The sequence below is a fragment of the Gobio gobio genome (assembly GCF_949357685.1).
Source record: "Gobio gobio genome assembly, chromosome: 2".
NCBI classification, from domain to species: domain Eukaryota; kingdom Metazoa; phylum Chordata; class Actinopteri; order Cypriniformes; family Gobionidae; genus Gobio; species Gobio gobio.
The window spans coordinates 33,080,636-33,187,543 of record NC_137098.1 but is presented as its reverse complement, the minus strand read 5'-3'; the positions used below and the strand labels follow the sequence as shown (position 1 = coordinate 33,187,543).

At 38.3% G+C, this 106,908-nt stretch overlaps 4 protein-coding genes across 8 annotated transcripts; 3 read left to right on the top strand and 1 right to left on the bottom strand.

Annotated features, from left to right (window-relative positions):
* Positions 1 to 20,268: 20,268 nt before the first annotated feature.
* On the top strand, positions 20,269 to 26,087 carry oaz2b (ornithine decarboxylase antizyme 2b; the record flags this gene model as incomplete). Its single annotated transcript, XM_079803646.1, is given in 7 exon segments — positions 20,269 to 20,313; positions 20,893 to 21,017; positions 21,361 to 21,433; positions 21,435 to 21,515; positions 24,405 to 24,577; positions 24,873 to 24,958; positions 25,120 to 26,087. Coding segments are annotated over 7 exon segments (714 nt in total). The 3' UTR covers positions 25,251 to 26,087.
* An 820-nt stretch (positions 26,088 to 26,907) lies between these two features.
* Positions 26,908 to 33,042, top strand: slc25a44b (solute carrier family 25 member 44b). Of its 2 annotated transcripts, none has more exons than XM_079802681.1 (4): positions 26,908 to 27,107; positions 28,284 to 28,914; positions 29,613 to 29,740; positions 30,661 to 33,042. In XM_079802681.1, the coding sequence occupies exons 2-4, from the start codon at positions 28,293 to 28,295 to the stop codon at positions 30,850 to 30,852; spliced, it is 942 nt and encodes a 313-aa protein (XP_079658807.1). In that variant the 5' UTR covers positions 26,908 to 27,107; positions 28,284 to 28,292; the 3' UTR covers positions 30,853 to 33,042. The 2 variants fall into 2 exon arrangements, with proteins under 2 accessions (XP_079658807.1, XP_079658806.1); XM_079802680.1 differs by having other exon boundaries at positions 28,254 to 28,914.
* Positions 33,043 to 40,143: 7,101 nt separating this feature from the next.
* crabp1b (cellular retinoic acid binding protein 1b) lies at positions 40,144 to 50,955 on the top strand. 2 transcript variants are annotated; one of them, XM_079802780.1, is made up of 4 exons: positions 40,144 to 40,406; positions 42,000 to 42,178; positions 43,504 to 43,617; positions 43,800 to 44,904. In XM_079802780.1, exons 1-4 carry the CDS (start codon positions 40,337 to 40,339, stop codon positions 43,833 to 43,835), a joined length of 399 nt encoding a protein of 132 aa, XP_079658906.1. In that variant the 5' UTR covers positions 40,144 to 40,336; the 3' UTR covers positions 43,836 to 44,904. The 2 variants fall into 2 exon arrangements, with proteins under 2 accessions (XP_079658906.1, XP_079658905.1); XM_079802779.1 differs by lacking the exon at positions 43,800 to 44,904 and adding an exon at positions 49,483 to 50,955 and having other exon boundaries at positions 40,146 to 40,406.
* Positions 50,956 to 51,835: 880 nt separating this feature from the next.
* Positions 51,836 to 81,511, bottom strand: sin3ab (SIN3 transcription regulator family member Ab). Of its 3 annotated transcripts, none has more exons than XM_079802501.1 (21): positions 81,287 to 81,511; positions 78,584 to 78,797; positions 77,391 to 77,558; positions 77,193 to 77,305; positions 74,620 to 74,911; positions 74,286 to 74,537; positions 71,846 to 71,998; positions 71,611 to 71,766; positions 71,425 to 71,508; positions 71,202 to 71,320; positions 70,814 to 71,024; positions 70,184 to 70,300; positions 69,853 to 70,091; positions 67,629 to 67,812; positions 66,973 to 67,540; positions 66,488 to 66,657; positions 62,489 to 62,662; positions 60,178 to 60,270; positions 55,934 to 56,028; positions 53,966 to 54,167; positions 51,836 to 53,319 (listed from the first exon to the last, which is right to left on the bottom strand). In XM_079802501.1, the coding sequence occupies exons 2-21, from the start codon at positions 78,764 to 78,766 to the stop codon at positions 53,098 to 53,100; spliced, it is 3,795 nt and encodes a 1,264-aa protein (XP_079658627.1). In that variant the 5' UTR covers positions 78,767 to 78,797; positions 81,287 to 81,511; the 3' UTR covers positions 51,836 to 53,097. The 3 variants fall into 3 exon arrangements, with proteins under 3 accessions (XP_079658627.1, XP_079658628.1, XP_079658629.1); XM_079802502.1 differs by having other exon boundaries at positions 77,199 to 77,305; positions 81,287 to 81,493; XM_079802503.1 differs by having other exon boundaries at positions 76,978 to 77,305; positions 81,287 to 81,481.
* Between the last annotated feature and the right edge of the window lie 25,397 nt (positions 81,512 to 106,908).

Sequence of the window (106,908 nt, the reverse complement as noted above, 5' to 3'; positions counted from 1 at the left end):
TATAAAAAAAACAGCAAGCATTTTTGCATTTAAAAGACGTCTAAACACAGCCCTGACGTGTACGCTAAAACAAGGCAAAACTTAGGCTGTCAGTGAAAATGTAACAGACGTCTAACCAAAGAAATGAAACCAGACACCTTGTAATCACTTTTGACTTTTCTTACATTATGGAATATTATACATCTTGCAAGTTATTTAGGCAAAAACGACATTTAACCAAATTCAAGGTTATTTTGGCTAGAAGTTGGTTACTCATAGCCTATAGATCTATAGGCAAGACGATGAAATGACAGCTATTGCTTGCTGGGAAGGGAACTCTATGATATATAAATACCCATAAATGATAACTAATGTTTTTGTTAACTTCCAAGCAATCTGGATTTAAAATGCTATACGTTTTTGCTTTTGTTCACGTTAGCTAAAGTTTTACTATATCTTCTTGATTCGAGAGCTATATTTATTTTATGTCCTCCCTCATATTTTCACAAGTGATCCCATGTTTCCGGTTTAAATTTGGAAAATGCACATGAAAGGTTATGCTGTTAAAACAAAGGGCAACACATTCCCAGAGAGACAAATTAAGATCTGATACCCTGGAAATCTGGAGTTTTGACGCTGTCTTACATAAACATTCCATGCATTTAGGAAATACAATCCCAGCCAAACTGTTGTCCAACATGGCTGTTTGTATAAAAAAAATAAATAATAATGTCTCATGAAGATTATGTATAATGTAAAAACCAAAATCTGAAATAGTAAATACTCTGGAAACTGGATGGGAACATCAAAATTTGGCCCTGTTCCTTGTGCCTAGACTGGCTGCCAAACAGGACAAATTACATCAAACTCCCAATGAGGCTCTTCAGTACTCCATCTCAAATAATTGGGCTTAGCTCATACTGAGAGAAACAAATGTGAACTACTGTGTGTTCAGACAAATGTGAACAATTTGAATGAACTGAGGCTGTTCAATGTGAAAAACTATTCAAGACAGAATGATCATCTTTAATAACAATAAGAAAATGATTGAATTATTACATGTACATGTTATTTTAATTTATAAAATATTTAGTTATGTTTTAGGCCATGTATGGTATTTCCTCATAGTAAATTTAATGAGTATGTAATGGGTAGACTTACAAAGTCTTTATAAATGGTATAAATGTACTAGATCATGTAATTTTCAAAATGGAGCTTTTGTCTACTGAAAGATGTTTCATCAGCTGAACAATTGTACAGACACACTTTACGTCTATCCTTCACAGCCTCCTTTTCATTCATTTCAAAAATGAAATATGTTGCTACCATAAGGTCTATACCATGAGTAGTGCACAAACCAAAGTTGTTGTTTCAATAAAGTATTGGACTGGCATCATCAGCAAGGCTTTTTAAAAGATTTACCATCAGGCAAAAACAGCTTTTGAGACTCACTTTTCTGGTGGCGCAAGCATAACTTCATAACCCTTTCGTACAGCACGGACTGCAACTACAGAAACACAGAAAAACCAGTCAAGAGGAACTGATCTCATCAAATATTAAACAGAAGTCGGGGGAGTGATTCAGTGATGCATGGGACTGTTAAGGGCTGGATAAGGGGCGTGCAGGATGGAGCTTAAGTGGGCCAGCATCTATGCATTTGTTAAGATTGACCTTCTCAATATAGGTACAGCAGTAAATGTAAAGCTCTTTTGTCACAAATGTTTCTGACATTATCATTTGGTATTCAAACTGTTGTGAGAAAGACTAACTGTTTATGGTTTAATATTGCATATGCCACTGAGCCACTGAGTTTAAAATTTAGCAATACTCTTGAAACGGTTCAGATATCCCACCCACATCAATCAATCTCATTTTAAGCAATGTTTTAGTATACAGTGAGGACAATCACTTGGAATCACTAAAAACAATCCAGACTTAAATACAGAAAGGGACTGGGGCACTACGCAGCTGTCCATCACATCTACTAAAGTCTGTCTCAGCCTCTATGAGAAAGATGAATATTTCATAATGACCCTCCCTCTTGTATGAGCCTGTCAGCTCCTGTTCTTTCCACAACTGCACAACACTCTCTCTGGACTTAAGAGGACGGTGCGGTTTGCATTATTAAGACGCTCCATGCTGTGCACTTTCTGTCCCTTTAAAAAACGGGGCCATATGGGATGATAAATAAAGCAGCCTAAATGTAACCATACAAGATCAGAAATGTGCATATTACTCCGTTGCCTATACAGCCCTCAAACTATGTGCTTGTACAAAACTCAGTGTTGACTCAGCCGCAGAGAGGAAAACTGCAAGTGGTAGAAGTTTTTCAAAAACAACCTCACTCACCCTTTGTTGTTTACATAATATGGGACACAGTTATGCCCAGAGAAGTGGACACAGTGTGTGTGGAGTGGTAGGATTAAGAATGAGGAACAGAGGCCTATTGACATCAAATGGTTGACAGGCCGCCAGGATGACAGCTGCTTGTTCAGGTCAAGCAGTATTAATCAATGTGATAATAACAATAATAACAATAACAATAATAATAGTTTATTGAGGGCCAAAGAAGCGTAGGCGCCTATTGTATTGGTTAGTGTTCTTTTTCTTCCACTCTTAAATTCTATATGGCAGCCCATAAAACCATATGGGAAAAAGTTGTGAAATTTGGCAAACATATAGTGGATAGTCTGAGCATTAACCATAGCAATTTTACAGTCTCTAACTCAATCCCTCTAGCGCCACAACTGTCCAAATTTGTACTTACGTTTATGCTAACAGTAAGGCTAGAAACAAAATGTTTTTTTTCCTCTGATTCCTTGGCTCAAGACGATCTGTCATTTTGAATTCTCTGAAAAATCGACTTTTTCGAACTCCTCTGACCTAGACGATGCTCTGATCTTCACAAAAATTGAACCAGATCATCTTCAGACCATGCCAAAACTTCAAATTGATTCGTCAAACCGTTCTTGAATAACTCCCGAATAACAAATTTGATGAAGAGTACATCAAATTGGATGTGAGGCTATATCTCCGCAAAGTTTTAGCATATTCAGACCAAACTGCGTTCGAAGTAGAGATAGAGGGAATTTAGGCCACTCCCACACCCCGAGGGGGGGTACTTTGTATTGACTTTGTATTGCGTGAAGCGGCCTCCTTGTCATTTCTGACTTGTAACAAAAAATAGAACAAAATATAGAACAGTGTCTAAAAGCTGCTATGTGTTAGAGTGTACAGCAGACAAGCTAATAACCACAGAACTACGTTTTTATTAGCTGTCGATCCAAAAAAATGTGTGTTTAAGGAGACAAAAGTGGATACAGGCAACAAGACGTGAAGCATCAGCAGGAAGAATGGGTACATTTTGTGATCCTAACACTCAGTAGGCCTCAGTATGTCTACATGTGCAGTAAACATTTAGTCACTGTTAAGTCAAATATCCAAATGTCAGTTTTATATATTATATTTCCTGTCGCTGATTACGTGCCCCTCCAGTGGGCGAAGTTCTCAGAGTAATATAACATGTCGCGCTCTGTCTCAATTGCCTGTATCCACTTTTGTGTCCTTAAACGCTTGTTTTTTGGGTCAACAGCTTATAAAAACTTCTGGGTTTTTGGTTCTGGGTTTTTTAGTTATTTTGCTGCACACCTTGTCACATATCAGCTTTAAGACATTCTGACGTTCTGTTTTTTTGTTATAAGTCAAAAATGACAAGGAGGCCGCTTCACGCAATACAAAGTCAATGGAGATGGTTTGATTGCTCCCCCCCATCCCCCGGTGGGCGTGGTCTTCAGATTATGACGCGTGTCGCTCTGTCTCTATATTCTAGAGTAGGTACTTATTTTGAATAAGTAATTACTTCACTGCCGCTAAAAAAGTACATTCTATGTAGTATGAGTGAATGTATTCGTTGCCATTATCATGTGACCTACCAGCGTCAGTTATGTCACTTCACTGCCATTCATAAATCCTCTCCCGTGGCCTCATGGGATAGTAAAGTGTCCATCGTATGCACACTTCAGAATCTCGCCGGAAGTTGTAGGTCATCCAGGTACTTTTTGCCTGCTCTTTTATGAGTGCTGTGAATTCGGACATACTTCTTTTGTTACATACATTTGCTTAGCTCTTCTGAACGGTTTGGCAAAAAACAAAAAGCTGATTCTGAAGTGTGCATACGATGGACACTTTCGATTTGTCAAACACTAACTTTCCCATCGGCTCCCAATTTTCCCATATCGGCTATTTTGGCCGTCGGCCATTTTTTATTTTGCTGTAAAATGCTATATTTTATTAACGCATTTCTGTATCGTTACATACCCTGAAGGTACTTAAAAAGTTTTGAGGTTGTGGTGGAGGTTGTTGTGGTCAAGAATTCCCCAAAAAATGTATCAGATCATCCTCGGACCATGCTGACAAAACATGGAATTCAAGTAAATTCGTCAAACTGTTCTTCAAACTCTTGATTAACACGATAACAAATCTGATGACCAAACTTGGTGTGTGTTATGACAATCATGACCTGAGGGCACCTGTACAGATTAGAGACAGTAAATTTTTTCTGGATTATAACTTCTGAACACTTTGACCAAAAGTTTCACACAAAAATCTAAACAAAAAAACTGTCACCCAACACTGATCACACCAGATCAAGGTAAAAAATTATAAGCAATTATGTCACAATAAAAGTGATTGTACTTATGGGCTTTTAACCATTTTGCTTAAAACCGTCCAATGTCTTTACTCATTTTTGCATTTGGTCTGATGCTCGCTGCTTTGATTTTTAGCACTCATTCTGCCTCTGTGGTGCGTGGCCCCTTAATTTCTGCTTGCAGCTATTTATTAATATAATTTAATGTATTTACTTGGAGTTTGGCCTTATCTCATCAAGCAATATGAAATTAATAAATGTGCTTAAAAGATTAAAAAAATTCAGCGTATGTAAATGGATGTTAGTGGACTCACTAACATCGTTTCTGGCAGACTCAAAGACAGTGAACTCATGAGATAAAAACAAAACATTGCTTTGGTCAAGCAGTGTCACCCAGAAAGGAAATGGAAACAGCTATTTAGTAGTACTATTATTCATTATAATCCCATTAAAAATGTTCTTTGCAAACTTTTTTTCCCAACACAAGATGATTAATTAATTATGAAGTAAATATTGTGGGATGTTATCTTTATTAGAATTTATTTTGATTTTATTTTTACATTAAAGGTCAACTTTGTTGAGAATGACTGTAGATCAATTTCACTCTATAAAAATATCTGTTTTCATATAAGAATCTCTCCAATGGCACATTTGTGTTTACATAACATGTTTATGCGATAAAATGGAAAGGACAGAGCTTTTGACATGGGTGCGCTAAATTCGGACTCATCGAAAGTTTTGTTTAACTTGTCCATTTCAAACAAATCTAATGTATAGATATACACCCTCAATCCTGTCCTCCGTCTCCTCTTCCTCAGCTGGCAGCTTCCCAGTGTTTAGAGGACGGTGGGGGTAGGCGATGTCATCCGTCGTCTGATGTATACCACCTGCCTTGGCCTCAGCCTGACCCTCTGCCGCCCCCACAGCAGAGGCATTCCACAACCTTCCAGAGTCATGTTTGTACTGAGGAAGATTAGACAACCCTCCCCTTAGACTGAGCCGTGCAAATGACCAGCCTCCGCTCCATGCCTCTTTATCTAATGAGGCAGAGTGAGGGAGGCCAGTCTGCGCTGCCAAGATCCTTTTTCTAACAGCCACACTAGCAGCAGGATCATGTTATTGTATTGAGTCATTTTGTGAGGTCATATCATTTTGAAATATTAGACAGGGTTGTGTTCTTATTCTGATATATGTAACATAATCACCAAATTAATGTGGTTATTTGATTTAGTGTGTCTTTTTTGAGAGGAACTAATCCTACTCAGCAAATATTCAGCAAAGAAGACAAATACCTCACATTGACCCCCACGCATCCCCAAACAATAAAAAACCTCAGCCAGGATGTTTGCTGTTCACTTGTTGAGGACTTCCATTTGGAAAATGTATGTAGCTAGAATTTGATTTAGGATAGATTATTGTGAAAGCGGATTCTCCCCGTACATTCTCCCCGTGTCGGCGTGGGTTTCTTCTGGGTATACGCCTGTTTCCCCTACAATCCAAAGACATGCATGTTAGGTAAATTGGAGAATTAAAAAGTGCCTATGTGTGATTGTGTGTGAGAAAGAGTGATGGATAATCATTAAAGTATTAGTAGACTGTCTGCTTAATATCTGCTAACTAGTGTTGTAGTACTCGAGACCGGTCATTTTTTTAAGGTCTTGGTCTTGTCTCCGTCTCAGCTTAAAATGCAATCAATAACTTCTTTGTAATGTGATTTCTTTTGTTACTGTGCTGCCGGGTTCAGAATCAATGCAGCATTGTCTAAATAATGCCCAAAATTAATATAAATGCCCACATAATTCTGAGATTTTGTTTTTTTATATAACATAGAATATAATTAAGTAATATCACAAGAGCAAGAGAGCTGTTTTCATGAATATAAGCGTGATTGCAAATTATATTGATTTATACAAACGTTCAATAAACAAGAAGTTGATATTAAATGACATTTTAAACTGTCTTTGCTAATTCGGCAACGTTTCATTATCGGCCGTCAAATGCGCCGATTTGCTTCAGAAGGCCTTATTAACACCCCCGGAGCCGCGTGGAGCACGTTATTTGACGGACAGGTGCACCTTTTTATGGACTTCAAAAACAGAGCAACTATTACTGCAATTCTAATGCTTGGATTAGCCTGGACTTTTTAATATATACACCTAGGATGACTTGAGGGTGAGTAAATCATGGCCTAATTTTCATTTTTGGGTGAACTATCCCTTTAATGTTTTAAATTAAAACATTATTTATGCAGGTGTAATTATACCAATTCAGATGCAACTTCTGTGCCATGAATTGTATTGTTAGTGATTTGATTGGTAACAGCGTTATAGTGTCTTACTATTCTAATTGTATTTATTCATTAAACATAAGCCATTTCTCAGACAGTAGATATGGATCTTTTAGAATGAATTAAGGAGTGCTGGTCTGGTCTGGTCTGGTCTTGACTCGGTCTCGCCCTGTCTTGGTCTTGTCTTGGTCTCAACACCACAAAATCTTGGTCTTGTCTTTGTCTCGGCACACGCTGGTCTTGGGCTCAACTTGGTCTCGGTTTAGATGGTCTTGACTACAATACTACTGCTAACTCTTTATTGTGATGCTCCCCAACAGACATTCGTAACTTTGCAACTACTGTACATGTCAACTTATTCTAACCCTAACCCTACTAATCGACTAATACTCTACTAACACTCTAATGAGAGTTAGCAGACATGTATGCAACGTTATATTCAACAGAATGCGTTAACAGTGTAACAAAGAAACCTTAAAATAAAGTGTAACCAAATTTTCTTTACGAGCAGAACCGTTTTTCTCTTCTAAAATACTGTTGCAGTTGAGCTGAGACAAAACACATCACAAAACACATCACAAAACTGTGCAAGTAAATGTGTATGTATGAAGAACATGTACCGGATGAATTGGATTAACATGTTCAGAGGAATTCACCTTCAGGTGCAACATCCTGCTGCTTTCATTTTCATTAGTCCTTAATAATTGCTGAATATGAATCAGCTGTGAAGCTATAAATGGTAACACTTTACAATAAGGTCTCATTTGTTAACATTAGATAATGTATTAACTAACATGAACCATCAATGAGCAATACATGTGTTACAGTATTTGTTGATCTTTGTTAATGTTAGTTAATAAAAATACAGTCGTTCATTGTTAGTTTACATTGCATTGACTAATATTAACAACTACAACATTTAAATCCCATTCTCAATAGCATTAAACAAGTTCATGTGGTTAAGACACCATTTGCAAATCTCATGCACTCTTTTTTGTAAAACTCGAAACACATTCTCACTCACTAAAACACATTTCAGACTGTGATGCACTTGTGTTTCAAAACACTAAACACAGGCAGTTAAACAAAACTAAAATACAGTTGTCATCGTTAAGACACGACTCAAATTTGTTCACACTTATTTCTAATGATGTGACCAAACCAACTGTACATTATACAAGTCAGTTCAGAGTGCCAGAATTGCCTCAAAATGTTACACTAAATGTTGATACCAACAATATAAGAGGGAGAGGAGGAAGTGTAAGTGGTGGTGAACATGGAGGAAGAGGACGAGAAAGAGCAAGGTGTGGAGAATGTTGTCAAAGATGGATCCGGCACACCAGAGGGTTTTTCCCTTTGTCTGGCTAGAGACGACATTGCCTGTGATGTGGACAAAGTCCTCGGGCCGGACCCAACATGAAGACGTGATGATGAGGCAGAATGAATCTCTCATTGATTTTGATTTTGCTCTCATTTGAGTAAAACATGCCTTTCATTTAGAGTTTTTATTTTATTTTACCTTTTTGGCTTTTGCAGTTGGACTGCTGTATTTTTTTTTATAATATACTTTTTTCTGTAACTGCATGCTTTGGATTCTGTGTTCTCCACTTTTTGATGTGCCTAATGAATGATCTGTAGTGTTTATAATATTGACTCACTGTGTGTATGATCTGAAATAATTATTTGGTTTTGAGCACAGACAAAATTGTTTGGTTTTGCCAGAAGAGCCAGAGGTTCTCTGAATGTAGTTTGAAGATTTGGTTTTGTGTTTAAGGTTTTGAGAAAGTGGGTGATGGTTTAGAGAAATGTATTTTAGCAATTCAGAAAAACTGTAATGCAGTTTCTGTAATTCCTTCTAGTATTAGTGTTTTTATGACATTGTGCTATGATTGACTAAATGTTCCTGTTGGAAGGGAACATGTGTTAGTGTTTTGGTAGAAATAGTGTGTTAGTGTATTATTGTATTTTGAAAATTAGTGTTGGAGTTTAGTTAACAATGTGTGATTTTGAGCATGAAATTAACCGTTTTGGCAATTGTGTGATGTAGGTTTGTTAGTGTGTTAAGAGTTTAGGAAAATTGTTAAAAGTATTGAAAAAAATGTCATAGCGATTGTAAAAAACTGTAGTTGTGAGAAAACGGTGAATTGTTTCATGAATTGTTTTAGCAATCGAGAAAAACTGTAGGCTAATATATGTTATATGAAGTAGCTACTGAAACGAGTAGTGAGTGGTCAATAAAATAAAAATAAACAATGTTACCTTTTGGCTAAGAATATCTAGTAATGATCTCTTATGTACAAACATTTTTCTAATTATGTGAAATAGTCCACATAATAGGCCTGATTCTGTGAATACATAAACAAAGGCAGCCCTAAAAAAATATTATTTACATAATTTACTGACACTTATTGAAATATACAATAGTTTTGCCTATACATTTCAATTCAATTTACATTTATTTGTATAGAGTTTTTTACAGTACCGTTTCAAAATGTTTCTACAGTTTAGAGTATTATCTGTTATCAGAGGTAACTGTGTCCAAGTAATGTCCATATTTCAGAAATGTACAGTTCTAAGATTATATAAATCACACAATTAAACATCATGTATTCATTTTAGGCAGATAACTATCTCATTAAAGCAGGCAAATTATTAAGTTGTGAATATAATGATTACAATATACAGACGTATAGTCGAATGGAGGAAAGGATTGAGATCAGGATTATTGCTCCATCAAGTGGTGATGTTATGACAAAACAAGCTGTTTTTTCCATCTCCATTCTCCACCCCCGTGAATGGAACAATTTGATCAAACTGCATTTTATGATTTAATATTAATTATTTATTTAATAATTTAGTTTTTTACTGATTCTTTTGTAAACGTTTAATTGCATTATGGAGTAAAATGTAATATGCCTTGTCTGTCTTCAAAACAATTCTATTTTCTTGATTATGTAATTTGTAGATGTTTTATGGTGGGACAAGGAGGGGAGGGGATCACAGTCCTCCTCCCATCATAAAATGAACTTGAGGCATTGGGGCAAAACCAGCTGTAACCTCCTGAAATGATGATGAAGCACTCGATCCACTGGAGAGAGAGAGAGAGAGAGAGAGAGAGAGAGAGAGAGAGAGAGAGAGAGAGAGAGAGAGAGAGAGAGAGAGAGAGAGAGAGAGCTGGAGGACGCAGCATTACGTCTGTTAAACCCGTGACTCGAACAAGTGCGCTCGACACAGAGCAACTTACCCAAAGAGACGCAATGATCAACACCCAAGCAAGGTAAGTAATACCCGTGCGTTCTTTTTTGGTTAGGTCAGTGTACAACAGCATCAGCTCTAGAGCATCATGACTATTCCCGACATTGGCGTTCAAAGAAACTGTCAGTGCTATCCAACTTCGCGTATAGCCTACGACTCAATTATTTTATCTTAATAAAACAAACCGAACAAACCCATTTTATTAGCCTATTTATATTGCACTGCGACCCATTGGCAACTAAAACCAAAGGAATAATGAACTGATAGACGTGTAAAAAAACACTTATGAAGAAAATGCAATTAGATTGCAACTCATTAATATTGGCTACACTGATTCAATATCTAATTTACAGTCTCTGGAAATCCACGAGCTATATCAGTTCCCTCGCTATTGCTAAGGAACTATTTGTGTTCCATATTTAGAATCGTGACGGTGTGAGAACATCATGTTCTTACATCAACAGTAGCTATAATTCACGCTCTGGACCGCACACATTTGTCCTATGTCATTTATATATCATCATTAGCCTATGGTATGTGATCTACGTTTATTTTAGGCTGCTTTACAAACCGTGATTAAAGACTGTGATCCAACACTGAATGTTCCATCGCTGCCAAGAGACCTGCGTGGAGACTTCCAGTGGGACGTTACGCAATGTTCCTGCTCGCAGCGGGTCCACACTGAAATGTTTTCCTTGTTTTCCCTTTTTCCACCAAAACGTTTTGTCAGTTCTACTTCAAAAATTTACTTCATGTGGTAGCATCTACAATAGCTGTTTTTTTTTTTTTAAATGAAATGCATGATTTAAGATTAGTGATGATTAACCTGAACTGAATTCAACCTGAAAAAAAAAAAACCCAAAACAAAAAAACAGTAGATCATGTCTGTCAGTAGATAACCTGATTTCTACAGCAAGGTACAATTAATTAATACGTTTAATATAATCTTTTTTGTATGCTGAAAGTACTTTTCGACCTTGATGTAAACAGAGTTTAGTTGGGTCAACACAATTTAGTTGGTTTAGGTCAAATTAATTTACACTTGTATTTTTAATTTAATTTCATTAGTCAAACAATTTTTTTTATGTTGGTCAAACCTAAATTTACAATTAATTTACTATGGCTTAATTTTCAAACAAATAGTGTCATTCATCATTATATACAATGGATATCATACACCTGGTGCAATGCAATGGTAGGTGTTTTTTGCTAGTTTCAGCCTGACGCAGTTATCATTTTCACGTCCAGTGCCATGTTGTTTAAATAGCAAATGGACTCGTGCCCATCTGTTCAACCATAGCAATGCTGGTCTGAAAACGAGGTTCAGGCGCATTGTTGGCGCATTGCTATTTTGAGGCAACTGAAATCGACTGCACCATTGACCAACAAAAACCTGGTCTAAAGTCAATAGCACAGTATTTTTTATGTTATTTAAAGGGTGCGTTAGTAATTTGTGCCTATAGGCAGGTGCACAACGTGCATACAGGGATGCGCAGAAGAACCCAAACATTTTTAAATATTAAAAATTAAAGGATTCCTCTCAGGAGAAGCGTTCAGTCTTTATGCTCTCAAATTCCGCCAAGTAAATAGTGAATCCTCCATAGTGCAAGCGCAACTGGCTTTTAAAGGGAATGGGAGATGAGACTCTGATTGGTTTAATGCACGTTACACCCAAAACACACCCATGACTCATTAAGAGACTATGGTACAACCCTTTTAGACCATGTGCCTGGCGCACCGACCATTTTTTCCGTCGTTGAACTAGTAAAAGTGGATTCGGACGAAGCTAAGCTAGGTAAGTGCACCTGCGCCATGCGCTTCAGACCGTGCACTCAGATCATTAAAATAGGGCCCAATGTGTAGCCATTATGAACTACTAAGAAAAAGACAGGTGTCTACAGAGCATAGACCACTGAGTGGCCACAGCCTAAGCACAAGCGCTATACTCTTCAGAACAATGGTAACCAAAACATCCTCTAAAGTCCTCTAAATGTCCAACATAACTGGACAATAAACATTAACATAAACTATCAACATATTTCCCTTGACTGAAAACGCTTCGGTTACTTACGTAACCTCGGTTCCCTGAGAAGAGGGAATGAGTATTGCGTTTAGCTAAACGCTAGGGGAATTTCCTTTCCTCGAGATTTTGAAGCAAATTTGTATCCTAAAAATACCATGTAAAATGCAGTGCACAGCTCTCAGCAGGAAGCAGCTGCGCGCTGATTGGCTGTGCCTCTGCAACTGCAGGAACCTGTGGCGAGACCGCTGGGCGGGAAGGACCAATCAGGTCCCTCTAATATTCCCGCAACAAGGGGCAGAAGAATTTGCATAGCCAAGGGTATAAGAGACCCTGTCTCGCCAGGTTCGTCAGGTTAATCGACTGAAGCGACTCCATGAGCAAGCAAAGCATGGCAAGCAAATGCAATACTCGTTTCCTCTTCTCAGGGAACCGAGGTTACGTAAGTAACCGAAGCGTTCCCTTTCGAGATTTCTCTCGTATTGCGTTTAGCTAAACGCTAGGGGACCCAATGCAAAACACCGTGCTCGCTTAACGGCTCTGAAAGCCTGGAGACACCATACCCAGGCCGACCTAAGTGGGCCCGTAAATATGATATTCATAGAGGTCCTCAATATGAGCCAGACCTGAGTCGTATATATATTGTAATTTTGTAATACTGTATATATATATATATATATATATATATATATATATATATATATATATATATATATATATATATATATATATATATATATATATATATATATATATAGAACAGACACAGTCGGGCCAATAAGAATATTGAATGACCAGACAATTCGAGTCATGTAAGGAATGTGCTTATGACTTATACAAATACTTAACCCAGGCCAGACTGTCGGGCCGTAAGGGGTTAATATGTATTACACAGCAAGATGTCCAGCCTGTAAGGCAGGGACATCCATATTATAAAACCTGATAAAAGTGGACGGGGAGGCCCAGCCTGCCGCCGCACAGATATCATTCAGTGAAATGCCAGTAAACCAAGCCCATGACGAGGCCATGCCTCTAGTAGAATGGGCTTTGATGCCTATAGGGCAGCTGAGATCTTTGGACTCATAAGCCAGCGAGATAGCATCCACTATCCATCGTGACAAGGTCTGCTTTGTAACCGCGCACCCGCAGGTGCAGCCGCCAAAGCACACAAAGAGCTGTTCAGTTTGCCTGAAAGCAGCGGAACGCTCTATGTATATTCTCAGCGCTCTGACAGGACAGAGCAAATTAGCATCTTCCTCATCTAACGATGATAAGAGTGCTGAAAGTGATAAGAGTGCTGAAAGTGAAATGACCTGTGCTTTGAACGGAGTTGAAAGCACCTTAGGTACATATCCATGTCTTGGTTTGAGGAGGACTTTAGAGTCGCTCACTGAGAGCGCGTGCAGATCAACCACACGCTTAACTGATGCGATTGCTAGCAGAAAAGCGGTCTTGAGTGATAGGAGCTTTAAGCTTACCGAATGCAGAGGCTGGAATGTTGAGCCTTTCATAGCATCCAGGACCGTGGACAGGTCCCATATAGGGACTGAAAGGGGGCGAGGTGGGTGAAGCCTTCTAGCCCCTTTGAGGAAGCGCACAATAAGATTGTTCTTCCCCAGTGACAGTCCATTCACTTGAATGTGGTACGCTGCTATAGCAGCCACATAAACTTTGAGCATGGAAGGGGAACAACCCGCGTCCAGTAGCGCTTGTAAAAAAGTAAGCACATCTGACACTTCACAATTATGTGGGGTCAGGCTTCGTGCTTTACACCAGTCCGAAAAGACTGACCATTTGCCTGAATAGAGCCGCCTGGTCGCGGGGGCTCTAGCTTCAGAAATAGTGTTTAATACACTTTCAGAGAGGTTCTCATATACCCGTTGATGGGCCAGACATGAAGCACCCATAGATCGGGACGGGGATGCCAGATCTGCCGTTTTGCCTGCATGAGGAGGTCTCTCCTCAGCGGAATTGGCCACGGGGCTGTGTCTGACATCCAACTTAGCAGTGAGAACCATGGTTGATTTCTCCAGAGCGGGGTTATTAAAAGCACAGCGCATTTACTCTCCCTGATCCTCTCTGTGACCTGAGGTAACATTGAGATTGGGGGAAAAGCATAAAGAGGAAGGCTGGGCCATTCATGGGCCAACGCGTCCTTGTGCTTGGAGAAATATATTAGGGATTGAGCATTGTCTTGTGAGGCGAAAATATCCACTTTTGCCTCTCCAAACATACCCCAAATTGTCTGAATCATTTGTGGGTGAAGAGACCACTCTGCTGGGGACACTTTGCCCCTGGACAGCATGTCCGGACCCAGATTCAGAATGCCTGGCACATAAGTCGCTCTCAGCAAGCTCAGGTTGTGCTCCGCCCATATTAGGACTCTTTTCGCCTTTGTGTGTAGACCAATAGATTCTTAGACCGCCCTGGCGATTTATATAGGCTACCACTGACCTGCTGTCCGTTCGGATCAGGACATGGGGGTGCTTTATGTACGGAAGGAAAGCTCTTAGCGATAGCGTGACCGCTTTCATCTCTAGACAGTTTATGTGAAGGCTCTTTTCCTAGTCTGACCAGATACCGGAGACTGGCCTGCCCTCGTGAAGGGCTCCCCAACCTAGGTTGGATGCATCTGTCGAGATAACTTTCCACTTCGTAACAGTGCCCAAACTCACGCCCGTCTGATACCAGACAGGATTTTTCCAAGGAGCCAGAGCCAACACACAGCTGTGGTCTACCTTGATTTGTAATCGGCCCGAGAGCCATGCGTGAGCTGGAACACGGCAATTCAGCCAGCGCTGGAGAGAGCGCATGTGTAACAGACCTAGTCTGAGGACTGGCGCCGCTGAGGCCATGAGACCCAACATCCTCTGAAAGTGTTTGAGAGGAGTGTATACACCGGACCTGAGGGAAACCGCTCAGTTCTGAACAGAGAGAGCGCGCGCTGTGACGTCAGTCGCGCGTTCATCTGTAGTGAGTCTAACACTGTTCCCAGAAACAAAACATTCTGTATGGGAGACAATGAGCTCTTTGCCACATTGATTCTGAGGCCCAAGCATTTCAAATGGTTGAGAAGCCAAGATCTGTGGTTTAATAACTGTATCTCTGACTGAGCTATTATGAGCCAGTCGTCGAGATAGTTGAGAATTCTCATTCCCCGAAGTCTCAGCGGGGTTAGCGCCACTTCCATGCACTTAGTAAACGTGCGGGGAGCCAGAGATAGACCAAAGGGTAGCACCCTGTATTGGTAAACTTTCCCCACGAAGGCGAATCTCAAGAATGGCCTGCCAGGCCTCGGCCTTCGAAGCCAGGGGCTGAATTAATTTGTGGGGCGAGTCGCTGAGTAACAGGGACTCGGTGGCCCGATAATGTTGTGTTAAAGTGGCGCTTATCAGAGCGTGTTTGTTCACGGGCTCTCTGACTGCGAGAGAATTGTTTCCCGCCACCTGAGTGCAGGGGGCCGGGGGACATAGAATATTGGTGCTTGTGTACAGGCGAGCGCGTTTGAGTACGGGCTCGTTGACTGTGAGGATAGTGTTTCCAGCCACCTGAGTGCAGGGGGCTGGGGAACATGGGGGAGTGATTGAGTGTAGGGGTACATGCTTTAATGCTGGCACACTGCCTACAGAGAAAAAACCCTTTTTGTGATTCATATGGGTCGCCGTGAAAACGGCGTTTGTGTACAGGCGAGCACGTTTGTTTGTGGGCTCGTTGGCTCTGTATGTAATGTGCCCAGCCCCCTGGTTGAAGGGAGCTGGGGAACGTTTTGGAAGAGAGCGAGGTGGTAAACCGGCCAAAGCGGGTATTATCCACCTTGTCTTTGTGCCTCTAGCTAGGACGGCTTCGGCGGCTCGGGTTTCGACACATTACTGGGTCGGGGACCTCGACGCTCCGGCGGTCTGCTGCGGCTCGTAGAGCGGGAACGCTGTCCAGGCTTAGAAGCCGTGCGAGGCTGGTGAGCTGGTGGGGCTGCCTTGGTGGGCTGGACTGGTCCAGCCTTAGCGTGACGGCTAGCGGAGGAGCTGGAACGCTTGGGCAGGAAATGTTGCATTGCCTGTGAGGCCTTTTGTGCCTTGGTGAAGCGTTCTGTGAACCCAACCACAGAGGGACCGAATAATCCTGAAGGCGACATGGGCACGTCCAGGAAAGCGGTCTTGTCCGAGTCTTTCATATTGGTTAGGTTGAGCCACAAATGGCACTCCAACACCGTCAAGTTGGCCATGCATCTGCCGATCGCCTGAGCGTTGGCCTTGGTCGCGTGCAGGGCAAGGTCAGTGGCGCCGTGCAGGTCCTTCAGGGCCTCGGTATCAGGGACAGACTCATCCAGGGAACGGAGGAGTTTGGCCTGGAAGACCTGAAGCACTGCCATAGAGTGTAGCGCTGAGGCCACCTGGCCGGCGGAGGTGTATGCTCGACCGGCGAGGCTGGAAGTTGTGCGGCAGGCCTTAGATTGGGGTACAGCCTTTGACTGCCATCCCCTGGCGGAGGGCGGGCAAAGGTGTGCAGCGACGGCTTCCTCGAGGGGAGGAAGAGCGTGATATCCTATTTCCTATTTTCCTGAGCGCCATTGACCACCGAGAGCGCGAGAGAAAAAGAGGATTTGGCGCGAGATGAAAATGGAACCTTCCACGACTTCGTGGACTTCTGGGAAGAAGGGAGCGGGTTTTTGAATGGTAGGGTGGCGGCGGTTCTCGAAAAACCACTCGTCCAGCCTGCTTCTCATGGGCTCCTTGGGTTGAGACCAGTCAATACCGAGGTCATCCACGGGCTTAGTGAGCAGGCGCATAAGCTCAGCGTCAACTGAGGTTTTTCTCAAAAGCATCATGAGCTAAGTTGATCCTAGGCCATTGGTGGCTCTATAGGTCTAGTGCTATCATAGTGTGCATGTGTTGAATGTATCCATCCTGAGCTTTATTGGAAATTGTATATTGGGTCAATGTAACTGAATTAGATTACAACAACAAAATTAGAATTAATTGGTAGAATCGGGTAGAAATACCTCCTTAAAGCATCATCTGCACATATAAATTTTTACAGTGCAGTAAAAAAAACACACACACACACACACACACACACACACACACACACACACACACACACACACACACACACACACACACACACACACACACACACACACACACACACACACAGAGTACTGTTTTGATCAAGTTTTCTACATTGTGAGGACCAAATGAACCTGTTAAGAGAAATCTAAAATGAACATGCTTGTGTGAGGTTTAGGGTAGGGGATAGAACATATTAGCCAAGAAAATAATAATTTTTAAAGGGGTCATGAACTGGCTTTTTTATTTTTTATACTGTTGTCTGAGGTCAACTTATTGCGTCCATGTGGTTTTTACATTCAAAAACATCATAATGAATAAGTAATAGGCTATTTTCTGCCCTGGTTTTGAGGCTCTCTCAAGACATGCTCAGTTTTGATGGGTGTGCCGCACTGAAGACTTGGAAGTAAACGCCCATGGCTAGGATTGGATAAGATTTGCATATTTAAATGAGCTTCTGCTCCCCCTGTCAGTGAAAGCGTGTGGCAAACGGCAACCGGAATGAATCGCCCAGCCCACAGCCAGGGCTCACAAAATGTCTTTATCAAACATACACAATGATTCATCTCTCATCCACCCAATTTTTTTTATTAAAATTACTTGGCCCGCCCGAACGATGAATATAACCGCGAACCGTACACACACACGCACACGCCCTTCAAATATCAAGTCAAGAGAGTGAACAACGCACATCAAGACGGTAATGAAACAAGAACACCACAAATGAAGTATTCTCCAGCCTGTGACAGCATGCTAAGGTAGCCTATGTTCAGTTAGACATGTACACATAATCAATACTATCTGTAACACTGCAATACTATCACATATAAAAATTTTTTTTACTCACATTAGTGTGTTCATCCTGTCTGCAAATCTAGTCTTTTGTTTACAAACAAATCTGTGTTTAAATGAACATACGTTCAATGTCTTCCTCACGTGAGCTGGATATTCATTAAAAATATCATCCATGCATTCATAATATTGGAATCCAAATTAAGCTTATGTGGTATGTTTACTGCTTAGAATTCGATGCTGTTTAGCTCTATGCTGCTCTTAGCTGTCATGTTAGTGGCACGAGTCGGTGGGCGAGGCTACAGAATCAGGCGTTGTTCTTTTTCTGTTGAGGCGGTGCTTCACCACACGATGACGTCAAGGAGTGGCATATTCCTAAATCAATCGTTTTCTGGGCCTGGTGTCTATAAAAGCTTTTCTTTGACTAACAAGGAAGTTTTCAGCTCTGAAACTTACAGGATATTCTTATATTACCTTTTATATATCAAAAGCTCAAGGGAAAGTTGATTTCTCAATTCATGACCCCTTTAAGTTGTGCTTTAAATTAAGTAATCTTGTGGAGGACTGAATGTTTGAAAGATCCCTGATGTACTCTGGAGCCAAACCAAGCAAATAATAAATTTTTAACTCAGTCCATTGATTTATTGGTAGCCAGTTAATAGAGGCCAAAAATGGGAGTTACATGGTCTCTCTTCTTAGTATTTGACAGCAGTCTGGCCGCAGCATTTTGAACAAGTTGTAATCTCGACATGACAAACCCCTGCATAACACATTACAATAATCCAGGTATGAAGATATAAAAGCCTGTATAACTTTTTCAAGATCATTCTTTGATAAAACTAATTTCAATTTTGCAATCCTTCTTAATTAAAAGCAACTATTCTTTACCACTGTATTTATTTGACAGTCAAATTTAAGATCCGAATAAAAACTTACACCTAAGTTTGGTAGCATGACTTTTTATACAGGTTGAAAACGGCCCCATACTTTTTATTGGCAAACACAACATACTTTTTTTTGTTGCCAAACATGTCTCTCTTTTTGTCATTTAAAATGAGAAAATATAAATTCATCCAACCTTTCACCTTCACAAGGCAATCTAGCAGAAAATTTTCAGCCGCATTACTTCCTGCTTTAAAAAGAAGATACAACTGCATATCATCAACATAACTATGATATTAAATCCCATATTTATTAAATATAGAGCCCAGCGGAATCATGTAAAGTAACGGCCCTAAAATAGAGCCTTGAGGTACTCCATTAGTTACAGGAGCAGCAGAAAAATAATGATCCCCAATCTTTACCGCAGGGGTCTCAAACTCGCGGCCCGCAGGATGATATTTTGTGGCCCCATTCTTGACATCAAAGTTTAGTGTTAGTGCGGCCCGCGCGATGCTCTGAAAAGCACCTTTTTGCTGAGTCGTTGCGAATGCAGCGCTTGCCGTGCTTGCAGGCTTGCTGCCTCCTTTGTGTGTGTGTGTATGTGTGAGAGAGAGAGAGTTGACTCGCCCCTCCCTCATGCAGTATAACTGGTTGACACCGCGTGATTGACAGGAACAGACGAACGATGCTGATCAGTTGAAACGAATGTGGTCTAACAGCGCTCGTCAAAATGATTGAGATGGCCAATCAAATCAAAGTATGCGGGGTTTACGTTCTCTTTTGGCTCGTGCACACTGCACAGTCTTCACACACAGATGAGCGCGTCAATCTATCGCTTAATGCCGGTGCGGAGAGAGACTCTTTTCTTTCCAGTGAAATCACAAAACTATATGAGAGCGGATTAGAACCCGGAACCTTTGACACGGTTGACAAAAATTCTACCACCAGACCACTTGGGAATCCATGAGCAAGTTGCGGATCTATGCATTTATTCACTCACTCATGTGAAGAATATCGGGACTAATAATATATTTGACGCAAATTAATGCAAATATTGTTTACAAATAGTCCCAAAAAGATTATTTCCCAACTAGAATTAGACCTAGAATTTCGCTCACTGTTCTGTTTGACCTGGTATTGATATTTTATGATTTAATTTCTATGGGCTATATTTAGTTCAAATTCAGAGGAACAGTTCATGTTCAGAAGAAACATTCATGTTGAAGAACTGTTAATAATAAAGATTGAGAAGATTGGATCAGTTGTGCTACTTTTTATGTGGAATACTTGATGCGGCCCAGCCTGACCCAGAGTCTACCTCCAGCAGCCCCCAGGTAAAATGAGTTTGAGACCCCTGCTTTACCGCAAATGTCCTACCCTCCAGGTAAGAACGGAACCAATGTAAGGCTACTCCATTTACCCCAACAAACTGCTCAAGGCATTCTAACAAAAGGACATGATCCAGTGTGTTTTACGTCGCACTCAGGCCTAACAAGACAAGACTGGCAGTTTCCATGGTCAACTTCTAATAAAATATAATTTGATGCTCTAAGGGCAGATTCTGTACTATGACTAATTTTGAAACCCGAATGAAACTAATCCATGATACCTCTGCTAAAAATGAAGAAAGCTGACAAAATACAACCTTTTCTAGGATTTTTGCTGTAAAAAGGAAGTTTAAAAATAGGACTTTTTTTTTTTGAAGGACAGAAGGATCTAGACCGGGTTTATTTAACAAGGGCTGCACTACTACACGTTTCAAACTCGTTGGCACACAACCCTCAGTCAAACTGATAATTTTATTAATTAATTTATAATTATAATTATTTCAGAAATACAATTGCCATTAAATTAGCCATTTTTGCTGCTTACTGAAATTTGGTAAAATGAATCCTTCAGCATAGTGATCTGCAACTTGTCCTTCTTAAATTTCCTCTCTGCACGTTTACATTCTTGTCTTAAGGACCGTCTCATGTCATTTACCCATGGCAGAGATTTGGATTTCTGGTGTCGAACTTTACAAGGTGGAAAGATCCTCCATGGAGGATCTAAAGGCCTCAGGAATATGCTGTTGGAAATGCTGTTGCTGTAGATGATGTAATACAACAATATACTTGGGACTTTGGCTTTACTAGGACATGTACAGGACATGTTAATATCAAACATAACAGGCATATGACCAGAAAAATAATTATCAGTAACCATAACTTTGACAAAAGTGCCACTGCCCAAAATCAAGTTAACATACATTGTAATTATACACTTTGTGTATCAGTATAACACCATTCATGAAGACTATATGCAATCAAACATATCCCATGCAGCCAAATGGGAGATTGCATTACTCTGGCCATATATTGTGTCTTGTTTGTTCAACATGAATTACTTGGACAATAAAATCAAAGTTCAAATTTCTCTCGTGTCTGTGCAGAGCTGTACTTCTGGATTCAGCTTGTGTGCTCCGCTGGGTCAGGCAGCAGGCTCCAGGGCCTCAGTGGTGCTCCTGATGTCCCTCACCCACAGAGGATGAACCCAGCTGGACAAAGCATGAGCAAAGATCTGACTCAAGATGTGCTCCTTTACAAGGTGAGGCTGTCACCACCTCACAATGGAGATGCTTCTTTACAAAAGCCACATAAAAAAGCCACTCTCCCTCTTGCAACAACATCTCTTCTTTAATGACAAGAGCGGGACAAGCTGTCACTCACTGAGGTCACAGCAATTGCAAGCCACAATGATCCAATCAATTCCTGATGGACAAAAAAAAGTCCCACACTAGGTTGAGTATCCAAACACAATATTTATTGAAAGGGTAATCCACAGTTGAAATCCAAAAACAGGCAAAGGACACACACGTAAAAAACAATCCAAACAACAACAGAGTTCAGGGCTAGTGATGGCAATTTCAAAACACTGCTTCACGAAGCTTAACGAATCTTCTGTTTCAAATTAATTGGTTCGGAGCGTGTATCCCAAAGTCACGTGATTTCAGTAAACAAGGCTTTGTTACGTCATCACTGTTTCAAAGCGCTTCGAAACACTTTGAAATGTCAATGGTTCACCGCTAGGGGGCGATGATCTCTGTGAACCCATGAATCATGAGCAGTCACTGAGAACCATTGAACAAGTGTCTGTGGGTTTTACCTGGGCTGCGTGATAATGTCATTTATTACTCACCCTCATGCAGTTCCACATCCGTAAGACCTTCGTTCATCTTCGGAACACAAATTAAGATATTTTTGTTGAAATCCGATGGCTCAGTGAGGCCTCCATAGCCAGCATTGACATTTCCCCTCTCAATATCCATTAATAAACTAAAAACATATTTAAATCAGCTCATGTGAGTACAGTGGTTCAATATTAACATTATAAAGCGATGAGAATATTTTTAGGGGGCAAAAAAAACAACAACTAAATAACAACTTATATAGTGATAACCGATTTCAAAACACTGCTTCATGAAGCTTCGAACCATTATCAATCACTGTATCGATTCAGTGGTTCGGACCGCCAAAGTCACGTGATTTCAGCAGTTTGACACGCGATCCGAATCATGATTTGTCTCGCTGATTCATAAAGCTTCGAAGCTTCATGCAGCAGTGTTTTGAAATCAGTTATCACTATATAAGTCGTTATTTAGTTTTTTTTGGCGCACCAAAAATATTCTCGTTGCATATTAATATTGAACCCCTGTACATGAACTGATTTAAATATGTTTTTTGTACATTAATGAATCTTGAGGCCTCACTCAGCCATCGGATTTCAACCAAAATATCTTAATTTGTGTTCCGAAGATGAACAGAGGTCTTACGGGTGTGGAACGGCATGAGGGTGAGTAATACATGACATTATTTTCATTTTGGGGTAAACTAACCCTTTAAGCCTCGGTCTGCCCATCACTATTCAGGGCTGAGGTGAACAGAGAAATCCAAACAAACAGACAAAGATCAGGGACACGGGGAAACCCAGGAGACAAAGGCTCAGAAATGCAATTAAGGCCTAGTCCACACGTACACGGGTATTTTTATAACCAGAGTTTTTCCTCCTCCGTTTAAAAAAAAAACAATCGCGTCCACACCAGCACGGTTTAAAAAAAATCTCTGTCCACATGAAAACGCAAAACCGCGCTATGATTGGCTGCCTGATTTCCACATGGGTCCCATCCACGGAGGGATGCTATGGGCTCAGTGAAACCCTTCTACAAGTTTACTTTGGACTCAGTGACAGGTAACTGTACACATGGGCTGGCCCAAGTGGACTGAAGCTTCACACACTTGCCTTACTATGTTGTATTATTGCATTCTGGCGCCTCTGTTCTGCAATACAATGAGATAACTGCGCATGTATCTGTATAGGCTACATGTGATAAGCGCTATTAGCAGAGTTATTAAAAGCTACATCCGCCATTGCATAGACTCGACTCATGTAACATTAAACAAAAGCGATAACGGCGCACAAACTGACGTCAAACAAAGGAGAGAACGGCGCACATTTTGACTTAACAAGCCTAAATCTCAGATTTCACCATCTACACAACAACGCTGTAACCAGAGTTTCTAAAAAACTTCACCCTGGCCGGAGTTTTCAAAAAAGTCCGGTTTCAGTAACCGGATACTGCGTTTGCGTGTGGACGAACAGCCAAACCGTATAGAAAAAGCTGCGGTTTTGAAAATACCCGTGTTCGTGTGGACAGGGCCTAATGCTGCGTTCCAGGCAGGTTTTTGAGCCCGTAAATTACAACTTCAAACCACGACTCACGACTTTGTAGTGTTCCAGGCAAAGTCACACCAAACTGCCTGAGCACAAGGAATTGTGTGGTAGTTAGATGTAAACAAAGCATGGTGGACCGTACGGGGTGTATGCTCATTTACGATCATTTCTAGCGCCAAAGGTGCTTACTCCTTGCTTATTTGAGGGAAACGGAGGAGAAAAACAGCGCAGACGGCAAGAAAAGCTGTTATACCTTTTATTTTACGTTATTTGTATATTTGTTTCATAAATACCGCATCCATAGGGGGCTGCCATTGTTGCTTCGCGGGCTATGTGACGTCAAAACTCGTAACAGGGAGTACATCGATCTAGTACGAGTTCACGGGTGGGAAGTCACGGGTTTGACTGCCGTTCCAGTGCACTTTCACGGGTAGAAGGTTGGAAAAACACGGGTTATGGGTTGCCTGGAACGCGGCATAAGACACATGCAAGACTTAACAATGAGCGGCTGAATTGACCAGGCTTATAAAGGGTGAGCTAACAAGGTTAATGAGACACAGCTGAAAACAATGAGTGCTGATGAGTGCGGGCAAAGGATTATGGGGAATGAAGTCCATGACAGAGTGCCATTTGTCTGGGATGGAGTGCCCTCTGGTAGCTATCAAGGGCACCCCAGCTGGTGATTATTTATGAGAGGAATGTGGGTTTATTTAACTGCAGTAATGGTAAAGTAATCTTTTTCTTTTTTGTCATTGTTTCATGCAGGATGGGAAGTTAACTGTGAAACAGGTGACCTCACTGGACAGCGAATCATCCATTCTGCTATTTCAGTATCAGCTAAGTGAGCAGTTGTCATGGAGCATGCAGACTGTGCTCTCTGGTCATAGCCTCTTTGTTGGTTTACCAAATGGAGAACTTCTCAAAGGCACCAAAGAAGGGTAAGTGATTAGTATGGTCTGCACTGTTTTTCGTGTTGAACATTCCCCCGATGCACTATACAGTTTGGTACATTTAGCCTATAAAAAAAATAATGGTTACAATTATTTTAAATTGGTATGAAATAATAATCTTTCATAATAATCAGATTTTATTGCAGATTTGAAATATGTTTTTTGAAACGTGAGTTTGGCAAGCATGTCCAAAATAGCCCAGAAGCCTTGCAGATATGGCCAGACTTTCATTGAAAGGGACCTTTTTAAAATTATGTTTTCTTTATTCTCTTTACTCCTGAAGGCTCACTGCTGTTTTGGAGTTTGCAGAGGAGAAATTGAAGATCAATCATGTATTTGTGTGGTTCATGAAGAACAGGCCAGATAAATGTAAGTTCTGGATCAGTTGGTTTGATTTGCTGGAATCACAATACATTACACCATTCTTACTTGTCAGCTGCCTTTTAAAACATTATCATGAGGAATGTTATACCCCATAAAATCTGACGGCTTTTTAAGAAATTTGCCATTTCTTCTTGTCTCTTCCACAGTGCTCCTTACCAGAACATTCTGCTACCTTGGCTTTGAGCTTGTAAAACCAGATCATCTAATAGCATCTATTGCAGGAGATTTGCGTCTTATGGTCTACGATATTCAACAAACCCACTCATCTGAAGAATGACTAAATACGCAGATATTATATAGACTGTTACAAAGTGGACTAAATACAAAACCAACAATAACCAGGGTCATTGTGAAAAACTAACATTGCAGAGGGGCATTCAGGGTACAGCAACTGGGTAATGTTAACCTAACGGATAATTCAAAGTATGGGTTCATTTGTTTGCCTCAAGAAACACACCATTTCACAAAGAACATTTAAATTATGTGTTCAATGTATCAAAATAGCAATAACTGGGTTGTTGTATGTAAAAATGACTCAAATAACATGCCTGTGATATTCACACTGAACAGTAATTATTATGTTCTTTGTAGCACAAGTTTTGCCACCATTTGTGCCAACAAATATATGTAAAGTGAATCATAGCAACACCTGCATGTTGTAATGTGAACTTGTATTGCACTTTATAAATCATTGACATAAAACTATACAAATAAAAAAAGTTGACAATTTAATTAAGCACAATTTACTCCTCACAAAGAGATATCAATTGTTCATTAACATGTCAGTTGCTTATAATAGTTTATGGTTATTGACGGCATTGGCTTGAAGTGGAATCTTTCTACATTCAGCAGATATATCTGCAGTGTTTTGGTGATATGACAACAGGAACATTCATTCATATTTGTTCACCACATTGTGTAAAGGTATGGAGAATTTGTTTTAGAGGAAGTGGTAGAATCTTTTTGTTTTTACTGATTTTGCACATTTACAAGACAGGGAACATACCAACATATTAACATAAAAAAATGAAATGAGCAAGATTTAAAATAGAATAGACCTACTTTAACAAAGATGTAAAAGAGGACATCATTAAAATAGCAAATATTGTGTCACAGAGGTGAGCATATGGTTTTCTGTCTTACTTTGAAGTATTTAAATCTCACAAATTCATGAAGATATAAAGGAAGGTTTTTCATTTCTTCCATTTCCCCACCAAAATTACAACGTTCACAAGGTCAGAAAACTGGGCATTCAAAATATTCTTATAAAACACCTTCTAAAACTAAGGGATGAATATCATTCATTTTCACTGAAAGCCAATTAAAAACATATACCCAAAATGTAGAGGTAAAATCACAGTAGAAAAGGTGTGATAGACCAAATACCTTTGGAAAATCTGCAATTCTCAAGTCTTGTGCCCAGATGTTATTGTCCATTTCTTGTTATCTGCATGAGCAAAATATAGTTGCAAAATAAAGAATAAGAAACCAAATTGAATATAATATATAAATAAAAACCTAAAAAAATATATAAATTTTTAATAATTGTAGCAATTACCTTAAGGTAATTTCACTATTGATTAAATTGACTGCCTGCCTTAGTTTATACTGAGTGACTAAAATCTTACCTTCAGCAAGGTCATTTGTAGAAAATAAAAAAAACCACAATGGTTTTATAGAAGGTAGATGTGACTTGCAACCATAGATATTTTTTTTACGGTCTATGGTTGCAACATACACTCTCTGCCGGTGATCTTTACATTCATAATAAAATATAATATGTAATTAAATATAATATAATACTAATAATATAAGTTATAATCAATCAATCAATCAATCAATCAATAACGTGTGAATATTTGCGGTATTTTTAACACCCTGGTCGATGCACTTTAACCTTTAATGTCAGTCAGACCAGCGCGCTATGATTGGTCAGTTCAGTGGAGTGACGCAACAGCGTCATCACCATCACTACCGATCCCTTCCCTGCTCCCTTCCCTTTCCTACCCATGCCATGTCCTACCCATATTCACTAACTAGTGAGCGCCTTTAGCTGCTGCTACTGTCATGAGCTGAACATACTCACCAATGACAACATAAATATGCTTTATGACTGAATCTCCTCTGCTGCACGGTAAGACGTTCACTGGTGTTGTTGAAGTGTATCCGAGCTGAGATCATAGAGCTGAGCCCGGCTGGCCATTGAGCCGCATGAGAGTTGTGCTAATCATGCTATTAAAGAGAGCTATGTGGACTTACAAAACAGCTGACCTGACATTGTTTATCTTAACATTGAATTAGAAAGCAGTGTTATGTTACAAAGATTGTGTTAACACCAGCACCGGTATGAGTTAACGTTACAGAAAACCAGTAGCAACCTAGCTCAGGTATGTTAGACTGAAAGCTAATAAACACTAGCCGTGTGACTAAATAAAGAACCAGTGCACGTACTAGATGTTTTTTTAAAAACTACTGTAGCAAACTACTACAGCTTGTATCAGAAACAATAAGTCTTAAAGGGACAGTTCAACCAAAAATTTAAGTTCAGTAATCATTTACTTATCCTAATGTCGTTTCACTTTCTTTCATCTGTGCAACATAAAATATATTTTGAAAAATGTCTCAGTATTTCTCTCTGTCTGATCATACGGCTTTGGTATAGAGACTGTAGATTTCGAAGTTACTTGCATTTGTAGTAGCATATCCTCATCACATTTTTGACGTGCTTAGTTTATTTAAAGGGATAGTTTACTCATGAAAATTCGATAATCTTTTTTATTTATCCTCATCTTATGGAAACTTGTTTCTTACAGGGATTGAAAATATGAATAATACCAATAAAGGTAATTGTGTCTTTTTATCTCACAATTCAGACTTTATAACTTGCAATTGCAGGTTTATATTTTACAATTGTGAGGAAAAAAAGTCATAGTTGTGATATATAAACTCACAATTCTGAGAAATAAATATCAGAATTGGGAGTTATAAACTCAGAATTTATGTGAGAAAAAAGTCAGAATTGTAAGATTAAAAAAATGCAATTACCATGTTTTATTCTGTGGGGAAAAACTTATTCATATTCATGTTGTGACTTTTTTTGTCAAACACAAAAGGAGATGTTAGGCCTCAGTCACCATTCACTTTCATTGCATTATTTCTCTGTACACTACAAGTGAATGGTGACTGAGGCTGTCAGTCATTAACATGCTGCCTAACATCTACTTTTGTATTCCACAGAAGAAAGAAAGTAGATGTTTATTCATCCCCTGTTAATTCCCAGGTGGCCTGGGACTGATGTCGGGCGCTGCAGGAAGGAAACATGGAGCAAAAGCGCAACATTCAGATCATAGAATGGGAGGACTTGGACAAGCGCAAGTTCTACTCCTTTGGAGTATTCATTACCATGGCCATCCGCGCCACGGTCTACCCGGCCACGCTGATCCGCACCAGGCTGCAGGTTCAGAAGGGGAAATCTCTCTACACTGGGACCTACGACGCCTTCTGTAAGATTCTAAAAGCTGAAGGTCTGCGAGGACTTTACAGGGGCTTCGTGGTGACCACGTTCACGCTCATATCAGGACAGGCGTACATAACCACTTACGAACTGGTAAGGAAATATGTTTCCATCTATTCTAAGGACAATACGCTAAAGTCCTTAGTGGCGGGAGGCTCAGCGTCACTGGTGGCCCAGAGCATTACTGTTCCCATAGATGTCGTATCACAGCAGCTCATGATGCAGGGCCAAGGGGAGCATCTGACCCGCTTTAAAATAAAACCCGAAAGAGCAAAGCACTCTGTATTTTTCGGCCAGACGAGAGACATTATCGGGCAGATATTTGCTGCGGATGGCATTCGTGGATTCTACCGAGGATATGTGGCTTCTCTCCTCACATACATCCCCAACAGTGCCGTTTGGTGGCCGTTTTACCACTTTTATGCAGGTAGGAAATATAACCATTGCAATGACCAAGTGTTGCAGTTTTGGATCAATATACACTACCATTTAAAAGTTTAGGGTCAGAAAGATTTAGTACTGAGAAATTAATACTTGTATCCAGCAAAGATGCATTACATTGTTCAAAAGTGACAGAGTAAGGACATATATAATGTTACAAAAAAAATATATATAAATATATATATTAAATGAATGCTTTTCTTTTGAGCTTTCTATTCTTCAAAGTATCCTGAAAAAAGTAATCACAATTTCCACAAAATTATTAAGCAGAACGATTTTTTCAAACATTGATAATGTTTCTTGAGCATCAAATCAGCATATTAGAAAGATTTGACACTGAAGACAGGAGTAATTCAGCTTTGCCATCAAAATGATATGTATGAAAACTGAAAATGTTTATGGTAAATTATAATATTTCACAATCTTACTGTTTTTACTCTATTTTTGATCAATTAAATTCAGCCTTGTCAAGCATAAGATACTTTTTTTTTTAAAACATTAATAAAAAAATTAATTGAATTTTATGTGCTTTGAATGTTCATATTTTGATTGTTAAAATACTATACTGTTTAAAGTCACATAGATGACATCTGTCTTGGATAGCAATATATCTGAGTCATTAGAGAAAGCAATATAATGGCAGAGGATTTTGAAGTATTTAATTTGCTCTTATTGGCTCCACAGAACAGTTGTCGAAGATGGCTCCCAGTAACTGCCCTCATCTAGTGCTGCAGGCAATGGCTGGACCTCTGGCGGCTGCCACCTCCTCTACTGTCACCAACCCCATGGACGTCATCAGGGCCCGGGTTCAGGTCATTGCACACAATATAAAATCAGACAACAGATACTGTATGTACAGCTGGCATGTGTGACCGAATGTGTTTACATGTACAACAAAACAGATAACTATCAAAACCAAGCTTTATAAAATGTTTACAGGGTACATAACACACAGTTTCTCATGTTAATCTTGAGTATATATAGAGTAGTATTGCATCTTTCGTACCTCCGAAGAGTCTTTAGTTTTATTAGATTTATAAAAGACAGATACGCTGTACCGATTCTTTCCGAAAAACAGCCGAACTTGTGGAGGGGTGCAGTGGGCGGGGCTAAAGAGAGAGACACACACACACACACACACACATACACACACACACTCACTACATCATTGCATTATCCATGGATAACTTTTGATTCACTATATGTTTGTGTTGTTTACAAATCCTTGCACAACTCCGTTGCTGCTCCGGAAAAACAAACTGCGTACTGTTCCCTCAATGCTGGATTGTTTGGGAAGCTGAACAAGGTTATCTTTCCCTCACAACCAAAAACACACTTCTTTAGTGACATTGTTAATTTTGTGGTGCGTGCTCTTACTCTTGCTCTGGTTGATGTGCGCACATGCTCATCCAGGAGAAGTGACCATACAAGGAATTCCACCCTGATGTAATACAGGGCCATACTGGAGAAAAATAAGCTAACTGAAACTTATACTAATCCTGACGGAGGGTATTTGGAACAGAAATACTCATATGTCCAACTCATATTTTGAAACTTTGGCCATGTTTAGCATGAGAATCCAAATCTTTAACTGTGTAAATAAGTCAGAATGCATGACCATCCCCTTTAAAATCAAATCAGTTAAAGGCAACACAATAAAACTGACTTGGCATTATATAGTTATTTTTCCATTTTTTTTAATTGAATGTTTTACCTGATTATCTGATTGCAGGTGGAGGGCAGGACATCAGTCATTGAGACCTTTAACCAGCTGATCAGAGAGGAAGGATTCTGGGGGATGACCAAAGGCCTCTCTGCCCGCATCATATCTTCAACGCCCACAGCAATAGTCATGGTGGTTGGTTATGAAACTCTCAAAAAGCTCAGCTTACGACCAGAGATGGTTGATTCCCGACACTGGTAAAAAAAAGAAAAGAAAAAGAAACTTTACACAGTGTCTGTCATCTGCCCTATGACTCTTTCACTCCACCTTGTTGTTAATTTTCGCCTTTTAAATCTCCTGCCTTGTGATGTTTCATTGTGACACTGCTGATTGCTTTTGGGTGATTATGGAATTATTATTATTATTTTAGCTAATAGTAACAATGCAGCTTTTGAGCTCTTTGTTACTATCTGTCAATGGGGAAAATGCTGCTAAGGTTTATAATCGATGTAAGAGGCACAAAAGTTTTTCTTAAATGAGTTTTTAAAATGTATGCGATTGAACAGATTGAATGTTTTAGTAAAAGAAAGTATTTTATGACTAATTTATTGCTCGTTGTATACGTGGTATTTTAAACTTCTTCAGTAATTGATTTTCTGAAGGATATAAACAATATTTCTTTTAAGATATTTCATTTAGAGAACTTGCGTCATTCAACTGTCCCCGTAATGTAATTTTATCCATAGTAGTACAGTTTTCATCATACTTTATTAAGTTTATGTTACTAGATCTTCTCATGTTTACCTCTGATTATGCTTTTCATAATTTTTTTTTTTTGGGGGTTGTTGGGATGTTTTAAGTTGCCAAAGCTGAGTGAATATTCAAGGAAAATCTCTTGATAACCTTTGCTGAAGATGAGTAATGAAAAGCCAAAACTGATTGTAAATATATCAAGTTATATATATATACATCTGCCTGTGTGCCCTTCAGTATTATTTTTTAAGTTCTCAAAGTTTTGAGAGCATAGTTCTCCCAAATATGAAAATGTACTTACCGTCTCGTCATTTTTCTTTCTTTAGTGGGACGCAGTGTTTAGCAGAATGTTTGAATTTCTCTCGTTTATAGAATGAAAGTGAATGGGAATTAGGGGCTGTCAAGCTCTAAAAAGGACAAATTAGCATCATAAAAGTGCACCAAAATAGCCATATGACTTGTACACTGTTACATTTTTTCTCAAGGCATACAATAGAGTGGTTTAAAGAATTGACTTAAATTAAAGTCATTATTCACTGCACATCTTGCTTGTAAGCCTTGGACATTCTGCTTTCATAATTTTCAAAATACATGAGGGAAATGATGGATTCATTTTTGGGTGAACTATCACTTTAATAGAACATAATTATTATGATGCAATTGGAGTGAAATGTAGGGCTATTAAGAGTAAAAAAAAAAAAAAAAACATATCTCTTATATATGCTGTCTGCGAAGCAGCTGTGGGACCTCAAAATAATGATTTACCTTTAAATGTTGTATTGGCAGCATAACTGTATCCTGCAATCATGCATTCTGTGCTGTGTAATTCTTTTTGTCACCACTAGGGTGCAGTCACTTATAAAGAGTTAGCGGATCCTCTGCTCTAGTCTTGTTTTATGGATATGCCTGATAAAGTCATCCCAATCATACTAATTATATATTTATCAACTTCTGCTCTTCTGGGGCATTTATTTGTTTTTAACTTGCAGTTTAATTTTAACCTCATCTCAGCTACCACAGGGCAGACAGCAAATCAATATTAGCTTTGAATAATTTAAACTTGTATATAGGGGAATCTGTGTTTATTTTGTGAGTATAAATAAATTAATAGTTGATGGTATTGATAAAAAAATATCACTACAGTAACAACCTGAGCCAAGAATTCAGAACTTACTCCCCAAATATCTAGTATAAAATCTGTAAAAAATAATTAAATTTAGATAAAATGTCCGATGTGATGTTAACGGGTATTGGAGTAAATTTCAGAAACACAATTTGATGCACATTCATAGCTGTTGATCTGTAAAAGTGCAAAGCAAATATTATATTTAAGCAGTGGTTCTCAATCAGGGGGCCTAAGGATTACTTAAGATGATTTAAAATAATATAAACATTATAATTGACGCAAGATATGAGAGATCCTCATTTTAATAGTGTGATTTTTTAGACCTTAAGTAGGCTATTATTTTTATTATTGATTTTTATTTTATTTTTTTTGGTGGGTGGGATGAGGACCACTGGACCATATATTTGACAGTTTTTGTTGTTGATACCAAAAGAGTTCAGCTCAGCTTCATGCTTCAAATATATAGATTTTTCATTAAATAATTTTGAACTAATTTCAAGCGGTTATGGAGATTGCAAGGTTTTATTTGTAAGCTCGTACAACAACAACATAAATAAATATGCTATAAATTCAAAAGCAATGACATGCAATTCACTGATTTTTGGTTATGTCTTCAACACTGCAGCAGAAGACGAAACCACTTGATAAAAAGATTTGACCGTTTGGAACAAGTACATTCATTAGTTCCATTTCAGGGCAAGTGCACTGCCCCCTGCAGTGTGTTTGTCTTTGGGCAGTAGAGTTTCTTTCTGCTTTGATTTAATGATTAGTGCCAGGGCAGTGCTTCTCTAAAGCCCGAGGTTTGAAATGAGGCAAATGTTTCCCTGCAGCTACATTCATATGATGGTTAGTTGTGCTTCAAATCAAACTTTGGGGTTGGGAAGGGATGGTTACACTTTATTTGGTAACACTTTATTTTACAGTGTCCTTTTGTTACATGTAGTTACTGTAGTAATAACTATAAATTATGCATAATTACATGCACCCAACCCCTATTCCTAACCATAACCGTATTTTAAGTACATATAGTTAATTATTACTCAGTACTTACATGTGTAATTACACGGTAACACAGACACCTTACATTAAAATAAAGTGTAACCCTTTATTTGAATGTGTCCCTGTTACAGTGTAATTATACATTTAATACTGAGTAATACTAAGTTCATGTACATAGTATAGGGTTAGTTGCCTGTAATAAAGCATAATTAGGGGCCAAGCACCAAAGGTGCGGAGGCACCTATTGGAATGCTTAGATTTCTCTCGAATAACGTGCAAAGAAATTTTACGCATAGCGCTTGCAAAAATAGACTTCAGGCTGTATCTCCGCCACCTAATGGTGATTATTATTTTTTTTGTTTACATGCTTATAACTTTGCATGTGATTGACTTATTTTCACAAGGAGTCAAATCTCATTAGATTCCTGAACTCCAACGATACCAAACATGCTAGGTTTTGCCTTATGGTTTGTGCAACGTTGTAATATAGCGCTTAAACAACTTTAATATCTTTGAAACCGTTTGTCCAATCGAGAGAAAACCGCCATAGGAAAATCGTAATGATAGCAGGTTGATTAGATGTCACGGGCCAAATGTCAACATTTTGATTGTAAGTGGCAAAAAAATGCAAACAAAGTCAGGTGTAGGTCATTTTTTTATATGTTCATAAATATAAATGTCTGTAACTCCTAAGCGAAATGAGATATTTTCACCAAATTTCACACGTTTATGTATGGGGGCACAAGTTTAGAAATGTTGATGACTCTGCTTCAGTGTGAAATTATCTTAAGGGGGAAACAACTTTCTAAATAGAAGTATAACAAAAAGTTTATTTGCTCAGTTGGGATGCCATTAAATGGTTTTTTTTGTTGTTGCAAAAAACCCATAATGTAACTGAAAAACCTTAAAACAAACCATCAAATATAAACTGGTACAGTTTATGCAAAGAGAGTATAAAAAAAACACTGCATATGCCATTTCTTCACTTAAATAATTCATGCCTACCAAGTTTGTAACGCACGTAATTAAATCATAATAGAACAATGGTCTATTATCAGCATTTATGCTGCAATATTTTGTGCAACATGCAGTTGTGATTAACTAGTGCTGTGATAGGCCCTCACCCTCAGGCGAGGAAAGTCCTGCCAATGATCAATTTCTCAGCCAGAACACAATGGCACAGACTTCATCACTGCAGCCAAAACCACTATCTTACGTCCGCAACGGCTATGGACTGCTGAAAAGAGTATTACTGTCCTTTCACATAAAACTCAATTTATGAAAAGACATTATCTTATAAAGACTTATTTTCTTTTCTTCTTTTTTTTTGTCTACAAAATAGAGATTTTTTTATAGTAATGTATTTACATGTATTAAAATAATTGCATTAAAAAAGCTGTTATTTATAAATGGTTGATGACACTATAAGGTCCCATCTTTTTACACTATAGTTATGAAACTAACAATAAGCAATATATTATTGCAGCGCTTATTAACCTTTGTTAATGGAAGCCTACTTAATAAAAATAAAACAATTTCATTGTTTGTTCATGTTAGTTGACAGCGCATTAACAAAAAAAAATGCATTAGTAAATATTGAAATGAATATTAAAGAGCTGCTTTTATGCTATTTGAAAGGTTTCTAATTTTGTTTTGGGGGTCTCATACAGGTTTAAATGCGTCCAATGTAATAATAATAATAATAATTTTCACATAATAGCCTACACGTTGCAGCATCACAGTGTCTGAAACGGTTCGATAAAGGATTCGGTCTCGCTAAACCCCTCCTTTCTGCTCAGATTGGTCAGATGGCCCAGTCTGTTGTGATTGGTCTAACGCTTACAGCGTGTGTCGGAAACAAAATTTCCATTACCATATCTGATTGTCAGCTCCTCATCACTTGTAATGAACAGTGAAGCGAACATTAACAACACACAGAAAAAAATTGGTTCTTCAGTGGTTCTTTGGGGTGGTTGTGGTGCTATATAGCTACCATATGAAGAGCCTGTTAATCCCAGTGTGGTTCTTCAGCAGTTCTGCATTAATACAGTGTATTTCCTGAAGATAACATGGTTCTCAACCTTTTTGACCTATAAGGAAATATTCCAGGGCCCCCACATGAGACTTTTTGACCTCAGAAAAGCATAAAAGTGATTCAAAGTAGCTTTTGCCATTGTTGTAAATTCTCATTCATAGCAAACATGAGAGTGGAGTAACATATCTAAAATCTAAGAAGGACAATGTAGTGGTGGAATGTAACAAGATACTGAGAGCTGTCAGTTGTAGTTTAAATTATGTGGATTGAGGAATGGATGGATGAGAGAAAGATTGTGATTGGCTGTAGTCTTTGAATAAATGTACCTCTTATGGTTCTACATAGCACCATTTGTCAAAGGTTCTGTATAGCGCCACTTTTGTATTGTAAGGGGAACCACTTTTAGTATAGCACCTATGATTTATCCCCAATTAACCAGTTTTAGTGCTTATTTAGAACCATTTTTATTTCGAGTGAATGGCGTCGGTTTTACCGTATCAATTTGAGCCTGATTCTTCATCCTTTGGAAGTGGATTTGCTTTCCCAGCACAGAAAACAGTCTCTTCTCGACACGTCGACAAGACGAACCACACTCTTCCAGGCCTCAGCTACAACTACAGTGTTTGAGGGCAGGTCAAAGTAAGAGTTGTTTGCGGGCAGCCAATGAAGATATTATGCAAATGTATTTGCTTTTTGCATATATAAAATGTTGCAAAGAAGCAATCCTACATTTGATCTTACAATCTTTCTTCAAATGTGCGTACACGGGAATCAGAACGAACATACGCACAAAAAAACGTGCATACGGCTCTCTTCCAGAAGTGAAATCTGTAAATCGCAAATGATCTTGAAATTGTGCACAGCTGAATAGTTTCAGACCTCCGCCTTGTAAACGCCGCCTAATTGGTGACATATAAAATAGCATCAGTCAACGTCCAAATCCTTTACTTGAGTGAATAGTGTTATTGCTTGTGCAGACCCTTTACATTCAGAAACAGCTATATTACTCACAGGAAAGGTAATATATAAAAAAAGCTAAATGGGGGCATATGTTCATTGTTCGTTCATCTTTACTAGTGTAGTTAACTAAATGAAACCTTTAAAGTGTTACCAAATTAATCTTAATTAAAGAATACTGCTGCGAGAAACGTTCAATGATAAACATGGGATATGGGATGCTTGAGAGATGAGGTCTGATGACCCAATCACTGATTAGTTTGAGGTCAACATAGATAAATGATCAAGCAAAGATCAGATTTACTGGAGTTTGAAGTACTGCTCTTCATAGTCAGACGCCCAGGGCACTGACGCATGCTGTCCCACTGGGAGTGACTTCCATTAGGTACATTTCTGAGTGAAAAATGACTGAGCATAATAGATGCCCTAATGAGTCTGGGGGTCTCTATATCTATGACATCAGTGGACAGGGTGTTGTCACACTGGGCCATGTCTCTTTTGCAAAGCTGGACGTTGATGGATGTTCTCCATTAGTGCATGTCGATTGGTGATTTGTGATTTAATCTGGTATGACCTCAAACCAGGTCCATCTGAGCCCTGACGGGAAGCTTTTAAAAATCTAGGTGTTCATAACAAGACAAAGAGAAAGATGCATATGATGGTAACACTTTACAATAAGGTATCATTTGTTAAACATACACAAGCAATACACAGTAGTTCTACAGCATTTATTAACCTTAGTTAATGTTAATCTCATTTACTAATGCATTATAAATATCAAACATTGTATCAATCACACTTTAAATTAGGTGTTTAAATGAAGAAAGAAAAGTTAGGTACAATGTACTTATTATGTTCATATTGGATTGCAAAACACTTGCTGCTATCAAGGTGGGATACAGGTTAGGGACAGGTTTGGAGGTATGGTTAGGGTGGGTTATGGACCGGTGCATGGGAAGGCTCAACAATGTAATTAAAGAAATTAATTACAGCTATAATTGCATGCAGGTTTTTTTGAAATACATAAGTTCAATGTAAAACATGTATGTACACAATAAGTGCATTGAATCACATGATCAACACTATAGATTAGGGTCCAATTCTCAATATTAACTAACTATTAACTATGACTTTTGCCTCAAACTCCTATTTACAGCTTATTAATAGTTAGTAATGTAGTTGTTAAGTTTAGGTATTGGGTAGGATTATGGTCATGTAGAATAAGGCATTATTATGTGTACTAATAAACAGCCAATATCCTAGTAATGCATGCTAATAACCAAATAGTTAATAGTGAGAATTGGACTATTAATTTAAATTTTAGTGTTACCATTCATTTAAATCTTAGTACATAGTTAAAGACACTTATTATAAAGTTAGACCATTGTTTCCATTATTATTAATTAATGCACTGTGAACTAACATGAATGTGAAAATTTGTATTAGCTAACATTAACAAAGATTAATTAATGCTGTAAGAATAGATTGCTTGTTACTTAATTGCCTGGTTTCACAGACAATCCTTAAAGGGTTAGTTCACCCAAAAATGAAAAATTCTGTCATTAATTACTTACCCTCATGTCGTTCGACACCCGTTAGGCCTTTGTTCATCTTCGGAACACAAATTAAGATATTTTTGTGGAAATCCGATGGCTCAGAAAGGCCTAGTAATGTAATTCGCACTCACAAGATCCATAAAAGGTACTAAAGACGTCATTACAAAGTCCATCTCACTACAGTGGTTCTACAATAATTTTATGAAGCGATGAGAATAGTCAACACGACGCATGCGCGAGAATATGACATAGAGCCGGCGTTCTGACATATGACCCGGAAGCGAGGAGCTTTGTTTACAAGCAGAGGAAGATGCGCTGTATCTAAGCTGTTGAATTCTACATGATCGTGCTTTAGGTCTTCGCGTAGTGGTCAAAATGGGGCTAAAGTGTACATTTCCCTGATGCCCGAACCATGAGAAACGAACAAGTGCACGTGAAAGTGCCTTATCAAAGCCGCCAAATGAAAGTCATATTCTCGTGCATGCATCGTGGTGCTTCGTGAGTTCACGTCAAAGGCCCAGGCAGTCGTATTTAGATTTTTTTTTTTGCGCACAAAAACTATTCTCGTCACTTCATAAAATTATTGTAGAACCACTGTAGTGAGATGGACTTTGTAACGACGTCTTTAGTACCTTTTATGGGTCTTGTGAGTGCAAAATACATTGCTGCCAATGGAGGCCTTTCTGAGCCATCGGATTTCAACTAAAATATCTTAATTTGTGTTCCGAAGATGAACAAAGGTCTTAGGGTGTCGAACGACCTGAGGGTAAGTAATTAATGACAGAATTTTCATTTTTGGTTGAACTAACCCTTTAAGATAGTCCCAGACTAAAATGCATGGTTGAGCTGTCTTAACTGAAAGCAACTTGCACTGACATATCTTAAAATATGTCAGTGCCATTGTTTTGTCGCACACCAGTAATGTTTTTTTTCTAAGGCACATTTATAGAAGGTACTAACTAATAAGGCCTAATCCTTGCTTAATCTAAGCCCTGTCTGTGAAACCAGGCCCATGTTAGTTAATGCATTAGCTCATTGTAAAGTGTTACCCATACGTTAAACAAAATAACTTAAATGCAACAGTCCATTTTCTTGTCCACTGTTAATGCAATAACATGACACAATACAATACAGTATGTTAATGCAACCTTTAAACATTCTGCAGGTTTTTGAGGAACAATGGCCCTCCACATCATGGTCTTGGCATAGCGTGGTCTATTTCATGGACCACACATTGGCACATTCACCAGGGCCTTATAAAAACAAAGGAGAGAAAAGATACATTCAAACACAGCAACATCTAAAGGCCCATACCAAATCAATTGATTGATGGGACAAACAGTGGCTGATGAGGGCGCGCGAGCGAGTGGATGGGTCCGTTCCTTCTCACTGATACTTCCTGGAGAAATGACAAAGTGCTCTCTGCCCTCTCTCTACATTAATTATCAACCGCTGTCTCAAAGGCACTTTGTCAAATGAGATAAATGAAACAACATCGGGACAGGAACAAATCAGACTGCCGAGCAGGGGAGGGAGGAGTTCAGCCTGGGGCCCCTCTTTCTCTCCTGGGGCTCCTGTCCTTCTCCTCTTGGGATGCAGGATCCAGGATGAATGGGTCTTCATGGGAAATGTGTCGAGGACATGTTCAGAGCTGTTTTTAAGTAGTTTAAAAGAGAAGGAAATTGACAATCTAATTTATATCCTTGAGTACATACACTCACAATTTCATCAACCGGATATATTTGTAAAAAAAAAATAATAATATTCAGTGTTGCAGGCAGCACTTTTGAATGTTTTTTTTTTTGTTTTTTTAAGTGCACTGGCGGAAAATGAAACCTATTACTTACATTTATTTTCATCCAAAAGTTGCAGAACTGGCAGGATGATAAAAAGACTTTATAAGACTTTATAAGAGGGAACTGACTACTTAAAGTCTTTAGGAGCTTTATATGAGAATAAATGTGACAGCTCGGATAATATTAAAGCAATGAATTCAAGGGTTTGAGATGAATGAGAAGCGTTAGAGAATGGCTCCTGTAAGCCATTACATCCATCTGGGCGTGAGGGAGGGACCACGGACGTACGTCACAGATGCTTGCTATCAGCAGTGGTCTAGAAGGCGTAACACAGAGACAGAAAGAAAGAGAGGGTGACACTGTAGAAGAGACAGTGTGAGAAAGAGAAGAAGAAAACGGGGGAGACTGACAGCTTCTTAGATCTGAAAAATTAAAAAGGGTAGGAGATCTGTTAAGGTCTATTAGGCTTCTGATTTACAAGGCAAGTTTTTAAAGTAAAACTGATAAAAAAGAACAGGTCAAGATGCCCAATTTTGCTGGAACCTGGAAGATGAAGAGCAGTGAAAATTTTGAAGATCTCCTGAAAGCACTTGGTGAGTAATCCACTCACTTTATCCTTCACTAAGTGTGTAGTAGGTGATCACTAGACTATTTTATCCTGCTGTTTAGGCCTCGTCCAGGATCCTCTCTTCTTCTGCTGTTTCCTCTTCAATGGCATATTCATGGATTAACTAGTGTGAAGAGTAAATCACTATTATTTTCGGGCTGTTGGACTGCTTCTTCAGTCTCTTTTGTTTCTTTGGCAGCATGAGTTGCCTGGATTCTTATTCAAATTCTCAAAGCTAGAGAGACAGTGCAGAGATTTAGCAAGGGCACAAAAATGCACTCTCTCACTGGATAATTTTTTTTTCCAAATTAAATTAAATGTAATAGTTTAATACCAATAAGCATGTGCGGCCCTCTGCAAATATGGTTTGGTCAAATTGTTTGTTCAGAAATTTGGGGTACGATTTTTTTATGCTTAGGTGTCTAATGTTCACCACAGTTGCGTTGATTTGATCAACAATAGGCTACAGTTAAAACTAATATTGTGAAAAATATTACAATTCAAAAATGTAATTTATTCCTGTGATGCAAAGCGGAATTTTCAGCATCAGTCTTCAGTGTTACATAAATCATTCTAATATGATGATTTGCTGCCCGAGAAACATTAATTTTTACTATCAATGTTGAAAAGAGTTGTGCTGCTTAATATTTTTGTTGAAATTATGATACACTGTGATTTTTTTTTGTATGATTCTTTGATAAATAGAAAGTTCAAAAGAACAGCATTTATTTCAATGTTCTTTTGTAACATTGTAAATGTCTTATGTTACCTTTAATCAATTTAATGCTGAATATTAATTTATTTAAAAAAAATCTTACTGAGACTAAGCTTTGAACGGTATAGTGTGCATATCAGAATAAAGAAATGGCATATTTCCCAATTAAAAAATAACGTAATGGTGCGTGTAACTGATGGCTGCAGTTAAAACTGTTTAGCCTCTGGATTGTTTCCAAGCATAAAGAGACACATTTTGGAATGGGGGGAAGGAGAATTGAAATATTTATGAAACTGATCAGACAGTTACTCACCCTAATAGTTTACACTACAATCCTTTGCCAAAAATGTGCAATTGTTCCTAGAATTTCAACATTGTCCAAGTAGGCACTACACAAGAGCAAGAGCCATTGCATTCCTTCCAGTCAACACCCTGTCATTACAACTCCTTATTTCCAACATCTGCTGATAACAATCTACCATGTGGTCACTTGATAACTATTTATGCAGAACATACCGCGGCTGTATGAATGATTGCTTTGCCCCAGTTATGACTAGGAAAAATGAACATCAGTCACATTGAAAAACATGAAAGCTGGTCAGATATTTCTATATATTGCAGCAGATACAAATAAATGATGTGCATCTTGAGGGAATTAGAGTCAGATATGCAAGTGGATAATTACAGCACAGTCAAGAGTGATGAGTGCTCATGGAGTTATTCGATCATTTTTGTTTGTAATAATCATTTTAATTGGAGACTTGCACTCGGTCTCAATGACACAGAACTGAAAACGTTTACATAAGCAAAGTGACAAATTTGGCATAACTAATGTGCTATAATTAGATGTTTTGTGCAATGTAGGGGTGAACGCTATGCTGAGGAAGGTGGCCTGTGCAGCAGCCTCTAAACCCCACGTGGAGATCCGTCAGAACGGAGAACAGTTCTACATCAAAACCTCCACTACTGTGAGGACCACAGAAATCAACTTCCAGATAGGACAAGAGTTCAACGAAGAGACCGTAGATGGGCGGAAGTGCAAGGTAATACAGCTCAGGGGTTTTTCTTTTTTTGTGTGTGTGTGATCAATATTTATATTGCCATTTGAAAAGGAGCATAGAGCGATGACAAATCATAAGAACTATGTACAGAAAGCTGCCCAGATTACCCTAAAAAGAAAAACAAACACTGTTTCGGAATCATGATTTTTATTTTAAACAATGTCACAAAAGATTTTTTTTTTTTAAATGCTGTTCTTTTGAAATTTCTATTTATCGAATAGTCCAGGGTGTAATGGTTTCCACAAAAATATTAAGCAGCACAACTGTTTTCAACATTGATAATAAGAATAAATGTTTCTTGAGCAGCAAATCTGAAGGATCATGTGACGCTGAAGACTGGAGTAATGATGCTGAAAATTCAGCTTTGCTCACAGGAATAAATTACATTTTCAAAATATATTTAAATAGAAAATAGTTATTTGAAATATCATATATAATTTGAATGCAGCTTTGGTGAGCATTAGAGATTACTTCACTGTAAATCAATAAACAGATTCTTTCACCCATTATTTAGGTCACAGATAGTTTTGTAAATTAGATTATATGATACACAAATGCATCAAAGCAACACTGCAAGCTTATCTAGACTGGTTTCAGTCACCCTTATGTCTTCCACCTTTAATCTCCTGGATTTAAATGGATCTGAGGGGATTCTGACTCAAACGTTTGCAGCACTGCGTAAGATAATGCGTGCATAAAGAACAGATGAGCACTGATATGACAGGATGTGTTTCGTGAGGGCACTGAGTTTTCCTTCTGAGCCCGTCGACCCATCAGAGGCTGCTGAAAGGGCAGTCGTGGTTGCGAGCCGAGCTGTCATGAGCTTGAAAGCCTTTTTTTAACAAGTTAACCTTTATGACTGCTGCTCTTTTACAGGCAAATAAAAGTAACCACGGGTCTGGCACAAAATAAACATCTGTTTTTGACATACATTTACACCCAGACATTTTCTATTTAGATATGTGGCAGAGGCTATCTGGCATAATAAAATAAACATGAGATGAAACCATATTTATAAGATTTAATACAGAGAAATGTATGCAGAGGTTATATAAAAGGGTCAAATATATGGCTGTGGTGGTCGTCTCTCCTCAGCCTATTACTTATGATTCACTCCCTCAAATCAATGGCTAAGAGCCTTTAACATTCAGCGAAGATCATAATTCAAATGCAAATGGACTGAAGAATCCCTCTGAGAATAATTTGAATAAACAATTTTTTTCACAGTGTACTGTACACGTAGATACAGATGTTCATCTTTAAAAGCCTGTGTTGTGAGACTACCATTAGACTGTAATTGTCCTCAGAGCCTAGCCACATGGGAGACAGAGAACAAGATGACCTGCAGGCAAACCCTTGTGGATGGTAGCGGCCCTAAGACATTCTGGACACGAGAGCTGAGAGGGAACGAACTCATCCTGGTGAGGACCTTTTCCACCAACACTACTAAAATCACTCATTCTGTGTCTGGCATTGTCTATTCTGTGCTGAAGGTCTGCTTTGCGATTACTAAGAGAAGCTGATTGCTCATATTCATTAATTTGTTTGGAATTTTTACAAAAATGCAACATTGGGTAAACATCTGGCCTTCTCTCTTTTATAGGCCAGATGGACACCAGTAAACTGGCCTTATAACTGAGGAGGTTTTATTACTGGCTTCATTCACTGGCTTTGCTGCCCCTGAAGGACATCAAATGCCTTCCTCTTTCGCTCAAGTATCTGTTGTAAACTTTAAAGCGAGTTTCAGAAAGACTTGTGATGGTGAAACACTCCAATGGTTTTCACCATTCCTCACATGGGTCACTGAAAAATGCGCCATAAAAATGAGCATTCAATAAAGGTAACTTGTGCAGGAAACAAACCTAGCAGCTAACCTTGACACAATGCATCTTCTGCAACACTAATACAGTTTTACAAAATATAAAGTTCATGCGAATTTATAAGTAGCTTGATATGTGTGTAGGCCATACTTAAAAAATCATAAGGGCTCTAGTTATAATAACCAAGGCCCAATTTTGATCTTGCTTACTCTGCTTCATTCAGTAGCTTCTTCTGGTTCAGTACACTTTAGTATCCCAATACTTTTTTTTAAAGCATTAGAAGCACAATGGCAAATCATATTTTTGTAGTGAGAACTATTAGAGATATTCTTGATAAAGTGTTATCTTACATAAAATTGGCCTAGTATGAAAAGTCACTACTTTAAAGCACATTTACCCCTGGTTTCACAGACAAGGCTTAAGCTAGTCCCAGACTAAGTTTGAGCTGTTTTAACTGAAAGCAACTTCTTAACTTTCTTAAAATATGTAAGTGCCATTGTTTTGTCTCAAGATGCACACCAGTAATAAAAAAAATGTCCAAGGCACATTTATAAAAGCTACTTAAATGTCCTAATTGAACTAATCCTGGATTAATCTAAACCCTGTCTGTAAACTGGGCCCATATGTCTTTAATCCCTTAAAATAGTTATTTTAGTGTGTCGTGACTATATGTACGATACAACCATATCATAAATATTATATAAACTTTTGAATTTAGTTCACTACAGTAAAATAAAATGTAACCCATTTGAATTCCCAATTTTGTGTGCAACTCTGTCAGAACATGACTTTCTCATCACATCACAAAATGTTATAATCTTATAAATGGTTGTTTTTACATAATTTTAAGTACTGACTGCATCCAGATCAAACATTCAACCTTTGGTCAAATAACAAAATAATAATAATAATTAAAAAAAAAGTGTGTGTGTGTGTATATATATATAGAACATACAAATAGGTCATTCTTAGACTATATGCACCCTTTTTTCTGTTCTTTTGTCACATTTTTAAAAATACATATAATTTTGGACAAATTACACTTTCTTTGTCAAGCTAACAATAAATCCACCTTCACATTTTGTTACTACCTTTCTATTATGATTTTTTCATACTTTTCAACCTCCTTATAGGTGTCAAAATCACTGTTTTCTCCTTGTCGCACACCCAGACTTTTTAACTTCAGCAAATGAAAATACAGTTTAAAAATATGACTTATCTGGTAACTATTACTGCACCTGAATTAAGCACTAGTAAAATAATTAAAATACATTATAAAATGTAATCAATATTACTTTTTACGTTTTTATATATATATTGTATTTTACGTATTTTATATATTGTATTGGTGTCATTTCCACCACAACAGTAATGTCCCTTTAAATAGTTTGTGTGAAAGATTGTTTAGGTGGTTTCTATGGAAATATTCAGTGACATCACAAGTGGCACAAGTTGGACATGGAGGGAATTTAAATTTCAACAACAACAAATTAAGAAAAATCAAGCTAAATATTGCTTGAACAGTTAATATATTTATTCTGTAATTTCCAATCATGCTGTACCTTCAAGGGTGTTTTTAACATTTAAACAGCTAAACATTTAAGTTAAATAAGAGTATTTTGCATACATGAAATGCTAAGTATTAATACAAAGCTAATCAGTGAAGCTATCTTCCATTTTTTCACAAAAAAACTACAGAAATGTAATTTTCAAAAATGACATTCAAGACTACAAAGTACAATTGATATGGATTGCTAGAGTAGATTTGTGTAATAATTTTATATTATGATATATCACAATACTTTTTATATTTATCTACTGTTTCTCATACACGTTAATTTCATTGTCATTTCCACAACACCATCATTTCCATCACCACACACATTTTAAAAAAATACCCATGTATGTAAAAAAAATGTATCCACAATTTATGAGATCATGCTCTACTTAATATAAAATTTCAAGTTATTTTTTTTCTAATAAGCTCTTACCCAAACCAATATTACATTTCAGAGTGTGACAGGTGTACAGTTCAGCATTTGGTCCTTAGGGCAGTTAATTTATCTCATTGACAAATTTATAATTATTGAACATTGTGGACAAACTGGTAAAACTAGTTACAAAAATGATCTTAGACAATTTTTCAGTGGCATAAGTTATTTTATTTTTAAATAATAGCTGTAGATTGAGATGTGTTGTGGGAATGACATTTGTTCATTGCAGGTCGGAAAAATTTATAAAATAATAACAATTTCTCTTGTATTCTAAGTTTGTCCTCTTACAGAGCTTAAAACTAGACAAATTATTTAAACGTATGAGACTTTGTTACGTGACTTTTGAACAAGTTTTTTTATTCAACTTCACATGGCTAAAAAGATTAAATATGGCTCCTAGATGAAGAATATATATATATATATATATATATATATATATATATATATATATATATATATATATATATATATATATATATAATAACAAACCAAAATTTGGTTCCAAATTAGCAATAGCTTCTACTGAAGCAACAGCTAAATTTGCTGTCCTTCTACTTTTTTGTACATGGTTTTATATTGTATATTACTTATGTACAGTGGGGAGAACAAGTTTTTTTATACACTGCCAATTTTGCAGGTTTTCCTACTTACAAAGCATGTAGAAGTCTGTAATTTTTATCATGGATATACTTCAACTGTGAGAGACGAAATCTAAAACAAAAATCCAGAAAAACACATTGTATGATTTTAAATAATTAATTAGCATTTTATTGCATGACATAAGTATTTGATCACCTACCAACCAGTAAGATTTCCGGCTCTCACAGACCTGTTAGTTTTTCTTTAAGAGGCTCTCCTGTTCTCCACTCATTACCTGTATTAACTGCACCTGTCCACACACTCAATCAAACAGACTCCAACCTTTCCACAATGGCCAAGACCAGAGAGCTGTGTAAGGACATCAGGGGTAAAATTGTAGACCTGCACAAGGCTGGGATGGGCTACAGGACAATATGCTAGCAGCTTGGTGAGAAGGCAACAACTGTTGGCGCAAATATTAGAAAGTGGAAGAAGTTCAAGATGACGGTCAATCTCCCTCGTTCTGGGGCACCATGCAAGATCTCACCTCGTGGGGCATCAATGATCATGAGGAAGGTGAGGAATCAGCCCAGAACTACACGGCAGGACCTATTCAATGACCTGAAGAGAGCCGGGACCACAGTCTCAAAGAAAACCATTAGTAAAACACTACGCCGTCATGGATTAAAATCCTGCAGCGTACGCAAGGTCCCCCTGCTCAAGCCAGCGCATGTCCAGGCCCGTCTGAAGTTTGCCAATGACCATCTGGATGATCCAGAAGAGGAATGGGAGAAGGTCATGTGGTCTGATGAGACAAAAATAGAGCTTTTTGGTCTAAACTCCACTCGCCGTGTTTGGAGGAAGAAGAAGGAGGAGTACAACCCCAAGAACACCATCCCAACCGTGAAGCATGGAGGTGGAAACATCATTCTTTGGGCATTTGAGGGGAGGATGGATGGGGCCATGTATCGCGAGATCTTGGCCAACAACCTCCTTCCCTCAGAAAGAGCATTGAAGATGGGTTGTGGCTGGGTCTTCCAGCATGACAGCGACCCGAAACACACAGCCAGGGCAACTAAGGAGTGGCTCCTTAAGAAGCATCTCAAGGTCCTGGAGTGACCTAGCCAGTCTCCAGACCTGAACCCAATAGAAAATCTTTGAAGGGAGCTGAAAGTCCGTATCCTTCAGCGACAGAAACCTGAAGGATCTGGAGAAGGTCTGTATGGAGGAGTGGGCCAAAATCCCTGCTGCAGTGTGTGTGCAAACCTGTTTAAGAACTACAGGAAATGTATGATCTCTGTAACTGCAAACAAAGGTTTCTGTACCAAATATTAAGTTATGCTTTTCTGATGTATCAAATTCTTATGTCATGCAATAAAATGCAAATTAATTACTTAAAAATCATACAATGTGATTTTCTGGATTTTTGTTTTAGATTCCGTCTCTCACAGTTGAAGAGTACCTATGATAAAAAATGACAGACTTCTACATGCTTTGTAAGTGGGCAAACCTGCAAAATCGGCAGTGTATCAAATACTTGTTCTCCCCACTGTATGTTGTGGTCTATTTTACGCTGAAATGTATTTCACAATTGTTGAAAAAGTTATTTACAAGGCCATTTCAAGCCCTATGTACTCTAATCATGGAAAGTTATTGCTTAATAAATGACCTCAACAGGGAAATACGCCGGACCATTAACACAGCACAACTTGCATCCAGTCGTATTTTTGGTCTACTTTAATGCGCTCATGGACCTTGACACAGTTGGTGGCGTTACATGATGCAAGACAAGACATGTTGAAGTCACATCTGTGTCTTATTAGGCAGAGCAGAAAATGTGATGCATCGCAGCGAAATGGTGATGCAGCTGGCTCACATCACAACTCCTTAAGGCTTTTGAATGTATGATAGTGATGCATGTCTTTCCATTCATGACCAGCTGTTTTGTCATGAGCTGAATAATCATGCCAAAGTAATTGACCAACTGCAGCTCATTTTAAAAATGCCTTATTGCATAAGCCTATAATGGCACTTGCACTTTTGTTGATTGAAATTAATGTTATTCGTATGAACCATTTGTCTAATTCATTGCAGCTTCTCCTCATTATGAATGGCTTACTTAAACTTTACTTCATCTAATCAGTTTTTTTACCATAATGATTAATGCGTGTGTTTTTGTGTGTGTGTGTGTGTGTGTGTGTGTGTGTGTGTGTGTGTGTGTGTGTGTGTGTGTGTGTGTGTGTGTGTGTGTGTGTGTGTGTGTGTGTGTGTGTGTGTGTGTGTGTGTGTGTGTGTGTGTGTGTGTGTGTGTGTGTGTGTGTGTGTGTGTGTGTAAAAATGGACACATTACCATAAAGCTGACATCATGGAGCAAAGTTACCGGCAGTGACCCAGAAAATACTTTGCAAATGGGTCTAATTGATCATGTTACATGTAGGAATGCTGGCGGTGTGTAGGAGCCTGACACTCCTCTCTCTAATGTCTCCCACGACACCGCCACACACAGCAGATGGCCTGTCCTAATACCATTTTTTAAAAGAGGCGCGTGAGGTGGTCCTGCTCTTCCTGCTCTGGAGCGCAGATGGTGTATGGTGTTGTCAGCTGCTCTAGTTCAAACTCCAGTAAATATATATGAAAGAACAGCATGGAGATGTCAGAGGCACTTCCTCTTAATTCAATCAATACATCGGTCAAAGCATTTCAGTGATGCACAATTTCAACAAGCTACATACAAAGCTTAAGAGTTAAACACCTTCTGTACCTTCATTTTAAGGGTGTCTCGCATAATCGATCTATGACTGCAAATGGATCATAGTAAACAAACTGAACTGTGAATAACGCTGAAAGAATGTCTGAGTTCATGGCATTCTCTCTGTTTGTCTTCATTGCTCAGACCTTTGGGGCCGACGATGTGGTGTGCACAAGGATTTATGTACGGGAATGAGCACCGAGGTGAACTGGATGGAGGGATATTCCGGCACTTGCAGCTTTTGAAGGAATAACATTATGTTCATGGTTAACTTGCACTAGTATGTTAGTTGATACTTTCTTATGTTCTGACTTGGATACCATTTTTGTGCATTAATCATTAGATTAATTTTTATAATGTTTCTTATTAATTATGGCCTATATGTACAGTGTCAGTCAGGCCTGGCTCGAGCTCTAAGATTTAAGGTGGGCTACATGACCCTTGGGGTCGGCCGGACAGTTGGGGAATTGAGTGATCCTGGTGTTAGTTATTATATTCATGGTTATATCTGCCAAACATTATTAGCACAGTTACAATAGCAGCCACGTCTCATGATCTTAATTGACCATGCATGAAATAATAAAGACGTGTATTTGTTAATGATATGATTGTATTTTTTTTTTAACCTATTTAACCAATTCTACAGAAAGATAATTGATAGCAGTATTAGCTGGAAATGTAGTTTCTGAAAGAAGTCTTTTATGCTCACCGTGGCTGCATGTCATGTAACTGTTTTATTGTAATATATTTTAAAATGTAATTTATTCCTCTGATATGTAGCCATTACTCCTGTCTTCAATGTCACACACACGCACACGCATTCTCGGTTTGGCTATGCCCGTCACAAAAACATACAGTTTTACTTTTAAAAAACAAAACAAAAACATAATTAACTATGTTTGTTAATCAATTTTCCTCGTGGGGACTGCTGGCTGGTCCCCGTAATATAGGTACCCACACACACACACACACACGCACGCACACACACGCAGTGTTGGGGAAAGTTACTTTGAAAAGTAATGCATTACAATATTACGTTACTTCCTTAAAAAGTAACTAATTGAGTTACTTAGTTACTTTTTAAGAAAAGTAATGCGTTAGATTACTTTTGTGTTACTTTTTCTCACCTGGGCTTGTTTTTAGTTTTTTTTGAAGACCTCTTCATGCCAAAATTTAAAATGATCATTACAGACAAGTGTGTTGGAACTGAAATCTGCAGGACGGTAGCCCTCCAGGAGCAGGGTTGGACACCCCTACCTTACACTACCCCTACCCATCACACAAAACTTTGCATGCATTTTTACATGTTCAAAACACTTCATTTTAGTGTGATTTATAAGCTGTTTTCAAAATGTACTGGTGTTACTATCCTTGTGGGGACATTTGGTCCCCATAACTTAGGGAATACCAGGTACACACAGACACACATTATAACTATGAAGAAGTTTTTCCTAAAAATAGGAAAGCTCATTAATATAATTAGCGACATTTGCAAATGCAGACGACAATTATGTGGCTAGCGGTTTGTAAACGGTTTCAAAGAGGTCAAAAGAAAGTGTTGGCATCCAACTCTCCATCTCCATCTGTCATTAAAAGCCTGTTTTCATTTTATGCTCCGAGTTATGGACTTGTAGAGCCTTTTATTACCCATTTCTCCAGGGATTGCTGAACTATAATACAGGGGCAAATGCCTCATTATTCAATTAAGATATCGAACCAGCACTTTTTTTTTTGTCACTGTAGACTTTTATTACTCTCTTTGGTGTTAAAATCTTCCCTTTTTTTTCTTTGAGTCCTGATAAAAAAAAAAAATGGGTAACACTTTACAATAAGGTTCATTAGTTAACATTAGTAAACTACATTAGTTAACATGAACTAATAATGAACTGCACTTATGAACCATTTATTTATCTTTGTTAATGTTAATGTCACTAATGCATTATTCAAATCTTGCTAACATTAGTTAATGCACTGTGAACTAACATTAACAAACCATGAACAGCTGGATTTTTATGAACTAACGTTAACAAAGATGAACTAATGCTGAACAGAGTTCATGGTTAGCTCATGTTAACTAATGCATTAACTAATGTTAACCAATACAACCTTATTGTAAAGTGTAACCAAAATTTGTTTAAATTTTATTCAAAACATTCTAACTCAGCGAAGTATTAAAAAAATAAAAATTTTAAAGAGTTAATTGCATTTAAAACTCCAGCACAGCAAATTAATAACTGCATGATTCAGTGTTATGATGAGAGTTTGAGTAATGTTTTAAGTTAACTCCAGTTACATTTCAGTTGTAGAACATTATTACTGTGCCCCAGGAGAGGGTCCCAATGCTCCCTCTGCTGCCAGTGTGGAAAAACAACACGGTGCGTTTCAGTGCACATTAATTATGCATCCTCATATTCAGAGCATATAAGCGTAATTCAGTGTGAAAACAAGCATGCATTATTGATCGTCACAGTTCCAGGCAGCAAGACACACGGCAGGGTAATCTACTACAATTCTGTTTTATTTCAATCTTTAAAACAATAATGAATAATATAAAAGGGCTGTACATGAGAACATAGAAACATGCCGTCATTGCCTTCTTTAAATATGTTTTACATATTTGTCAGCATAAACCAAAGCCAAGTTACATTTCTAGACTTCTCAATATAAGAGGGCAAAATGGGACCAAACAGGATTGTTTCTAAGTTCTACTCAGAACACAGGCAGTGATATCACAAATTTGAATACAAGTTCAGATAAGGGCCAAATATAGCGTCATGAAAAAAAATGATCCTATACAACATCTCATCTTGAAGCTGTCGAAGCGAACATTTCCATGACTACATAAAGAGAGGAGACAGAGTGAACAGACAAAACACTTTAAACAAGTACTCCCTTTGGTAAGAATAGTCATAAAGTGTTTTCTTAAACATCCCAGCATTAGCTTCCTCCACTACGCTGATAAGGAAGCCTAAAAGCTGAACTACGTAACAGTGAAGGTTGTCTGAATATAAACAGTCAGGCATATATATATACATTGTATTTACATTACAAGAGCTTTTGTGACTGTACTTATTCTGGTGTTCCTGATTGACACGTTGTGGCTGGTATCTTGGATGTCTATTAATTAACAGTAATACCTTCATTAATGGTGCTGTAATTAACCAGTGAAAAGAGACCTTAATTACATTTCATGTATATTGCGAACAATAGACTAGGGAAATTCACATCATCAGTCCTGGTTTAGCTGCATAGCCCCAAGCACAGAGGCTTTTTTTTTTTTTTTCAAACGGAGTCAAGATTTTCTTGAACATGTATGTGGTTAAAGTGAACCACAAAAGACAAAAGACTGCTAACAAACTACTATTCACCTTGAGGAGGTGAAAAATAAAAAATAAACCATGTACAAATGGGCATGGATTTGACCTGGATTTATAAACCATCCTTTTCACAAAAAAGCCTCTCAAAAAGACAAAAGTGATTCTTATTTCCGTGACAATCAAATGAATGTCCGACTAGAGCTGCAGCATATTTGCAAGAAGTGTTTTCTTGCCCTCATGATTAAAGGACAATAACCAAATGGGTATAAAGTCCGGGGGGGCTCCAATCTAAAAATTTAAAAAGGTAAAAATAAAAAAAGAAAGTGAGCAATCTTCAAAGAACTCAATTGCGGTCCGATTTTAATTTCAGTGCTACTTCAGTCATAATAAAAACAACATAAAATGGAGGTAAAAGCCCCCTCTTGTCTCGAAAACTTGAGCTTTACAATGTAGTGCCGTAGGTGACTTTATATTTGTTGATGTTCTGGAAGTGGAGGATCTTGGGCTCACAGACCGTTCTGCAGGGCAACAGCCCCTCCCGGCCCTCTCCCATCAGCCACTTGTTCGTGGCGGCTGCCATGTCGCTGGTCACGTGATCTTTCCGCCACCTGTCCAGCCACGCCTGAAAGCGCTGATGCAGACGAGTGCTTACTCGCTGGTGAGACTGGAAACAAATCGAGAGAAACAGAAATCAAACAATTGTGAAACATCTTGATCTCAAAACAAATTCCTCTATCACAGTGTTTCTTAATCGTAATTATATTTCTAATAAATACAAGATGTGAATTGAAATCATATTTTCCCCTTCAATAAGAACATACAGAATTGGAATCCAAAACATTCTGGACCCACACAATTAATTGTGTTTAATTCATTTTAAGGGATAGTCAATTTTCTACGCCCTTCATGTTGTTCCAAACCTGCAAGACTTTCTTAGAATATATAATACAGATTTTAAAAAAGATATTTTGAGGATTGTTGGTTTCAGTTCAGACTTTCATTGTTCTTTTTGCCCATACAATTAAAGTCAATGGAAACCGAAACTGTATGATTATAATTCTCATGTTTTAATGTCTAGACGAAAGAAGGTCATACAGGTTTGGAATGAGATGAGGTGGTGTAAATAATGAATAATAAGGAAAAAAATCCCTTAAAACGCCCGGATTCTATTCATACAAATAATATTTTAAACCAAAAATAATTACAGAGGAAAATTCTCGTTCGATATATGGGCCGTCGAATATGGTGTTGGACAATGGGGAGACCTCGAGTTAAAAAGTTTGAAAACCACTGCTCTATCATCTATATACCTGATGCGCTCTCAGCTGTGCAGTGCGTCGGTACATGTAGTCCTCCGACTTGAAGACGTACACCATCTTGTAGGAGTTGAGCTTAAACATACACTCCATCTTTGAGTCCTCGCCGCCCTCCGAGGATTTCTTGGCTGTTTCTTTGGCCTCTCTCATCTGTACCTCTTGACCTCTCTGGCACTTCCGGATTCGTCTTAGATTCCTTAAAAAGAAAAAGGCACATCGTTTCATTTTCAAGAAACCCAAGTCTCTCTTAAATTTAGTACAAATGCTATCAAACATGTTAAGGAGAGGAAGATCCTAATCAAAAAGAGAAATTATGCGCTAATGCAACTGTCTACAGTGCACCTTGGTCTTAATAGATATGACAAAATATCAACAGATACGATAATTTCCATTGAAAACTCATATCCATGGCAAATTCATATTGATCAAGTGCCAAATCAAGGTTTTGGGTGGATAAAAAAAAAAAAAAAAAAAAAAAGTATGGACAGATAATTTCCCTGCTTCAATTAAAGACTAAAATTAGAAGTGTACTTACCAAAGGTTACAGATGTGAATGGGCATAGAAACCATGACTCTTATTTTGAATTCAGGACTTCACTTAAAGAAACTAGCCAATCGTCACAAAAAAAGAAACCAGGTAGGGAATTAGGTTAAGTAGCCAGGATATGGGTTGACATTGTGCATTATGCATTGCATGACCATGCACTAGAAGTGTTTGTTGCATTACTTTTCTCAGCAAAAATAGCAACCTCACACTGCACATAAACAGAAAAGAAATGAAATCAATCCAAAAAAATAAAGAAATAATTTGATTGTCTGTTTGTGGATGGAGACATCAAGAGCATCTCTCCAGCACTGCACATAAAACATGCATTCAAATAAATAAATGAAAGAACAAGCAAATCAATCATCCTCCCATGCTAGAGCTCAAACGTCTGTTGGAAAGAAATACACGCACATTTGAGGATAAAATCCAGACCAGAATTTTATTGACAAGCCCCTCTCTGAAATACAGCCGTGTTTGTGTCAGACCATGGTGAGTTTAATTTCGAGTCACAGCACTACTTTGTAAACTGACAACCCCAATCGAACTCAAGAGAGAATCAGCGATGGGAGGACACATCATCTCGGAGATCTCGACATACAAGGTCTACTCACTCAAATCTTAGACTATAAAAACATTTATACACAAGAATGAAATCAAGTTACATACAGAAATATATCTGTGAATAGAATTACACAAACAGACCACAGCACACTTTATATGAGAAAGCAAAGAAGTTTTCTGAAACCCAAGAGTGGGCCATTTTAAAAAGATTGTGAAAATCTATTCAAAAGGAAAAAAGTACAGATCGGAACAGAGCACTCAGGCTCCTATCTAAATGCACAGTCTTCAGTCTCTTCCAAAGAAAATGATTCAACCGAACCCCGTTAAGAGTAGGCATTTAAAAACATCTTCCATATTCTCAGATGAAAAACATATTAAAATAAAATGAATTGTTCCACCTCATTAAACGTGTTATAAAGGCTCCACCGCTATTATGCCCTAAAATAAAAAAGGGTGCACATAATTTTAGATAACACCTCTGCACACATTCCCTACAAACACACCATACTTACAAATTCATAAATAAGCATAAAATAACCAATATGACTGTACTGTGGCCACATCTGAGCAGAGATAAACAACCTAACAATGGGTTCTCATTAAATAAATTCTCAGTAAAGTGCGAATGCAAGCAGGCAGAGAGCTCATGTGTGTTTGGGTGGAAATAAAACAAAACAAAAAATGCCAGGCGATTACAAACAGGCAGCACTTGTACAGTGGGACTCCCAGATATTTTCCCATGACTACCGTAAGCATTCCTGGGATGTTCCTGTCTTGAGTTGATGCTTGATGGGAAGGGGGCAAGTGTAAAGGACTCATGGCTCTAAAGATGGGTGTACTTGGCTGAGCCTCACCTGGGGAGAAACACAGGCTTCTGGGAGAGGTGCTCTCGCAGCTCTGGAGAGGCCGAGCTGGTGTTCAGATATCGCTCCACGTAGTCGGGCCAGCGCTGAAACACACATACAGACATACAAGGTTACTCTTACAGGATAACAGTCACTGCTCGCTGTTAATAGCATTACTTGTCTGGAATTATTGTAAATAGCAGAATACATAATATCCTCTGCATGACAATTTTGTGTGTTGTTTTACATGACTCATTTCTATGAATAAACCTCATGCATTTTGCAAAGACTTCATGTATTTCACCTCTTTTTTGGAGCACAAACCCAAAACTGACATAAGCGATGTAGAAATTAAATAACATTTAAATAGTACTCTGGATTAAAATCAAATCAAAAGAAAATAAATAAATTGTACAGGCTGTCACCTGTGCAAGTCCATCCGTGAAATTTCCTCACTACTAAATATTCCACGGTCAACTGTTAGTGGTATTATAACAAAGTGGAAGCAATTGGGAACAACAGCAACTCAGCCATGAAGTGGTAGGCCACGTAAAAAAAAAAAAAAAAAAAAAACCACAGTGTGGCCAGCGCATGCTGAGGCGCACAGAAGTCGCCAACAGTCAATTGCTACAGACCTCCAAACTTCATGTGGCCTTCAGATTAGCTCAAGAACAGTGCGTAGAGAGCTTCATGGAATGGGTTTCCATGGCTGCATTGTGCCAAGTGTAAAGTTTGGTGGAGGGGGGATTATGGTGTGGGATTGTTTTTCAGGGGTTGGGCTTGGCCCCTTAGAACTCTTAATGCTTCAGCATACCAAGACATTTTGCACAACTTTGTGGGAACAGCTTGGGGATGGCCCCTTCCTGTTCCAACATGTCTGCGCACCAGTGCAAAAAGCAAGGTCCATAAAGACATGGATGAGCGAGTTTGGTGTGGAGGAACTTCACTGGCCTGCACAGAGTCCTGACCTCAACCCGATAGAACACCTTCGGGATGAATTAGAGCCGAGACTGAGAGCCAGGCCTTCTCGTCCAACATCAGTGCCTGACCTCACAAATGCGCTTCTAGAAAAATTGTAAAAAATTCCCATAAACACACTCCTAAACCTTGTGGAAAGCCTTCCCAGAAAAGTTGAAGCTGTTATAGCTGCAAAGGGCGGGCCAACTCCATATTAAACCTTACGGATTAAGAATGGGATGTCATTAAAGTTCATGTGCATGTAAAGACAGGCTGTTGGCAATATATTTAATAAATAAATAAATAAATATACACACATACACAATAATAATAAAGGGACAGATTAGCTGTTTATAACACTTTATTAACTAAACATTTTTAATACGTGGTTACAATATAAATTACATTAACTAAAAATTTGTGTAACAAATCCACCAATTTAAATAATTGTACAATATAATCTTACAATTGAATGTACAAATACATGTAATGTACAAATAAATCAAACAGTATACCGTGATTTTTTTGGCTGAGAGCACATACACACATCTGGTTCGCCATCTTTGTGGGGACTCTTCACAGACATAATGGTTTTTATACTGTACAAACTGTATATTCTATCCCCTTACACTGACCCTACCAATCACATAAAAAGAAAAATCTGCATTTGTACATTTTCCAAAAAAAACAATTCTGTATGATTTATAAGCTTGTTTCCTCATGGGGACCTCAATTTAGGGGGGAACACCCATGAGTGTGCATTCAGGCTGAAGTCCCCACTGGGATAGAAAAACATGAACACACAAACACGCACACACTTCCGGTGGTTCAGGCTGCACCTCCAGTCTTCCAGAGGTGCAGAATATAGAAAAATATATAGAATATAGAAAAAGTCCTGGAAGAACTGTGGTGGCCGATGCAGAAGTAGATGTACTTTGACAACCTATTTCTGCAAGAGCCACAATGAGTGTCCCCTAGAACAGTGGTTTTCAAACCGGTCCTGAAGCACCCCAGCCCTGCACATGTCTCCCTTATCAGACACACCCAATTTAGTTCTTGCAGCCTCTACTACTCGAGCTGATGAGTTGAATCAGGAGTGATAAATGAGGGAGACACACAAAATGTGCAGGGCTGGGGTGCCTCCAGGACAGGTTTGAAAACCACTGCCCTAGAATACTGTGTGGGTCAGCATCATGTTGGCAATCTGCTGAAGGCCAAAACAGTCCAACACCACTGCCTGATTTCATGTAGAACTTCACAGCATCCAATTCATTAGGGTCCACAGTCTGTCACTGTCCCTACCATCTCCGTAGGCTTTATGGAAGGATCAGTAGTTCCCACATATCCCTCCATTCATCAAACAGCACCTTGTTGTTTCTGATCCATGGAATATTGCCGCAGGGAGAGTTCCTTGGCAACATGTTCAGCTGTTCGGGACAAACTTATCCTGCATCCCGAACACTGTCACAAGCCCGAATGAATTTATGAAGGAAGTCCCTGAAGAGGGAGAGGCTGGTGTAAGAGTTGTCAAGAAAAAGCTTGTAGTCAGTGTCCAACAGTTTTTCATCCCCAAGGGCTGTAACGAAGTAATAACTCAAAAGGTCTGTGCTGAAATAGATATCTCCTCTCAAATCCCAACCACAAATAAGAATCTGCCAGGACAAATGTTTTTAGTCACCTTTGTGGGTTCATTTGTGCAAGTGCTGGATGAAGTACAGCTCTGGACCATTCATTCATCGATCGCAATAACCTGTAAAACATGAAGAGGTCTTGCAGGGATCTGTACATTCCTCATGGTGTCCAACTCCATATGATATGGAGACCATCAAAGATGGAGAGAAATTGTGTGTAGGCCATGATTTGTGCCAGAAATAGTCTGTTATGAGAACTGGCCCATTTAAATAACAGCAAAGTCTTGCCATGGCATGGTATTTGGACCATTTAGAAAACCATACAAGGCTCTGCCCCAGTTGTTCTTACAGGTCAGAAACCAATATCTGGTTCATATCCATTGTCTTCTGAAGTGCATCAGGAAAGAGCAAGAAGGAAATGGCACCATTTTTTACTGGTTTCCCCTCAACACCTTTTGCAGCAGCAGCAGGTGGCAGAGATGTAGCAGATGTTGGACACATCGATGCAGCAGAAATGATGAGATCTGTTCCTCCGAAAGATGGATCTCAGCCTTCAGGAGACGAGTCAGCTGAAGGCCTATTGCACAGCACAGAATGTAAAGAAACAGCACAAGTACCAAGTTTACTGACAACTACACTGATAGCAAGTTATCATGACTGGTCTGTGCATTGCAGATGGGTTTAACGACTGGCAAATTATGTGGTGTGTTCACACTTGTAGTTCGGCTCACTTGGTTTGTTTGGTCTGGACCAAAAATAAATAAATGTAGTCCTGGTCTGATACCCAACCTATGTTCAAAACCTGATTGGTCGGCTTTTATGACATATTTTTCGCAATGGAAGTTTCCAAACATCCAAATCAATGCTGTGTGCTGGGCTAAATGCATTCGTTGTATGTGCGTAGCCTACATAGGATGGTATTTTGAACAGATGAGAACTCGTGAAGAGGTTATAAAATATGTAAAGGAGTCAAAACAGCTGCAAGAATCCCTCCCTCACACACACACACACACAAACGAAGATCTGCTGTGCGGAGACGCCGTTCTGATGCCTGTACCGAACTGTGATGGGCAACATCACGACTATGAGGAGACACTTGAGCATTCTGTCCTTTTTAGGGTCGCATCTGGTGTAATTTCAGGTTTGTTTACATGTCTTTGGTGCGATTCGACTGAAATATGAATGCAACATGGACCAGAGTTCGTTTTGGAAGTGGACCGAGACCCATCTTCTTAGTGGTTGTTTGGTCCAGAGAAATCGTTTTTAACTAAACCAAACATGCCAAGTGTGAACACACCCTAAAGAAGTTTTCAGATCTCGTGCTGTAAAAACTTGAAATGGCATATTTTGTTTGTCAAAACTATTGGCGTCACACCACTAATAGTCTTAGCCTAAAGAACCTTTCAGCACCGGATGTGTTCTTGCATTTTGCTGTGCTTTTTTTCCTTCTTCTTTAATTGTTAGTTTAAAAACATGCATTAGGGACAACTTTTGCTGTGAAGCAACTTTTCACCACTGTGAATGTTAGATGGGTTCTTGGCCTGAATAAGCCGGCCAAACTTTATGTCAATAGTCAAAAGATTTTGCCACAAGACTTTGCCAGCAGTGCAGTTTGGCTTAACAGGTTAACACTGAAGTATCTTTAGCCAAGTCTCAGGCATGTACCTCAGTATCCACAGGTCCATCCGAGTTCTCCTCATCTGTGTCCAACAGCTCCACAGCCAGCTGCACAGTCCCCTTAGACTTCTGGAACAGTAACTGTAATATATATATAAAAAGTCACATAGCTGACATGAAATACTATTTGTAGACTGCATTTTGCTAACTATAATAATTTATGAGATCATAGAGGCTGCATGTATAATTGAGAGACAATATGGAATCTTTGCACTGTTACAAACTCATTTGTACAAACTATTGAAAGAGTCAAGGCCAGTCATACAATCTAAGATGCAGTTTCTCTTATACATTCTTGGCCTGTCGCGATTGGTCGATACAATCGACTGCGTCGACGCTGTTAATTAGTCGACATCAATATTTTTAGTCGACTGGGTAAGTTGGGTACAATATTAAATTGTATTAGTACCGGTACATTAAAAAGGACAGCACTCAAATAAGAGCAGTATTTCTTTATTTGCATCAATGTGTGACAGCAGGAGTGAGGGCGTGTGTGTGAGCTCTGCTTCCACCATTCACTAAACAATGGAAGCAGAACAGTTATATATCTACGCGCAGCTCAGGAAAAAGAAAGCAACAGAAAAGTGCGGCGCGGCCGGGACGTGCTCGTGCTGTCGGACTCTGACCTGAAGCGCATGCAGCCGCGCACACACCTTTCACTCAGACAGATGGCAACGTCAGTTTCGCAAATTATTGGGTTTGAATGGTCAAAAATATGTAAAAATGCACGTCCAGGCGAGTATTCGGGTAAACGCAGTCGAATATGTCCTTAGTGAACGTATACAGAGTTGAATGAGAAATCGGGTGTTACAATGAATTTCGTCCGTCCAGCTCTTAAAGGGCTGGTTAGGGTTAGGTGAAGGGTATATTAGGGTAATATTCTGTGTGAAGCAGGGCAGGGACATGCTGGCCAAGTGAGTTTTTTAGGGTTTTTTAACCCTAAAACAATGATAAAACAATGAATAGTACATTCGTCATATTAATCAATTACTTTTACTGGGGTTTTTTTTGCAATGGTATCGATTCAGTATCGGTATTGAGGTATTTTAGTCTGGTATCGTATCGAAGTCATAATTTTGGTATCGTGACAACACCATTCTATATAAAAAGTATTTGCTGATATTCCCTTTTTTTTGTTATGTTGGTTTCCAAATGTGCACCTTTTTATATTTTTACTCTTTTAGTTTTAAATTTTTTCAAGGGTTTACATTTATACTTTTTATAGTACACTACTGAATGCCAAAGTTGCAAGTTAAATTAAATGTTTTTAAGTAAAATTGTTGAAAATTATTGCAATAAATTAGTCGATAGATTAATCGATATAAAAATAGTCGTTAGAGGCAACCCTAATACATTCACTCAAGTTTTAACCCAAAATGTTGAGAGAAAAAACAACAACAATGCACTCCACAGATAGACATCTATATACACAAGCGAAAGTGTGGTTAAACAAAAGTAGTTAAAGCAGAGGAGGTGAAAAGAGGCAGCAGATAACAGTGACATTGAAAGATGTGGTCATTAAAACAAAAAGCAGTGATTTTAGCCGATTAAGAGTCTTTGACCGATAGCTTGATGGATGGTCAATTGGTTTGCTTGAAAAACCAACAGAAAGGTCTTATCAGCATTTCCTATACAACCATCCTTCACTGCGACTTTGTCACCGTCAATACAATTCTGGTAAAAAAAAAAAAAAAAAAAAAAAAAAAAACACTTTCTTTCTGCCAACACACCATAATATCTTCCCTATGCTACTAATACCGTTTCAACCCTTCTTGTAAATTGCTTTTCTTAAAAGTGACTGCATTAAACAACAAAAGCCCAAACTACACTTTAATTTAGACGCAAAAACTTAGTGTACAAATGGCACAAGACGATTGAAAGCTTCATCCTTGTCCAGTGCCTGCACTATTTCTCTCCAGAAGTTATGAGCAATAAACATGTCTTTGTACTCTTTTAAACTATTTCTTAACTCCCTCAATGCAGATGTATACCGTTGTCTCTAGTAGTTTATTGTTGCTTTTCTATCTCCTCATTTTCTTTTTTGACTGTGAAACAGCAGTTTGAGCCAGAGCTGCCACCTTGTGGACAAACTATTTAGTGGAGAAAAAAATATCGCTTATATGTTGATATCGATATTTGCGTTACACACATGGCACGCCTACCCTAGTATATGTGTAAAAGCCAGAGTATACTTTGGGCTTTAATGATCTTCTGTGGTAGTTTTATTCATACCACACCAATTCCATACGCAATACAGAAGTGCACAGTGTGTCTTGGTTAAGTTAAAAGATAGTCAAACCTTAAAACAGTTCTCGTCGGACATCAGCTGCTCGGCTTTGCGCTGGTAGGATGTCTCAGCACTGCCTCTGGATGTTTGGGTGGACAGGGACCCACCGGTGGCTTTATTGGCACACTCGCCAAGGTAAAGATCAGTCACCTGTACGCAGATCTCATCGCTTACTATATGCTGCAGCTGTGGGAAAGAGAAAAGGAAAGAGAAAATAGTAAGATGAGATTCTGTAACACTGACAATGCTCACTAAAGGCTTTGATACACTTCAAGGGAAATTGAAGAACTAACTGGTGGTATGTCATTTCAAAACTAAGTTCCTTTTGGAGTTAAGTTTCTGGAGTCCAGCCTGCCAAAGCGGACTTTCTGGAAAGGTTTACTTCGACTGGTAAACACCTGTGAACCACTACTGCTCTGAGGCATCTTCTCTGGTTCATTTCTTCTGCTCAGTCCGTTGAGGTCAGACGCGAGTAAAAACATGACTTGACTGGAGTGATGAATTGCAGAGCTTGTGCAAACACCCACATCGCTGTGATCAGATTTCTTAACTGCCATTTTAACACCGCTGTCATTTTTGTTGTGCGTTTATTTTGTTATTGAGAGGAAAGCACAGTTACATTTTCAGCTAAACGCTGCTCCCAGTAATGGAAATTTTATATCAAACCATAGAAGGTGTTTTTAATTATATTAAGCTCATACAAGATGTTTTTGTTAAATATAATGGGAATTCTAGTTTTCTGTAGTAAACACATTCTTGTTTGATAAAACTTTGATACTCTTCTCTATGGAACTAGTGTTCGTTGTCTGTAGCCTTGAACAAGTTCTCTGAAAGTTTTGTGTTTTCACTGAAGGTGTGACAGCTGCAGATATCACAGACTAAGGAGTTTGTTATTGTGTTTGTGTGTTTATGGCCCTCACCCATTGAAATGAGAGTATAAAAGAATGAATGAGGGGCTTTGGTTTTTGTCTTTTCTGACTGCACAACCTGTATATCCCAGGGTTCCCACTCTTTCATGAACACCAGATTCAAGGACTTTTTCAAGCACCATTTATTCCTATTCAAGCACCTATCAGATTCATAACCCAGCATATGTAGCATCACGAAAGACCTCTTAAAATAGGCTACTTAAAGGAACACGCCGACTTTTTGGGACTTTAGCTTATTCACTGCATCCCCCAGAGTTAGAGAAGTCCATACATACCATTCTCATCTCCGTGTCTGGTTGTGTCTCAACTCTGTCTGACGCACCCACCGCTAGTCTAGCTTAGCACAAAGACTGGAGGTAAACGACTCCAGCTAGCCTAATGCTCAATAAGTGACAAAATAACGCTAACATTAGGAACAATACTCTCATTCCTGCGTAATAATCAAGGAACTTTCCTGCCGTATCACGAATGATATTACACACACAGCGCCTGAAAATAGTCCCCAGCACGCTCTCTGTGCAAGCAAGTTGTAACGTTCGTTATGTTGATGGAAGTTAGCTTATTATCAGGCGCTGTGTGTGTAATATCATTGCTCCGCTGCACTCATGGTATGGCAGCATAGTTCCTTGATTATTACGCAGGAATGAGAGAATAGTTCCTAGGCTAGCCATATCGGCCTAGAAAATCACAACTTTTCATTTTCAGCAAGTGTATGTACGGCTCTCCATCGGTTCAAGTTTTTTTTTTTTCGCTACCCCTCCACCCCCTGAACATAAGCAACGTTTCGTTCTGTCTTTGATAGTGCATATACTGTAGGACAATTTTTTAAATAACATCATTCTAAACTAAATTTAATTCAAGCATTTTCAAGGACCTATATTTGTTTTCAAGTACTTTCCAGGCCTTGAATCCATGTGTCTGAAATTCAAGTACTTTCAAGAAGCGTGGGAACCCTGATATCCGAATTGACCTTCTTGCCAGAATAAAAGCTTTTAAAGAAACTTAGCAACTCCAGCTTCACGATGATAATTATTAGGGGTGCTCCGATTGATCGGCAACAGATCTCTATCCACTTGCCACTTGCACAATCGAGGCAGTGTCGCATTGTCACTAAAGTTTATCATTTGCATTTATTTTTAAGTCTTTCCAGTGTTCAAACCGCTCAGCACTCGCGCGCTCTCCAGACCGTGAGCGCGCGCACACACACACACACACACACACACACACAGATAAACACAAATGTATGTACTAAATTACCGTCTTGACGAGTATGCACGTAAACCCCGTCATGACTCGCGAGTGAACATTTGTGCAACTGCATGTAACCGTATCTGTGTTCGCTCTTAAAGTGACAGCTGTCGAATAAACTGCTGCTGTCTCTGAGTTTCTCTTTGTCTTGTGTTGTTTGATGAACCTTTATGACACTCACTGCTCTTGAATGACTAACTTTTGCAACCTTAAAGAAGCACTAGGTAACTTTTCAACCTTTATAATATATTTTCAAACCTCTTGTGATGATACATCGACTTACAATAGGTTGAATGACACGTCTGCCATAGCCTGACGGGGTCTGTATCGTTTTTAATCGTACTTTTAAACTTCGGGTTTCGGGTAATAACCCGAGAAAAAAAAAGAACTACAAAATTCGACTGCTTTACAGTATATACGTCACTTCCACCACCACTTCCTTAAATTCTGACGTGCGAGAAAAACTATCATTTGTTTGCCGAATGTTATAGTCATGGCCGAAGCAGCACAGAAAAATAAGAAAGCAAAGGTTTTGTCGGAGGAAAGCAAAAAGAGGAAACGAGAAAGTGATCGGATTAAAGGCAGGACGAGGATCAACATTGGGCCAGCGTTTGCTTGTTGGCGTGAGCTGAAGGAGGAGAGGCTACATTCTTGCAAGTAAATACATAAGACGTACAAAATCATATTTTAGGATACCTAACATGTCTGTGATATTGGTTTATTTGTCTTTCCTCAAGCTATAATGCAAATCGATTTTTCAAATTTGCAGATTCATCTATGGTAGCTTGATATTACAATATTGACGATATATAGTTATTACCTACCACTCAAACATTGAATTGAAGTATCATAGATTCTGTAAAACGGGAACCAATAGACTAGGCTACTATAATGACGCTGGCTTGTAAACATGAGCATCGCGATCATTTGGCGTTTGAAAAAAATTAAACCCAAGAAATTATATTCATATGACATGCTGAAACATATGCCAATGTACCTGGGATGAAGACATTTCACACGCGACGCAAGCAGAACACCTGCATGTGAACTCCTGCTGTGTTCAGGGCTATCATGGTTGTCATGTCAACAAATGCACGTGCGATGCATCCCGATGTAGGATGACAGTTTACGACAGTGGTAGAGGACAATACTGTTTCTCAACTGTAGGGGGACCCTGAGAGCAAAACCTACCTAGTGCTGCTTTAAGTGTAAGGATTAATCTAATTTAATTTATTCATTTGATTACATTTGATTTCTTATTAAATGTCTTTAGTATTTCTTACCTCAATACTAATGTTAGACCTACCTGAAAATTTGTCTTTAAAAACAAAAATGCACTGCATGATCAAATATTTAGGTGAGATAATTATATACATTTATTTGGGAAAGATGGCCTACAGTAGCCTTAAGTTATCTCATTTTCTAAAATAAACACTTGGTGGTTCTTCAAGATCTTGACTCTAGCCTATTTCTACAGTTTTTTTTCTCAAAACAGTTCATTTAGAGTTAGTTTCATTTCTACAAATGGTGCAAACTGAAAGATTATAGATAAAATATTCCCATTCCCCTGCCATTCTGTGATCGGCAGTGATCGGCAGATCATGATCTTGGTGATCGGTAATCGGTGATCGGCCCCAAAAATGCTGATCGGAGCATCTCTAATAATTATTATTATGGTTTTTTTTTCCACGCAAAGGTAACTTCTTTTTACCCCTCAGCGATGAAAATATGAGTATGCTGTGAGTATATTGGGGCCTAAAAATAAGGAACTCATAAAGCTAAAGCCAAAATATATACAAGATAATACAAGTAATACAATAAAAAAAAAACCTACTTGTCTCACTATACTCTGGATGAGTTTGTCCATGGTGAAGGCAATGTAGGCATGGATGGTAAACATTTCCCTCATCTGGTCCTCGTATTGAGATGTCTCCATGTTGCCATCCAGAAGGTTTCGCACCATCTCTAAGAAGGCAGAGTAGTAGTCTTCAACATCCATGTCCACTGCAAAACAAACGGGACATTTTTAATTGATCAAAGTCCAGCAACTGCATTACCAATAAACAAATTACAGCCAATCTGTGAGTCGCTCAAGTAGTTTCCATGGTGACAGGGCCCTGAGGGTTGCAGGAAAAGCAATAATCTAAAATATCCTCCTGTCTTCACAAATTCAAGAGGTCTTGCAGTCAAGTTCTCAACCTTGCGTGAAACACACTGACCCAATATGACAACCAGTATTAAAACCATGAGAAAAAAAAGGGGGAATAAATTAATTTGCAAAATGAACAGTTGTGTTCTGCTCTGTAATCTGAAACGTACTTGGTTCTTTCAAACGCAGCTGGATGGCCGGGCTTTCGTTCTTCTCTCTTTTAAACCCCAGTACATTCCTTTCCCACTCCCTCTCTCTGGCTTCTTCCTCGATCTGTTTATCCGCCTGCTTGTAGATCCGTAGCAGTCGGGAGCACAGGATCTGGTGCAGCCGAAGGAAGATGTACCAGTTGTTGTTGACATAGAAGAGGTTGTAGGCATCGGCACAGTTACTCAGCTTCTGTTGGCTAGCTGCTGTATGGCTGAAGAGGAGCTTAGACTTTGCTGACGTCGTCCCATTGTGCTTTTTAGTCCCGTCTTCATCTGGTTCAGTCTCCTCTTCCTCCTCCTCCTCCACATCAGAAAGCTCACCACGCTGGGCAAACAGCATGTCGGGGATGAAATGGTAGATGATCTGTTTGATTTTATACTTGTCGTCTTTGTGGATGCCGGACTGCCTCTTGACATGGTGGATGATGAGAGCAGCTGCGTCTTCCAGGATCGGCCTGTCCTCGTACATGAGGGTCATGTGTGGGCCTGAGGGAGGGGCGGCATTGTCTTCGGAAGCCTGCTCCTGTCCCTAAGTGGATTAAAAGGCCATTATAAACAACCCGACAACACTTAAGATGCCTTTCGTTTTTGTGTTATGTATTTAGAATGTTCCTTACCTCATCATAAAGACTCTCGATTTCATTGAGCAGCGTCTTGGAGCGAAACACCTTTGTGTCATTCTGTTTGAAGTTAATACCTTGGTGATCTAAAGACTTCAGGTAATACTTCTCATTCTGTTCTCTCCAGATCTTATTGAAGCCACGCTGAGCCTCTCGCCACTCCTCTTCTTTAATTTTCAGCCTGAGAAGACAAACACATAATGAATTCTGTGAGGAAAACCTGAAATATAAAGAACTCAATAAGATGGCTCTCCCTGTCTGAAAAAAAGTGCATAATATAGGATAGTAATAACATGGTGAATTACTATGGTACTAATGCTGCACATGTTTTTTTATTGCATTTTGACAAATTCCAATTGCGAAACATAAAATGTTTAACATCTCATATTTCTGCTGCCTATATATCAATAAAAAAAAGGAAAAATAACAGATCTCATATTCAATAGGGTGTGAAAAATGTTTTGCCAAAATTCTGCTGGCAATAACAGGAACAATAAAAGTTACTATTTAAAGGTGCAGTATGTAATATTGACAGCTAGCGGTTGAAACAGGTACTGCAGTCCAAATTCAAAATATTGGAGAGGGTTGTTCCTCCCGCCCCCTCCTCCTCAAGGGGAGGAGAAATCTGCGATAGGAGTGTGTGTCCAAAAATGGGATGATCGTTTAATCCTTACATCTGCTATATAACACAATATTTTGTAGTGCAGAGATTCTTTATGTTAGTGAATAAAAACATAGAACCGCTGTGTATAGTTTATTTATTTTCTCATTAAAACCAAAGATGTTAATCAGTGATTCTAAACACAGAACAGGGACACATCACAATGGGAGCATTTCGTTTTGTGATTTCAACGGAATGAATAGTCTCCGCAACAGCAATCGATTGAAGCGCTCGTCTGCACAAACCACCGATACTGAAAACAGCACCAGGAGCACTCTGCATGATTTCAAAAACGAATTCCAGCGCCAGATCGCCTCTTATGTAACTCTACTAATCAACTAGAGATGCTTAATTTGTATTACATACAACAACTCAAGCTGCAAGAAAAGTTGATACTACAGTTGATACTTCGGGTGCGTCTCAATCAGCTCCCTAGTTCAGTAGTCAGGGCACTGGTGATCAGGGAGTCAGCCCATTACCTTATGTTCTGATCAGTGCCCTGACTACAGAACCAGGGAGCTGATTGAGACGTGTGCAATGACAATGTAAACAAGCCACTTCTTCTTCGGCTTTTGCCTTGATACTCTGGGTTACCATCAACATGCCTGTGGACACTGCCTCTTAGCGGTCTGCATGTGTAATTGCACATTGACGCAGACAACAACGCAGAAGTATAAATGAAAACCAAAGCGCAACTTGCGGCGTAGAGGATACGGCGTAGGTCCGACGCAGAAGTATAAATCAGCCTTTACACTGCAAGTTGATGAGTCGATTTGTCTGCATTTTACTATGCTCCCGTTCAGAGCTTTTTAGATGGATGCCTTAGCTGTTTAGAATCTGCGATCTCTGACCTAGTTTGTTTGCCGGCCTTACATGGCTGCAATACGCTGTGTTTTCCGCCAACTGGTAAATTGGCAGCGGACGGAATCACACAGACCAAAACAAAAACAGACATTCTGACAGGGAACGCACATTTAACAGTAGAACTGGCTGTAGCCTTGTTTTTTGCAAACATTATGGTACTTTTGTGCTTTAGTACAGTCAATTTTTTTTTACATACAGCAGCTTTAATGGTATTTTGTTTCATTTAAAAGAATTTAGATTTAGTTGATCAAAATGTGAAAAAACATGGTTCTTTGCATTTCACATCCTACCTGAATTTGAATTGAATTCAATCAACCCATCAATCAATCAATCAAAAATCCCCATCCACTTGATGGGTCTCAGTCTACTTTGTACTCGCAAAAATATTTACTTAATATTTGAATTTTGTTGTACACTAACAATACATTTTGGCCATCGTTTCTTCACTTTCACAAGCCAAAATTAAGCAGACTCTAGTCTTTAAAAAAGAACTGGTAGCAAGCTAAGAAATGTTTTTAAAAAAGCAACTACTATGTTGCATACTCCAAAGAAAACTAGGGTACTACCATGGTAAATGTTCAACAAAAAAAAAGTCTTTCAAAACAAATCTTTCCTTTTTCATGCCACAATGAATGACATTTTGATAGTTTTCATGAATTTCCTGGGAAGGAGTCGGACAATAACATTTATGCTGACCTTTTGAGTACAATAGGTACAGAGACAGCAGGGTTGGTCTTGAGCCCATCTATGATGTCTGGAGCTTTGTCACCATATATCCTCTGAATAGCTTTACGGTGGATGACCTCAGAGGTGCCTCCAATGGTGTTGTCCAGTCGGAACTTGGCTTGTTCCTCAGCAGACATGCGCGAGATCCTCTTTTGAACAGCCTCCAGGACACGGATAGTGGCGAGGTTTGTCTCCAGAACCACATCAAGCTGCATGACACATGACATATTTGATTAAACACCAAACTGAATATCCAATTACACTGATCGCTACGACAGTGAAGCGTTGTATTATTGCTTACCTCAAAGCGCTCATCTTCACATCTATATATATGCTCTTCATACTGGGTCTTTTTTGAGCTGACAAAGGTTGAGTCCTCAGACCAGGATGGAAATGACACCCACGTATCATTCAACACCTGAGAATTAATTAACATTAGCATAGCGCTGTAATAATATCACAATTTCAATACACAATTATCCTCTCCAAAAGAACTTGCATAATATTATCATTATATCTATAGAAATTTAGGGAAAAAATGAATTCGGCCAATGAATGAAAATTAAATCACACTGAAAATACGAGTGTAGGGAGGCAGAGAGAGTTTCTAACCATAACTGTACAAAAAGAACTAACTGTTGATCAGCACTTCCTGCAGACTACAAAAAAAACCTCCCACAACAGCGAGCTAACTTATTTTTAATCATTTTTAAAAATCACGATCATCATCAATACTGGTACAAATTGCGACACCCCTACATAATTACTGTAGCAACTATTCCCCAATTAATTTCATTAATCTGCTATTTTCCTCTAAATAGAGTTATAAGTGCCAAGTAAGCCTTGAATTCAGAAATAAAAGTCTTTTGTGGAGTGTGATGTTTGTACATACAAGTTGAAATTGTATTTACAAACACAATGGTGTCCTCACCTCTTTGCAGAGTGGAGTCCTGCCTGTACATCTAGGCTGCTGGAAGCTCTTGGGTAGGGCTCTATAACTGGAGCCCAATCTCTTGCAGGACGCATAATCAATTTCCATTGCAATGCCTTCAGTGGCTCGCTCTTTGGGAAAGCTCTCGATATGGGCACACTCTCTGTAGCCAAGGAAGTTCTTGAACCATGTAAAAAGCTCTGGGAATTTCCTGAGAACCAGAAAAAGTTTAATATTGATTAAAATATGAACATGTAAGTAAGTGTAAGTAATAATCTTATTTGTTGATAAGTTATAATTATATAATCAAATTAAACAATGGCTACATGAAATCAGACTGCAAGTGTCTCACAGACGTCAATATGAAATTAAACTGAATTCCACTCACCCCAAAAATGGCAAGACCAACTGCACAAGTTCAGCCCGTGAGATCACTTCTTGATTGAAGATGACCAAACAGCGTAAGAAATTGTCATACGCCTCTGAACTCCGCAGTGCTTTCCGCACCTAAGAAGAGAGCGGGGCATTTAAGCCACATAACGCATTATAATCCTTGTAATATTTACTGTATTCCATTGTAATCAGTGCAAGACTAAATTAAAAGCAATCACCTTTTCAAAAAAGAGAGATTCAGCACCAATTCCAAGTTTGCTGGCTTCAGCCATCGAATCTTTTCCTATAAATTTTTGCTTTTTCTGTTAAGGAGTTAAAAAAACAACAACATGAATATTGGTTGATATTACAGTGTAAAAGAACAGCCATTAAGTACAGTAATGTAAAGTTTTACTCAAAGTCACCTTAACAGGGGGTGTAGTGGGCGGCCCCGTGTGTCTGCGGATCTGACAGCCATTCTGGTTAAAACTCTGCTTATGGTTCGGCTGGGGTCTCTTTACCGTCCCTCCACGATCATTACGCACAGCTTCAGCCTTCTCAGCTGTAGTCTTACTCAATAACTGAGGAGAAGAGAAAAAGCTTGTGAATAATAATCAAAATGAGTTCAGTCCCTTTATATTTAGTAATCATGATACCTACCGCCGAACTGTTAGCATCTGGCAGGAACTGGCCGAATTCTGAAAGGAGGTCCTCCTGGTTCTTGAAGAGCTGGGCCACCTGAGCATACACCTGCTGCTCTGTGAGAGTGGGTGTGTAGTTTCCCCCTGCCTCCTTAGCATTACGCTGCTCTTTCTATACAACACACAGAACAGAACGTTTACAGTAAGCATGCAGCATGAAAGGCTGTAAATATACAGTACATTACTGTTAAAAAGTTTGGGGTCTGGAAGACTTTAATGTTTTTGAAAGTCTCTAATGCTCAATTTTGTATCTTATGCTGTATTTTCGATCATTTATTTGCAAAAAAAAAAAAGTTAAAATAGTAATATTGAGAACATTATTACAAATATATTTTAAAATGTGATTCATTCCTGTGATGGCAACTGAATTTTCAGCAGCCATTACTTCAGTCTTCATTAGCCATGTTTCCATCCACCTATTTTTATGCGCATTTTGGGATATCGCATTAAAAAAGAAAAATGCTGGATGGAAATGGTAAGATGCGCATAAGAAAAGTGTATACGCTCAGTCGGATAACTGTTTTATCCAATAAGAAAACAAAGTAAGATGGAAACACGTTTCCCAAATAAATTCCTCTCTGCGCATCAAAAAAATTACTTTGCGACTTTGTGATGGGATGGCCAGTGATGGGAATAACGGTGTTATAGATAAACGGCGTTACTAACGGAATTATTTTTTTAAGTAACGAGTAATCAAACAAATTACTGTTACTCCCGTTACAACGCCATTAGCGTTACTGAGAATAAAATGCGGCGTTAATCCGAAAAGGCTCTCTGTCAGTCGGACCTGCAACGTTTTTTTTCTCTCTGGTTGGTTGGTGTGTGTGTGCGTGCGTGCATGCCATGCGTGTTGGGGGGGTGGGTGGGGTGGTATACATAACTGATGATGATTGGTGGGTGGGAGACAAGGTTGAGGTTGATAGGTTGAGGTCACACACACACACACACGCATATGCACAGTCACACACACCAACGACCGGGAGGAGTCAGAGCGAGGGCAAGTCCAACGACTTCAAAGGTAGCTTTCGCAAACTGGAAGTATAAACACTACTTTTCCCTCGTTGAGGTGAAAGCTAAGAATGTTTATGTAATGTGCAACTTATGCCCAGGAAGACAGAGCTTCTCCACGTCGGTGGCAAGTAATTCTAATCTAATGAAGCACCTCACATCATCACATGCCGCCACAAAATCAGTGGCTAAAAACTCAGAGGATAACGTGAGCTCCACTACCAAAGGAGTAGTAAAGTACTGATAATATTTACACAATATTTACACTATAGTAGGCCTACTGATAATATTTACAATAATGTATTGAATTTGATAGGCGTCTCTTACATTGTGCCACAGCAACATTCCAATGGTGTAGATTAATGTGCAATGTTTTATAATAATAATTTATTCTATTTAGTGTCCAAATCATTCATTTAACATATTTAATATTGGGGGCATCCAAGTTATTTGACATATTTGAACATTTGAAAAGAAAAAAAAAAGTAACACAGTAGTTACTTTCCCTGGTAATTAGTTACTTTTATAATGATGTAACTTTTATAATGATGTAACTCAGTTACAATTTGTAAGAAGTAACTAAAAACTATAATTACTATTTTAAAGTAACATGCCCAACACTGGGGATGGCATAACTTGACCAACCAGCAGACTGATCTTGTTGCACAGAATCTGAAATGCTGCTTGAGTCATTTTGAAATGCCTGAGCAAAGTCTGTTGTCAAAGAGGTTGGAGATTCTTTCATTTCTTGTTCTAATTTATTATAGGCTATACAAAAATTATTATATAAAGTGGCTTCTCCTATTGCAACAACTTCCATTTTTCTTAGTGATATTTAGCGCCAGTTTATCAGGAAGTGACGGTGCTTTATTGGCAAATGTTTTTTTGCAAAGTTCCAATTTTGCGTTAAATTCGCAAGTTTGGATGGAAACATAGCTAGTGTTAGATGTTCCTACAGAAATCATTCTAATATGTTGATTCGATGCTCAAACACAGTTCTTATTATTAATGTTGAAAACAGTTGTGCTGCTTAATATTTGTGTTTCTGCTTAGCATTTATTTGAAATAGAAATATTTTATAACATTATAAATGTCATCTTTGATCAATTTAATGCATCCTTGCTAAATGATTTATTTATGATTTAATGCCATATCAGCAACAATGGCTATATTCATGGCAAACAGCAGTATCACTTCAATATATTGTTTACAATAATTAAACAATTTTGTCTTAAAAAACAATCACTATACAAAATCAGGCATGCATCCTTGCTAAATGGAAATATTAATTTCTTTCACACACACACACAAAAAAAAATCTTGAAAAAGCTGAATAAAAATTTTGATTTGGATATTGACATGGATATTGTCATCAGTGCCTCAGTGCTCACCTGGTATGTGTGCAGAATTTCCAAGAAGGATTTGTAGACCTCTGGCTGGCCCTGAAATCGGTTCTTGATTTTGTTCACGTAGCTGATAGCGTGGTTGAACTCTACAGGCTGGTTATTCTGTAGAGGGGTTGAACCGGCAGTGCTGCTACTGATGGGAGTGTGGGACTGGACCGAGGGCGAGCGCGGGGAGGCGTACGAGGGAATGGACGGATTAGGCTGGCTTGTTGGGGTAAGTGCAGGAGACTGCATTGGCTGTGAAACATAAAACTAATTTAGACAACTTTGCAAATATACAACCCAAATCTGTACAGGAAGTAAAACCATTCAGTTTTACCTTGCTGATCTTGGCAGGGGTTGGCTGGCTAGGGATGACCAAGGCAGCAGTGCTGGTTGGAGCTGCTGGTTGGGTCTGGTGCTGTGCTGGCTGTGTTATGGGGAGGTTCTGGACAGATATACCATGTGGGGTGATGTGGTGGATCTGGCCAGGAGTGGTCACATTAACCAGATCATTGGTCTGAACCTCAATCTTGTAGCCAGGAGGCAGGAAGGTGTTGAAGCCCATGATGAGGTCTGGATGGCCTTTGAAGAGCTGGGAGACTCTGCTGATCACACCTGGTGTATCAATGCTGACAACACAAGGACAGTACATTTATGGTATTTGATTTGCAATAGAGCTGCAACTAACGATTATTTTTTTCTGTCGACTAATCTAACGATTATTTTTTTTCGATTAGTCGTGTAATCTAGCGATTATTTTTCCAGATTAATCTGATGATTTTTTTTTTACTGATTATTGTATTTCAAAGAGAGCAGTGAATTTGTATATTATGTTAACATGAAATCAAAGAATGATGACTATATTAATTGCATTTCAGGAAGGGAAGTGTACGCAAGCCATTTTATAATGAAATGTATGAACACAAGAAGCTTTTTAAACATTATGTATAATGATACTATTCATCATAAAATGTATGCAGAGTAGGCCTAATTAGGAAAAGTTGTTTCCTATAATAGTTGAGTTTGATTTACTTATTGATTTGCGTCATTAGGAAACGAAAATGCACTTGTATTTATCTGCAAAAGGTTCACATGCAGGAGCTTTTAGCATAGTTTAACTAGTCGTCTATTTTGAAGATATAGCCTACATGTGCATAAACAACGACTAAAGCTGCCAGAAGTTTTTGCCCAAACTTCAAAGACACATTTAAATGATTAAAACTAGAGGCATTTCTTAACTTTAATGTTACTTTAATCATGTAAACTACCTATATACAGCATGTTATTATGCATATGTGTTTGGGACAGAGGGGAACCTGGTCGCATTTGAAGCAGATATATGCTGCCCATAATAAATAAAAGCACGAGACATACTGGGGTCGGAGAAGAACACCGGAAAATGTGACAAATGGACAGTATCCGTCTGTATTTGCAATACACACGCCACGGTTCAGCTGCGCGAGACGAACACGGGCAGTGTGAAAGCCCAACAGGCGCGCGTCGCTCCCGCTCTCCACACACACAGCTTCTACTCTGCCACCGCGTGCAGTGTGAAACCGGCGTTACAGAGCAAACACAGCACAGGTTTATTCGGGTTCTGTTTAAAGTACTCCCACACTTTTGAATGTCACGGTCTGTATATGTTAAATTATAATTTTCACTATGCCCGGGAGCAGAAGCCACCATTATTCTAGATCTTCTGTTCTATTCTAGAACGTAAATAACGTGACGCAGACGCGTCGTTGCAGCCCTAATTTGCAATGTCCTAAGAATCAATCCAAGAGTCCAAAAACACATGATTATAACAGTGCTTGCAAATGCGTAACAGTGCTATAGATATTAACACCAAGTATTAAACTACAAAAACGCTACATTAAATAATTTGTAATCATGTTATTTAATAATAACATTATTAAAGAAATTGATCATTAATAATGCTTAGTTTTTGTTTACTTTATACTCTAATAAAATTGACGATTGAAAATCTCCCATTTACCTACATGAAATGAATGCTGGCCATTCAAAATCTAACTGACAGCGATGATTGTGTAGTGAATTGTGATTGGGCACAGGTGACGTATCCAGGATTCTCCACAATCATTTGGTCAGATTAAACACTACCCTAGTGTGTTCATCTGCTTCCACTTTAGAGTGCAACGCTCACATCTCAAAATCCACTCGATGCATAAACTGCATAAATAAAAAAGCCCCCGTTTAACCATCTTTAACTATCTAAAAGCTGTGGTCACATTTACTGTCATTTTAATAGAACTGTCCTTTTTAATAGAATTGGTTCTCGTACACAAGACAAATACTGATAAGTGTGATGAGCAGCTCTAATTTAGCATTCATATACCCAGATCAAAAGCCTGACACCTAAGCTTCAAATATTACACTTCTGCTGCCTAGCAAAGCACTGGGATTTCCTTTTTGGAAGTGCAAATCTATTAGGGGTGCAACAGATCACAAAACTCACGGTTCATTCTGAGGATCAGCCAAAAAAAAGGAGGAGGGGGAGGGGGTAAATATAACTTTGCTTTGCCAAGACAAGTATTTTGAGATCAGTAATTCGAATATGAATTTGAGAGTAAAATGTGCAAACTTCAGAAGAAAATAACATACAATACATCAACAATCGACAATTAATCTCTTTACTGCTTGGCCTACTGGTGCAAACAATTACTCTGTCACTTACAAAGAAAGAGGGGTCAGAGCACAAGAGCAGCAGCAAGAAAGTACAAAGACAGGTTAAGGTTTTCTCTCAGCAACCCTGATCGAAGATAAAGTCCACAGGGCACTCTCCAAAACTACATCAAGCCATTCGTGGTGTGCAGTTAGCCTGAATTAGACGGGACAGAAACACAACAAGCCCCAAGAAGAGAAAAAAAGTCCAACAAAAACAAAACTCACACTGACCTTTGGGACTTGAACTCCTTCATGATATCCAGGAAGTCATTGTAGACCTGCGGCTGATTGCCAAACTGAAGTTTAACTTGATCCAGATAGGAAAGAGCATCTTCAACCTGAAATCACAAAAATCTCAGCTCTCCAACACTCCATCTAAACTGACACAGATCATTTCCATACTCTACTAGGCAGATCTCTTACCTTAAGCCTTTGAAACTGCTGTTGGCCCAGTGTTGGGGCAGGGGCTGGGGTAGCATGAGAGTGACCCGGTCCCACAGGTTGGACAGCTGGCCCATGGTGATGAGGACCACTGTGCACCGCTGAACTGCTGGTGTGACCATGTCCCCCAGAACTCTGGGCCATTGACAACTGTTAGAGCAGAAGGAGAAATGGTTCATTATCATGGTTGCTTACGTGAAGTAAAATGTAATTTCCTTTTGAAAATGTGATGAATTCTCATTTGTATAGTTTTATATAGCCCAGGGAATGCTTTAAGTAAAATAAATGCACACTTAATCTGTCAAAGTTTGTCATTGTCTGCACCTTTTGATTACTGGATTCATAATTTGCTCTCACAAACAGTCATTTCTAGCCAATTAAATATTTAAATAGCAGAGTGTAACTAAACATATATAGAAAACAAGTAAAAATCTAAATGTAAATTTGCAAAACCACACACAAATGTATGCATGCATGTATACAGGGTTTGATTAACTTTTTTGCTCACCATCTATTGTGGCTAGTGGTTTCCCAAAGCTACTCAACATTTTCACTGGCCACAATTTAAACATTGAATTTAGAAAAACTGCCATATGGATATTTTTTATTATTATCTCATAATTTGGCAGCAGGTATATTAGGCGGCTGTCATTTTAAGACCTGACGCACGGAACCATTATACTGTTACACATGCGTTTTCTTTCTCAACTGTTTACGGTCACTAAAAACATAACTGTGTGTTTATGTGAAGACTGGCATTTTGACATTATTGTGTGTGTATTTGACCCTTATAAGCAGGGGGGGAAAAAGAAAATGAAGTACTGAGAGGCGGCTTTATGTGCGCACACTTTGGGTGAGAGCTCAAAATCTGTAAAATTAAAGTAAAATTATAGAGTAAAACTATGCGCAATACACGCAATCCCACACCGAAATGCAAGCCCTATAACACCAACAATAGCAAATGAAACGAGTGAGTGTTTGTCAACTCGCTGTCTGAGAGTTCAAGCACTGTATGTAACAAATTTAGAGTATACTGTATTATACACACTTTATTAGCCATTTTCAATATTTTAAATCCCTACCGTTTCCAGATTATATTTCAATTTTATATTTAATACATAAAAAAAGGACATTCGCACCTAAATTATGCAGATGTGTTGATGATATTTTAGTACCTGATAGGTCTGTGGGACAGAGTACTGCATGCTGGACGATGGCTGCATGGTATCTGGTGCAGTCTCGTAGAGGGAGGACTGGGAGGCAGAGTTGAGGACGCGGTGCTGAAAGCTGTCCACACCCCCGGGGAGCCGCCGCTGAGAGCCGATCACTGTGTCCTGATCCTCCAAGCGCCGCTTCATTATGTACTCATGCTCCTCACTGAGGCGGAATCTACAACAACAAAACGGTAAATTTTGTTGAAGTCAAAAATTTGCCAAGACTAAAATCATATCTTACGATCTTAAACTGATTGTTCACCCAAAAGTGAACTCGTTTGGAACAAGAAGGTGGATTTGTTTTTAGCAGTGTTCATCGCCATGTTAATTTACACTACATGGCTAAACTACTCCAAAGAAGGTTGTAGTCTGGATTCGAGATCGCAAACTAAAACTGGACCAATCAGCTATGAGCAAAGTGACATATGACGCAATAAAGCCACTCCCCCTATGCCTCCAAATTAAGTTTATAGTGAAAGAATTTTAGAGACAAAATTGCCAGTCTTTTACTGCTAATTATTTAATATATTTATATTATGAATTATAATTATTTCTAATTCATATAATTATCATATGAATTGACAATATTAAACTTTGCATTTTATATAAAGCCTTTAAAATGACTAGGCTTACATATTTTCCTTTGAGCTCTTTGTAAACATACATTATTTAAAATCAGTTAATTTACTTGCAGTCAGATATTTTCTTTTAGCTGCCTTTTCAAACTTTCACTGCAGCAGCAGTGTTTATTCCTGCTTTAAAAATGCATGATATTTTTCATAATAATTTCTTAATCTCCAGGAAATAAGTGAATTATGCAGACTCTCTCGTGAGAATTGAATCAAAGTGAGTGAATCTCAATCTCGGATCAAACCCTGAGTTGACAACGTTTAAATCGAGCACTGAGCGAGCTGAACCTGGTTGGATTTGTATAGTCTTGTCAACTCTAAACCTACTCTTAAACTCTAGAGTTGGTTCAGCTAGCTTCATGCAACAGTTTTCTAGACAAATACATGTAGCTAGCATATACAAATTTCATTACAAAACTAAAATGCATTATTTGTATAGATAAGTTTTATTGGATAGTGAAGGCAAATCAGCCAAAGTGTTCAGCAAACATCCCAGGTGGCAATTTATGAAGTTGAAATGTATGAAGCCCAAAATGTCAATATTAAAGAATATAGGGTGGGTTTCATTTGTTCAACATTTTAGCCACTACATAATTTCCAGACGTCCGTGTGTGCTATTTCATACTTTCTATGGCTTTATCAATATATTAATATTAACAATGAGTACAAAAGTAATGGCTATAGTCATGCTTTTGGATGAATAAGTCACAAGTTTGGCTTATTCATGCCTTATTACTACAGGCGTGTCGAAACTTTTTGGAAATCTGCGGTCAACAAATTAGTTTATAACAGGTTTGGCATTATGCATAATAACCCCGAACGTGTTAAAAACCCACACTGTAGTGAAAAACGAAACGTGTCAGCAGCCTGCTGAGAGGAGATCCACTTTATGACTTTGTGACACCTGTCAGATGTACTCCACAGGCAAAAAATAAAGACACTAGATGTTTGTTATAAACTGTCCATCATTTTCCGATGCTTAGCGCAGAGATCGGCTAACAGATACCACGACGTTGTGACCTTTCGCCATTACTCACATGAGACTGCGACAAAGCTTTAAACAATGTTACAGTTTTCCATAAACCTGTGTAGGCGGATAGTGGTGTGTAAACAGTTACACTGCGAGGCGAACTTGCTGGGGCATGCGTGTTGTCTCACTTTTATTTGAATGGCTAAACTCTTGTTTCATCCAACCGGACAGTTTCTTATAGTCTCAGGCCTGACACACACTCAGACGACACGATCCACACACTCTACAGCACACCGAAATGCACAGTAAAACTTGATCGAAAACACGTATTGTGTATTTACATGTATACGTATGCATGTTTACTAATATTCTGGCTGTTAAACGCGTTTTATTACGCTTCTTGAACCTCTATGAAGCGTTGGGCAGTAACCGCCTCCGTCCGATGCGATGCAGAGCCCAGTCCAACACAAACTGATCCCATCAAAATAAAAACACGATCCGATGACTACCGCGTCGACCAAACTCAGCAAATAACACCTAATAAATCATCAAACATCGAGAAAAGGTGATACTGCAGCCTGGTTAGCACTCGGTTTTGCCAACTGTTTCTATACAAATCAGGAAGTCCCACTGAATGGTTTCAACCGGTAAACACACAACTGCTGTGATCAAAGCGGCACTGTTATCTGGTGGTCCAGATGACATCAATAAAGCAGTACCGATCGCTAACAGGTCAAAGGCAGTGGATGATAGCTAGACCTTCATGATGAGCAGCTGATCAACCCAGCAGAGCTTAAACCTTATGTAGCCATTCAGGCTACGAGCGGCTAGCTAGCGCCTCGAAAAATACTCTTATATAATCAATGCTGTGACATGCTTCACTACAAAAGAACTCGATTTTATCTCCCCATCTTAGAATTTCACTTTACCCGGGAGATTCTGTGGCCATTTGGTGAGGAAAGCGGTTTAAGCGTCATTAACTAGAGTTAGCTACTTTTAGCCTGACTGGAGCACTGCGACGACGACAGCTAGCGAGCGTCCGCTAGCACACAAGATCCAACTCACCCCGCAACAGACACTCCGGATGACTTCTTTCTGTTCCGCCGAGAAATCAAAATCTATGAAGCTCGGTAACAGCGCTCGCAAACGTTGAATCGTGTAAGGGCTCGGATTTGAAAGGCAAATTAAAAAACACGTTAGCACCATTCAGTCAAGGCGCCAGACCTCAAATTGCATGCTAGGTTGCTAATTGGCTAACATGGGAAAACAACCTCAGCAGGAGGATCCTCTATTGGGGGCGTGGTCTTGAAGGAGGCGGAGTCAACAAACTCCAACCGAGAACAGCGATTGGTGGGGTGTTGGTGAAATTCGAATATATCGGATTTCTGCGGGCTTTACCCGCCTCCTCTCTGACAAAAGGAGCAGTGGTGGGGATTTTGATTCATCTCAGTGAGTCGACTCATTTGAATCTGTTCACTAAAGATTCCTACATTTCTGTTGCATGTGTTGATAGATCCTTGCTGTGTGTGAGGTAACGCATTACAAGTAACTTGAGTTACGTAATCAGATTTCTTTTTTCAAGTAACTAGTAAAGTAACGCATTACTTTTCAATTTACAACAAAATATCTGAATTACTTTCACATTTTTTTTTGTTTTCCCATTACAACAAAATATCTGAATTACTTTCACATTTTTTTTTGTTTTCCCATTTATTGACTGACACCTCTCCTGTTCACATGTTGAGGGAAATTGGGAGTAAGTACAGAGGCATTGTGTGAACATGAATGTGAACACTAAATGTGAGCATGCGTTTACTAATCTCACTTGCACACAAAAAAATCAGTATTCCTCAAAATGAATAAAATCAGTGAAATGCAAAATCAGAATTCTACGCAAACCTCCAATAATGAAATGTTAAATAAAATAAATATTTTTATGCATTTAATCGCACTTTACTGACCAATGTATTTTTTTGTTTTTATTGGTGAAGTAAGTGTTAATAAAGGAACTGTATGTAAGAAATGTATTTCAATTAATCATAAAATGGCCCTGATATGTCACTAGACATTAAGAAATCGTGTTAATTTCAAATACTTATATCACTGACAACGGTTGTCCGGCCAAGATATTGTCATTTTAAAAGTAAAGTTGCAGCCCTCAACTGATGTTGATGTTGACATGTTGTGTTTTGGCCTGAAGCGCCACCCTCCACCTGTCTACCAATCATGAAGTCAGTAGTGTTTCTGCATTCGGGTTGCCAGCTCTGCTCTAGTTACCACAGCTGCAGCTACAAACTTTTTGGATAAACAATGTCTAACTTTACGAAACCTAAACAACCTCGTTATGAATCAGAAAAATGTTGTGACAGTGTCCGAAATAAAACAAGGATTTGTATAGGAGATGCCTTTGAAAGAAGGAGACGGCTGAAAACGGAGAATAATTTGAAGACTGATGCCAATGTTGCTAATTTTCTCCTGGGGCCTGTACCATGAAGGTAGTTGAACAAACTCAGGGTTACAGGATTGGTTTTGAGTTGACAAAACCAAACCGATGCAATCAAGCTGTATTGGTACCATGACGGAGCTCATTAACTTTCTCTGTCAACTCAGGCTTTGATCCTGAGTTTAGGATTTTAGCTGTGACATCAGTTGTGAACAGCCAATCACACTATGTGGATCAGTGAAACTGACATCTACTTCTCGCGAGAGAAGCAGCGAAATTGATTTCTCTCTTCTGCAGAATATTACATGATTGAAAATATTAAGAATTTAAACAAATATACACAGGAAGAAGAAAAGAGCTGTCTATGAAAGCTGTCAACTTTAAGAAAAATCTTACTTAGTCAGTACAAGTAAAAGTTATAAAGTTAGTTTAGTTGATATATAGAGAGAATTGAACATTTAAACTCGCATGTAGTCATTTTTATAGCTTTATTTATTGATTTTAAAGCTTATTTGTATGACCTTTATATACATTAGGCTATTTATATTAATTTTAACTATGTGCCTATTAATGATTGATTAACTAAAATGATACATGTGTAAGTGAATAAGGGTATATAATTACTTAAATGATATCTAAGTCATTCAAAATTATTATTATAATAAATAAGCATTGTTAAAAGCCAGACACTTTAGTCTTTTAAAACCATTTGCTATGTAGTGACCTTTAATTTGGAGTAGAAACAGGGGGAGTGGCTTTACTGCATCAGAGGTGTGTCACTTTGCTCACAGCTGATTGGTCTAATTTCAGTTTGGGATCTCTTATCCAGAACATAACCTGCCCTGGAGCAGGTTAGCAGTGGAGCGTAAGTTACTATGGAGATGAACACTGCTAAAAGCCAAACCACTTTAATGGTACCTAAAACCCAGGATTGGCACAAACTAAGCTTAAACATATCTGGCTAGCCAGCTAAACCGGCTTCATGGTATAGGCCCCTGGACAGGTAAGGTTCATCTATGTTTGGCTAACTTAATGTAAATGGACATTTCAAATATTCATGACAGTCGAACAAAGTTATGCATGTTCGTGCAAAGTAACGTTAGGTTAGCGCAGATGGAGGAGGTGGGTCATTGAATTGAAAAGGTAACGTTAAGGAATTGTTTGGTAAATAAAAACAGCGAGTCGTCATTGCTAACATTAGTAATGCATTATCAGAGCCCGTTTCTCTGTCATTATGCTGGGACGCTGAGGAAAACAACATTAGCACGCTTATTATTGCAATGTGAAAACGTATTTGAGACAGTAACGTTAGCCTAACGTTACCTCTGTAAAAATTATTCCACATTCGTTCTTCGCATATATAGTGGACAAAACATATGCTGCAAGTTGACCTGTATGACCATTGCTAATGTTATTTAGCTTTGCTGTAATTTTACTATAATATACTATAGTATTTTTTTTCATGTGGGAATGTACTGTCATATACATACGAGCGTTCATATTTACGATTATATTTGGCTAATCGCCATTAGTAAATTTTTGCGATTCATAATTACTTCACAAAACATCGCTCTTGACGCATAAACTAGGGATGGCTGACGCGAAACTGACGTTTCGGCGCTTTGCCGATATCCCTAAGCGCAGATGTTTCGAAACACTGCTCCGAACTGTGATTCGAAACACCCATGTCACGTGACCATGGCTAAATGAAGCTTTGAAGTGTTTCATCAGGTGGCGCCTGCCGAAACTGCGTTGATTAAAGGGTTAGTTCACCCAAAAATGAAAATTCTGTCATTAATTCCTCACCCTTATGTCGTTCGACACCCGTAAGACCTCAGTTCATATTCGGAACACAAATGAAGATATTTTTGTTGAAAGCTGATGGCTGAGAAAGGCTTCAGATAGGCCTCAATTGGCATTCAGTACATTTTCACTCCCAAGACCAATAAAAGGCACTTAAAACGTTGTTACAAAGTCCATCTCACCACAGTGACTCTACAATAATCTTACGATGCGACGACAATAGTTTTTGTGCGCAAAAAAAAATCAAAATAACACCTTTATCCAACTTGTTATTGCCTTCCGTGTGTGCCTCGACGCATGCGCGAGAATATGACGTAGCGCCGGGGTTCGGGAATCCATGAAATGCGCACTTTAGTCCCATTTTGAGAACTACGCCAAGACCTAAAGCACGATCAATGTAGAATCCAACAGCTTAGACACGCGCGTCTTCCACTGATTGTAAACAAATCGCTTCTGGGTCATCTGTCCGAACGCCGGATCTGCGTCATATTCTCGCGCATGCGTCGTGGAGGCACACACGGAAGGCAATAACAAGTTGGATAAAGGTGTTATTTTGATTTTTTTTTGCACACAAAAACTATTGTCGTCGCATCATAAAATTATTGTAGAGCCACTGTGGTGAGATGGACTTTGTAACGACGTTTTAAGTGCCTTTTATGGGTCTTGGGAGTATAAGTGTACTGAATGCCAATGGAGGCCTATCTGAAGCCTTTCTCAGCCATCAGCTTTCAACAAAAATATCTACATTTGTGTTCCGAATATGAACGGAGGTCTTACGGGTGTCGAACGACATGAGGGTGAGTAATTAATGACAGAATTTTCATTTTTGCCCTCTACGGTACACGCGTGAATTTGCATTTCCTTCAGCCTGATTCTTATTATTTCAGTTTTGGTGTTAAAGGGCCTTTAAATTTGCCCAAGATATTACTTTTAATATATAAAAACGAGCCCAGTCCAGGTGAGAAAAAGTAATGCAAAAGTAACGTAACACATTACTTTTCTTAAAAAGTAACTATCGCAATGAGTTACTTTTTAAGGGACTAATGCAATATTATAATGCATTACTTTTCAAAGTAACTTTCCTCAACACTGTTCCTTACTATGTAGTTTGCAAGTAATAAAGAACGTACTTCATCAGTGGCCAAGAAGTCAGATAGCCCATACGTCTCTTAATAGCTTATCTTATGTTATGCTCCTCACCTGTAAGTTTAAAGTTAATCCTTAATAAATTAATTAAAGGTGCAGTGTGCAATATTTATGAGGATCTATTGACAGAAATGCAATATAATATACATAACTATGTTTTCAGTGGTGTATAAAGACCTTACATAATGAACCATTGTGTTTTTTTAACCTTAGAATGAGCCATTTCTATCTACATACACTGCGGGTCCCCTTACAGTGAAGTCACCATTTTGCATCGTCATCTTTCTACAGTAGCCCTAAATTGAAAAACTGCTCTACAGAGCGCTAGCTACTCTCTGCTGTCTCAGACGACATCTTTGTCCTGTATCGGCCACTGTAGCTTATCTATGTGCTTCGAAAGGGAGAGGTGAGCGGTGGGTGGTTACAATTGGCAACCTCAAACTTCATGTTTGTTTCCATCCAAACATGAAGTGAATCTTTTCAAAGATTGCAAAAAACGAAACAAAACACAACAACAAAACAATGTGAATTAGGTGCGTTTCCATCAAGTTGTTCAAGTGGATGACGGTGGTGACAGTAAAAAAAACACCATCAGTGGAGACAGCCGATTTGTCACATAGGTTTAATGTTTGATACATCAGAATTTATTTGGCAAATGCGTTTCCATCTCCCATTATTAAGTCAAAAAGTGAGCGTAAAAACTTTTAGCTAATTAAGCGTTTTTTTTATTTGGCGTTTCTATCACTCGTTTCTGAATCTGATGCGATTCTTCAAAATGCGTATAAAAACGGAAACATAATTAATATTGTCTAGTGTGCTCCAAACAATGACAAAATTTGCATTTAGAAGATATAAGTAGATGCGTTTCCATTACCCTTCAAATTACGCAAATTGAAATTGTGAATTGAAAACACGCCCAATGGAAACACGTCAATTCCGCAAAAACTCCATTATGTCAAAAAAGTTTTTACGCTTGCATGAGGTGGTTTTCCAGGTATATCGAAAAAGAAATATTTAGCCAAACTGCAACGCATTTACGGGTCATATGGTGTGTTAAAATCACATGATCATTCTTTAAAGATATATGTTTGGACAGATAAAAATAATTATGGGAATGCATTGCACAACTCAAAAAAGGTTGATCTATTCACCTGTAAATTCTGAATTCACAGTTCCTCTGTTAATTTGCATGTGGCCGCTCTCAAGAATAAGGGGCTTTCCTTGCCATTAATGCACATTCCTATGTGTTATTTGATTAAAAATAATGGCTAGTGCTGTGGCTGCGATATACATAAACCTATCAACTTTAATCTCCATGAATTTTAGAATGACTTATTGTGAGAGGAAAAATAGTCGCATAACATCTGTTCATGAAAACGCTGTTATTTTGCAAGAGTTTTTTTATAGACATTTAGAAAAATCCCAAAACATTTGCGCAAATTTGTACAGTGCATTCAGAAAGTATTCACAGCGCTTCACTTTTTCCACATTTTGTTGTGTTACAGCCTTATTCCAAAATGGATTCAATTCATAATTTTACTGAACGCTTAACGATACTCGCAAAAGACTTTTAAAAATGCCGGTTGAAATAAAATGCTATGTGAGCTCAACCAATCAGCATGTTCAGCCCCCAAGTCCCACCCCAAAAGTTCCCTAACTTTAAAAAAGTACCACCTCGGGAGCAGGGCCGCTCAGAGGGGGAAATATTTACCCAGAACTTCATTTAGACCCTGGTTCCTGTGGTCGAAACACACCGAGTACCACCCCAAAGTTCCTAGTTCCTGGGGAAAGTTCCTGCGGTGGAAACGTGGCTTTTGAGTGCCTCTCAATCTGGGGACTGGGGTTCAGACCCCAAGAGCAAATTTCTCATACTTTCAAAATCTTCAATATCAATGAATCAGAAGTTGTCTTAACTTTAAATACTGCCATATTGGCAAAATATCAACATATTTATTACCTGCTTATCCTAGATTGGGAAATCCATTGATGTAGGCCAACTAACAATATCCATCTGATTCTCTCACTAAAAGGAAAATTAAAACGTAGCTGCTAATTGTTTTTAATACTAGAAGAGCATAATAATTGACATATTTAGTCGAGAGACATATTACCAGAACTCGGTGCTCCACCTTAACAAAACTTGGGAGAAGTAGATCCTAAGAGGGCAGGGGGCGCTATATATTGGCCGACATCAGTGGACAAACACATCTTTAACAGCAAACACACACACTCCTTCCCGCTGCTCTCGGAGGCAGAAGTCTTCAAACTCATCCTTTCCTGTCACACTACTACCTGTCTGCTTGATCCACCTCACCCCACTTATCTCCTCCAAGCCATTTCTCCTTCAATTGTACCCACACTCACTCACATCATCAACACCTCTATTCTCACTGGTACCTTTCCCACAGCATTTAAGCTGGCACGGATAACCCTACTGCCCAAGAAACTCACTCTAAATCCAGCACTGCAGAACGGCATCCCTCCTTCCATTCATTGCTAAGACACTTGAGCTAGTCATGTTCAACCAAGTCTCTACCTTTCTCACACAGAACAACCTCCTGGACAACAACCAGTCTGACTTCAAAAGCGGCAAACTCAGCCGAGACTGCCTTGGTCTTGGTTTTTGAAGTTCTGAGACTGGCAAGAGCAGCTTTCAAATCATCAGTACTCGTCTTGCTGGATCTGCATGCTGCTTTTGACACGGTTAACCACCAGATCCTCCTGTCAACCCTCATGACAGTGGGCATCTCAGGTACTCCAGTGGTTCAATTCCTACCTCTCAGGTAGGTCCTTCAGGGTGTCTTGAAGGGGTGAAGTGTCTAAATCTCAGCTAGCTACTGGGGTGCCTCAGGGCTCAGTGCTTGGACCACTTTTCTTCTCCATCTACATGACATCACTGGGATCTATTATTCAGAAACATGGCTTTTGCTATCACTGCAATGCTGATGACACACAACTCTACCTCTCATTCAACAACCCTCTACAAACACACTGAAGCTCGAATCGCCACTGGCTGGTACATTTTTTATTTTACTTGCCAGACTTTTTACATGGAGTACAAAAAATTCTATATAAATATAAAATATACATTTCAAGCATTATTAAAGACAAGTAAACAGTCTGTAATTAAATAAGAACAAATAATCAAACTACAAGCAATAGCAAAAATAAACAAATTAAATAAACAGAGCTTTTCAGATTTTTCAGGTAGAGAAGTTGAATAAAGTAATCAAATGTAAAATAACACCGTCTAATCTTCACTCTTCACTTTCTCGACTGTTTACGTTCACTTAAAGTCCCCCTGTTGTGAAATGTTTTTAATGTTGTTTATATGTAGGGGTGTAAATCGAACGGTTCATCATGATTCGATACAATAACGATTCTCATAGCCAGCGATACGATATTTTCCAATACTTCAAAAAGTTTGATACGATTACGATACAATGTTTTCGATTCAATTCATATTTCGATATTATGTTCCTATTTTACACAACCAGTTAAATTTTTATTAATTCACAACTGCAAACAAAATAAATAACAAACATTTATTTCAAAATTTCACATCCTGCACCCTTGATTGGGACATCCACAAATAAAAAATTCACACAGTAATCTAATGACAGCTTATGACATGACAACAGTCAAGAAAGTATTTTTGGCTTCTGTGCTAAAATGTGTAATATCAAAACCTTTTTTATTTATATAATTAAAACAATTATATATGAATACTTTAAAATTAAAAGACATTTCTTTTAAATGTATAAGAGATTTTTAATGAAGCAACACAACATATTAAAGGTAGGACAGAACAAGATATGCTATTAATATTATTTCATTGTGCAAAAGTGATCCCTTGTGCAGAATGATGCGCTTGAAGCAACACAGAGTCACAGCGCGCAGCGCTCCTATGCAGCAGTTTATTTAGCATTTTCTTTTAACAGTTTTAAATTTCAGTGTGAAGAACGATTCATAGCGCTCTATTGTCCTTATATGCAAAACCATAGACCTTTATCTACTGAAGCACAAAAAATTAAATGAAAGAAGACTCTGTTCAGTGGCCTATTTGTGAGCTGTTTGAGATGAGTGTGAGCTGCCTTTTGCAGGGCTTTAAACACGAGAAAATTATAAACCTTTGTGAAGATTCAACATCTTTCACAAGCTCTGAAAGGTAATTTACACGAGAATGCACGCGTTGGCGAAAATGCATAGACTGACATTGTGTGAACGTGGAGATTAAAACAAACGTGCCTCTTAAATATATAAATAGCCTACAGGTATAGTTTTTTTAACTCTTGGCACCGATGTATAGTTAGACATTAGATCTTATATTGATGTATTGTTACACCCCTATTTTATATTTCTATGGGGTGTTTTTAATATGCTTTAAGACAAACCATGTGCAAATTCATTAGTCAACACACCATTGCTGAGTATTTTCTCCTCAAAACTGCAGTGAAAAAAAAAAATGGAGTCTCAAAAACGCGCTTTGAAATCTGTGTTTTCTGACATCACAAACTACCTTGTAACCAATCAACATGCAGGCGTGCTTTAGCATATAATTAACTATGACCGCTCTGAAGCAAGGGAGTCTCAAAAGAAGCCAGGTTATCCTGATATATTTATCTGTTGATATGAAAAATATATTTAACTCTATAGCGGGTGAATTTACATATATAATGTATATTACAATGTTATAATGAACTATATGCCTTTCTCCACTAACATTCTATAATGTTCAAAGCATTTTTAAGGATGCTGATTTTTAGAAGGCAGACGTCTGAGATGGCGAACAGGAACATGGTTTGTGTAAAATTTAGCAACACATTATTAGCTGTTTGGTAAGCCAAAGGATAATCATATTAATTACCATTATTTGTCTGACGTTGTGAAGAGCCATACCATTGTGCAGTGTTTACTACAGTGAAGTTGAGTGAGTGGATCTCGGAGCGCGTGAGTGAGTGGAGGCGGGGCTAATTTGCATATTCATGATTCTGCATAGTTACATTTCAGCTATTTTAAGGCATGAAGACATTTTTTTCACAGGAATTAAAAAAAATATATATTACTTTTGTTATCAAAGACTACAGGGGGACTTTAAGACATAACCAACTATGATTGCTAGGATACTCTGTTTGCTTTAAGCAGAAGATATGAAAGCGAACTCAATTCAGTTTTTGCGTGCTGTCAGAAGAGGCTGTCTGGGCGCACGCTTTAATGTGTGTGCACAAAACTTCTAAAATAGCATGTGAGTACCAAATTGAGTTCTCTTTTGCGTCTTCTTGCACTTGAATGTTTAAATTGGCAAGGCTTAACTTGTAAATGATAGACTTTCATGATGATGCAGCACTGGCCCTGGTTCCATCAACTCCTTATTCAAGTCCTTATTGCCGAGCCCTGCATTTAGATCTAGTTTGTCAATTCTATTTATGTGGTATGTACAAGCCTGTCTTTTCCTCTCATGTGGAGTGCTCGCAAAGTCCCTTTAGACAAGTCATTTCACTCTGCGGCCATCTTTGAAACACCTCTCAGGCAGCTATTTCAATCATTCAAGTGCAGCTCCTATCTCTTTGAATAGGGAAACATCAAATTCTCCAAATCTATTCACCAAGCTTATGATTAAATGTCATATTTGAAAACATGACAAATCTCTCATAAATGAAAAAAAAAAAAACTGGTTCTATAGCTTCTAAAGGCAGCTGCAGTGAGGCAATGACTTTACCAATTGGCGATTTGCTCTTTTATTTAGAAGGTTGTACTTATTCTGCCATAATGGGCATTGCACTTTTTCCCATCCATAGTAATACAAGTGCACTGTCTTTGTATATCTAAAGCATATGTCTAATATATAAATATATAACGTATATCTAAAAACGGTGCACTTCTATTACTTATGAATGGGAAAAACTGCATCGTGCAATATGACAAAATACGTCCTGCCTTCCAAATAAAAAAGCCAATCACTGATTGGTAAAGTCATTGCATCACTGCAGCTGTCTTTAGAAGACCCGGCTCCAATAGAAACCTGGGACTCGCACTTAGGACTGCACATGCATTGGCATTGGCCGCAGGTCTAGCCTGAAAAATACGTTTTTTTAGCGTAATTTGAGCGTAAGAAAGAACATTTATGGGACAGTTCTTGCAAGGTTTTGTTAATTGGAAATATGTTATTTAATTGTGAGTTTGGCAAGCAGTTTTTGAGTTTTTTTCAGGATCCTCCAATTCAAAAGATAGGTCTTGGAAGTCCGAAATAGCTGCCCAGAGGCATTGCAAATATGGCTGCAGAGTGAACAGACTTTCCTTGGAAGGGACTTGGTCTAAAGTCTTTGCATGTATGAGGGAAAGCACTAGAAGGTGATCTCAGCCAAGCGACAGTGCATAAAGCTCAGCAGGCAATTCAATTATATTGCACTGAACTTAGTTCTCGCCTCTAACTCAATCTCAGGTGAGTGAAATCGTACAATTTACTAGCCATTGGCTAATTAAAAACATTTTTAGTAGTGTGAAATTTGGTTGCATATGTGAGTGATTTACTAGCATTGTAGAGGGTTGTTCCAGTCAGATGATCAGACGGTAGCTGCTCGCATCTCATTTAATCCAGACTTTTCGGACTGGATGAAGGACCACCACCAGACAGAACTGCTTGTGATTTCGGACAACCCAGCACTTCATCACAACTTTTCCATTGAGCTAGGCTCGTCATCCATTACTCTTTCCAGGAAACCAGGAACCTCAAAGTTGTTTTTGATGATCAGTTAAACTTTACAGTCCACATTTCTAGAACAGCCCGCTCCTGCAGATTTGCCTTATACAACATTAAGATGATCTGGTCCTTCCTATCAGAGCATGCTACACACCACCTTGTCCAAGCTCTTGTGCTTTTCAGACTGGACTGTAATGGTCTCTTGGCAGGCCTTCCAGCGTGTACTGTCAAACCTCTGCATCTGATCCAGAATTCTGCAGCAAGAGTGGCCTTTAACAAACCGAAAAGAGCGCACGTCACACCTCTCTTTTCATCAATTTGCACTGGTTGCCAATAGCCGCTCACATCAAATTCAAGACACTGATGTTTGCCTACAGAACGACCAGAGGGTACAGAACGAAGGGCACATAAGCGCTCTACTCACAACTTCAGACTTATGTGCCCTCCAGAAGCTTGCATTGTGCAGGTAAATGGCACCTTGTGGTGCCATCGGAGGCACAAAATCACTTTCACTGACCTTTACCTGGACTGTTCCCTGCTGATGGAATGACTTGCCTAACTCATCCCAAGCATTTTCAAGAAACAGCTAAAGACAAATATTTTTTGTCAACACTTGATCTGTTAATACTTACTGTTCTATGCTATTTCTATTCTATCTTTTTAAAATGTATTAACAAAAACCTTGCTATGTGGACTGTGCTTGACTAACTGGGACTTGTAACAACACTTGCATATTGTTGATTTGATTGCTTCTATTTTTCTCATTTGTAAGTCGCTTATATATAAAAGCTTCTATAAAAGCGTCTGCTAAATGATTAACTGTAAATGTATACATTTCATTATATTTAGAAGATGTTTTAATAGTTCTCATTTCTCAGAATAGTTACTAGTAAAATGTTTGGGACTGTTCACATTCTTGTGGTCCCATCAGCTAGTCAGTGCTGTCATAATTTAATTTTCTTGTGGCTCCAAAGTAATTTGTCACATAACAATCATGGTCTAGGTGTCATAGGTGATTGGCTTAAAACAACCTGGCAGGAGCAATTAGTATGGGTCCATGAGCCACCGTTAGCAAAGATGGCATTGCTAAGGCATCATGCACACTGATATTAATATGAATGCAGATTCAGATAGCTTTCTCAAGGTATTATAGACATCTTTGGATTTGAATTTGATATCACATCTTTGCCAGTCATTTCACTTGCTATTTTTATTAAGTGAGGCAGTATGCAATATATATTGCACACAGTTCAAGTTTTAGACTAATTCTTTTCTGAACACGTCTGTTTTGTGCTCACTGGTATGTCTATAATTTATTATTATTCAATGAAATATTTGCAATTGTAAAAAATTATGTATTCTTACAGAACATTTGGTGATTCTGAAGTTGTGATGAACAGTGTTGTATGGAGGGACCCATAACAGCAGAGGGAGACAGAGTAATTTCTGAGTTGTTAATCTCTCTCTTCAAGGACAAAGTAAATAAAATGAGCTCCCTTGCATGTTGTTGAATTATGAATAATGATTTACACAAAGGGCCATTCTCAGCTAGTGCAGTGGGTCCAAATGTATACTCATTTACAATCAGCTGTCTATTTTCTGTCAGTTTTTTTTTAACATAAATGCATTTTGTTATAGCCAAACAAACCATGATTTCATTTTCTAACAGAAATACAAATTTCTCAGAACAACAAACACCATTCCTGATTAAGGCAAATTGCAAACATTTTTATTCTGGTTTTAATTACAAATGTAGTATATTGCGCTGTGTGTTTTTGTAGAAAGCTCATGCATTAATCATCACTGCATCACAATTCTTCAGGGGCAGTTGTGGCCTAATGGTTAGAGAGTCAGACAGGTTATCTGAAGGTTGCGGGTTTGATTCTCAATAGGCACCTAACCCTTAATTGCTCCCTGCTCTTCACTAGCATAGTGGCCGATGGCTATGTATAACATACTGTATGTGTGTGTGTGTATATAAAAAAAAAATAATATATATATATATATATATATTATACACACGTGACTTTAACTGCTACTTCATGCCATTTTACTGTAACCGTCTACTACGGGAGAATAGCTCATTTGCCATAGTCATTAATACGTTGTATCTGTATATCATTTCATGGCAAAAGCAACCTTTCTCTGTTACACTGTCCTCTTTATTGTTGTGTGGTGATTTTTGTGTTCTTTGGGTTAACAGTGTACTTCCGGTTGCCGTGTTAAAGTCCCTAATAAAAATCCGGCACGCCATCAAAATAAAGGTTCCGCTTGCAACAGATTAAAAAGATAAAAGATGAAGTACAGCTTACTGAAATCTGTATCATGTCTCATATAATCGCTCAATCACTTTTTCAACCTCGGAAAGGTGTCAATAAAACCAAAATGAACCAGGGGTGCCCAATCCTGTTCCAGGAGATCTACTTTCCTGAAAAGTTCAGTTCCAACCCTGATCAAACACAACTGAACCAACTAATTAAGATCTTAAGGAGCCCCTTAATAATTGCGGACATGTGTGTTGGATCAGGGATGGATCTGAAATCGTCAGGTAAGTAGATCTCCTGGAATGGGATTGGGCAAACCTTTTGTAAATAATATGTCACGTGATGTTACATTTACCTCAGAAAAGCCATTCAATGACCATAAACTTGTTAGTCAGCTATTAAAATAGACTCTAGCGAGGAGCATTTTGCTACAGTATGCACTTTATTGCATTTTCATTGTATTTTTACTTAACATGTTCTTTAATATTTAATGTATGTTTTTTTTTATGACAGCCACTATTTAAATGTTTAAAAAAATTAGTAGAAACATAAGTATGCCATTTAAAAAGTATTATTATAAAAAATTAAGTAACCTATACAAATCAGTTTATTTTAATCTGTAATATTATAGTGATGTACCAACTGGGTTTCCCTGTATAGTTTACAGAATTAGTTGAGACATGTTTTTTCCTTGAAAATTTGCCATGTACTGTACCTGATACTGACATACCCCAATTCATCAATATCGAGTGGAATGGAATTGAATTGAAATGCAAGCTTGAGAATTTAAAACAAATTGTAAACATTTTTGTGAAAGTGTTTTCATGGTAAAAGTTTAGTGATTGTTTGATTGTCGAACACAAATTACTCTTTTGAACTTTAAATGAATGTGCATGTGACACTCAAACCAGCAACAGATAAAGGAACAAACAATTCTCTAAATCAGACTGTTCTTTGCTGTTTGGTGATCATGCAACATCAAACCACTCTACACTTTCAAAGTCATGTGTCAAAGGTGAATATATGCAGGTTATAAAGCGTTTTAGGTTTCTTCTCATCATGCAAGCACACGTTATTATCACTTAAACGTTAAAATTATGAAAAACAGAGAAAATAAAAATATTTACAGATGACTGGCACTATTTACCAAAAATAATGCGGTGTGAACCATTTAGGTTAAATATGGTCTAAACAAATTGAGGTTTGGAAATTTGAGTCTGGAAAAGTATTGGATTTTGAAATGGAAAATGTGTAGGAACCCTGCTTTCACTTTCTCACCATGTGAACACCCAAAAGATCTATTTGTCATGCACCAGAACCTCAGGAGTCACATGCAAGTTTTGTGCTAGTTGGATGGTATATGCCATAAATCTGAATGAGAAGAAAATGTTTTTGAAGGTAATTGCGGTGGCTTGGAAGAATGTTACTTTGGAGTTTTAATGCTGAATTTTTTTTCTTTTTGCAGGGTCATGATATGGTATTTTTCATAATCAATCTCAGACTGTGTGGTGGGTGTTCAGTGTATTGGATGGCTTTGTGAGCCTTTTGAAAGTGAAATTTAATTTAGATTAAATATAATTAACGGTACAGCATGAACAGCAAAGTAGACTAGACGCATCAACAATTCTTTAAATTACATTTCTGTGCACCTAAGTAAATACTATTGAAAAATGAAAGGCTGGAGAGCACAGACACTAAATAGTCTACAAGGTAAAACAAATGCATTTTTTTTTACTTTGCAGTAGCCTTATGTCAACATTCATTTAAAAATAATATCTCCTGTTGCACCCAGACGCTTGTATATTATGCATGATATTGTCTAGTGAGTTATGTGAATGCACTTTTGTATTTTTATTTACATAGTAGGCTTATTGTCAAGTGATTTGAGGCCAAGCACCAAAGCTGTGCACCTGCTCTGCCTGTTTCCTTTTTATTGTTCTTCTGGCTTGGATCCAAATGGTAAAAAGTTGTCAAAGTTGCCAAACTGTATGTGACAATGGAGGGGAGACCGGGTATGGCTGTAACACTTTTTGCTTCAGCATCAATAACTCGCTTAATTTTTGAGCAAGAGTGTTAAAACTTTTATACAAAGTGCCCACAGTTGTTTTCTACAAAAGGCATCAATTCACACCCTTATGAATTGATGTCAGATACATGGTGTGCCTTTGTTACAATCTACCCCAGTACCAGGGTAGGATGTAACATGCTGGGGTAAGTTGTACCAATTAGACAAACAGCAGCTTTGGTTTTAGACTGCCAAATGGCTCCAGACAGCATTAAAAGTCTCATAATCCTCACCACTGGCTTTCAACATTGTCTTTGCAACTGATCTGACTGACCTGTCCTTCTTTGAAACTTCATCAGTTGATTTAAAATTAAAAAAAAAACACAGGCACACATCTATGTATCTTTCTCTTCCACTGTACATTCTGTAAATGTGTTAAAAAGAAACTGTTTTATAGTTGTATGCTATAGGGGATGCTTGTTATACTTTTTAAAGAAATGTTAGCCTATAACCACCTACCCCTGTGTTAAGCTAGCCATATTAGCATAAAGGTTTGAAATTAGCAGGTTAAAATACATCATATTTTGCCTGAGAAACTACAATTTAATCTAATATCAGTTATATGATATTATCTGCAAAAGTAGAGATTATTGCGCGGCCCCAAGGTTGCCCGGTCTGCGTAACAGAACTAAGCCCACTGGCCAAAGCAGCCCAATGACCATATCTCAAATATCAAAACTCAAAATATGCCATTCCCATGCCTAAAATACATATTATACAGTCACTGTTATGCAAATTGAAACCACTATGATCATAAACACAATTCAGAGGCTCCCTACCAGAGCCCGTCCTTCACAAAACTTAACCTAGCACTGTTTTATCATTGGTAGAATATAAAATATTTCAGTTTTCAGTTAAATATAATTCATGCTATATGTCAAACCTTTAACCCGCTGTGGAGAAAAAAAACAGCCCACGGCAATATTTTCAAAGTAGCCCATTCTGTGGGAAAACAACAGGTTTGGCAACCCTGCCCAGCCCTCGTGCGAGTGGATATGTTATTAGTGAAGAGAGGAGGGGAAATTCATGTTTCTGATTAAAGATTGAGGGCACATGAATAAAAAAAAAAAAAAAAGATGTGCACAGATAAATGTCTTGCACTGTCCTATAGAGCTCCGGAGGTCACGTGACCCATTCTGTTTACGACGCCATTTTGGCAGGCAGGAACAGCCGGCGCCAGCATGAGTTTCAAGGCAACGGAGTTCACTGCGCACTTTAATTCAAAGACTTGTACATAGCAAAACTTAAACTTAGCTGAAGCCTAAATCTAGCAGGCAGACTGAACTGCTTCAATACGCTCTTGTTTTACATGACAGACTTTGGGTGCGTCTCAATCAGCTCCCTAGTTCAGTAGTCAGGGCACTGATCAGGGAGTCAGCCCATTGACTTGTGTCTTGATCAGTGTCCTGACTACTGAACCAGGGAACTGATTGAGACGCACCCTTCAATTCTTTACACGTATATGATAATGCTGACATATAGGTCTACTTGCGCTTACATTTTAAGAGAGAAAACATGTGAATAGATTAACGTTATAGCAGTTAACACAAAACCGTCCAAAACAGCGCCCCTCTTTGTGCATCTGTTCCATAGGTCCGTGTTGTGCATGGCAAATAAAATCATTTATAATCAATAAATGTAATTTCTTATTTTTTTGTTTCAGTATTTATTTATTGATCCTTAATTTCATTTCAAATGGCCTTTCTTGATGTTATGTATATATAAAAGCACTTATGTTATTCACAATTAAGTATCGTATTTAATGGGAACTTATTTTTATCATTAGTTAGCCTACTTGAGGCAAAAGTAACACGCCATTTCAACAACTTACTACGATAAAATGATTTCCCATTTGCTTTCCCCCGCCTGTTCTGGCATCCTGGCGCACATCAGCTGTCCATCATGTTGAAATAGTAAGGTTTAAACAGTCTGGTTTTAAATTATTTTATAGATACCAATGCTACAGCCGCTCTAGCGCTCCCCTGATTGCCAGACAAAATGGCGGCGTTTAAGCTACGTGACGTCAACCTCCGGAGCTCTATTATGCAAAACTCACGTTTATATTGGTTTTTCGCAGTGTGTGTACACAACCACCCTATTTTGGTTAAAATGAGCCATTCAGGAATGTACCCCAATGTGACGTCACATTGTACAGGCCCTGCCTACGACTGGCAACAGAATCTGCCCTATTAGCTATGTTCCTCCCCTGAGTGAGCTGTACACAGTCCGTCATGTTTATCTCCTCATACCAGAGCATTTAACAGCTGCATTTAGTTAAGAAATGTATTCTTATTAAAGCTACTAAATTATTCAATCAAGAGCAGTGAAAAAGTTTTTCTTTTCTTTGTTGTGTGATTCATATTAACAGCAGAAGGTATTATACATTATGCTGCGTTCACTTTAATACTCAGATCTAATATACACATGGAACATTTTCCCAACTGTTTACGTTCACAGACATAACCGACTGTTTATGTGAACGTTGTGTTTTTGACATGACATAATGTAAGCGCAATTTAAGGGCAATATGGAGTTAAAGAGAACTTAGTTTAATACTCACGGTATGCGCCATCTGACTTTCTGTGAGTGTGCTTCGGATGTGTGCGTTTAGAAAACCATATATCAGACTGGTGTGGCTTTAAAACCCATACAGATGATAAACTTTCATGATGTGGAAGAACTGCAATGTCACGTGAGCCTGATAGAAGTGATAATTAAAAACAAAAACAGATGCTTTTTTTTGGCAGAGTATCCCAGGCACAAGCTGTAAAGCAGCAGCTCATTTGCATTTAAAGATACATACATGCATGAAAACATCTTGTTTTTTACAATGTTGTAAAAATGCATTTGTATAATGATCTGTGGGGTTTTTTGAGCTGAAACTTCAGACACATTCTGAGGACAACTGCGACTTATATTACATCTTGTAAAAAGGGGCATAATAGGTCATTAATGTGTCCTTGCCACAGTGCCCATTATCATTTCATTGTGATGATAGTGCCACCTATTTGTGAAAACATGTAAGAAACAATGTAAGTATAACATTAATGATTGGTTTGGCTTTGGCCCATAATTGCTACTATATTTATTGTTATTAATCACCATATTATTAGCTTTCCTGTAGCTCAAACAGTAGAGCATGGCGCTAGCAACGCCAAGGTCATGGGTTTGATTCCCAGGGAAAGCAAGAACTGACAAAAGAAAAAAAAATAATGTGTATCTTGAAAGCAATGTATGTCGCTTTGGATAAAAGTGTCTGCCAAATGGATAAATGTAAATATTATCAAATCAAATGGTTAAATTCTTAGTTTTGATATTAATAGATATTAGTTTTGCTTTGTGTTTTGTTGTCTTGGTCCTTCCTTATGATGCCTTTACAATGTGGTTTAAAGAGGGTTGCAAAACACAAATGTTTTCTCCACAAAAAATAGAGGTCCCCCAAAATACACTGTTATCTTTAATTAGTAGTGAGCTGATAGGATTTCAGCAGTGAGTGCAATATGGCAGTGGGGAAGTTAGGGCAAGTGAGTGAAGCCAGCTATTGGCCAGTCTGGTGAAGGAACAGTTGTTGCTGCCACATTCCAGAGCACCAGAGACAACAGCTGCTGACTGAGAGAGAGACACTTTGCTCTAAAAGAGACATTTGCACCCTCAAATCTGTTCCTAGTGAAACTTGTTTTTAGACGTTAAGAATTTAACCATTGTGCTTTAAAATTTTAACTATATACAGAGTGGAAATGATCACAGAGGCACATTTAGAAGACTGGCAGATGGAGGAATTATATCATGGCCGTTAGGGAAACCATCAGATGGGAGGTCAGTAGAACACTTCATTGAGTTTGATCTTGCCCTAAGAATATTTTCAACCAAGAAGCTCTTCTTCTTCATTAACTTCATTATCTCACTCTTGAAAGGCTCTATACAATGCACCACTGTAAAAACAGTTCCGTAATTTTTACAAAATAAAACTGGCAGCTGTGGTAGAATAATTCTGTAAAAAAAAAAAATCTGTAAAACATATTTACACAACAACCAGTACATTTCACAATTGAAATCTGTAATTTAGAAGACTATTTAGAAGTAAATCCAACAGCCTTTTCTGCTGAATTAGCAAGGCTGCAGTGCAACTAAAATCTGTTTTGTACTTTTTACACTGACACCCACCATAATAAGAGAAAACCACATAATGATTTAATGTTCATCACAAGTGGCTTTTTCACAAGCTGAGGTAAATGCTAATATAAAGAAGGTGCGCACAGTGTCATGCACACAAACACAAAACACCATCATGGTATCATACAACAGTAAAACAATGCAATAAACATTAATTAAACAACATGAGATATAACATAAAACCCCAATGTACATAACTGATAAGAAAAAAACAAGAAGAAACATAATTAGTGTATTAAAAACATCAAATGTAAGTCACACATGGAAATGTCAGATTTTCACTGTAAATTATAAAATGATTTGTTGTTTTTACTTACAAAAATGGTACACGCAATAGGATTTTACTGTAAAATTGCAAGAAATGCAAGGTTAGATCTATTACAGTTTTTCCCTGTATATGAACTTTTAACCACATTTTTTTACTGTCACATTTTACATTGTTCTAATCATTGTTAGTCTGTGCGAAATATGTGCAAGCAGTCTTGATCTTTTTCAGAAAAAATGAAAAATTTGTTTACTTAGCCACGTTGTTGCAAACTTGCATGACTCTTTTGCATGGTACACACAAAAGTATGACAAATATGTCAATAACAAATGTCAGTGGCAAACATTTTTTCATATTTTGGGTGAGCTATTCCTTTCAGAGAAGTATTCAGAAAATTGTAGTCAGTAATATTTCGGAGCAGTGGCACAGAGAATATGCATTGCTTGTAATAATAATTTTAAAAATATGTTACACAGTCATTGTGGACCTTTTACTATTCAAAAGACTAAATCTCTTGTAATTACTCATACACATACTTCAGCTGTGTTTGTAAGGGTTCATAAGAGGATTTATCTAATGAGGTGGTGATCTTGAGAGGCCAGTTCAACTGAGGGTCTTTTAGGCACAGATTTATTTGGGCCATGTCCCAATCCACTATTCTATACGTTTGTAATGAAGTAATTCAGTGATCTATAGAGGGCCATTGACCTTGTATTCTGAGGTAATTAGTGAGCCACAATACTCCTGGAAACAAAAATTGTGCTAGTTTAGATTATGTATCAATTTTTGTTTTCTTTTTTTATTCTGATGTCCACTTATAATGATGATATTTTTGCTTTGTTTGCATGTTTTAGTTTCACCCTGTCTCTGACCCTCCGAATTGTGCATTTTTTCGTGCTGCCCTCTGATCTTTGCTTAGGAAATAAGTACACTGCTGAATGAACTGCCCTCATCGAGTATAGATCCAACCGAAAGGGACACAGCTAAAATAATAGGTAAAGTAGAGGTCTGCACAGCCTTCCGTGGTTCAAAGAAGCCAAGCAGCGTAAAGGATGGATGCTGGCTCATCTCAAGATATCTGATTACCTGAGAGAGACTACTTGAATGAGCTGGCAAAGGCCCTGTTGTGGACTTGAAAGTGTTATGGCACCATGTTTATTGGACACTGTCAGACAGGCCAGCATAATCAATTCAACATTTGTCCAGGACCAATATTGACATGATTTCCATATCAGGGTGGTTATAGATAAGAGCAACTAGGGTAACGTTGCTATTAAGCTCAAGTACCCATTAAGCACACTGCTATCTTTGAGCTTGGATTATTAAAAGAAAAAAAATTATGTATCATTCTACTTGATGTCTTAACCAATTGATGTGTTTTTTTTACTATATACCTCCTGCAATTTCAAGCTAATCAGACCATTGCACACTGAGATATGGGTATTCATGTTTTCACACTGTCTGGTGGCCATTTTGAAAGCTGTCTGAAAACTTTCACCAAAAGAGTTGCCCCTTAAATGCGCTTTTTTTTTTAGATGTTTAGATTTTCGATAAGTATAAATTCTTACTGCAAAATTAAGAGATTAATGTTTAGATTTAATTTAACCTGGAATCTGGATGTGGGAAATAATTACAGTTAGATAGTTTTAGTAACATAGCGCAGATGCTACAGAACATTGTTAGCTAACTAGCTGTATAAGATTGTGTGCTACACTAATATATTACTTCACAGGCATTACTGGCTTGTACTTTTAAATTAATTATATTTTTATTTAAATTAATTATATTTTTCTGTTCTGATAAAGCTCAGTGTGCTCCCTTTAAGCTCATCCACATTGAACGTCTATGGAAATACTTAAACAGACTTTAAATATTAACTGATGGTTGTCACTTCAAGTTAATCTTTATAAAATTATTCTTAAAAAATGTTTAAAATAAACAAGAATTTTCCTCGAAAAACATGTTGTGAGCTTAATGGCAACAGGGGTGTGCTTAAAGGTTACAAACATGTACCCATTAAGGAAACAGCCAGACTTTTTGCATTTAATGATGTATATCTTAATTTAAATGCTTTTGTCATTTAAAATAAAATGAAATATTATTGTGTGGAGAAATTAATATTTTATTTTAACATAACTTCTTGTACTCAAACCAATTCCCTGTGCACTAAAATGTCTCAATGTAGATTTTGGCGAGCTTAATAGGTAAGTTTACCCTAATGTTTTAAATGTTCCTTCAAGGGTTATCCGACTTTTTTTGTGTAAACATAATGCTGTGATTTTAAAAAGGCGCACGATTCTCCATAAAATGAATTATGCAGTTGTGTTTTTCTCTATATTGTCGGTTTATTTGGGCCATCCTCTTTGTTCTCTTTTAAAATTTCATCCAAATATGATTATAACCCTAAGACATCTATGGCAATGAATCTCCCATGTCAATTACTGTATGCCCTTCATGATGATTCTTTGAGATAGATCGTAAATTAGGCATGATTCTCCATAAAAATAAAACTCTGAAATTCCTCTCTTGTGTGACTGTATCAAAATAGGTGAAATCTAACAGCTACACATTTTATTAAACCATTTAGGCAGAGGTTGCAGGTGTTATGTGTGAAAGTAAGGTAATTTGAAGGCTGCAGGCACAAAGTGAATACATAACTGAAAGACTACATGGAAATAAAGATGACAGAGTGGATTTGATGCATAAATAATGTATGGCCACACAACAGATGCTTTACAACTGTCCAGTAACTCTGGTTCTCTGTAATTTTTTGCCAGTATTGTGACCTCTTTTTTAAACGTATTGACTAAATGTTGTAGTTCAATGAAAAGGAACCAGCTTTGAAGTATTTCTAAAGCATTTACTCGGATTGCTTTTGCAATGCTGCAATATGTAGGCAATATTGTACATATGGTAATGTGATAATAACAGCAACTCATGCGTTTCTCTGTCTCACTGCGACTTTACCCTCAACGTGACATCTGCCCGTGGGGGCATCAGAAATGGCATTATGATCAGAAATGACAGATTAATGCAAATTCAAGTAGTCGAGCTGCTAAATATCCATTTAGCGTAGGTCAAATGAGCCCTCAGCTTGTGGTGATGACCCATACATATGGTTGTCAGATCTTGATCTCCATTTCAGACTCTGTCAGCGTGTCTTTTGAAATGTCCTTAACAATCTCATAAGATCTGTAAATTACACAAAGAAAAAAGCTGATGTTATTATATGAGGGCATAATCCTTTAAAAGAGAGACAGCCACTTGTATCAATGCACGATGAAACATGCAAAAAAATTATATATTGTTAAAGTCTGCAACTAACCAGGAGATCCATCGTGAGATCAGAACCAAGTTTTCATTAAAAGCCCCAGCCACTGTCTCTCGCTCGCATGGTTGTGAAACATTCAGAGGTAGAAGATTTCAGGGGAGATTTCAATTTATTCTGTCCTTTCAATGACACATCCTGTGTCTCATTCTGCTTTCAAGCTGAGAGTTCCTGTGGTGATTTTCTGCGGCTTGTCCTCACTCCGTGTCCACTTGGCAAATCAGACACCCTCAGGTCCCCTGTGCTGTGTATATTCTTCAAGCTGGAGACCTCTGAGTCTGACAGCAGATACAAGACCTGTTCGACAGCTCGGCAAGGTACGAGGACAGTCCAGCCGAGCAGCAATGCCTCTGGGCAAGCGTCATCCACAACACATATTTAGCAGCTTACTGTCCGAGACCTTTCTCTGTTGTGTGCACTTGGGTCCAAGCATGATACCTCCATTATTATATCGGGTAATCAGATTTCTGCCAGCATCACAGGGATTTGACAAATGGCCCTGTGCATCAGCCCCGACTTCCCATTTCCCCCTCTTCAGGTTCTTCCTGTAAATGTGCCCATTCTAAGTGTGATGTATAATGGTGCCCAGCGCTGTCAGACAGCTCTGAATGAGATTGTGTTTTCCTTTATTGTTCTTCTGCCTTTGCTGAGGCATTCAGTTCTGAGGATGGACATATTCATCGAGATGCCTCAATAAGCTGAATCCCATGGCGAACAATCATGTTTTGCAGTGCTGATATGTCAAAGACAGGGACAATACAGAGATTGGAGAAAATTCCACACAAACAGTAATGATTTCTCAGTATGCGGCTGCTTTCTAGGTTTTTGAAAGTACTTACCGTCTTACAGGGACGTAGCTAGACTTCTTTACTGACAAAGTATCACTGTGCCCCAGTAAAATATTACTGATAAATGCTTGTCTGACGATGGAGATTACAATATACCAAACTGAGAATAATTTTTTTCTTATAATATTTCAGCAGTCTTGTGTGTTTTCTATCAGCTGTACACTGCAAAATGTCAGAAGTGACAAACACATTCAAATGCAGGAGTAAATCCTCTAAATGATTGCTTTGAAATTGCATTCAAATCGAAATAGATCTGTGCATTAAACTGTTCAGTCTTGGTAGACAGTATTTTGAATAAGTATTTACAGTAAGATACTATTAACACTCCTTGTTCTATTACTAATAATGTGTTTTACTTTTCACTTTGACTTTTTTTAAAGCAGTGTTTGCTTGCACCGAAATAGTCACAGGATATTTTATAAGACAGAAAAAATGGGCACTGGATAAAGTGGATATTTACCTACAATTCACTGTGGGAAACAGAACTGCTAATGTTGTTTGTCAATGATGAAGCAGCTCTTTATTACACATGCAGTTTGAGAACGACTTTCTACTAGTCTCGCGTAGCCAGACCTTCAGACTGACGGCAGAAGGTCTGGACTCTATCGCAGCTTTCATTGGCCAAGGACCAAGAGGATGTTTGACTGACTTGACATCAGATGACGACTTTGAAAATCCTGAAGTGTTTCCAGTAAAGTGTGCCATTTGACATTCAGCCAGCATGACATCTGAGGCTGAGACTCTCTAAATGCAGACAATTACAATTTATGTCCATAATAGTATTGAAATATGGGCACACTTTTTTTGATGGAGGACCTGTGCTCCAGTAATGATGAAAAGCTAGAAATGCCCCTGCTATCTGAGCTAGCAGTAAGATGAAGTACTCTACATGATGTTGCATGTAACTAACTTTTTTTTTTGTTGCTCGGTTTCCTTTTGTTGGGAGAATATTTTGCAACTTGGATTCTTTACAATGTGGAACTTCATGACTCCTGAAAATAAACCATCAATTTGCATTCAGTGAAACAAGGTGGCGGATTAAAGCACTAATGAGTAATAATTTATTACAGCCAAAATACTCAAATGACAAGAAACGCTTTCCAGATGGCTATATTTGAATTGCTTGGGCTTATCTTTATCCTCCCATGGTCTCATGGAGTGAAACACCTCATTTGTTTTGACTCACTCAGTGCTGTCTTCCAGCTTGCCATGCTATTTGGCATCATGCTGTTTACTTCTGGAGGAGGGCATGGGTGAGTGGCTGCTGCTGCTTGACATATATTAGTCCTTTCCTCCTGAGGTTTGCATTGAGCTTTGACGGCTTGCTGTGTTGTCTCAGAGTGAAGAGATCATTTAGGCCTTTGCATATTTGCGGTCTAGTGTGGGTCACACTAAGTTGCACATTGCCAGTTAATCATGACTACTTTGTCAGTAAAAGGCTATATACCTTGTCATGGGTGCTTTTCACTGAGGTTAACTCTGTTGTAACTTAGTCAATAAAGGGTAGAAATTTAATTTAGTAGCTGAATTTGATTCAATACTTGAAGTGTCATGGAGGCCATTAGTTGTAAATTGTATGACTGGGAAGCTAAATGAGGCGAGGTGAAATGTATCCAACCTTAACCCTTAATCATCATAAACCGATAGCAAAG

Excerpts from the sequence above, each read along its gene's own strand:
- slc25a44b (XM_079802681.1), top strand. The coding sequence starts at position 28,293 with ATGGAGCAAAAGCGCAACATTCAGATCATAGAATGGGAGGACTTGGAC. Across the intron at positions 28,915-29,612 it reads GTTTTACCACTTTTATGCAG|AACAGTTGTCGAAGATGGCT; the intron begins GTAGGAAATATA and ends TTGGCTCCACAG. Across the intron at positions 29,741-30,660 it reads TCATCAGGGCCCGGGTTCAG|GTGGAGGGCAGGACATCAGT; the intron begins GTCATTGCACAC and ends ATCTGATTGCAG.
- crabp1b (XM_079802779.1), top strand. The coding sequence starts at position 40,337 with ATGCCCAATTTTGCTGGAACCTGGAAGATGAAGAGCAGTGAAAATTTT. Across the intron at positions 42,179-43,503 it reads TAGATGGGCGGAAGTGCAAG|AGCCTAGCCACATGGGAGAC; the intron begins GTAATACAGCTC and ends AATTGTCCTCAG. Across the intron at positions 43,618-49,482 it reads GAGGGAACGAACTCATCCTG|ACCTTTGGGGCCGACGATGT; the intron begins GTGAGGACCTTT and ends TTCATTGCTCAG.
- sin3ab (XM_079802501.1), bottom strand. The coding sequence starts at position 78,766 with ATGAAGCGGCGCTTGGAGGATCAGGACACAGTGATCGGCTCTCAGCGG. Across the intron at positions 77,559-78,583 it reads CTGTCCCACAGACCTATCAG|TTGTCAATGGCCCAGAGTTC; the intron begins GTACTAAAATAT and ends CTGCTCTAACAG. Across the intron at positions 71,321-71,424 it reads AATCTCTCTTTTTTGAAAAG|GTGCGGAAAGCACTGCGGAG; the intron begins GTGATTGCTTTT and ends CTCTCTTCTTAG.